Source organism: Mesocricetus auratus, unplaced genomic scaffold (genome assembly GCF_017639785.1).
Source record: "Mesocricetus auratus isolate SY011 unplaced genomic scaffold, BCM_Maur_2.0 Super-Scaffold_4256, whole genome shotgun sequence".
Classification (NCBI taxonomy): domain Eukaryota; kingdom Metazoa; phylum Chordata; class Mammalia; order Rodentia; family Cricetidae; genus Mesocricetus; species Mesocricetus auratus.
In genome coordinates, this window is record NW_024429182.1 from 89,356,475 (window position 1) to 89,485,633 (window position 129,159).

Sequence of the window (129,159 nt, forward strand, 5' to 3'; positions counted from 1 at the left end):
CAGGAGTCTGGGCTTGTGAAAGCTCTGGAGGGCTCGTCCCCCTCTCAGAAGCCACTCTGTCAGAGGAAAGGACTGGCACTGAAGCTGCCCAGGATGCCACATTTAACCTAGCTATAGGACACTTACACTGTCTCCAGAAAGGCCAGAGTCCTACACACCAGCTGGGCCATCTGTCCCTTCAGGCCTGGTTCATGGCCTGTAGCTTGCAGGGAGGAGGTGGCAGGGAGAAGTCTCAGTGCAGACCCAGCGCCTGTGGGGACCTCAGCTAGACAACAGAGGGTAAAAAGCAGCTAGTGCAGGACCAGCCAGGTCACTGGAGACACAGCAGTGGTGACATTTTAAAACATAGATCACCCCCCTCACCTTTCCCCTATGGAAATCCATCTCATAAGCCATGTTGACTTTAATCTCAGGTGTCAGAAAGGTTGCCCAGGAGTCTGGGAGCTTACCAACTGAAACAGGTCCATGTGGGAGCCAGTGCAAATAAGACTGGATTCAGAACAGTTTTTGAGATCTGAGCCAGTAGTGTGTTTTTCTATAGCAAACAAATAAAAGAGACCCTCTTAGGCAAAAAGCACCAGGCCGTATCATTATGAATTTGTATTCCCGTTGATACCCAAACTTGGAGAAATCCAGGAGGGGACAAACAGCAACGGTCTTCTTTACCAGGCACGGGGTCTGGAAGAGGCTCCTTAGGGTTTAACGGGCAGCTTTGTGTATTTATATGCTTTGACTGGGGCTAAAGAGTGCTGTGCCATACAATGGAAAGTTTTGAGTTGGATTTTCAGAAGAAATAACTTTGATCGTTTCAAAGGCAATGAAGCCTGATGCACCGGGAGAAAAGAAGGCGATAATTTATGGCTACCATTAAAGACACAAAGACAAAGCCTGGAGGGAACGTTTCACTAAGTGAAGATTTACAAATGTGTTAAAACAAAACAAAACAAAACACCACCCTTCAAACTAGAAATAGAGGAGTGTCTCTCTCAGCACCAAATACAAAAGGAGTGGGAGGAGGAGCCAGAGACAGAGAAAGGGATGGAACCTGACAGCCTTCACTGGAGAGGAAAGGTTAAAGGGAAACACAGAGTTCTTTTCTCAGGGTCTCTATCCAGCAGCAGAATACGTGACACCCCCACCCAAAGAGACAGGCTCAGCCTGGGCCCCGAGCTGATGCCCGGGCTGGGGTGGCAGACAGAGGTGGGAAGCTGTAGGTGGTAGCCAGAGCCCCAAGAAGACATGTGTGCTTGAGCTATGTGGGGTTTTTGATGAGTTTTCTTCCTATCAAGGAATTACTGTTCAATACACATATACATGTGTAGTAAGTATATTTAGACAAATGTCCACATACACATGAGGATGCATGTAAATATTCACAGGAGAAAATAGAATAAGAGCCATTCAGGGAAACCCAAATAAGAACATTCATATCTCTGCATAGGGCCATTAGTTGCATCTAGGGCAGTGGCTCTCAGCCTTCCTAACACTGCAGCCCTTTAATTCAGTTCCTCATGCTGTGAGCCCAACCATAAAATTATTTTCATTGCTACTCTGTTATGAATCATAATGTAAATATCTGTTTTCTGACGGTCTCAGGCAAGCCCTGTGAAAGGGTCGTTTGAATCCCAAAGGGGTCGACACCCATGTGTTGAGAACCACTGATCTAGGGGTTCATTAAGCCTTTGTTCCTGGAATGATGCTGACTGTAGTGGCCTTAGCTACCTGTGCCTGGAAAAAGATAGGAAGGCCTGGCTGGGAGGAACAGGCGGTGGGCATTGCTTCTATTTGCAGCTCCCCAAATCTGATGTTTTTAAGTTGTGGTCATAGATGCCACTTATGCGTGGAGCTCTGCTGCCTGTGGAGGACCACTCTACCTCTGGATCCTTTTTTTTCTTTCACTTCCTTGCTGTCAAGAATCACTTACCTAGATTGCAACGAGGAACCAATCTCTAACCCAACTGTGTGTGTGTGGGGGGAGGGTGTACACAGAGATACAGAGAGGAGAGAGACAGAGACAGACAGACAGACAGACAGACAGACAGACAGACAGACAGACAGACAGACAGACAGACAGACAGAGGGTTCTCACAGAGCCACGGGCTAGGGTATCAGAGAGGCCAGGCTAAAGCCAGGAGCAGTGGAATGTGTTGGTCTGGGCAAAGCAGCTGGACTCACTGGCCCCACTCAGCCTAGTCCGGAATTCTCCTAACAGGGTATGTGGAACCCCAAGAAGGTGTTGTTAGAGGGCTGCTGGGTTTGAGGTCCAGTGTCCCCTTGTGTGGGGGACTCAGTGGGGACATTCTCTAGGTGTCCTGTGACTATTTCAGGTTGGAAGGACCCGGTCAAGTTGGAGGGCGCCCTACACAGAGGAGCCCAGGCTCAGGGAGCGCCAGGCGCTCGGGCCACGGCGGCCTCGCCCCCTCCACCCCGGGCCGGGGAGGGGCCAAGCGGGCGGGGCGGCACCGAGGACCGTGTGAAAATGAGGCTGGGGTTCGGGGGCGGGCGGGGCCGGGAGGTGTCGGCGGGCGCGGAGGCCGAGAGCCCGCACACGCCTCCCCGCGCCGTCGCCGGCTCTCCGCCGCTCCGCGCGCTGCGGCTGCCATGGGGGTCGCGGGCCGCGGTCGGCCTCGGGCGACCCGAGCGCTGCTGTTGCTGCTTCTGCCGCTGCCGCCGCTGCTGGCCGCCGCCGTCCCTCCCGGCCCGGGCCGCGCCAACCGGCCGCTGGAGGGTGAGTGTGCAGCCGTGGGGGCGCACCTGGCAGGTCGCAGGGCAGGGTCTCCCGGGTACCCTTGCGTGGTCCCCCGCCCTCGGGAGCCCTCACCCGTAGTCATCCTCCCCTCCCCTGCCACCGTCGAGGAGGCCGAGGCTCCTGCTCCAGGCTGTTGACTTGGCTCCGGTACCTGTCGTTTTCAGGGTCTCTTGAGAGTGCATGCTGGCCAGATTGTGGTTGGCTGAGTGCAGTAGAGGGAACTGGAGTCTGGGGTCCAGCTCCCCCTTGTGTAGACAGGGCGACTGAGGGTCGGGCTCGTGGCAATTTCGCCTGCTTTTCTCCTTTGAGGCTGATAAATTCTGCCAACTCCAGGATGAGCTGCGGAGAGAGTTCTGTGAGCACAGAGCAGCTCTGGTGTCAAGACGGGGAATGTCCCTAAGCCTCCAGGTTTGGAGCAGTCATAGATTAGCACTCTGGACAGTCTGCTCTGTCCGGACTTAAAATTCTTTCAGAACTCTTTCGTTTTTATCTTCATACCCCAGAGTGGTGTCTAGCCCGGAAATGTTTGCTTACGGTGGGTTGAGAGAACCGGCAGACTTGGGGTTGGAGGATCGGGGACATCATTCCTACAATGCACGGTCTGAGAGCTCACGATGCTGTTTGCTCAGAGACAAGGGAAACTTTTACCCCTACATCCTAAACTCTGAGAAGCTGAGAGACAGCTGTTTTGGCGGTCTTCCGGAATTCTCCATCCAGCCCTACTCCTTGCGCCTCCCCTCTAGCGGGCGGTCTACTACAGTCTCATGTGCCAGGCACGATGCTGGCTTGGTTCAGTTGTTAGGGCCCCGTGGACAGACAGGTGACAGCCGACAGTGACAACACTGCATACTACTCTATCCTCGGGTGAGCTAAATATATGGGAGCATGTGGTGGGGGCATGCTCCCCACTTTAAGGATTATGGCCTACTTCCAAGAGGAGGCAGATCTGAACTGAATCTTGGAGGCCAGTAAGGGATGCTTAGGTGATTCCTCTTAGAACAGTGTGCCTGACAATGGGCCTGGGCACGGTGTGGTTTATCCAGGGGTGACCTAGCAGTGTGGGCTTTGGAAGAGTAGAGTGGGGTGGGCTCATGGGAGGTGGTACTAGAGATAGCCAGATCGCTCACAGCTTGGAAGCCATACCAGGTGCTTGCTGTGTTCTTTTGCAGATGTGGATGAGTGTGCCCAAGGGCTAGATGACTGTCATGCTGATGCGCTGTGTCAGAACACACCCACCTCCTACAAGTGCTCTTGTAAGCCTGGCTACAAAGGGGAGGGCAGGCAGTGTGATGGTAAGTGACTCTGGGACCTCCTTAGCTCTCGTAGTTCATGGTGGTTAAATGAACACTTCTACCTAGAGTACTGCCACCTGCTCTTGGAAATGATTTTCAGGCCCTCAAGGGCAGGGACGTTAGTTTTCCCCTAGAACTCATTACACTTTTGCCTGGCTTCTAAAGGTCCTTTTCTACAGCTTCTGGAAAAGGAAATGCAATTCTCACCGGGAGAGCCAGACTCTCAGAGCTCTGAGGGTTCTGCTTCCTTGGAGACTAAGGACTGGAGTCCTGCCTTCTGGTACCTACTAGACTTTAGAATTATACCCAGGCACTGTCTCATTTGAGTAGCAAATTCATTCTGGAAATATGTGCAGAGAGAGAATTTTGCTCTTTAGTGCTCCAGACCTGAGGTCCTGAAGTCTGGACTCTGTCCAACAGGGATTAATTCAGTATCTGCCTGAACCCAAGCTCACAGCTGGATAGGAACTGCTCTCATAAGGGGAAGTAGAATGTTAGCTGACACAAGGCTCTTCAGGGAACTTTGGGCCACTTCCATTGTGCATTTTATGGATGGAAACACTGAGGACAGGGGACTTGGGGATCATAAACAAATGACTAGCCTGTGGGCAAAAGTCACACCCTCATCTGTCCCTGGTCTTTCATACTCACTTAATTTGAAGTTGCCTCTCTCGTTGGACAAGACACCCCCATAAAACTGATGAGAGGTATTTGAACTCCGCTCTGATGATCCTGCCTCTGCACCCAACCGTGATGAGCATGTTGGAGGCCTCTTTCACAGAGAGGTTTTAAACTCCTTACGGTTTGCACTTAACTCCTGGGGAGAGTCGATCTGAACACCTGATGGAACAAAATATGCATAGTGAGTTAGAAAGTCTCGTCTAAGCCCTTGGAAAACCACATTAACGTCTTCAGGCAGGAGAAAAACTTAGGGCCTGTGTGCTTGAGTGGCATTTGGTGGCCTAGTATTCATGTCTTGATGCTTCTAATGACCCTGTGACCTTGTGGCCTCTGAGAAGTCCAGTTCATGGTGTGGGACAATATATAACATCCAGTGGTGCCTGGTGTTCTTGGGTTTTGCTGTTCTGGTTTTGATTTTGAAATTTTTTTTTTTTGAGACATGGTCTCATGTAGCCCAGCATGGCCTCAGACATACAACCAAGGCTGATTCTCCTGCCCTATCCAAGGGCTGGGACTGTAGGTGTCACCCTCACATCCAGCTATATGTTTCTATTTATTTATGTTTATAAAAGATTTACTTATTTGTTTTATTTTATGTATGTGTGTGTTTTGTCTACATATACATCTGCACACAAGAAGGAGATATTGGATCTTATAGGACTACAGTTATAGTCAGGCAAAAGCCCCCATGTGGGTGCTGGGAATTGAGCCCTGGACCTCTGAAAGAGCAGCCAGTGCTCTTAACCATTGGACCATCTCTCCAGCCCTCTACTTATTTATATTTTTAGTCATGTGTTTGCGTGTGTCTATATATAAGTACGTGTATGTAAGGTCAGGTATTCTTGGAGACTAGAGGCGTCAGATCCTTTGGAACTAGAGTTATAGGCAGTTGCTAAGCCCAGATATGAGTGCTGGAAACTGAACTCACCTTTATGAGAACAACACATGTTTTAACTGCTGAGCCATCTCTTCAGCTCCTATTTTTCTTTCACTTTTCTAAAATTTATTTTTTTCTTTTTAAGAGAACTTTTCATTTAGAAATGCTTTTAGACCAGAAAGGTTACAAAACCATGCAAAGCTCATGGGCATTTTTCGCTCATCTTATCCCAATGCTATCAGCTTACAAAAGCACAGTATAATCACCCAAACCAAATTAACAATGGCACAGCGTCATTAAAAAAAAACAAACCTGTAAATATCATTATAATTTCATCATATTTCCCCTGATGTTCTGTTCTCCAGATTCTAATTCCAGGTACTCGTAGTCTTTCTTTGTCTCACACATCAACTTTTTATGAGATAGGGTCTCACGTAGCTAGGCTGGTCTCGAACTTTCTGTGTAGCTGAGGAGATGATGCCCTCACATTCCTGATCATCTGTCTCCACCTCCCAAGTGCTGGGATTACAGGCATCGGACACCATTCCTGGCTTATGCAATATTGAAGATTGAACTCAGAGTCTCATTCATGCTAAGCATCTCCAGCCCTGACATAAATACTTTTAAAAAAGAGGTATTTATTTTATATGTGTTTGAGCCACACATATGCAGGTGCCCATGGAGACTTGAAAGGGATGTCTGATCCCCTGGAATGACAGATGATTGTAAGATGTCTGATGTGGGTGCTGAGAATTGAACCTGGGTCCTCTGCAAGAGCAGCATGTGCTCTTAACTGCTAAACCATCTCTCCAGTCCCAACACCGACACTTTGATGAACACTGTTATGTTCATTTGCCTTGTATTAAGAGGCAAAGAATTGATTGAGCTTGGCATGGTGGCTGAGATAGGAGGATTGCCATGAGTTTGAGTCTAGCCTTGGCTATACACTGTATTTAAGACCAACCAGAATAGAGTGTCTTGTGTCTTCTCATGATATGATCAGGTGGCATTTCAGTAAGGCTGTCACAGAAATACCACAATGACCTTTTCAATAAACCAATCATAAATATATGATGTCACTATGTCCCATTTAGGTGATACTAACCATGATCACCTGGTTTCAGATGGTATCTGGTGAGCTGGGCATGGTGGTGCACACCTTTAATCACAGCACTCAAGAGGCAAAAGTAGGTGGATCTCTGAGTTCAAGGCCAACCTGCTCAGAGTGAGTCCCAGACGGCCAGGGCTACACAGAGAAACACTGTCTTGAAAAAAAAAGTGTTAGCTCTTCTGAGTCTCTTTGTTCCCGAATAAACTTTACGCATGTTGAAATTTTGTATGCATGTGTGTGTTTTGATGTTGTCTTGATATAGCATATTCTGGGCATTCTTTTGTCTTTTGATCTTTTTTTCATTTAACAGTATATTCTGCTAATGATTTCAAATGATTTCATAGTGGCCATCTTCATTCTTTTTTAGAGCTACATAGTACTACATCAAGTAAATGGACAATGACTTAGGGTTTCTATTGCTGTGATGAAACACCCTGACCAAAAGCAATCTGGGGAGGAAAGGGTTTATTTGGCTTACACTTCCATATCACAGTCCATCACTGAAGGAAGTCAGGACAGGAATTCAAACAGGGCAGGAACCTGGAGGCAGGAGCTGACACAGAGGTCATGGAGGGGTGCTGCTTACTTGCTTGCTCTTCATGGCTTTCTCAGCCTTCTTCCCTCCTTTCTTCCTTTCTTTCTTTCTTCCTTTCTTCCTTCCTTCCTTTCTTCTTTTTCTTTTCAGCCTGCTTTCTTATAGAACCTAGGACCACCAGACCAGGGGCAGCCCCACCCACAATGAGCTGGGCCCTCCCCCATCAATAACTAATTAAGAAAATGCCTTACAACTGATCTTATAGAGGTATTATTTCTCAATTAAGATTATCTCCTTCCAGTTAACATCCATTAAGCTGCTTTCCTAAATATGAATTTTTAGGTTGCCTCTTGTTTTTTGTAATTTCAAACAATACAACAATAAATGATTAGTGCTTGTTTATTTTTCTATTTGGGTGGGTTCTAAGAAGTGGGATGGCTGGTTAATAGGTAAATGCATGCATATGTCTCCCAAAGAAATAGCAACCACTGGCTCACTTCTGTTTTATTTTTCAGATATGGATGAATGTGACAATGAGCTCAATGGAGGCTGTGTACATGACTGTTTAAATATTCCAGGCAACTATCGCTGCACCTGTTTCGATGGCTTCATGTTGGCTCATGACGGTCATAATTGTCTTGGTAAGAAAAACATTTGACCATGGCAGTCTTCCCACCCTCTAGCACCCTCTTTCTTTTTTGAAAACTTACCAGGGATACATTTCAGTCAGCAGAGTGCTTGCCCAGCATGCACAAATCCCTGTGATCCATTTCTACTGCTGCAAAACCAGGTATGGTGGTGCATGTCAGTAATCTTAGCCCTCAAGAGATAGAGGCAGGAAGATCAGTAATTCAAAATCATCCTTAGCTACATAGCCAACTTGAGGCCAGCCTGGGATCAAAGGGACAGGGAAATGTGGGCTTTGGCCCCATAGACATTAGTCTATGTAACAGAAAACTGGGTAGGTAAATTGCTTTAATCCAAGGAGACTGACTTACTGCCATTTTTACCTTAGGTATTCTGTTGAAAGGATTCCAACTATCCTTTAAATATTGTGTCTTTATTCTTGTCTCAGATATGTTTTGGGTCACAGCCAGGAAGATCCCCATACTTTTTATTTTTTATTGAAAGACAAACAAAAGCTTTCTGTGAGCATGCTCCATGATTCCACAAGGCAGGAATAGCCCTTGGCACTTCAGCTCCTGAAGTGAAGACAGCAGAGTGTTTCCACCAGTTCCTCATGCGAGCCTAGGTCAGAACCTAGGCGTCCATCTGTCCTGGCAGATGGGGCTGAGGTTGTCTAGTCTGGGAGGAAGCCACACACCGGGCGGGTATTTTTGCTTTGCTAGGCTCGCACTATGAGCTCGGCACACATGAGGCGTTATGCTGATAACACTTTCTGGGGCTGACCTGCTGACCAACTAAGGAGCAGCTTGAGCCAGGCTCTGTCTCTGGGGGACAGATATTCAGATCTTCTTTTATGGTGTGGTAGGAATTGGCCCTTGATCAAATGCCTTGAGGTTAGCTTCAAGAGACCTAGACGTGCCAGGGAGCTGGCACAATTGGTAAAGACCCTGCTATGCAAGTTTGAGGACGAGTTCAGATCTCCAGTACCCATGTAAAACCTGGCACTGTGGTATACACTTGTAATCCCACCTTGCAGAGGCAGAGTCAGGAATCCCTGGAGCTCATTGACCAGATGATTCAGTCCAGCTAATGAGCTCCATGTCAGGTGAGAGAACTTGACTCAAAATTATAAGTTGGAGAGCACCTGAGGAAGACATTTGACATTGAGCTATGACCTCACATACATACACACATGCAGACACCTACATGATCTCCCTTCCTCTCTTTCTAAGTCCAGGCTGAACTTGTATTTGAAAGGTTGGGCTATGGGGTGGGGGGAGAAGGAGACCATTTCATTTGGGATTTAGCCCCAATATGATATTTCAGTATTACCTGGTGTGGGCTTTTCTTGTCTGTGCCCATGAGAGAGAGAACAGACTTTGAGTGCACAGGTCATGTGGGCTTCCAAGTCTGCAGTTGTTAGTCAGACATTATGAGTAGCTTAGAGGAGAAAAACTCCTCCTAAGCACCTCAAAAGAATACATTGAGAGAGAACCCCAAGAACAGAAATACATCGCAAGAGTTTAAAATTCAGACAAGGCTTCAGTTTGTGGGACAACATATACGCTAGGGTTTGGTTGCTGTTGTTGGGGGAAGATTTCCCTTTGGTTTGCCAAGAGTGCCATTTTGAGGGTTACTGTCTGATGGCTGACCTGGTCATCACTGTGGAATATACGAGCTCCCTGAGAGCAACAGGTTGAACAATGTCAGTCAAGGCCGACTGGGGCTTTCTGAACACAAGCATGCCCACAGATTAGCCAGTAACAGATGAATCAGCAGAACGTGCTCGTCACCTACCTGGGGTCTCTTCATGGGTTCTGAGGAGCATCCGCTTTGTAGAGACCCCAGGTGTCCACTGAGCATGTGCACAAGGGTTGAGGAGTCTGTAAGGGAAGGTAGAGGGTTGGGGATATAGTTCAGATGGGAGAATATTTTTTTAATTGTAAAATTTTTATGTGCATTGGTGTTTTGCCTGCATGTATGTCTATGTGAGGGTGTCGGAACTGGAGTTACAGACAGTTGTGAGCTGCCATGTGGGTGCTGGAAATTGAACCATGGTCCTCTGGAAGAGCAGCCATTGCTCTCATCCTCTGAGGCATTTCTCTGGCCCGTCTTAAGGTAGAGGAAGAGGAGAAGCAAGAAGAGATGGCGGAGGATGAAGAAAGACATGAGGGAATGCAGTCCATTTGGAAGAGCGGGACCAGCACACAGAGGGACTTCTTGGGGCCTACACACTTTGTGACAAGAAAGAGCTCAAAGCCCAAATTCCTCTGGGGTGGCAGGTTCCTGTGTTTTCTGGGGGTGATTCCTTCCCCGTGGCCAGACCCTTAAACACATTAGCTACAAACATACCAGGCAGCATGCAGAGTGCAAACGCCTCTGAGCCCTGATACAACCTCCAGCTGCAAGCCCCTCAGTCTGGGAAACAAATACATGGGAAACAACACAATTCTTCCCGCCCACCTGAACTCACTTCCTGTCATGGCACACTATATCATGACTCTTTGGCTTTATAGCAGCGGTTCTCCTGAGAGGTTTAACCGGCACCCCCGCCCAGGCCTCATGGGAGTCCAGACACACTGATGTCTCCGGAACATACTGTATTTACTCTACCTTAGTGTGTCACCCATCTTAATAACACACTGTTGGTTGTTTGGAGAGAAGATGCAGTAAGTGACACATGGGATGGGGCTGTGGCGGCTGGCTCAGGAGAGCTCCCAGGCGTGCCAGGGAGACAGACCTTTCCTGCTCACCATGAGCCATCACTGCAGAATGCCTAGGCCAGGTGTCCCAGCACGGGCCTCTGTTCTGGAATGTGCTTCCTTCACCCTTTGGCATAGACAGGGCGAGTTTGTTAGGCTTCAGGGGATGGCTACAGTCCCATCAGTTTAGGAGACTATTGCTCTATAGTGTAGGAGGACCCATGCCTGTAAGATCTGAAGCTTGAAACCAGATAACAGACATTTAAATGTGAGTTACAGATACACCCAGGAGTCAGTGATAGGTACATGATGTATGAAGCCGGAGGAAAACAAAATTTTTTAAAATAAGTTTTTTTCTTGAGCCTTTGTGATATCTAAGGTACTTCTGAAAGTTTCCTCCTTGGCTCTGGTCATCTGCACTCTGTTGCTCATTCACTGACCTTGTGAACATTACCCTGTCCGGTGCTCTACTAATGAATGCTATTTTATATTACATTGTATAATAAAAATCTGTATCTGCCAGGAGTGTACACTTAGTGGGGACCCACAAAGAGTACTGGAGGGCAGTGCAGTGGCTTGGTGCAGCTGTGCTGGGTCTCAGGCCATGGTGGAAGGAATGCTCCCTAAGGGGTGAGTTGCAGCAGCCTTCCCAGGTTCTGGGGACTCCTGCTGACACCCCCCCTTCCCTGCCCCTGGCACTGTCTGGAATTCTCTTTACCACCATTCTGCTTTACCACGTTTCTGGCTTTGGGCCTCTCATCTGCAAGTGAATGATGTTCGAAGCTGTGTTCACACCACCCTACAGTGTTCTCTGTCCACTATCCCTCTGCTGCCTCATGCCTGCTGGGCCCTTGCTCTTCAGCATGTTATAATGTCTGTCTCTACCTTGGAGGAAGGGAGCAACCATGTCTCCATTCCCACTTCTGAGACCAGTGTCAGTCTTTTTAGAAAGCCTCCTTCCTGTCACTGAAAAAGTGACACTCTCCCTGGGGCATCTTGTCTACCCAGCAGTTTTCTCTGCCTGCCTCTCCAGCTTATCCCCAAGGACAGCTGCTCTGTTCTGTTTCTTCCCACAGCACTGGCTTAGGCTGGCTTGGGCTGACACACACGTGCCAGACCTCAGGCTTTCCATTTTTCCCTCTACCCTTCCAGCTGCCTTCTATTTCCCAAAGGGGGCCTGACTGTGTCACCCAACTCCAGTGCTCCCTAACTGCCTCCCAAATAAAACAAGAGTTTCTTAGCCTGATGTTTAAGACCTGGTAGCACTGTGATCTTAATCTATCTTCCTGAATGTATCTCCTGTGACTTCTCTCCACGTCTCCCAGGCTGCCGCCAAACGGAATGACTCACTGCTATCCAACACACGCAAAGCTTCCCAGCCTCTGTGCAAGAGGAAGGCTCTGGCCCTTCAGCCTGGAATCTCTTTTCTCCAGGTTTATAGCTGAAGGAGTCCTAAGGGCCCATCCCTTATCAGCTTTTCCCATAAAGGCCGTGTTGATAGCACACAATCACGTGTGCCACCTACCTTCCTTCTCCTGTCCCACCCTTCATCTTATCTTAGGATCCATTGTACATTGTCTTTCTCGCTCCAGAAGGCATTCTCAGGAAGCTAAGCATTATCTTGCTCATCTAGCGCCGTGCTTTAGAAAGTGAAGGTGTTCCATGACTTCTATGAACTGATAATTTTGTGTTTGCCTCAGGGGCTTGTCTAGGTGATCCCCAGACCCATGGGCCTGTGGGAGCTGAGTGAATCAAACACAGGCTCCTTTGGCTCTAGCTTTGAGAGTTTCTATGAAACAGGGACAAGGGGAAGTCTCTTAGCAGTAATCCCTGAGCCCCCCTGGCTGGGAGGGGTTTTTGAAACAGCCGTGAAAACGAATCTGGATCCATCTCTCCCTCCAGATGTGGACGAATGTATGGAGAACAATGGTGGCTGCCAACACACCTGCATCAACATCATGGGAAGCTATGAGTGCCGCTGCAAAGAAGGCTTCTTCTTGAGTGACAATCAGCACACTTGCATTCACCGCTCAGAAGGTACCTTAGTCTGGCTGAGGGTGGTAGGCAGAGTCTTATCAGAGTCCCTACCCCCACAGTGACTTTATGAGGAAAGCACAATGCTAGAAACTTTTGGAGGCTGGGGACAAGTTCAGAATGCGCTAGAGAGACATGGCCAGCTCTGTTACCTTCATCTTCATCACCTAGCAACATGGCAGTTTGCAGGATCTCTGAGGTCCTTGCAAACGTTCACACCCTCTGATCCTAATCTCTAAATAAAGTACATTTCAAACATCAGAACACGATTCCGGAGAAATAAGGTGTATCATTTGCCAAGTTTTTCAAAAGGATGCTGAAAACCACAGTACCAGTGCAAGCCTGTCCCTTGCTCTGCGCTTAGGGGTGAGAGCAGGAGTGGGAGCTGGATCCTCCCCCTGCAGCCTCAAGCCACATCTGGCCCTTCCCTGAGTTTTGCTTTTCTTGAATTCTGTGCTTCTAGGGCTCTGTGGGAGCAGGGTGGTGGGGGTGAGGGAGGGGTAAGGCTCCCTCTCTGGACTAGAGGGTTTCTATGTTCCCTGTCTCTCACCAATTCAGCCATTACCACTCTCTGATGGCCTCCCTCTTGTACTCTTTGCTTTGAGTCTACGTCTTTTATTATTACTGTTTTTAAATTCCTATGATTTTGATGGAGTCTTGGGAGGGAGAGCCATCAAGGGCAAATGGTTAATCAGTTACTTTTAACTGAATGTTATCTGTTTAATTCTCTGCTTCTTCTTAAGTCAAACAGGTATATTTTAGTGTCTGTATTTTTCTGGTGTTGCATCTGCTTGCTTTTAGATTTAGGAATCCAAATATTAGACAATTCATTTAGCATATGATTCCCACTTTTTTTTTAACCTGCCTGCCTGCCTGCTTCCTTCCTTCCTTCCTTCCTTCCTTCCTTCCTTCCTTCCTTCCTCTTCTTCCTCTTCCTCCTGTTCTTAAAGACAGGATTTCTCTGTGTAACAGTCCTGGCTGCCATGAAACTTGCTCTGTAGACCAGGCTGGCCTTGAACTCACTGAGATCCACCTGCCTCTAGCTCCTGAGAGCTGGAATTGAAGGCGTGCGCCACCATCATCAGGCTGGATTCCCACATGGTAAGAGTGAAGCCTCTTTAACAATTCTTCCATTATTTAATTCACACACTTAAAAATGTATTGTTTATCATGGCTTTAGTGAACTTTTCAAGGATTTCTTCATGGAAGATGATTTTGCTGCATTTTCCAAGCATTAGGTCACACTTGACTAGAATGTTGGTTAGAGAAGTCAGGGGTGGGAGGCAGTGGATTTGATAGTTGTTGTCACCGTAGTCTCTTCATTCTCAGTGTTCATGTAGGGAGAGTCAGATTCAGTGGTTCTGATTTTTTTTTCTCAGTTTAGGCAAGACCCTTGAAGGGCAGTGATGGCCGCTTTCTTCCTGCTAGAGTCTCTGGGTCCTGGTGGCATTGAACGAAGTTTCACAGGAAGTCAGAGCTGGAGATGGGAATCATTTAAGGAGGCAGGCAGAGTATGGCGGGAACCTCAGAGCACCTCTCCTTTCAGTTGCTCAAAGTTGCTTCCAGGAAAGTTGCTCTGACTTTCTCTTCTGGTGGCTGGAGAGCGAGGCAATGACCTGCTGGTAAAGACGTTGTCTCCACACCCCCAGGATAGACTGCACCCCCACACAGCGGCTTGCAGGGCTTCTGGTCTCCTACTTACTGTGTTCCAGACCCCTGGCTCAGCCTCCTCTCCCCTCCTACAAGCCTCTAGACTGATTTGAGATCCAGGTTTCTCAGAGCAGAGGTAAACACCAGGGCAATTCTTTCTGCGAGCTGTATTAGAATTCTCCCACAATTCAGACATTCTTGGATCCCCTGATGAGTAGTTAACATGAACGTTGATGTCTGGAACTTAAACCCAAATCTAAGAATTGCCTTTGTGGTCTGGAAGTGCTCTGATTTTCTGTTGTGTTTCAACCTGACTGCTGAGCAAATTGCTGCCAATATGAGCCAGCAGGTTACAGCAGTTTGCAATGGCAACCCCTTTCCACCCTCGGATTTAATTCTTCAGCCAAATGACTTTTGCACAATTGTTCCTTAGGACTTCTTCCTTCATGTGTACAGTATCCTTCTCGGAGACTGTATTCAAACAGACTTAAAATCCACGGTGGAAAGTGGGTAAAGAAAGTTAATGTCACAGGCTAGTACTTTCTATTGCTATTGCCCTTCTCTCTCTCTCTCTCTCTCTCTCTCTCTCTCTCTCTCTCTCTCTCTCTCTCTCTCTCTCTCTCTCTAAAGAACAATCATTTACTAAGTATTTTTCAATAAGGGGAACTTGTAGCTGATTTGATGGAAACTCAAGCTACTGGATTTTTGTTTAAAATCTTTAGAAAGGCCAAAGCTGTGATAAAGAGAATGTGTGTTTTCACCCATGTAATGGGGGTAGGCTGGAGAGAAACATCACCCTCAGCGCGTCTTTGTTCCTATTCAGGGGTGCTCAGGCTCTCAGAATGAGCAGTTCTCCTTTGTGTTGTCTGCTCTGAGGGCTCTGGACAGTATACTGATGCCGTGGCGGGGCTGCTGGGAGACATGGGGGCCAGAAGGAAGACCATGCTGCTTTCAGCAATGCAGATTCCTCATTCTATGGAATATTTTTGTCATGGTCTCAAAGAGCGTGGTCTCATTTGGTTTTTCATGACAGGGTTTCTCTGTGTTGCGCTGATTGTCCTGAAGCTCACTCTGTAGTACAGACTGGCTCCTTATTTCTAAGTTTCCAGAAATATCCTATAGTGAAGAAACCTGGCCAGGGAGCAAAAGTTTGGAGTCTCTTCAGGGTTTCTGAGCATCTTCCCTTCCGGCGAAGCCTTAGCTTTAGGTATGACGACCAGGCCAGGTCCTAGGGGAGTAGGGCCCTGGCTGGGCTTCCTGGTTTGAACCAAATCCATCTGCTCCCTCTAGCCATGGCCATATTTTGAGTTGGGGTGCTGGAAGGGCTTTAGGGGTCATCTCTTGAAAATCCACTTGTGGTTTTAGAGTTGCCTCAATCCTCATTGCCTCCTGGTGACTTCAGGTCCAGTTTGCTACAGGGGGACACCAGGAGCAGCTTCTGGTCTTTCTTAAGAAATATTTCTTGTATAAATGAACTAACTGCTCTGGGGCAGCAAAGATCACTTTGCAGATGTCTTAGGTGCATAAACACAGTAAAGTACCTGGAAGATGAAGGGAAGTTGTTGGGGGTAGACTTTGTATGGGTTCCTAGCACTGTATTTTCAAGCCCCGTTAACAATTTCCTGCAAGTATCACTCTGCCTCAATTACTTCAAATGCTCCACTGATCCAAAGACAAGCATAGGACTTGCTGGGTCTTTGCAGGGAGGGAAGGACACTCCCTCCATGGGCAGCTCTCACCTCTTGTGCCATTTTGGTACTGGGGTGTGAATGACATCTTCATAAAGGACCAGCCAGAGTGGAGAGAGCTTTGTGGCAACCCAGTGCAGACTTCTTTCTGTGCTACTTGACAGCAGCCCTTGGCAGGGGCTGCTGGATCCCAGCAGCATGAAGCAGATTGAGTGTGTGGGCATGCAGCCGTCAGATGAAAAACAAGGTGGTCTTTGGATAGACCCAAGAGAGTAGAGGATGCTTAGCTGCTGCGCTGTCTTTTGAAACAGAAATGTCTGGAAGTAACTGTTCCCCAGACACACAAGGAAAGAGAAGAGACTCACTCACTTCATTAGAGTCTAGGCTATGGTTTTAGGGGCAGAAGAGTGTTCAGTCCCAGTGAAGCTGAATAAAACCTTCCAGAACTCAAGTTTGAAACGGTCCTAATTCTAGAATTAGAAACTCTCACGGGCTCTCTAACCATGGAGAACCAAAACCTCTCTCTCAGGGATGTTTCAGAGTTGTGTTACACAAAAGGCACGAAACAACATGTGCACACATCCTTACTAATGCAGTTCTGACTGAGAAGACATCTTGAGCATATTCTTGGGTACCTAGGCAGCAAGGTCTCAGTGAACTGGTTTCCTACTGAGGCAGGCTGCTGATAACCCACACAGGTGCTGCTTCTGCTGTTGCACCATCATTTAGGTCAGAGGTTCTCAACCCATTGTTCTCCACCCCCTTGACAAGCCTCTGTCTCCATAAGTATTTACATTATGATTCATAACAGCAGCAAAATTACAGTTATGAAGTGGCAGTGAAAATAATTTTGTGGTTGGGGTCACCACAACATGAAACTGTATTAAAGGGTCGCAGCATTAGGAAGGTTGAGAACCACTGATTCAGATGCTCATTAAACCACCAATGATCTCAGTTCCCTAATATATCCTCTTTCCCACCACCATTAGCACGGATTGGGCCTGATGGACTCTTACAGCACAGCTAACATTACACAGCAGCTAAAGGAGCCCACATGCATGAAGGCTTCCCCTCTCTCCTCTAATGCTCCTTGTTGTGTTGTTGTATGTTGCTGTCAGTGAGAGGCATAATTCTCCAAGCATGTGGAGGGAGGGGCCAAGAGAATAACTGAGGGTCATTTAAGAGAGGCCTCTAGGCAGGTGTCTGTATAGTCCTGATGAAGGAATGTAAACCTATGGCAGACATAAAACCTTGGGTACTTCTTTCTGGTATGAAGCACCATATTATTGGGAGGGTTCCTTTTCTTTATTTTAAAAGTTATTTTATGTGTATGGGTGTTTTGTCTGCAAGTATGCCTGTGACCACATGCATGTCTGGTGCCCACTGGAGTTACAGATGGCTGTGAGTCATTATGTGGATATTGGGAATTGAACCCAGGTTCTCTGGAAGAGCAACCAGTGCTCTTAACTGCAGAACCGTCTCTCTAGCCTCGGTTCTCCTTCTTTAGGAAAAATTGAGGTATTCTATCTCTTAGGTGACAAAAGAAATCTTTCTTTTAATTGTCCCAGTCTGATTTTATTTTTTTATCATTGACAAACTTTTTAAAATTTAAATTAGCAGCAAGCTTGCTTCACCTGTCAATCCCATCTCCCTCTCCCTCACCTCCTCCCCCACCCTCTCTCCTCCCAGCCTCCTACACAGTCCCCACTTCATTCCCCAGGGAGGGTGAGGCCCTCCAATGGGATCTCCAGAGTCTGTCATTTCATTCAGGGCAGGGCCCAGGCCCTTCCCCAAGAGTTCAGGCTGAGAGAGCATCCTTCATTGTGGGAGGGGCACCCAAAGTCTATTTGTATGCCAGGGATAAATACCGATCTACTGCCCATATGTTGTTAGTCAGGCCTCCTCACTGACAACCATGTTCAGGGGGGTCTGGATCAGTCCCATGCTGGCCTCCTAGTCTTCAGTCGGGGGTCCAAGAGCTCCCCCTTGTTCAGGACAGCAGTTTCTGTGATTTTTACCAGCCCAGTCTTGACCTCCCTGCTCATCACTCCTCCCTCTCTGTCACTGGGTTCCAGAAGTTCAGTTCAATGTTTAGCTGTAGGTGTCTGCCTCTGCTTCCATCAGCCACTGGATGAAGGTTCTAGGATGGCATATAAGGCAGTTGTTAAACTCATTATCAGGGATGGGCATTTAAGGTAGTCTCTCCATTATTGCTTAGTTTGCCAGTTGGTATTATCCTTATAGATGTCTGGAAATTGCAGAGATGGTGATCCATCTCACCAACCAGACATAGTCATTAAAAAAGTGTGGCTGGGGTCATGTAGGGTGGCACGTGCCCATAAACCTAATACCTGGAGAGTAGAGGCAGGAGCATAATGAGTTCTAGGTAAGTCTGAACTAATAGGGAGTTCAAGACTGGCCTAGGCTACAAATCAAAAAATAAAAATGAATAAAATATGGAGCCGGTGGAGACCCAGGAGGGCAAGCCTTCCCCACTGTCCATCCTTGCAGCTCTCTTTCCATGTCACCCGCTACCTGCTGTTGTTTTACAGAGGGCCTGAGCTGCATGAACAAGGACCATGGCTGTAGTCACATCTGCAAAGAGGCCCCGAGGGGCAGAATTGCCTGTGAATGCAGACCTGGCTTTGAGTTGGCTAAGAACCAGAGAGACTGCATCTGTAAGTATGAACTGTCATACCCTGAGGTCAGAAAAGCAATCATTAGGTATAGCCACAACTGGGACCAAAGAGCAACTTGTAGGAGTCATCCTTTCCATCCATCTGGGGTCTGCGAATTGAACTCAGGTCATCAGACTCAGTAGCAGGTGTCTTTGCCATTTGTGTTGTCATCAGACCAATAAGCATTTTTCTTTTTATTTTGTACAGGGTTTCTCTGTGTAGCCTTGGCTGTCCTGGAACCTACTCTGTACACTCTGTAGACCAGGCTGGTCTCAAACTCACGGAAATCTGCCTCCCTCTGCCTCCCAAGTGCTGGGATTAAAGGTGTATGCCACTACCACCCAGCTCTTTTTTTTTTTAATTAAATGTTTTTTAAATTTCACTGCTTATACACTGTTTGTTATAACATTTGAAGAACTTTTTAAAAAGTCGTATTCCTGTGATACTAGCACTTAGGAGGTAGAGGCATGAGGATCAGGAGTTTAAGGTCATCGCTGAATACTTGGCTATACAGTGAGTTGAAGGGCAACCTAGATTACATGAGACCCTATCACAAAAGACCAAAAACAGGGGTTGGAGGTGGGGAACATAACCCAGGATCACACAACATAGCTAGTTCCTTTTTTCTATATTCCCATTTAGTCATAATTCATATGCATGTCCAATTTTTATATAGGTGTGAGTATACAGAAATATATAATTAGTTTTTAAATTAGAAAATTACATATGTAAAATTTAAATACTCAGAGGCATATAGTGAAAACCTGCATTCCTTCCTCCTATTTCCTTTGCCAGAGGTAATCTGTCAACCACCTGATAGCTTTTTTGCGGGGGTGGGGGAGGTGGAGAGGTACTTGTTTTTTGACACGTTTTCACTCTGCAGCTGGCCTGGAACTCACAGAGATCCACCTGCCTCTGCCTCCTGAGTGCTGGGATTAAAAGCATGCGCCACCTCCCCTGGTGCAACCATGTAGTTTTATAGTTGGTGTATGTACGTTTATGCAGTTTTATAGTTGGCATATGTAAGTTTATGCAGTTTTATAGTTGGCGAATGTAAGTTTATTTTTTGGCCCACTATCAGTGCTTTCACATACAGTCTTCATAATTTTTTGTTGATGTTGCATTCACTCTGTGCAAAGGGTTGCCATTTCCTACGATTAACTTCCTTTGTAACGAAGTCAGGTGAACTTTGGTGAGAGTTCCCCTCACATTGACGTGCAAATTAAATATTGTCCGTGTGTTCCAGACATGAAGTGCTAGAGTATTTCCAGAAGCCCTGGGTACAGCAGAGATAACAGGCACACTTCACCAGAGAGAGGGAAGCAGCAGTCAAGAGTCACTTGACATAACTCCCCCTGCGTGGCGAACTGCTTCCCCACCCAGCCTTCCGATCTCCACCCCTGTATCCCTTTGCTCAAGCCTTGTTTTGGTACTCCAGTGGTTTTACACTGTGACACTGACATGGACTGTGTCTGGGTGGAAGGTCTTTCTCCATGTCAAGTGTCAGATGTGCACTAGGTGCTTAGATACTTGCAGAGTAAAAATCAATTTTGGGGGGAAGCATGCAGTGCACACCTTTAATCTCAGCTCTTGAGAAGTAGAAGCAGGTGGAACTTTGTGAGTTCAAGGACAGCTAGAGCTACATACATAGTGAGTTCTGCAGACCAACTACCTCGTCTTTAAAAGTAAAAAGTTCTTTGGGAACAAACCCAGCCCTGGTTGTGGAAACCTCAGTGCTTTACCTGTTGATTCATTCTGACTTCAGTGACTTGTAACCATGGAAACGGTGGGTGTCAGCACTCCTGTGAAGATACAGTTGAAGGCCCTGAATGTAGCTGCCATCCACGGTATAGGTTGCATGCTGATGGGAGGAGCTGTGTTGGTGAGTGATTTTTCCCTCCTTCCAGTGGAGGGTTTGCCTCAGTCTGCCAACCCCTACCCCAAACCTCTTCTTAACCCTAACCTTTAATAGTTTTTAGCCCCAGGTGCAAGGTATGGCCAATGCCCAAGGCTCCTTCACATGCTACAGTGGGAGTGGCCTACTTTTGGGTGGGAGCCCCTTTCTCCGCAAATCTCTTCCTCCTCCCATGGACGGGGCTGTTCTGGAAGCTGGTATTCTAGAGATCTGGATAATATATTCCAAAGGAAGAGGGTAACAGAGGCTAGAGCTGGCTGTGTGTGATGGCCCAGCAACCTTTACAGTCAAAGTCTGCCCTGCCTTTCATGGTGAGAGCTTGCTGGCTCATTTGGAGTTCTTGTCTTCAACTGAGAATTCGGCAGTCTCTCTGAAGCTTGTATTTCCTGGAGTCTCTTAGCCAGTGCTTTATCTTCCAAAACCTTTCCCATACTTAGTGTTTGTAAGGGTCTTCAGCCACTTAATGTGCTGTTTCCCACAGAGCCACGTAATGGCTGTTCTTATGGAGTGGACAGTCACATGCCTGCCATTGGTCACACATTTCGTGTCTGAGATTGCAGCAGAAATGGTAGCTCAGGGAATGAGTAATTTGATCATTCAGCCTGACAGGGGTGGTTTTGCTTCTCTTGTAGAGCAAGAGGGAACCATCCTGGAGGGGACAGAGAGCAATGCCACCTCAGTGGCAGATGGAGATAAAAGGGTGAAACGGCGGCTGCTCATGGGTATGTAACCCTCCCTCCTTGGCCCTGTCATTGCCCCCTTCTCTCTCTAGCTCATTCATCTGAACTTAGAGCCCGTGTGTCCCAAGGCCAACTGGACTGGGATGAGCAGCTTCTCTGAAGCCAGGATACGTTTTCTTTTTTCTTTACACAAAACTGTCCCTTACTCATAGTCTAAGACCCCTGTGCCAAGTCACTAGAATAATCAGGTTAATGTCCTAGCACTGCCAAACTAGCTGTGAGACAAGGCAAATCCTCCCTGTCTGTAGGTTACTCTTTAAAATAGGTGTAAGGGCTAGGGGTGGAGCTCAGTGCCTATCCAGCACCAACAAAGGCCTGGGTTTGACCCTCACCACAGCATAAACCAAGCTTGATGTCACATGACTATAATCCTAGTACTCAGGAGGTGGGGACAGGAGGATAAGATGTTCAAGGTCACAATGCTTACATAGTAAATTGGAGGCCAGCCTAATATATGTGAAGCCTTGTCTCAAAATAAATAAATGAAAGGCAGGTATAGTGGCACGTGCCTTTAATTCCAGCACTTGGGAGGCAGAGGCAGGCACAGTTTTGTGAGATGGAGGCCATCCTGGTCTACATAGTGACTTCCAAGCTAGTCAGGGCTACATAGTGAGACCCCACTGAACAATAAATAAATAAATAGGATGTAATAAACTCAGGGTTATCAGCAAATTCAATTAAGATAATAATATGAGGTCTTCAAGATTGCTCAATAGGTGTGGATGCTTACCGTCAAGCTCGATGACCCGAGTTTGACCCTGGGACCTACGTGGTAGAAGGAGAGAATGGATTCCCACAAGTCCTCTGATCACCACACATATTCTGTAGCAAATGCACACCTATACACATACATAAACACAAACAAAATAGGCCTCTTAAAAAGATAATAATATGCAGAAGTGCCTAGAGTCCAGTCTGTGGGATGCAGTGCCTGGCCATGGAATGTCAACTCTCTTCTTTCTCACTAGCTGTAATGACAGAGAGTTCTGGGCAGCCTCCAGCTTAGCATGGCAGTCTATCTGTCCTGGTGCCCACCAGCCTTCCATCTCTGACTCAGCCAATGTTAGTGCTAGAGTTGCTGAATGGAGAAGACTGGCACTTGGCTGGGAGACACGAGACAGTTGGCCCATAGCCCTGACAGTCAGGCTAGTGAAGAGAGAGAAGAGGCTGTGGGGATGGGACCAGGCAGATCTTTTGACAGGTTGTTATGGAGAGTTTGGTTTGGTTTGGTTTAAATAAAGCTGTTATCTACTAGCTCCTGGGTTTACTAGTCAGGTAAGATATTGACCAGCCCTTTGTTATCAAGCAGGCGACCTTTCTTATCTCTCTCTGATTAATTTTCTTTTCCTTCTTCCTGTGTGTGTGTGTGTGTGTGTGTGTGTGTGTGCATTCACACTGCTCAACAATGCACACAAATGTGGAGGCCAGAGGTATATGGTGGATGTTTTCCTCTAGCACTGACGACTTTATACTTACACACACACACACACACACACACACACACACACACACACACACACACACACACACACACTCTCCCATGCCATTAATATAGCCTATCAAAATTTAAGTCAATATTAAGTATTTCCATTACTGTGAGCAACCTACACACAATTCACCCAAGTCCATGCATTGCCATTTAATGCTTTTTTTGGTTGCAAATAGGAGAGCTGCTTTCTAAAAACCACCCACTGGATCCTTTTCCTTGGGGAGTCCTTGGCAGGGCTTTCCAAAGCCCTTCCCAGTGTGTTCAGAGCAGCACTTCTCAGCCCACTCTCTTCTCTGACCATCAGACTCCTCTGAGGTTTCCTGCAGCTGCTGAGGGCCTGACTCCTGGCCTCAGCTCTGTCAGCTGCGCCTTTCCCAGGGGCTTAGGAACCCCCCTTGCTGCTCTCCTGTTTTGGCACTTTGTATTATGGACAAGATAAAGGTTTCTAAAAACCTTGTGTCCCTCAAAATGCTTTTTTGTGTATTCTCCCTTCACCCTTCATCAAGAGTTTGGCTCATTATAGAATTCAGAGTTGGAAAGAATATTCTGTCATCAGAATTTGGACACCAATGCCCATTGTTTTCATCTCACTCATCCCTGCCCTTCTTTTTTCCCTCCCTCTCTGCTTCTCTTTATCATCTCATGTAGCCCAGGCTGACCTCAAACTCTCTAGAGCTGAGGATGACCTTGAACTTCTGCTCCCACCACCCAGGTGCTGGGATCACATATGCCACCACCCCAGGTGCTGGGATCACACATGCCACCACCCCAGGTGCTGGGATCACATGTGTCACCCCAGGTGCTGGGATCACATGTGCCACCCCAGGTGCTGGGATCACATGTGCCACCACCCCAGGTGCTGGGATCACATGTGCCACCACCCCAGGTGCTGGGATCACATGTGTCACCCCAGGTGCTGGGATCACATGTGCCACCCCAGGTGCTGGGATCACATGTGCCACCCCAGGTGCTGGGATCACATGTGCCACCACCCCAGGTGCTGGGATCACATGTGCCACCCCAGGTGCTGGGATCACATGTGCCACCACCCCAGGTGCTGGGATCACATGTGCCACCCCAGGTGCTGGAATCATATGTGTCACTACAGGTGCTGGGATCACATGTGTCACTACAGGTGCTGGGATCACATGTGCCACCCCAGGTGCTGGGATCACATGTGCCACCACCCCAGGTGCTGGGATCACATGTGCCACCCCAGGTGCTGGAATCATATGTGTCACTACAGGTGCTGGGATCACATGTGTCACTACAGGTGCTGGGATCACATGTGCCACTACAGGTGCTGGGATCACATGTGCCACCCCAGGTGCTGGGATCACATGTGCCACTACAGGTGCTGGGATCACATGTGTCACTACAGGTGCTGGGATCACATGTGCCACCCCAGGTGCTGGGATCACATGTGCCACCCCAGGTGCTGGGATCACATGTGCCACCACCCCAGGTGCTGGGATCACATGTGCCACCCCAGGTGCTGGGATCACATGTGCCACCACCCCAGGTGCTGGGATCACATGTGCCTCCATGTTTAGTTTACCCATCTCTGGGGATGGGGCCCAGGGCATTGTGCATGCTAAATGAACACTCACCCACCTGAGCTACATCCCCAGCTCTCTCTCATTCTTACTCTTGATCCAGTGTGTGAAACCTGTAAAACCTTCACTCTGGATGTTTTCAGGGTTTTCCTTTGTCCTTGGTGATCTGAGATTTCACCGCGATGCCCTCTGGTGTGCTCTGTGCTCACTCTGATCTGCCTCTGTGCAGCTTCACGCCGCCCTTGGTCCTTCCCTGTTGGTAGCAGTAACTCAGAGATCCTCTCATTTTTCGTCTCTCTGCTCTATATATTTTGTTTCACTTTCTAGATTTCTCATTTCTCCATCTTCTAATCTTCCTGCAATATTCTTTTTTAAATTTCTACTTTCCTGTTTTTCTTTTTTTCCCCCAGCATTTACTTTGGTCTTTGTTACAGGGACTTGCTCGTATTTCACGGATGCTTCTTTTGCCACCTAAAGAAATTATATTTTACTCTCTCTCTTTCCCCATATTATCTTTCTAAAATGGTTATCATTTTTAATTGTGTGTATATTCAGGTGAGTGCAGATGCCTGCAGAGGCTGGAGGCCAGAGGCATGAGATCCCCTGGAGTTGGAGTTATAGGCAGTTGTGGGTACTCAGGTCCTCTGTGGGAGTTTGATGCACTTTTAACGACTAAGCCATCTTTCCAATCTCTTCCTCTGTTACCTTTGTTTTCTCCAAGTTTCTTTTTGTTGTTGTTCAATTTGGTATATATCTAAAATCCTAAATTTTCTAAATATTTGGTAATCCTTGACTGATTTTTCATACTCGATAGTGAAGAACTGGAAAAGCCAGTTGAGGGCTTTGTGTCTGTGAGACTTCCCAGCTGAAGTCTTTCCATGTGGATGAGTTGGGCTAGTGTCTCTCAGTTGGGGATAGAAACTTAGCTCCCAGCATCCCTGGCTTGGTCTGGGGGTGTGGATCTAACAGTGCATCCTGGCCCAGACTTTGATCTCATCAACTGTGCTTCCCTTTTCCTCCTCTATGATCTCATGCATTGGTCTGATTTCCCAGAGTGTAAACTGCACCATACCTGGTTATCTGGAAATAAGAGCTTGGTGGTGGGTGTGAGGCATTAGTGTGTGGGATGGAGACAGATATGGGGGTACTGTTTCTCGGGCGACCTTTCTATTTTTTTTTTAAACTCCGTCCTCACCTGTGCTTCTAGAAGAGCTTGCAGTCTCTAACTCCTGGCCTTCCTGGATTCTGGGGTTCATATGGCTTTGCCCCTGTCAGCAGTCCCTCTGCAGACCCGAGGGATTAACGTTCTCCTCCATTGATGTGCCACTTCCTAACAGTTGACACCTTTTTGTCTTCTCTTCCATTTGCTTTGTCCCCAAGGAACTACACATTTAGACACTTCTCTCAGTGTCGTGCCGTTCTGAGAAGAAGCACAGATAAACATATATAGCTCTTGTGTTTAATTAGTACTAAGCTTGTTCTCCTGTCCCCCGCAGACTTTCAAATGAGGTAGCTATGGAAATTTCTGGACTCCTGGATGCTAACATTGAGTGAATGTTGACTAGTACTTACCTATCACTGAGAATGACCATGCAAAATGAAGAACTTCTGGAGTTCATTTTCAGTTGTTATGGCGGGCCTTTTCAGAGAGAGACTTGTGAGCAAGTTGGCACTTGCAAAGACAAAGTCATTGGTGTATAGTAAGGGAATGGTCCGGATGGGGGTTAGGCCCACCACTCGGATGAAAGAGAAACTTCTGGAGGAAGAAAAGAATATCCTCTTTTGCCCTGTTATGCACTCAATCTAGCCTGCCAGGTCAAGTGGTCACACTTAGCAGGCTGTTGGCTGGGGTCGCTGGGAACCTCTAGTGGGTAGAGAAGGTTCCCACAGGTCGGGAGGTATCTTTATCCCTCTGGTCACCAGTTTTTGGAGCAGCCTTTGTTGAAGGGCAGGAGATGCAGCAGCTCTCTCTCTGTCTCACCTCAGGTGGCAGAGGCTTGGGGTGTGACCATGAGCACCCCTCCGTGCTTTCAGGGTTGTCAAACAGTAATATCTGTATCAGCACTCCTTTAGGAAGCTAACTGCCCTTCCAACCTCTTGTCAGAAACATGTGCTGTCAACAATGGAGGCTGTGATCGAACCTGTAAGGACACATCAACAGGTGTTCACTGCAGTTGTCCTATTGGGTTCACTCTCCAGTTGGATGGGAAGACATGCAAAGGTAGCTTTCGCTTGTCCTGGAACTGGGGGCGGGGCGGCTGTGGGGCCTGGGGCCTGGGTAGAGGGAGCCCTGAACCCCCGATGTGTGGCATAGGGGCAGTTCTGCCCTTCTACACCATTTGAGTGCTTCCAGATTTGCTTATGATTCATATTGATGGGAGCTTTTCTTCCCTGGGCTAGTGGATGGTTATAATTGAGTAAGCTTAATTAGAAGTGGCTTAATTACACTAACTGTTGAGAAGGTCAGCCTCTGCAAGCATCAGATAATCCATTTCAGACAAGTGGCCTTATTAGCAAAAGTCAGTTCATGGAACATTCATTGGCAGCAGATAATATCAACCTATCATATATAATAGTCCCAAGATTGCTGTGTAAATAACGGCTGAGATTATTATCCAGAGCATTTAACGAATAACTGTACCACTGACTTTTATTAATGAAGACAGACCTGAATGACTTTCTGGTCTTTCATGGGCAAGAGTACAAAGGGTTTGTTAGTGCTTTAGTGTGATAAAAAGATAAATAAACTGGTTATGAGATGAAACGGGGAAAGATAAGATTAAGTATCAGGAATCATTAAAAAAACGTTGAGACCATCTGGTCATTGTGTAATTTGCTAAAACAAAAGCTCTTGTCCCTTATGGCTTTAGTCATAAGTTAGAATAGAAAGTGTACTCACAGGGGTTGTCTCATCTTTGGAGGGCGTTAAAGGAGGAGACTAAAATAAAACATGACATCACCACTCCTTTCCAGGGTTTCTTTCCTTAATGCTTTCAATGGCATGGAAAGTCAGAATTGCTACTGGAAGAGGGACTTGTCTGTCAGCCAGACAGGAAAATGCTTGTGAGATTGAAACCATCAGCGAGCATTCTGAAGTGTTCTTGTGGGTCTGTTTTTTTATCTGAGGATCAGCGACACACAGAACAGCAGTTTGGGGGCTGGGGGAAAGCCAGGCAGCTGTTGCCCTCTGGTTCCATAGTGCTTGTCTGTTACAGATATCGATGAGTGCCAGACCCGGAATGGAGGTTGCAATCATTTCTGCAAAAACACCGTGGGCAGTTTTGACTGCAGCTGCAAAAAAGGATTTAAATTATTAACAGATGAGAAGTCTTGCCAAGGTATGTGCTGAAACAGTAGCTGAGGTGGGAAGAGAAGGTGTTTATGGGTCCTGGGTTGGTAGAGACTGGCTCGCCCTGCTCCTGATGGAGTCCTGTCTCCAACCTGGAAGTCACTTGCTTCATCTCAGGTTGGATGGAAACTCGGTGTAGCTCACACGTGTTTTGGAAGCTAAGCAGTTAACATGAGAATACCTTAGGAAGCCTATCAGGTCTGGCCACAGCAGGGTGTGCCGGAAGCAAGGGACCAGAGCACACGAGGCAAGCAAGGCTGTGGCTGGTTCTTGACATTAGAGGTCAGTTTTCTTTTCTAAAATGTATTTTACTGCCATTGAATATTTGACAAAAGTTGGTGGCAAAAACTGTAGATTTGGATAATACTTCTTCCTAGCAAAAAGTAGAGGTCAACTCGTCTAGAACCAGTTGGTCTCTTCTGGGCCTTACAGTAGATGACTACTCTTTGAGGTGGGTGGAAGGGGGGGTGGAAAAAATACTGCTTGGCTCATAGGAAGATTATAGACTGGACCCCTCCCTTTTCTTTCTTTTACTTAGACTTATTTTTTAAATATGTGTATGTGTGTGTCTGTATGCAGGCAGGGACATGGAAGGGGTCCACAGAGGCCTGAGGCATCCAATCCCCTGGACCTGGAGTTACAAGTAGTTATGAGCCACCTGGGGTGTGTGCTGGGAGCAAAACTCCACTCAGTCTTATGTAAGAGTGGTGCCTGCTCTTAACACTAATCCATCTCTTCAGCCCCTATAGCCTCCTGTTCACCTGTAGCCTTCCTCCATAAAGTGAGCAGCAGTTGTCAACGTTTACAACTGACTTAAACAGCTTTCATGCCTTATCAGTATATAAGAAGAAAGTCTCAGGGAAGATACACCGTTGTTTATCTTGTTCCATTTCTGGGAATAAGGACCCCCTTACCTATTTTGTTAGACATCTCAGCATCAGGGGCTCATTGAAGGGTGGAGGTGTAACTCAGTTGGTAGATGCTTGCCGAGCATGCACAAAGACCTGGGCTGGACTTCCAACACTGCATAAACCACACATGGCGTCGCACACCCGCAATCACCTGTCACATGGAGGTAGAAGCAGGAGGACCAAAGCTTCAAGGCTGTCCTTGGCTACACATTAAGTCTGAGACCAACTTGGCTAGAGACCCAGTGAAACAGACAGACAAACAAACAGAACCACAAAAACCTCAAACCAAAGAACAAAACAAAGCCCAACACTGCATAAAAATCAGAATATGAAATGTAACATTGGGAGCCGGGGAGACGGCTCAGTGGGCAAGTGCTTGCCGAGAAAGCCTGAGGACCTGCATTTGGGTCTCCAACACCCACCTACAAAGCTGAGTGTGGCAGGGTGTGCCTACAATCCAGTCCTGGGAGGCAGCGACAGGAAATCCCTAGAGCTCAATGACCAGCCAGTTTGGCAGAATTGGCAAGTTTCAGGTTCAGTGAGAAACCCTGTCTTAAAAAATGAGGTGGGAAGCAACTGAGGAGGCCTCTGATGCTGACCTCTGACCTTCATACACATGTGCACACACATATGAACACATATATACACACAAGATAAAAGATGTAACGACTTAAAAAAAGACACTTTACAGAGCAAACTAGGCTTTTCTTCCTTTTGTTCTTAATACATAATTTGACAGGTAGTTCAGATACATTCTTCTTTAAATTCAGTAAGTTAATTCTAGGTAATTATTTTGTGGTTTGCTTCAGTTTGACTTGGAAAGCAAATTTGCTGTTCCATACAATGTTTCATAATGTATAGGGCAAAAAATATGTCTAAGCTGTGTAAACACATTAAAAAGGAATTAGGAAAGTGATCTCATTATTTTTGGCAAAGCCGGCGTCCACAGTGAGCAGCCAAAGTCAGCTACTGAATGAGGGCACTCTGTCAGCAACTGGCTGAAGTTAGTAACATCTCATGGAGTGGCATCAAGTACAAGGGGAGAAACTGACTTTTTCTCTTTTTCCATACATTGCTCTTGATAGAACAAATATTTGCATAGAGAGAATTTGCTGAAGAAACTGTCAGGATTTGTGGGAAAAACCAGGGAAGAAGGACTTTGCAAGAATTTGCCCTTCTATATTTTTTGTTTGCATTTTCCTTGACTCATGAACCCCTGCTCCCTGTTTATTGTTGTTATTTTGAATTGAATCAGGTTTTCATTGACCTGGAAAATGCTTAAGCTAGTCTGTCCTTAAACTCACGGTGATCCTACTGCCTTGGCCTCCCAAGAACGGGCACACACTACCACATCTGACTAACATGTTTGCCTTTTATTGTTATATCTTTTCATGGCATGTTTGATGGAGAAAAAGTGGTCCAGTCCAATGGTGTGGTTGTCACCCACTAAGTGTGACCCAGGTTTACCTATTTTAGAGGCACCAGTTAAAGCCATCCCAAGAGTTCTGGGAGTGAGACAAAAAGAAAAAACAAACAAACAAACAAAAAACAAAACAACAACAACAACAAAACCAAAACAACAACAACAACAACAAAAAACCATGATCAGGTCCACATATGAAGCTTCCAGAGGCTGGTTTGCATGGCCCTGCTTGCTGCTAGGAATATATCCCCACTGAGCCAGGGACATAGAGGGCACTGGGAAGGGTAACATGTTAATCCTCTACCATAGAAGTGTTGTAGAAAATTATTTTAAGATGTGTTACATTTGTTTATGCTGAGGAACATTTGTTTAATGATGCAAAGATGTGTTGCATTTGTTTAACTCTGTGAAGCTGTGTTACTTTGCCTGTCTAAAATAGCCGATTGGCCTAATAAAGAGCTGAGTGGCCAACAGCTAGGCAGGAGAGAGGGATAGGCAGGGCTGCCAGGCGAGAGAATAAACAGGAGAAATGTAGGTTCAAGAAGAGAGGGAGGAGTGAGAAAAGGAGAAGGTGATGCCAGGGTATAGCCACTCAGCCATCCACAGAGTAAGACGGAAAGAAAGATGTATAGACTAGAGAAACGTAAAAACCCAGAGGCAAAAGGTAGATGGGATAATTTTTAAAAAGCTGACTAGAAACAAGCCAAGCTAAGGTTGGGCATTTATAAGAAAAAGTCACCATGTGTATTTATTTGGGAGCTGGGTGGCGGGTTCCCCAAAGAGCAAAGAGCCAAAAGATAAAAAAAGAAACCAATTAACATAGAGGAATAACACAACCAAGAGATTTTCTAAGTAGATCCAATCTATGCCTTAACTAACCCAGTTTCAGCATCTTTCATAGAAAATCACTGAGGGTTTTAGTGTTAATGAATTCTTTTAATACAGAGGGCATTAAGACACAGGATCAACTGGCCTGTTGGGGCCAGAAGAGTAATTCTACAAAGATGAGAGAGACAGAAACCAGAATCGTCTCCAACCAAAGCATTTACAAACAAAAATAGAAAAATGATAATGAATAGCTAGCTTTATTATTTGTAAACTAGATTATGAACCTATCTTTAGGTATATATTTACCTTCATTTATGTGTTAATTTGCTTCCTATTGCTGTGACAAAACACTGTACTCAAAAGTGACTTGGGGAACAAACGTGTTTATTAGGCTTACATGTCATACCACAGCCTATCACTGAAGGAAGTCAGGACAGGAACTCAAGCAAGGCAGGACTCTGGAGGCAGGAACTGAAGCAGAGGCCATGGAGAGACACTGCTTGGATTGCACTCCATGGCTTGCTCAGCTTTCTTTTTTTTTAACTTTATTTTTATTTTATGTGCACTGGTGTTTTGCCTGCTTGTATGTGAGAATGCCAGATTCCCCTGAGTCATCTTTCCAACCCCTCAGCTAGCTTTCTTATACCACTCCATATTGCCTGCCCAGGGATGACACTGCCCACAGTGGGCTGGACCCTCATACACTAGTTATTAATCAAGAAAATGGTCCACATTGAGAAATTGGGGCATTTTCTCAATTGAGAGTCCTTCTTCTCAGGTGACTCCAGCTTGTGTCAAATTGACAAAAACAAAAGCCCAAACAAACCATAATTTATATAACTTAAATTTCTCAGCCCTGCAAATAATTGTGAGTTCTAGAAATCTTCAAAGCAAGTATAGTTTGCAATAGAATTTACAACCGAGGGGCTGGAGAGATGACTCTGGGCTTAGGAGCACTGGCTGCTCTTCTAGAGGACCCAGTTCAGTTCCCAGCACCCATATGGCAGCTCACAACTGTCTATAACTCAGTTCTAGGGGACCTGACACCTTCACACAGACATACATACAGGCAAAACACTGATGCACATGAAAATAAATATTTTTGTTTGTTTGTTTGTTTTGAGACAGGGTTTCTCCGTATTGTTTTGGAGCCTGTCCTGGAACTCGCTCTGTAGACCAGGCTGGCCTTGAACTCATAGAGATCCACCTGCCTCTGTCTCCCAAGTGCTGGGATTAAAGGCATGCACCACCAATGCCCTGCAAAAATAAATCTTTTTAAAAAAGGAATTTACATCCAAGGGATCCAGGAATGACGATAGTTAGTATGGGCTCCTCAACATGTTCTTTGATACAAGTGAGCAAAGTGATAGGTTGATCTGTTTTCCTTACTTGTGTGCTTTTGAAGATAGTCAGCAACCTGTGATTGCTACAAATACCTCTACTCACACAGTAGAGTTGGCATCAGCTCCCCTCTCTTTGATAATTACAGATGTGGATGAATGCTCTTTGGAAAGGACCTGTGATCACAGCTGCATCAATCATCCTGGCACTTTTGTTTGTGCCTGCAACAGAGGGTACACACTCTATAGCTTCACGCACTGTGGAGGTGAGCGGACTACCCCTCTGTGGGGAGCCCAAGCCTGGGAGCAGGGCCACCGTTAGGGCTTGCCTTCCTATACTGGGGCCAAGAGTGCATTCCTGGGCAGTGGCAACAAGAAAAGAACTTGTTAAAAGGAATAAGCTACTATTTACCCCATTAACACATCAGGTATGAAAGGGAGCACAGAGGAACTAAGTTCTGTTGGCCTTGGATTCATCAGTGAATTCACTTGTGCTCATATTTGGAGAATGGAGGTCTTGCAGGAGCTGGGACAATATCCCATCCTTTTCAGCAGAAGATAATGTTGCTGCCTTCAGAGAGGCTTGTTGGGGTACCCAGCAAACTTGTAGTTCTGCTCTGCCTGTGCACAGGCTGCAAAGTCTTGGTTCAAGCCCTATTGTTAGGGCCTGGATCCAGAAGGTGGCATTGACGCATCTCTTCATTCTGTGTCCATTTAACAGTGTATGCTCATGTCTCATACCCTTAAGATCAAGTAGACTATGCTATATATAAATCAGATTTTTTGCTAACTGACTCTCACTGCTTTCCAAGCGATCAGCAATCATTGAGAATAGATCTAGACCTTAGAACAACTTGTCTAAGGTCACTGTGGTGATTCTAAGTATCCATGGGATTGGGGACCATGGGCTGGAATACTTCCTACCAATCCTCATGCCCTGTGTGTAAGAAGAACAGATAATGGTGCTTTACTGTAGATGACAGAGTCTCACTTCTCTCTTTCCACACATTCTTGGTACTCTAAAAGCATACCCACCACTTTATCCCATCTATCATGAGACTCCGTGAAATACCCCTGGAACAGATGTCAACCTGGTTGGGAGCTACCTTCCAACTTGGGTTCAGTCCCGACTTACTGGACATGGGTAGGTGCACACAACTTTTCTTCTCTCTCAATTGTGGGAACAGTCAAGTAGTGAGTCTTAATTCTGTCTGTCTCCCTTAGTGTATAGCCCAGAGGATGGTGTAGTTTCAAGTTCAAAGCCCATGCAGGGTCTAAGTCTGGACATCTGAAAGTGGATTGTTCCCTTCTGAGTGTTCCCATCAATGGCTAAAACCTTCCAACCAAGGTTCATGTGTGTGGGGAGCATAGAGTACAATCAGCAGGTGCCAAGTACATGTCCCTGAAAAGACTGTCTGTCAACGATGTGATTCATCTACGGCTTCTTCCTCAAGGGAGAGGTAGTCAGCCCTTACGTACTATTGTGACAGGAGACAGTTTTTGTTCCACAGACACCAATGAGTGCTGTGTCGATAATGGAGGCTGCCAGCAAGTTTGCATCAACACAGTGGGTGGCTACGAGTGCCAGTGTCACCCAGGGTACAAGCTCCACTGGAATGAAAAGGACTGTGTGGGTAAGAAGCTCCGTCCTTCCATAGTTCACATGTGGCTACAGGCTCACCGAGTCCAGAGGTTTGAGACTCTGTATGCTCCCATACCCCACTGTGCCCCAAGCCCGCCTTCCCATGGAGTCTTTCTGAAGCAGCAGCAGCAGCTGGTCTTTAACAGGTCCAAAAAGCAGGAGATACTTTGCAGGCTCCTTCACATTTAGAGCTGTGCTTCTGCATGGATTGGTGCTTCCTTCGGTTTCGTGGTTGCTTCTTTGCATGAACAAACAACAGACAAGTGCCTCCTGGGCCTCAGCGGGAGGAGGGGCTTGAGTCAGCTGGGCGAGGCTGGGGAGGGAGGTCAGCTCTGCTGTCTCTGCTCAAGACTAGGCCATTGGTGCTTTCATCACACAAGTGTGACTCTCATCACACTTGCATCCATGCTTCTGTTACCTTAAGTATCTGTGTTTTGTCCTGTCTAGAAGTGAAGGGCTTCCTGCCCACTAGCATGGCACCCAGTGTGTCCCTGCACTGTGGTAAGAGTGGTGGAGGAGACAGGTGCTTCCTAAGATGTCACTCTGGCATTCACCTCTCCTCAGGTGAGTGGCGTAAATCCCTGGGAAGGTTCTCATGGCAGGGCCTATGGGTGTCAGATACGCTCAAAGGGCTTTCTGGTTCTGGGCCAGATGCTTCTCAGCCAGCAGAGGCCCTTGCTTTGAGAGCCCATGTCCTGGGTATTTTTCTGGTGGAGTTTTACCTGGAGTTGGGGAGGGGGCGACTTTAGTTGATACCAAGATAGTCTGTCATCTTGACAATTCCACATTCTATCTGTCAGGACTGCAAGAGGCCTACTCTGTCAGCTGCGGCTCTTCCTCTTCTCTCAGAAGCAGACAGCAAAAATCAAATGACTCTGATTTTGGGGGTAATTACCAAACTGTGTTCTTGCAGGGGCTCAGTGCATTCAGTGGGCTTCTTTCATGGGGTGCTGCTAATGGGGGTGGCTTTGTTTGCTTTTTTCTGGGCACATTACAGGGTGTTCTTGCCCACAGCTGTGGTGTTGGATTCTGATTTGCCTGTGGAAACCATACTTACTGAGTGTCCCTTGTGTACTTGGAGGTCCTGTTCCGCCTGGGTGGGTCACGTATTGACAAGAGGTCCATATGCTCTATTCCAGAGCACTTTAACAGTCCAGTAGGGACCATACCTGACACCTATGGCATTGGTGGAGGTGGCATGGACAGAGCAGGGGAAGTGGAGTTCTGTCTCAAGAAAGAGACCTGAACCTCCTCTAGTTTGTCACAGTGCTAACAATAAAAGTCCAATGTTTTCTGGAGTCCTCAGCTTCCCAGATAAGGACACATTTGCCATTTTGTTACAAAAACTATCCAAAATGAGAGCCGCATTATATCTTGAAGTCTATTATTATAAAGATGTTAAAAGTTTGAAATGTCAAGAAAGATTGTAGTTTTAGAAGTTAAAATACTCCATCTACTCTATGCTATATTCCATTGAATAGGCTATTTAAATTATTAATGCGCATTGGTGTTTTGTTTTCCCTGTGGAAGGGCATTGGGTTGTAGTTACAGACAGTAACTGGGTGCTGGGAATTGAACCTGGGTCCTCTGTAAGAGCAGCAAGTACTCCCAACTGCTGAGCCATCTCTCCAGTCCCTGAATAGGCTATTTAATCCACTTGAAACTGTGCATTAAATATTGGAGGCAGGTTTCACTTTGTAACCCAGGCTAGCCTGGGATGTACTATGTAGTTCAGGATGACCTTGAATTCATGACATTCCTGCTTCAGTTGCTTGTGTGTTGGGATTATAGGATTATATGCACACTTGGCTGCATCAATTTTATTATTATTCTCATTAACCAAAGAAACCAAGACCCAGAGGGGTGGAAGACTTATTCAAAGTGACTCAGATAAGAAATAGAGGAGCCAGGTTTTGAACTCAAGCAGTTTGAATTCAGAGTCTTAAGTGCTGTTTTTGCTGCCCTTTCTGATTAATGTTAGGACTAAGCCAGAGGACACAACATGGTCTGACACCAATTTCCCCAGTGGTAATTCCTTGGTCATCTGGGATGCTCTAAACACCAGCAAGCAAATAGCTAACAGTCCTTACTATGTACCAGGCAACCAGCTAAACATTTATTTCTGCCATTATCTCATTTCATCCTTAACAATATCCTGGTAAAACAGGTGCTTAGCTGTGTGCATTTAACACACAGGAACCTGAGCTGGGGAAGATTAAGGAAGGTGCTGAAGTTTTCACAGACCAGAAAGCTTTCAATTAAAGGCATGGGTTCCAGCCCAATGTATAGTTAAGATCAATTTTGGGAGAACAGAGTTCTGTACTCATTCCATCCCAGAACCCAGAAGTGGTAGTCCCTTCTGGACTGGCAGCTCCCTCAAATCCTGATCTCTCTGGGAAGCCACACCTAGAAGAGACTTCCCTCAGTAATCTTACTCAGATTTGAGCAGGAGGATACTTGCCTTTCTTCTCAGGAAGACACAAAAATCACCTGGCTGTGGAGACTCTTTGAGGTCCTTTTTCTGTTACATCTGAACATTGGATCCATCTCTCCCTTGAGATAAGATTATCTCTGAGGAGGCTCCAGGTGACCCTATGCATTACCCTGTGGTAATGGACACTCCATGATCCACGCACACCTTTAGTGGATCATCTCAAGGGTTAGAGGGATTCATCAGCTACAGCGTGTGGTGAGACCCAGCCAGTGGGAGCTTACTACCACCCACTGGGTGTTCTCTTCCTTTGCCTATGAAGGTAATTACTTTTACTTATTTCTTTCTGAAGATGTCGTCATCATCAGGACAAGTGTAACCTTTAAGCTAAATGAAGGCAAGTGTAGTTTGCAAAAGGCCAAGCTGTCTCCCGAGGGCCTGCGACCAGCACTACCAGGTATGGAATCAGATGGCCGGTGCAGGGAGCTTGCCTGCATGTTGGGTGAGGGACCTGTGACCAGCTGAGTTGGAGATGGCTGTCCAGCTGATAAAACACTTGTCAGATGGCACTGAGCTACTCAGAATCTGCAGGGATTTTTCTCTCTAGGAGGAGCAGAGCCTGCCCTAACCCCTGTGCAGTTCTGGGGTTGTACCTCAGGAGGGCCTTTGTGAGGTCATTGGGGAAACACTAGAGTTTATACGAGTCAGTGGAAATTGAGATGAATCAGCCACTTGTGACTGCATTGAGTTAAAGTTTCTAATCTTAGACCTTGGTTGAAGAATAAGCTGTGAAAACATGGGTTGACTTGGAAATGATAACATTGGTGAACAAAGATAGAATATCCAGTGTTCTTGCTGCCTTGGTGTTTGGAAACTGTGGCCCCCTGGGGCAGTAGTAAAACAAATGTCATCTCCAAGGATGACTATGCCTACTGAAACAAGCAAATTGACTGTGTTGCTTTCTTCCCTGGTGTTCCTTTCCACCAGAACCTCAGAGAATACTTCTGGAGCTTAAGATAATCAAGACATAGATTAGGGAGGTTTTCCCCCTCAAGTATACCCTGAAACAAATGAACCTAAAGCTCATGCTAGCTACTTTGGCTACCTACTGGTTAACAGTCAAGATGCATTTTGGTGTCTCCATTGATGGAACATGTATACCCATTAGTTACATTATTCAAAGAATGTTAACGACATAGAAAGGTGTCTTGTTATATGGCTGAGGCAATAGTCGGGTGTGGTGGCATACACCTTTAGCCCCAACACTCAGGGTTAGGAGGCAGAGGCAAGCAGATCTCTGAGTTTGAGGCCAGCATGGTCTACAGAGTGAGTTTCAGGGTGGCCAAGGCTACACATAGAGACTCTGACTCCCAAAACAAAAACAAATAAAAAAGAGACAAAGGAGGAACAGTAGAATTCTATATGTCTAACTAATTGAAATTGTATATAAATAAAGTTGAAGAAAAAGCTACTAATGACTATATCATTATGTCTGGGTAGGACAAAAGTGGGTGATTTTGATTTTTTTCTTCTGTATTTTTCATATTCTCTTTTCATACTTACACTTCTCTAACTTTTATTAAATTTCTTTTAAAATTTCACTCATGTATACAGTGCTTCCTGATGACAGACACCCCTCCACCCTTTACCTCCCTCCCATCCCTATCCCCTCTCCTTCCCTATGAGTCAATTTCCCACATTCATGCCTTTTTGTTTTACTTTCTGACCAACTGAGTTTAACCAGGGCCTTTTGTTTGCCCATGGGTTTGTAGTTAACTACTGGAAGCTGTTGGACACATCAGTAGGCACACAGCTGAAGATAATGACTGTTCCTCCCCCAGAATCTGTCAGTACATGGTTTGGTAGGGAGGGATAGGACCCGTGAACCCCTCTGAGATCCATGATTGACTGTTGGCAGGCCCATTGCAGGTAGCTGCAGCTGCTGTGAGATCATGATAGCATTGGCTGTGTCGTGGCCAGAAGAAAGTATTTCACGGCCCTTCTCCCTGCCTTCCGTTCATTCTCTGGCTCTTCCGTTCATTCTGTCCCCTCTTCCGAGATGTTCCCTGGGCCTTAACAGGGGTGACATGAATGTCCTGTTTAGGGCTGAATCAACTTCTTGTAATTTTTAATTAGGAAAGTATTTTTATTATTTAAAAAATTTTTACTTTATGTGTATGGGTGTTTTGACTTCATGTGTATTTTTGCACCACATGTATGCCTAGTGCCCATGGAAGCCAGAGAGGGCGTTTGATCTCTTGGAAGTACAAGCAGTTCTGAGCCACATGTAGGTATTGGGAATCAAACCTAAGTCTTCTAAAGAATAGCCAATGGTCTTAACCACTGAGCCATCTCTCCAGCTCCCATATTACTTATTACTTATGTTTGAAGACTTATTTTAATTTTAATTATGTGCACGTGTGTGTGGATGTGTATGTGAGTATGTGTGTGTGTGAGTGTGGTGCCTGCCCAGCCCAGAGGAGTCAACTCTCTCTGCAGTTGGAGTTGTAGAAGTGAGCCACCTAATGTGAGTGCTGAGGCTGAAACCCTGGGCCTCTGCAGGACCAGTACGAACTCTTGACCACTGAGCCATCTCTCCAGCCCAGGAAAGTACTATTTAAAAAAATAGATTTGGTCTGGAGTTTATTTAGTAGATTGGACCAGTGTTGAAGAAAGATGTTAATAGTGGGAGGAGCTAAACATGGTGACTCACACCTGTAATCCCAACACTTGGGAGGCTGGGGCAGGAGACTGTTGTGAGTTCAAGATTACCTCTGATACATAGGGAATTCTAGGTCAGCTTGGACCACAGAGTAACATTTGTATAAAAACAAAATATATAGATAAAAATAGTGCTAGGGCCGGTGAGATGGGTCGGCAGGCAAAGGAGCCTGCTGCCAAGCCTCATAGTCTTAGTTTGATGCCCCAGGACCCTCACATACAGTAGAAGGAGAGAACTGACTCCTGCAAGTTGTCCTCTGATTTCCACATGCCACCACCTATGGCACATGTGAGTTGTGACATGTGTGTAACCACACAAAAATGTAACTACAACATAAATGAATAATGTGAACATAGTTTTAATATAGATGTGGGGAGCCAGTGGCAGTGCACGTCTTTAATTGGGAAACAGAGGCAGGACATCTCTGAGTTTGGAGGCCAGCCTGGTCTACAAAGAGAGTTCCAGGACAGCCAGGACTACACAGAGAAACTCTGTCTTAGAAACACACACACACACCCCACAAAAATAGAACGGAAAACAAATTCTAATTTAATCCATTTAAGCGTTGTGGTTAGCTCTTTAAGAATATAAACTAGGACTGAAGAGATGGCTGTGACTCAGCACTCACTGGCTGCTTTTCTAGAGGACCCAGGTCCAGTTCTCAGCACCCACGTTGGTCATCTCACAACTGCCTGTAACTCAAACTCCAATGCCCTCTTCTGGCTTCCTCATCACTTGTACATATGTGGCATACATCCATAAATAAAAATAAAAATATCTTTTAAAATTATAAAATTTATGTTTGGGGAAAAGTATAGGTAAAAAATGAATTTGTTTGGAAGAAACAGAGGAAGTCTGGCCTGGATGGTCTATAGCACAGATAACCTTTAGTTCAGTCAGTTTTAAAAGATGTGCAATTAGATTTTGTGGATATGTGGCCCTGCTCTGTAGTTTCATTTGGTTAAGTTCTGTCTATTGAGTCAACAGACTCATCAGAAGCCTTGGGCTGAGCGGACACCATGAAAATAAAGAATAGGGGCAATGCAAAGTTTATCTCCTTTTTTTTGTTTGTTTTGTTTTTCTGAGGCAGGGTTTTTCTGTGTAGGCCTGGCTCTCCTAGAACTCACTCTGTTGACCAGGCTGGCCTCAAATTCTAGAGATCCAGTTGCTTCTGCCTCCTGAGTGCTGGGATTAATGGCCTGGGCCACCACCACCGGCTGCTAAGCCTGTCTTAGAGCAAGCAGTCCACATTCCATTTCACATGGTTTTGTGACACTGTTTGGTTCTGGTAATCTTTGTGCTATTTACTGTTTGTTGGTGTTTGAAATGAGACATCACCACTGATGTCCATTCTGTCTCTCCCTCTGGGATGGAGTTACATCAAGGTCAGTTGAACAGGAAGCAGGGGTTAGTTTCCTTTCATTCCCTGTTTGAAGTTTCAGCATCAGGCCATCCCAGGCAACTTTGAGAAAAACCACTGTGAGAACACCCACCACCTTAGCTAGCCGTCATCAGAAATACAAAACAACCTTAGGCCCCTGGTTCTTGTTTTCTGCATATTTGACTGGCCAATGGGAGACACCCAGATAATACCCACCAAAAAAAATGTTCAAGAACTAGACTAAAAGTTACATAGTAATGAAAATGTCCCAGGACTCCAGGCTAGGGGCTGGCAATGGCTCAGCATGTGGAGTGAATCACACGGTCCCTAGAGGGTTGTAATGAAATGTTTACTGAGCCTTAACGAATGCTCAGTTTAGTGGCCTGCCAGGACTTGGCTTCCGATCATTTTTTGTTTCTTCATACAGAGAGGCACAGCTCAGTAAAAGAGAGCTTCCAGTATGCAAACCTTACTTGCAGCTCTGGCAAGCAAGTCCCAGGAGCCCCCAAGGAAATGTTTATCACGGTTGAGTTTGAACGAGAAACTTACAAAAAGGAGGTGACAGGTTGGTCTGAAAGCCTTCTGCAGTGCCAGGCTTCTTGGGACTCGTCCCTTCTCTCTTTGCCTTTCATTTTCCATCGTTTCTGGGGGGGGGGGGGGGGGTGGAGGGTGAGGGCAGAAACTAGTGTAAGCCCTCAAGTATCTCCTGTTTGATTTCACCCTTACAAATTACACTAAATTTGTTTAGAATCTGATGGAGAGTTTTCCCCCCTTCCACTTCACAAAACCCAAAGCATTTGGTTCCCACAAATCTGTGTTTGAATTGAATGCTGCTCAGCCTGCTAGGTTCCCAGCTCCAGGGACTTGGGGTGTTGGTGGGTCTAGCCTGGACACCTTCACTGCAGCCTGTGGACTTGTCCCCATGCTGCTGTCCATCCCCCAACCCCCACCCTGTCCCCCATTTCCACAGCTTCCTGCAATCTGAGCTGCATGGTAAAGCGGACCGAGAAGAGGCTACGGAAAGCCACCCGCACACTCAAGAAGGCTGCCCACAGAGAACAGTTTTACTTGCAGCTCTCAGGCATGGACGTCAGTATGGCTAAAAAGTCCCCCAGAGCATCCAAACAGCGGGAGGAGACCTGTGGAGTGGGTCAGGGCCAAGAAGAAAACCAGTGTGGTGAGTAGCCCAAGGTGTGATGACTGACAGATCTGCCTGGAGTGCTAGACATGTGAACAAGGGAGCCAGTGAGAGACCTGGGTCATGCTTCCTTCCCTGGGCTCACTCCAGAGAACATCAGGGAGGCTTTTGCTCCTATGCTGGCTGTTGTGTGTGTATTCACCAGCACCAGGGCTCCCTAGTAGCTGAGGCTAACTTACCTGTCTTTTCCTCATACCTGGCATGCTTGCTGGTCTGTGGTAGGCAGTGTCTGTGGAACTGAAGGACAGAAAGGCAAATGCAGGCTTGGCAATGCTGCCTAGCTAGTGTGAGCCTTCATAACACTCTGTGGTCACAGTCTCTGGAGTTACTATTCTTTGGCTTGGCCCCTGGTGGCAATGAATGAGCTCATTTCTGTCCATAGTTTTGTGCAAAGGCAGAGGTAGGGGGCACATAGGTATCTTGGAGACACCTGGGCTTCGGGCTGAGGCTCCAGGCAGTCAGTTCTATGGTGTGTTGTTGGTCTGTGCATGTGTGTGTGCTTCAGATCAAATATTGTTTCTAAATCCAAGAGACTCTGGGGTGGTCAGATGTGACATTTGTTCTGTGCAGTTACAAGAAAAATTGTCTGAGAATCCTCACAGAGGGAAGTTGTGGTCTCCCTTTATAAATGTGATTGATTTGGTTCTTTATCTGCTTGGAAGGCAACCTTGTCCCAGCTCCTTTGACCTAGCCATAATCTTACCTGGCAGGGACCAGAATCTCCTACAGGCAACAACATGAATGCTGAGGTCTATGTTCTCTTGCTGAAAATTTCATTGGTGGGAGATAACTTGAGCCAGCAAAACACTTGCCATGCAAGCACTAGGCCCTGAATTCGATCCCTGGCACTCACATAAAAATTAGGCTTGGTGGTGCATACTTGTAATTCCAGTGCCGGAGAGGCCAGCCAGCCTTGCCTAATTTGAGAGCCCCAGGTCCTAGTGAGAGGCCCTGTCTCAAAAGGAAAGTCTGGATGTTGTCTGAGGAACAACTCTCTAGGTTGTCTTCCGACTCCCACATGTATGCACATGCATGTACAAACCCATACACACCCCGCTCATACCTTGCGCATGCCCCCAAGTAATAAGCATAATAGCTTTTTTAAAAGATTGGATTTATAGTCTAATTCCAAAGTTTGATTCACGCCTGTGTAAGGTGGAGTTCAGTAATCAGATCCCCCAAGAAGAAGCAGAGGCCTGTTCTGAAGGGTCAGGAGACTCTTGGGCCCGAGCAGTAGAGCGCAGTTAAAGAGACGGGGTGAGGGTGTTTTTGCGTGGGCATGGCTGAAGCTAGCTTCGTGCTGGCGAACTTTCAGTGAGAGTCACAGCTCCAATCTGCTGCTTGGCCAGAGCTTAGAGAACACTGAAAGTAACTGTTCACAAGGGGCCAGTTCCCAGATCGTCTTGACTCTTATTCCAGCTGATTTTCTTAAAAAGAAAAGGGGGCAGTAAACCCAGCTGGCTGGTTTCTCACTTGGACTCCTCAGAGTTCCAGTCTCCATACCAAATTAGTGACAAGAGCTGGCTGTTGTGGCCCTGCTTTCTAGGGTGAGTGGAATGAATTCTCAGGCAAGCAGCCGGACAGGTCCTCTTTCTGGTCTCTGGGAGCTGAACTGCAGCCCCTCCCTTTCCAGGCCTGTTGGGGGCAAGGACTGTGGGTTCATCGCGGAGATTTTGTGGACAGTCAAGAATTCAGGAAGACGAGTGCCTTGACCCTACCAAGAGTAAAATGACAGACTCTAGATATCCCCTATGTGGAAGGATTTGGCAATAGCGTGGGAGGGAGGGGGGGAAGGGGAGTGCGGGAAGAGGGGAGGGAGAGGGAACTGGGATTGACATGTAAAACAAGCTATTTAAAATTAAAATAAAAAATGATAAAAAAATTTTAAAAAAAAGAATTCAGGAAGACTAGTGTCAAGGCCTGTGGACCCTCAAGGGTCATGTTAGCAGTGCTATGACTAGGGGAGCAAAGCCCAAGAAGAACAGGCTTTACTAACTCAGGCCTCTGGGCCACAAGCCTGTGGGGACACCAACAAAGTTAAATTGTTGTGGTATTCAAATATGTCCCTGGCATGTCTATTAGCTAAATTTGGTTTGGTTTGTCTCCTCCCTCCCTCCCTCCCTCCCTCCCTCCCTCCCTCCCTTCCTTCCTTTCTTTCTTTCTTTTTTGAGACGTGGTTTCTCTGAGTATCCCTGGCTATCCTAAAACTCACTCTCTAGTCCAGGCTGGCCTTGAACTCACAGATATCTGCCCACCTCTGCCTCCTAAATACTGGGATTAAAGGTGCATACCATCACCACCTGGCATGGGCTTTTTTTTTTTAAGAGTATGTTTTCCCAAAAGCTTAGTCTAACACTAAAAATGAATCCTGTATCCAACATGGGACCAAGTCAGGCAGCACTGTTGGAGGCTTTCCTGTGGGAAGAGCACAGCACAGGAGTGGTCAGGGAGGGAGGATGTGGGTACGGAGAAGGGTCCAGCACACTAAGCAAAAAGGAGGCTGTGAGATGGCTCAGCAGAGAAAACACTTGTAGCCAAGGCCAGTGACCTGAGTTTGATGTCTGGGATCCACATGGTGGAAGGAGAGAACTCTAGCTGGCATGTACAATGGAGACAAGCCTAGGAACGCCCTTGGTTCCTTTTAGAAAATACCTTCAGCTTCTGTTATTATTGTTCTTGTTACTGTAACAAAACACTGGAGGTTGGGTATCTTTACGAAGAAAAAGATTTATTTTGGCGTATGATTCTGCATATAGGATGTAAAGGGCTTTCTTTTGGACACAGTCTCAAGGGGGCCCAGGGCCTCAGATGGCAGGAGATGAGGGCACACATGTGGTTCTTTTTCTTTGGTTTTTCAAGACAGGACAGGGTTTCTCTGTGGCTTTGCAACCTGTCCTGGAACTAGCCACCAACGCCCAGCTTGATTTTTCTCCCTCTTTTTTTTTTTTTTTTTTTTTTTTTGTGTGTTTTGTTTTGTTCGTGTCTTGCTGTGTGGCCCTGGGTCCTTGAGTTTACGGATGCAACTGATCCTCCTGCCTCACGCTCCTGAGTACCTGAATTGTTCTCGTTCTTTTGTTTGTTTGTTTGTTTATTTATTTATTTGGTTTTTTATTGCAAAAGCATTTTTTTATTATTTATTTTTAAGTTTAAATTTAGATTAGAAACAAGGTTGCTTCACAAGTCAGTTCCAGGTCCCTCTCCATTTCCCTCCCCTCCTCCCGTGCCCTCCCACTAACCCCCCCCAATATCCCCTCATTTCCTCAGGGACAGTGAGGCCCTCCATGGGGGTGTCCACAGTCTGTTATTTCATCCAGGGCAGGGCCCAAACCCTCCCCCAAGAGTTGAGGGTGAGAGTGCATCTTACATTGTTGGATGGGAGTCCAAAGTCCATGTGTATACTCGGATGAATGCTGATCTACTGCCCAAGGCTCAATAGATTACCTAGGCCTCCTCACTGACACCCCCAGTCAGGGGGTCTTGATCAGTCCCATGCTGGATTCCCAGGCATCAGCCTGGGATTCAAGAGTTAACCCTTGTTTATTTATTTGGTTTTTTGAGATAGGGTTTTCTCTGTGGCTTTGGAGACTGTCCTGGAACTAGCTCTTGTAGACCAGACTGGTCTCGAACTCACAGAGATCTGCCTGCCTCTGCCTCCTGAGTGCTGGGATTAAAGGCGTGCGCCATCAATGCCCGGCTTGTTCTCCCCATTCTTATTAAGCTACCAGGGTTCAGTCACATGGGTCCCCTTCTCATGAATTTATATCATTCTAATCATTTCTCTCCAAAGTCTTCCTCTAGAGATCTTAGCTTAATAACAATAACAACAATAATAATAATGAATATTAAATTTCAACACATGTATCCTTCAAACCATATCCAAGTAGAGCCCCAAGAAGGTGTTTTAATGACCTTAAAGGAGAGGGGAAACCATTATGCTTATATACTTCCAATGGTACAGAAATCTATAGCGGTAAGCGTTCTTCCCACATCTCCCCAATCCTACTTTCCAACACTGCTAAAATTTGCTTCTTTTATATACTTTTATGCATACATAAAAGCAAAAATGTTATTTTATGCATCAATAAATATTTACTAAGCTTCTATGGTATACTAGGCACCATTGTAGATGGCGAGAATCCTCTGAAGGAGATAGACTAGCAAAAGCCTCAGCCCTCTTGAAGTTTATAAGCAAGGACACAGATTATGTGTCAAATGATGACAGGGATGTGGAGAACAGGTCATCACCTTGGAAATGAAACAGAAAGACAACAGGCAAGGTGAGGAACGGGGAGGGAGTGTCCCCACAGTGTAGAGTGGTCAAAGAAGGCCCATTGTAAAGCATGCTGGTGCAGACACACAAAGGGAGGAGAAAGAAAACTTGGGGAAGCTTGGGAGAAAAGTGCTCCAGGAAAAAGAATAAGAAGTAAGAAAAAAACCCATATAGGTATTAGAAGGAAGTACAGGATGGTGAGGGCTGGGGGCTGGGAGATTGGGGAGAATTACTTCAGGGCAATAGCAGAGGCCCAGTTCACTCCAGGACAGAAAGAAGTCAGCATAACTTCCTACCTGTGGTTCTGGGGCTCAACCCAGGGCCTCACATACTCTCCACACCCAGCCTGTACCTAAGATAGCAAGCAGCATCTGTCAGCCCTGGTTCATGAGTAGATGTTGACATGATTCTTATTTTCCTTTTACAAACAGAGCTACTGTGGATTGCCTTCTTTGTGCAAACACCAACATTCTTGAAGCCTAGATTTATGGAAGTGTAACTGCCAAATCAAGACCGTGCATATGTAAACATTGGTAGATACTGCCAACTCACCCCCCCAATCCCCCTCAGTGCACACTGCCTCCAGCACTGCATGAGCATTTTTAATGCATACACCCTCACTTACACGAGCTATCATTGGTTCTTTTAAGCTTTGCAAACCTAATAAGCGAAAATAATAATAAAATCATTAACTTTTGATCAGTAAGAACACACAAATACACTGTCTTAAATTAATTGTATTTCTTCTTCTAAGAACATTTATAGGTTTTGTTTAGTTACATTAAATTATTTTCCCAGTATCACTTAAAAAAATAGTCAGGCATGGTGGTGCACAGCTTTAATTCCAGTACTCAGGAGGCAGAGGCAAGCTGTTCTCTGTGAGTTGAGGCCAGCCTGGTATACATAGCTAGTTCCAGACCAGCCAGGGATATTAGTAAGACCCTAACTCAAAACAAAACAATAAAAAAATAAAACTTATGGCTGACAAGATGGTTCTATGGGTGTCTTAGGGCTTCTATTACTATGATCATGGCAACTTTTATAAAAGAAAACAATTTATTGGGGCTGGCTTACATTTCAGAGGTTTAGTTCATTATCCTCATGGCAGCATGCAGGCAGACATGGCACTGGAGGAGCTACATCTTGATCTACAGGGTATAAGAAGTGAAGTGGGTCTTACAATGGGCATAGCTTGAGCATATGAGACCTTAAAGCCCGCCTCCACAGTGACAAACTTCCTCCAACAAGGCCACACCTACTTTAACAAGACCACAGATTCTAATAGTGCCACTTCTTATGGCCAAACATTCAAAAACATGAATTCTTGGGGGCTATACCTATTTAAACCACCACAGTGGGTAAAGGTATTTGCCACTAAACATGATGATCTGAGTTCAATCCCCAAGTTCCACATGGTGGAAGGATAGAACTAATTCCCACAAGTTGTCCTCTGTCTTCCACACATGCTGTGGCATGTACATGCACACATGCTTACATAAATAATTTTTAAAAATTAGTAACATTTAAAGTTACAAGTTACACCAAAGAAAAGACTCACCTCTGATCAAATAGAAACTTTTTCATATTGTCATTGGTACATAGTAATGAATTTTTGAGTTTATGAAATTGGCATTTGGGGACAGCCTGTTCTTCAAGTAACCTTTATACCATCTGTGATCAATTTTAACAAGATGTCAGAAAAGAAAAGCAATTCTGGGGCTGAAGACATGATTTAGTAAAGTGCTTGCTGTGCAGGAATGAGGACCTGTGTTTACATCCCCTGCATCCATGTAAAGAGTCAGGTGGGTGGCGTGCACCTAGAACCCCTGTGCTGGGGAAGCCAATCAGGAGAGTCACCAGAGGTCACTGCCAGCCAGTATAGCCTAGTCAGCTCCAGGTCTCAGTGGGAAATCCTTTGTCAAAAACTAAGATGAGGAGCAATTGGCAACACCCAACATATGTTTCTGACCTCTCCATGCAATAACATACATACAGAAATAAATAAACAGGAAAGCAATTCTATTTTACAAACTACGGATTCCTGGGTTGAGGCTGTAGCTCAGCATGTGAGAGGCCCTGGAGTGGATCCTGAGGGGCTGAAGAGGTGACTCAGCAGTTAAGAGAACTGCCTGATCTTTCAGAAGACCTGGATTTGAGTCCAGCACCTACATAGTGGCTCATGACTATCTGTAACCCCAGGCCCAGGGCATCTAAGGCCACCAGGCATGCACATGGTTCAGAGACACATAGGCTTTCAAAATACCCATACACAATGAATACATAAATAAATAATTTTTTTTTGGTTGTGAGCCTAGCCTTTAACGGCTGAGCCATCTCTCCAGCCCTAAATAAATAATTTTTAAAAAAGGAATGTGTTTGATAAGCCAGATATGGTGGCACATGGCTGTAGCAGGAAGATTAAAAGAGCCGTATAGGCCGGGCGGTGGTGGCGCACGCCTTTAATCCCAGCACTCGGGAGGCAGAGGCAGGCGGATCTCTGTGAGTTCGAGGCCAGGCTGGACCGATAGCCTCCAAAACAATACAGAGAAACCCTGTCTCGTAAAAACCAAAAAGAAAAAAAAAAGAGCCATATAGAGAGACTTTGTCTCAACAATAGTGAGAACATAATTTGGTAAACTGTTGACATATCAAATACAATCTGTTGAGTATTATGCTAAGTGCTTTGTATATGTTTCCTCATTTAACTCCTTCAAGTCCATATTATGTCTTTTCCTTTTAAAGATGAGTTGAAGGCATAGACAACTAAGCTTTCCCCTGCTAATTTCAAGTGAATGTCAGAGGCAAGACTTAAATTCAAGTCTAAGTCACAAGCCTGTGTTTCTGACTCTCCCGATCTGAGTACCCTCCTGAGCAGGGCCTGAGCCCTGAGATAATCCCTTCAAACTGTACTCAAAAAGAAAGCTAAGTGTCCACTCTGTAGTGGGTAGTGAGGAGCTCTGGGTCAATAAAATGCCACCTTGGGAGTTGCCTAAGCCAAGTTTGGAAGGAGGCACTGTTGAAGGTAGGCGAGGAAGAACACTCAGATAGTGGTACATCCTGGAGTTATGAAAGAGCAAGTTGTGCACAGAGCCAGGCCTGCACATCAGTGTTGAGAACCTGGAGATCCAGGTAGGGTAACTTGGCTCAGGGAAGGCGAGGCCAGTCACAGAAGACCTGAAATATGCAGGCGAGGAGCTTCCCTTTCTCCTTTCAACCCCATGGTGTTTGTCTTAATTAGGGTTTCTATTGCTGCGATAAACACCGTCACCAAAAGCTTGGAGAGGAAAGGGCTTATTTCTGCTCATGTGCCCCAATCAGAGTCCACCACTGAAGAGAAGTCAGGGCAAGAACTCAAGGCAGGAACCCAGAGGCAGGAGCTGAGGAGACCACGGGGGAATACTGCTTACTGGCTTGTTCCTCATGACTTGCTCTGTTTGCTTTCTTGGTGTTTTGGTTATTAAGCTAACCTTTAATGGCTGAGCCATCTCTCCAGCCCCAAGTTTGCATTTTTATATGCCCTTGGGTCACCTGCACAGGAATGGCACCATCTGTAGTGGGCTGGGCTCTCCCACATCAATCACTAATCAAGAAGATGCCAGACTTGTTTTCCAGCCAATCTGATGGAGCCATTAGGCGCTCTAAGCAGTACCCTCTTCCCAGGTATGTCTAGGTATGTCTGAGTCATATGTATATTTGAGAAAAATCTTCCTGCTTGTGCTGGAAGAGGGGGGACGATAGGCAGGAAGCCTGGCTGGGGGTTTTCAGTGTATCACATAAGAGGTGCTGATGTCACTAAGGCACTGGATGGAGGGCAGGACACAGTAGGTCAGGGGCATATTTGAATTTATGACTGTTTTCTGGTACTACAAGCTAATATAAACAATAAATGACAAGGTAGGATAGGACAAAGATTAACTAAACATAACTTGAACTGACTTTCCTCTTCAGGTACAGCCTTTCCAACTGTTGATTGGACTGGTGTGAATCCATTTCTAAAGCAGACTTTTCATTTGTGGCTAGTGCTTTGTGTGAGGTTCTGTCAGATCAGATTGACTCAAGACTGTTTGTCTCATGATACAGCTTGATCAAGAGCTAGTGACAGTGGTAAAAGACGCGGCTACCCCAGCAGGTTCCTGTCTTGTCCTAGTGCTTGTGCCTCTTGTAAACCTTCAGTGCAGATGGCCTCAAAGGAGTATCCACAGCTGCTTTCTGTGATTTTTATGGTGGCTAATCACTTTTTTGAAACTTTTCAGTATAATCAATTAAGTCCATTTGACCAGGCACGGTTAAACTGTAATCCCTCAAAATATATGGCAAGGAATGAGTCTGTCAGTCCCTCTACATACCCAGAGTTGTGGAATGCCCACAACTCTCTTCTTAAAGACATGCAAGGTCAGCCCCACAACTGTCACGTGGCTCTTGGAAAGGCAGATTGACTGAGGGTCCAGACTCACACCTGTTTCTTATTTAATGGGGAGAAGTGAACATACAGAGATTGGAGGGTGTTTTTCTTTCACCTCTGAGTCATCTAGTAATCCCTCTAAGTGCAGTGTGTGCCTCAGAGGGCACAGAGAGCCAGCCAGTGCCCTTGAGGACCAACACCTAGATACCAGACTCACTGTTCCCTCCTCCTTCCCAATCAAACCGGCCTTTCCTCCCCTCAGTAAATGGCCCTTCTCTTTACACAGTGGCTCAAGCTGGAAGCTGGAGTCTTCCTGGCATCTCCCCTGCTGTTCCCCTCACCCCTTCACTGGTAAATCCTGTCAGCCCTGCCTGCAGGTAGGCTCCTGAGCCCAGACCCTCCTCCATTGTCACTGCTGGCTGCGTTCCAAACCACCCTCCTTTCCCCTGGCTGTCCTCACAGGCTCTGAGTGTTCTTCCTGCACTCAATCTGTTCTCACACAGCAGCCAAAAGATGGCTTAGAGACAGAGATTCTGTCATACCGCCTGCCCGTTCAGGACCTCTACACACTGTCAGCCTTCTCTCCTTATCATGGCCTTCAAGACCTCACACAACCTGCCTTGCTTGTTCTGTATTGTTTGTTTTTTGTTTGGTTGTTTGTTTGGTTTTCAGTGTTGCGCTATGTAGCCTAGGCTGGCCTTGAACTCACAGTGATCTTCCTGACTCAGCCTCCCAAGTGTTAGCGCTATAGATGTATGCCCTTTATCTATTTGAGATAGGGTCTCACTGTGTAGCACAGGCTGTCCTCAAACCTGTAATTCTCCCCCTTTTAGCCTCTTAAAATACATCTCCACTCACTGTGCCCCATTCCTCCTGTTCCTGTGACACAAGTCTTCTGTACTAGACAGTCTCATGGCAAGACTGTTTCCCTCCTCCATTCTATCTCTGCCCAGAGAGGTCTTTCCTAGCCACCTTACTGCAGTGCATGCACGCAGACACGAGGTCCCAGTACACTGTCTACTTTGCATCACCATGCCACTGCTTGGCACTGGACTGTGTGTTCTTTTGTCTATTTATTGTCCATACTCTCCATGAGAACAAGGACTCTGTGAGGGTAAGGCCATATCTGTCCCCTCCCCTACCGTACCTCCAGCTCCTAGACTAATACTAGACACACAGTTCTTGTTTGGTATCATTGTTCAATGAAGATGCTAATGAGTCTTCATGAGCACCACTGAAGGACAGGGCTGGCAAGATGACTCTGTGGGTCAGGGTGCCCGCCACCAAACCTGATGAGTTCTGTCCCTGGAGCCCACAGGTGAGAACTAACTCCCACTAGTAGTCTCATGGCCTGTACCACCCCCCCAAACACACACAAAATAAATAAAACATAGAAAAAATAGCAAGAAAGAATGAAATCCCAAGGGTAGGTGACAATATGCAAAGAGGGCAAAGCAAATTGAGGACCAAAAAGTCACTTTGAAGGAAGTGAAATTTTGGCTCCACTTAATGAGGCATGACGAGAACGCAATACACACTTGGGTCCCCAGCTGGGCTCATTTCTAGGCCTCAACCATGAGGATGTTTTCAGACAGCAACCCTGACTGCACCCCCAAATCCTACAAAGACAACGAAGAAGAAATTCTTCAGTCCAAGGAGTTGCTGTGCCCTGTTACCCTGGGGTAGTCCTTTAAAGGAGGCTCTAGGCAGGATCCTGAGGCCATTGCACTGCCTTGGGACTCTTGGGACTTGCCCCTGAGCTGGGACAAAGCAGCCGCCCCAGGATACCTTGGGAATCTGCATGGCTGCTTGTGGCTCTCCTTCAGAAGTCAGACTCAATGCTTAAGACAACGGTGAGATGCTGGAGAGTGGCCTCTTTTATTAGGTTCGCCCTCTTAGCTGCAGAGAGACCATAGTGCTTGCCCATAGCCCGGAATACTCAAAGGCCAGGGAGCTGAAAAGAGGGCAAGCCTTTAGGCCTCTTTGTCACCATTAATCCTGGTCCCTGCTGGTTTCTACCCTTTTGCATCAGAAAGGCTTTCTTGTATTTTTTTCCCCTTTTTTTAAGAGGAGGAGAAACAGCTGTGCAGGATTTGAGAATGGGATTTTAATGGTCACTGACAGTGCACAAAAGCTCTACTGTGATGGGGAAGTGTTCTGGGGGGCAATTGCCTCCATTGTCCAAGCGCAGCGACACAAGCAGGCCACTCAAGGGAAGAGAGAAGCAACTAGGACATGTTGAGGTCCCACCCCGCACACATGCGTGCACAGCGCTGTTCCCAGGCACCTGTCCTGACATGGTTTCCCTTGTGTTTACCTTGGGGAAGAAGCAAACATATTTGGAAGGTTTGCGGCATGAATTCTTTCCCTTGGTCTTACTATATGGAAGCTGTGACTGATCAGATGAGGTTGTATATGTGAAGCGGGCCTCTCGCTGTGGGGAGAAAGAAACAGGGCCTTCTTGACTGTGGGCAGCCCTTTGATCACTTAGGAAATCCCAGTTGATATGGGATGACTTGAGGCCTCTTCAAACAGAACCTTGGCAAGGACTGGGGGTGGGTAAATAGCTCCAAGGTGGAGCCTCATGTGGACAGTCCTGTGTCCATCTGGTACCCTGTTCAGTGAGACACGGGTCTAGGCCTGAACATGTGCACCGTGTTTTCCGCTAGAGGAACTGGCGGTGCCAATCCCATCGCTCTGCCTCTTCATGAGGATTGACTGTGCTGCTGAGATCAGTTATAACCTGGGTGTCTGCTACCAGCTCTTCCTCCAGTGGAAATGGCTTAGGCCAGAGGCACTCTGGACAGACTAGCACTGGTTTGATTTCTGCCAGCCTCCATGACCACTCGGCTGGAGAAATCCATAGAAGAGTTATTCTCATGAGACATGGGCTAGAAGCAGTGCAGTTGTAGAAACCATCGTGCAACAAGGCTGTGTGCAGAGATTAAGTCTGAAATATAGACACTGCCACGGGAATGCGCATCCTGCTCGTTATGGCATTGAGTGCCAAGGAAGCAAGGAAGGTTTGCATTTAGGATTTCAGTTATAACAAAATTATAAACTCTTTGGGGGCTGGAGAGATGGCTCAGTGGTTAAGAGCACTAGCTGCTCTTCCAGAGGACCCAGGTTTGATTCCCAGCACCCACATGGTAGTAACAACCATTTGTAACTCCAGTTTCAGGGGGCTTGACTCCTTCTTTTGACTTCTGTAGGCACCAGGCACACACATGGTGTACAAATATACATGAAGGCAGAACAGTTATACACATAAAATAAAATCTTTTTGAAAAATCACAAACTCATAAAAACAACCCACAAATATTTTAAGACAAAAATGTAAACAATACCAAAAAGTGTTAAGATTTAAATGAATATAGATATTATTGGTTAAGAACATCTAACCGTAGTAATAATACCTGAAATGTTGCATAGCCTCATTCTGATGAAAATAAAAACCTCATTTTAAACAATATTTTTGAGAAAATAATGAAAAATGGGTAATAAACAATTTTTGTTTGTTTTTGAGACTAGGTTTTGCTCTGTAGGCCTTGAACTTGATATGCAGACTAGGTTGGCCAGATCTGTCTGTCTCTGTCTCCTGAGAGTTGGGATACCTGGCACTGAATGATTAATTAATTACTGATGACATTGTTTATCTTGTATAAACCTAAGATTCTCTATGCAAACTGCACTTCTAGGATGGGAAGGAGATAACACCTCTTCAGACAGTTGAGGTGTGTTATAGTCAACTTTGTCCTATGGCTCTCTTTTCTGTTTCCTGGAAGATTTAAGTTTTAAAAAGAGCATGTTTGTTCTAGTCAGACCCTTATCTACCTAACAAAGTCCTGAGCTTTTGTCTCCTCTCGTGTGAAGTACTCTCTTCCTCTCCTAAGTCAGAGTCCAAGGTGCTAACCATTTCACCAGGGAAACGCCCTCTTAGATTCAGAACTCTAAACCTTGCCAAAGATGTATTCCACAGAGAGGCTGTGAGACTTTGGACCAAGTTATTTAGCCCCTCTTCCTAGGTACTCTTCCTGTAAACTAGAGCTAATGGTGTCACCTGTTCTCCAGGGTTATGCTAAGGAATACATGGCATATTACAGATAAAGTGTCTGGCATGTCATGTACACAGTAGGTGCTTAATGTCAGCTACATAGAAAGGCTATTCAGGGGCTATAAGGATGATGCTTGACTGTTGAAATATACCACACTGGGTATATTTACTTCACTTTTGTGCCGTAGAACAGGGCATAAATCCTTATTTAACTAGCACCATCAGACTCTTGAATAAACTAGCAATCAGAAGCATAGTCATGAATTTTCTTATTGCTTATTCTTCTGGAACATTTACAAGGGTTTATGCTTTGGAATGCATTTATTGCACATCTGAAGTATGCTGTTTAATGAGACCCTCAAGACCTTACCCATGCAGTGGCTGAAGGAGGAGCTTTAGAAAACACAGCTTCTGATGGGTTTCCTCCTTCCAGTGCCCACTCCCTGCCACCACCAGGAATAAAATTCCAATGTCTGGAATTCCGGGACTTCTTTTACCTTTCCTCATCTCCCTTTCCCTTTGTTCCAATATGCCATGCAAGAACCTCTGAGACAGCCTATTTCTACTGGGGAGATCCTATCCATCCTTCAAGTCCTGACTCAAATATGACTTCCTTTAGGAAGCCTTGTAGGATGCTGCTAGGCAGAGTTCAGAACACCTTCCTGGGAGCTGGACCTGTATATAGCTCAGTGGGAGAGTGACTAGCATATGTGAGGTGTAGGCCCAATCTTTGATTCTTCCAGGTGAAACACACACATACACACACACACACACACAGAGACAGAGACAGAGACAAATGAGACAAAAAATGAGTAATTTTCACCTTTTTACTCTTTTGATAGCCCTGTAAACTCGAACATCCCAGATGTTAAACAAACAAACAAACCAGAAACCCTACCAAACATTCCACCAAATGCTTCTGCACTAAATAAGGTTCCTATGGTCCTGGATGACTGGTCTAAGGAGGTATAGACCTATTAGATCAGGGGTGGTGATAGGAACCCAGAAACGGTGCACACTTTATCTTTAAGGGATTTGCTTGGGGAGTGTGGTCCATCTTCATCTTAACACCTTCATCTCTACACTAACATCATGCTTCCTCAGCCTCTGTCTCACACTGACCAGATTGTCCCCCCTTTGGCTAGTCAGTTGCAGAGCTGGGACGTATTATGATGGATCACAAGAACGCTGCATTTTATGTCCAAATGGAACCTTCCAAAATGAGGAAGGACAAGTCACTTGTGAACCATGCCCGAGACCAGAAAATCTTGGGGCTCTAAAAATCTCAGAAGCCTGGAATGTATCTGAATGTGGAGGTAAGGGTTCTGTCTGTCTCTTCTTGTTCCTTTAACCCCCACTGTCATTGACTCGGGACAATGCACACTAGACCTTGGTCTTCCTACAAGCAGAGACCATGGTGGGCTCATTATTAGTTCTCTGTTGCTTGGGTCAGCACCTGACCCATGGGGCTGATGCCCATATGAGCAAATGCATAAAGATAGGGACACAGCTCTGTTGGAAGAGTTTGAGCTCCAGTACTGTATTAACGGGGCATAGTAGTGGACACTTGTAATCCCGGTACTTGGGAGGTGGAGGCAGGAAGATCAAGAGTTCAAGGTTATCTTTGACTGTATAGTGAGCTCGAGGTCAGCCTAGGCGACATGAGACCCTGTCTTAAAAAATAAGGACAAAAAGATGGGGAAGATGTTGGTAGAACAATATAAATGTTACACTTATACGCTTTCTTCACTCTGAAAATATGCACACCAGAGACCTCAGTCATTGCTTGGTCTAAAGGGCCCTGGTTAAGCAAAATGGGTCACAAAACAATATTGAAACATGTGAATCTAGAAAAGGGACAGGTAGTGATAGGGGAAGGATGGAGAGAAACTTGAGCTGGAAAAGAGTAATTAGAATACATTGGATATGTGCTGATACAAAATTAATAAAAAATAATTGGAAAAACCCAAATAAATAAATAAAAAGTAAATATAAATCAAATCCAAAAATAACCCCCCAAATCCCACAAATCAACAACATATGGGATTTGGGTAGGGTTGCAAGAGAGACTCTATAGAGCATCTTGTTAAGGCCAAGCTGTTTCCTAAAGAACAGAGCTTCTGGGAATCTTTCACTAATGTCTTCCTCCTTTCCTGATCTTGAGAGGGAAAAAAGCAACCATGCTTAAAGCCAGTGTCGCTGGGTCCTTCTGTCCATGTGGGGTGAGTTTTTTGGGTTTGGTAGACTGATTGTAGTAGGTCAGGACATACCTCAGTGCATGGAGATGCAACTGAGAGATGGTGAAATGGGAGACTCTAAGTCAGTTCATACAGTTTCTAAGTAAGGTTGGGCTTCTGTGTGTAATCACCAGATTGACTCCATAGCAGAGATGGAGTCTCATGTCCCTCACTCCATTCTCACCCTAAGCCCACCCCATTACAAGGGATGCCCGGGTAGGGTGCAGGCCAAGGCGCCACACATATTAGGCTTTTCTCATACTAGAAGCAGATAGCATGACCTCTTGGTGCCCATCTTTGGACTATGTAGGCGTGTGTTCAAACCTCAGGTACTTGTCCACCTCCTCCTAGGGATCCTGGTGAGACTGGCTGGGTGCTTCTCACTGATGTGTGAGCTGAAGTTAGCATGGGGTATCAGGCCTCACAAAGGCCCATCACTTCTGCAGAAAGGTGGGGAATGGCCTCCCTGGGGAGCCTCACTCACCCAGAGCCGTTACTCCCTGCAGGCCTGTGTCAACCGGGTGAATATTCGGCAGATGGATTTGCCCCTTGCCAGCTCTGTGCCCTGGGCACTTTTCAGCCTGATGTGGGCCGGACGTCATGCCTCCCATGTGGAGGAGGTCTTCCTACGAAACATCTGGGAGCGACTTCCTTCCAGGATTGTGAAACCAGAGGTGAGCACTTGCTTGCCTCTTTCTGGAGCTTCTCTTCTGGGTTCTGCAGGGTCCGAGCTGCCCCTGTGGTAGGGTTTTAGGTCTCCCCAGCCACCTAGGCTGCTCACACAGGTCTGATGAGTGGGCAGCAATGAGCAGGTTATACAAACAGACCTCTAGTCCTCCTGTAACTCAGTGTCCTAGTCTAGCTGCTCCCCCAGCACCCCCATTCAGTCCTCCCAGCCCCCTCCAGATTCCATTCCCTGCCTCTCCCAAGGGAAGCCCAAGTCAGCCTCGGTCTGTGCCCGCGTTGTTCCCACCCCAAAGATTTAAGAGGTGACCACTCCTGCCTGGCCGCCTGCATCCAGTGCATTTTGAATATTATGAATCCCTCTCACTCTGGCTATTGAGGGAATTGTGTTAATTAATCCCAGCTTGCCAGGAAAGCAGTGTTTCATCTAGGCATAATATTTTATTTCGTAAACCTTGAAGCATTTGATTAAAAATAGTCTTTTCTCTTCACAGTTCAATGTTCGCCTGGGCATTTCTACAACACCACCACACACCGATGTATTCGCTGTCCACTGGGGACGTACCAGCCTGAATTTGGAAAAAATAACTGTGCTTCCTGCCCGGGCAATACTACCACTGACTTTGATGGCTCTACCAATATAACACAGTGTAAAAGTAGGCTTTTCTCTAAGGTGTTTCATAGGCTGGATCAGACTTGGGCAGGGGTGTGAGGAGGTGGTGGGGTTCCAGGTTCATTCGGGATTGCATGCATGAGGTTAGCCCCACTCATAGCTAAGTGGGCCAGTGCTATGGGAGAGACTGCAATGTCTTGGCTGTTAAAATGGGAGCTATAGCTATGACCAACAAGTACTCCCCTTTTTTATATGTGTGGAACAGGGGATTGAACCAGGTGCTTAAAACAATATACCCTGCATCCCCGAGGCCCACTCCAGCTACCTCCTACACTTACAACTGTACCTTTCCCTGCAGGATAGTTTTAGTTCAACCTAGCTCAACATGCATTGTCTGAGTCCTGCCCTGTTCCCAGCATCCTGCTATGTCAGCCTGGCCAAGCTGCCAGGAAGCAGTCTGTAGGACTGCAGAAGGAGCATGTGATTGGTCTCTGGAGGAAAGGTCTTTGGAGGGCATGGAAGGAGGATGGAGCAGATAGGAGAGAGCTTCATGTTGCAGACAGCGCTCAGGAAAGCCAAGGCTTAGGCAAGCAAAACTCCTTCTGGGAGCAGAAGAGCTAGCAGGCCAGGAAAAGGAGGCCTTGGGGCCCTGCTAGAGTGTGGTTTGTAGTTTCAACAATGGGGGAATGAACCATTTAAGGACTTGCTAATGTGGGCATTTCCTGCATTACCTGATATGTGAAATTCTACAGTAAAGGCCAAAAGTAGAGCTCCCCTAATAGTGACCACCATCTAGGCTGGTGAGGAGGCCTCCCCAAACTGGAGAAGCTTGGGGTTGACAGGAGCATCGAACCAGTGGAGTTTTATGGTTAAAAGGTTAACTAGCTTTCTCTGCTGGGCTGCTTTTTATTTGTTTGTTGTGTTTTGTTTTGATTTCTGTAGTGGGGATTGAAACTAGGGCCTCGTGCATGTGAGGCAAGAATTTTACCACTGAGCTACAGTGTTAGCCCCAAATGTCATCTCGTCTCAATGTAGTTGTGGCCATAGACACTCGTCTTGAATACATGCTTTGACAGCAGTCTCACTACTATCCATGAGAGCCTCATCTGTTGGTAGACTAGACTTTGGAAAGATTTACAGTGTTAGGAAATTCTTCCATATACCAAGATGACTCTGTTCCTAGTCTTCCCACTTCCTGGGCTTTGGCTATCTGTCAGGAGCCCCAAGTCCCTCAGGCAACCCTGAATGCCATGACTCTCCTTTCTCCTTTTCCTCTCAGAAGAAAAGCCTAGTAATTTTTTTGTTTACTACTGTTAACTCCAAGTTATAGTTACAGACAAACCACTCCCAATTTCTCTTGTACAGGTTTACCCGATGGTATTAAACAGTAAGTTCCCTGAGGAACTCCTTACTATGCCTGTATCTAAGCTCCAGATCTCTGGGTGACATGTGGGGCTCATTGCCTGACAATAGAGCTGAGGCAGTGAGCATGTACCCATGAGCTCTTTTCTGAGTGCATCCAATAGTTAATTGAAACTTCCTTCTCTATTGAAAAGTAAAACACAAAGAACAGTGAAAAAAAGTTGTCTTATCTTCATCAAAGCTCTTGGTCAAATATTCTCTGCTGAGCTGTGAGCTGTGTTCTGAGGTCAGGGTTATGTTCCCCTGATATGTAGGATGGTAAACAAAATAGCAAAGATGAAATGTGTCGAGCTCGGCGTCTTCAGGCTAGCCTGGTAAGCTGCTCTGGGGAGTCCATGCTGCTTGGCCCCCACAGAGGCCATGAGTACTATGGGATGCAACAGGGAGTCTTCGGTTCTTGGCTACCCTTGGGGTGGCTACAATTGCAATGACAGTGTTTTGCCCTCCTAATTCATGACACTTCCTTTCCAGACACAAAGTGTGGAGGGGAGCTGGGGGATTTCACAGGGTATATTGAGTCCCCAAACTACCCTGGGAACTACCCCGCCAACTCGGAGTGCACCTGGACCATCAACCCACCCCCTAAACGTCGTATCCTGATTGTGGTCCCCGAGATCTTCCTGCCCATAGAAGATGACTGTGGTGACTACCTGGTGATGCGGAAAACTTGTGCGTCTCTCCCTGGGCTTCCCTTCCATCCCAAGGCAGCCTGGGAAACCTGATTCCACCCCCACCCCCAGCTTTAAATGTGAGGAACAGGTCTATTGGATTTTTTCCTTCATAGTAGAACAGAGACAGGACATGAGTTTATAGCCAAGTGGGGCTGACTTGACATTGTTCACTCAAGGTAGCAGCCCTAGGCCAAAGGCATAGTGCAGCCAGGAAGGAAGGAAGGCCCCTCCTGTCATCCTGAGCCAGCTTCTGGTGTCTATAAAGGGATGCTACCATCACTGCAGCTTGATGACAGAGATGAGAGTGGGCTCAACCCCAGATTCACCTCCTTCTGGGTCTATGGTCTCTGGTGGACATTCTATTCACTATAGTCTGGGGTGGGGGGCAGGTTGGAGAAATGGCAGCCGCTGCCTTGTTTGTCTGCTGAGGGCAGGTGGGGCTTACTTAGCCTTTCCTTGGGGTACAGTATAACTCCCCCCAATCTTCCAGGGCTTTCTACTATTGGGATAAGCCTAAAAGCTCTGTGTGAGTGAGTGTGTGAGTGAGTGTGTGTGTGGGGGGGTAGGTACTTGTAGAGGCTTGAAGACAACCTCAGTTGTCATTCCTCAGATGCCATCCATCTTGTTTTGTGGGGCAGGTTCTCTCATTGGCTTGGTGCTTATCAAGAAGGCTAGACTGGCTGGGCAGCAAACCCCAGGGGTCCCTGTGTCTCAGCTACCCCATGACTACTCTATCTGGCTTAAAAAACAAAAACAGAAAACAAAACATGGGTTCTGGATACCAGACTCAGGTCCTCATGTTTGCAAGGAAAGCACTTTACCAAGGGAGCTGTTTCCCCAGCCCAACAGTTCTTGAGCTTAACTTACTGTGTGGGTTAAGTGTTTTCAGCGTTTTCCTGACTGCTGGCTCCTTGACACCTCTTGAACACCACCTCCTCCAACTTCCCTTGGCAGCTTCATCAAATTCTGTGACCACATATGAAACCTGCCAGACCTACGAACGCCCCATCGCCTTCACCTCCAGGTCAAAGAAGCTGTGGATTCAGTTCAAGTCCAATGAAGGGAACAGTGCCCGAGGATTTCAGGTCCCCTATGTGACATACGATGGTGAGCAAGAGTGTGACGCTCGGGCTGCTGGGTGGTGTGGCTCTGCTCTGAACGGAAGGAATTGGCTTCTAGCTAGCTGCCAGACGCTAACAAGCACACCCACTCAGCCAGCCAGGCAGGGCAAGGCAAAAGGACATGGCTGACTCACTGGGCCACATTTTAAAGAGACATTTGGGCACACTTCCTGTAGGAATGAAAAGGAACAGTCTAGAGAATACAGGGAACATGAGTAGAATCGGGTGTGGGAATGTGGCTGCTGAGGTCAGACAGCAGGCTATCTGTTCCAGGACTTGTAGGTTACTTATCATCTCGAAGTCTTGTTTTTTTCATTCCCAGTGGTGACTGAACCCAGGGCTTCTAACAACTCTGCGCTACACCTCTAGTAAAGCTGCTCTCTCTCTCTCTCTCTCTCTCTCTCTCTCTCTCTCTCTCTCTCTCTCTCTCTCTCTCTCTCTCTCCCCCCAAGACAGGGTCTCTCTGTGTGGCCCTGGCTGTCCTGGAACTCACTCTGTAGACCAGGCTGGCCTCAAATCTCACAAAGATCCTTCTACCTCCCTCTGCCTACCAAATGCTGGGATTAAAGACGTGCATCGCCATGCCAGCAAGCCATGTTTTCTTAATGATGAAGAAAATCATTTGAATGAACATTAAGAGTTTAACATGGGACAGTTCCTGGCGGATAGGAATTGCTCAAAAGTATATTGACTTTTGCAGGTTGTGACATTTATTAGATTGCTCCTTAGAAGAGGAAGAGGCTTAACTCCAGGCCCTGCCCTGCTTTTGACACTGTGATCTTGGGCAAGTTAGATGATGTTTCTGGATCCTCTGATCTCTGGAGACTTACTTAAGACTCTGAGACTTGGTCAACAAATACTTATTGTGACCAGAACACCAAAGTGTGTATTTTGCCATAGGTGCTTTTACAGGGCACGTACAAAGTTCTTGGAGTGCAGAGGAGGAGAAAGCAGCAATTATTCTGAAGAGGCTTGGAGGGAAAAATCAGTTTCAAGAGGTCTGGGTCTTGAAAGAATATGTAAATTGGGTTGGGACATAAATAGAGTGGAAGAACATTCAGGAAGAGGGCAAAGGATAGAGCATGTAGCCCAACTGGGTCTGACTTGGCCAGTGGGTAGGGAGCACAGGGGGACAAATGAGGAAGGGTTAGCAGTGAGTAGCCAAGCTCAGGAGAGTAGGCTTAATTTTACAGGGGGTCGTTAAAGATTTCTAGGCAAAGGACCTTGGCTTTCCTAACTTCCTTCCTTCCTTCCTTCCTTCCTTCCTTCCTTCCTTCCTTCCTTCTTCCTTCCCCCCCCGCCTCTCTCTCTGTCTCTCTCTGTCTCTCTCTCTCTCTCTCTCTGTCTCTCTCTCTCTCTCTGTCTCTCTCTCTGTCTCTCTGTCTCTGTCTCTGTCTCTGTCTCTGTCTCTGTCTCTGTCTCTGTCTCTGTCTCTCTCTGTCTCTCTCTCTCTCTCTCCCCCTCATTTTCCAAGACAGGGTTTCTCTGTGTAACAGCCCTGGCTGCCCTGGAACTCACTCTGTAGACGAGGCTGTCCTCCAACTAACAGAGACCCACCTGCCTCCATCTCCTGAGTGCTGGGACTAAAGGCGTGTGCCACCACCACCAGGCTACATAGTTTATTTCTAACACGTGACAAAGACTAGACTCTCATTCTGCCCTGAAGTTGCTTCAATAATATGTAATGCCCAGGACAAGGACTCTTGGAATCTGATGTCTGGGACTCTGTTGAAAGAGACACTGAGCCTAGCTCCTGCCTGGAAGCAGATGTCTGACAAGTTCTCCTGTCTGAAGTCAGGGAAGAAACCAAGCAGACCTTAGGACTTGGACAAATGTTATCAAGGCATTGAAACATTTTCATACATTACACTTCATTGTGCCTTTGTGAAATATATAAATGCCCCCCACTTTTAAAGAATAATTATTTGTATTTTATGTCCATTGGTGTTTTGCCTGCATGTATGAGGGTGTTGGACCATCTAGAACTGCTGTGAGCTGCCGTGTAGGTGCTAGGATTTGAACCTGGGTCTTTGGAAGAGCAGCTAGTGCTCTTAACCACTGAGTCATATCTCCAGCCCCCTAAATGTCCCTTTAACATGTTTTTTATTTAATTTTATTTTATGTACATTGGTGTGAGGGTGTCGGGTCCCCTGGAACTGGAGTTACAGACAGTTGTGAGTTCCCATGTGAATTCAGGGAATTGAACTCAAGTCCTCTGGAAGAATATCCAGTGCTCTTACCTGCTGAGCCATCTCTCCAGCTCCAAATGTCCCCTTTTTAATGGAAAAAATATGAAAACGAGGGGCTGGAGATATAGTTCAGTTGGTAGACTGTTTATATAACACGCATGAAGCCCATGCTCAACCTCCTAGCTCTGTATAAGCCAGGTGTGGTGACACTGCGATCCTAGCAGAAGCTGGCAGGAATGGGTGAGGTGCAGATGACAACTGCAGATGAATGCATTCTGCAAGCGAGAGTCATGGTGACAGCCATTGGGCATTCCTGAGCACCAGGTATGCACCACAGTGCCTTTTATGGGGCACGTTCCTCATGGTCACCCCATGCATCGGACCGGGTCACTTTCTGATGTAACAGATGAGGCCACTTGCTGAGAGATTTAAATAATTGACCTGAGATCATGACATGGCAAAGTTGCAGAACTGGGATGACCCAGGTCTAGGGACTTCAGAGCCTGAGTTCTTACCTGTGAACTTCTCTGTTTTTGAAAGGCAGAAGAAAGACAGGAAACACAGAAGCTCTTAGAAACAGTGTGTGTGTGTGTGAGTGAGTGTGTCTGTGGTGTGTGTGTGTGTGTGTGTGTGTGTGTGTGTCTGTGTCTGTGTCTGTGTTTGTGTCTGTGTCTGTGTGTGTTTTAAAGACAACATTCTGGAAACATTTGGTATAATGGCAAAGCATGGTCTCGTTTTCTGTTATACCAGAGTGCACAACAACCTGCATTCCTAATAGTAGATTCCCTTTATGGAAAGAAGCCAGACCTCTGAGGTTCAGACACTGAACAAGGGTATAAAACTAATACTAAAGTAAGCAGGGCATGGTGGCACATAGCTGTAATGCAGTATTTAATGGGTAGAGGCAGGAGGATCAGGAATTCGAGGCCAGCTTTGGTTACATAACAATTTTAAGGCCAGCCTGGTCTACATTAGACCTTATTTTAAAGAAAAAAAAAGAAAAAGAAATAAAACTTATTCTCTTGATTTTGTTTTATTTATTTGGTCTTCGCTGTTGATGTGTTTGTTTTGAGACAGGGCCCTATAGTTCACAAAGTCACCATGTAGGCCAAGCTAGTCTTGAACTTGTGTACTTACATTATCTATTTATTAGAATGAAAGAGTAAGGACAAAGTTGCCACATCAGTAGTAGCGATGATGCTGTGTGTGTATCAGATATTAATTATGCACTGATGTTGTTCCTTCACCATCTCTGGATGGAAGAAACTTCTTGGGAACTCTTCTATGGATGCTCTTATAAGTCATGTGGCTTCTCAGCACATGTTATGCATACAAAAAGGCAATTTTTGATGTGTCTTGGCATTGGAGAGAACTGTGCTCTGCATATGCTTTTTTGAGTTATGACAATGGGAAGCAGGCTAGACTTCAAAGTGGGGTGAAATTACATTTGGAGAAGGAATACTGTGTGCACTGAATTTAATGTGTATGCCAGGACCAAAGAAATGATTAACGAGAAAGCAAGAAGGTTATTCTTTCTCAGATAGTCAAGTTCTCCATCCCCAGCCCTATTCCCGCTGAAGAGAGAAGAGGTTTTCTGGTGATCAGGAGCCTGGTTACCTTATACAGTGCAAGGGCAGGAAGATAGCTGGGATGGGCAGGTGTTAAAGAGGGAATGAAAAAGCCCAGATGAGCTCACAGTGGAGGGAGCACACATAGGAGCAGATCACCAAGCACAGAGCCCTAAGGCCCTCCTACAGGAAAAGGCCAGGGACAGGAGGAGAGCAAAAACTCCCCAAGAAGCATCCAGTGAAGCAGTGGGAAACCCAAAGTGCAGAATGTTCTAGGAGATGAGAGAGGAAGTGAATGAAGGAGGAGGGTGACCAGTCAGGTCATTGCTACTAATGCATGAAGAAAACCGAGGACCGACATTTGACACTGGGACACACAGCACGAAGCTCATTGCTGGCCTCGGGAGGTAGCGTTGGAGGAGTGGTTGGGGCAAGACTGAGCCCAGTGGGTTCAGGAGAAGAAGAAAAGCCCAGTTGTAGACTGTGTGAGCTGACTCTGCTCTGGGAGCAAACGGGAAGAGAGACATGGGATGGAAACTAGCAGGACAGATGACGTTAAACAAGGCATCCTTAAGGTCGGTTTTTGTGCTAATGGGAGTTAGTAGAAAGGTTTTCGCGTAGGGAAAGTGTAGAATAAGCATCCTTGATTTGGGGAGGGAAGATGCACGTGGTATGGGAGGTAGAGGATGGGTCTTGACTGAAGGCACAGAAGACTTTTCTGAGGGAAGGGGAAGGAGGCAGGGCAGATGCCAGCTGAGTGGAGGTGCTGAATGTCTTCTCGTTGTCAGAATGGAAAGTTCTCCGAGAGCAGCCACTGATGGAGGACTTCTCAGGGGTTATTAAAGACAGAAGTGTGGGTTTGGAAATAATTATCAGTGAGAAGCAAATGTGTCCTTTATTTCAACAGAAGACTACCAGGAACTCATTGAAGACATAGTTCGAGATGGCAGACTCTATGCATCTGAGAACCACCAGGAAATACTGAAGGTGAGTACCTGCCTCAGCAGACAGGAAGGTAGCCGTGAGCTCCCACATACAGCCCTGCCTTCCAGACACTGAGCCTATGTGGACCAAGGCCAGCTCCATCCTTTCCCATGATTTAATTTTGTTAAATGTGAAGTTTCTATGGCTAGTGTTTATATGTGTATATATATATATGTGTGGGGGGGGTGTATGAGTGTTTTATATATATGTATATCATATATATTTGAGAATTTTATATATAATGTATTTTATATACACAATGTATTTTATACATATATACAATGTAGTTGATCTTATCTAGCCTTCCCCCTAACCACTGTCAGACCCTACTCAAGGCATTCCCTTACCAATTTCATGTTCTCTCTCTTTTTTTAAGTAACCCAGTGAGTCTAATTAGTCCAACTGTAGTGCATACAATCAGTGTATGCGCATGGCGGTAGGGCCAGCCGCTGGAATATGGGTAATCTGTTAAGGACCATACCTCTGAAAACTGAGTCTCTCTCCTGCAGCAGCCCTCAACTAAGGGTGAGGCTTTGTGAGCTCTTCACCCACCCATCCTGGGCTGTGGCTTGATCTTGTACTGGTCTTATGCCGGCAAACAGCTACTGGAGTTCATGAGTGCAATCTATTTACATTGGGCATTTGTGGAGGGGCAGGTGTGGCAGGTGCTTGTTTACAAATCCCAGTCAGGGGCATATAGTGCTTTTATGTTCAGCTTGAATAGTGAAAGACCATTGGTTCCTAGTTTATAAACTCAAAGCCCACCACATTTTAGATACTTGTAAGTAATTAATAGGAAATACTCACCTATCACTAACCCTAAACCATTTTCCAAATTTCTATGTTGTATCTCATACAGTTGAGAAACAAGTTTTCATATGTCAAAAATTTTCATAAAGTAATACATACTTATTACTAACAATTAAGAAAAATTAAAACTGGAAAGAAGATAAAAATCAGTGGAAACAATTTTCACAAAGTGTTTTCTAGCTAGTGAACCTCCCTTCAATAGTGAGTCATTATGATTCCATTGGCAAAATGCCAGAATGTTTGAGTGCTTTGGCCTCGTAACAAAAATTCTCTTCTCTTCAGGATAAGAAACTGATCAAGGCTCTGTTTGATGTCCTGGCACACCCCCAGAACTATTTCAAGTACACAGCCCAGGAGTCCCGAGAGATGTTTCCAAGATCTTTCATCCGATTGCTACGTTCCAAAGTGTCAAGGTTTCTGAGGCCTTACAAGTGACTCTTCCCGCGTGCCACTCAGAGCAGTGTCCTACTGTGGACTCCGTGGGCTGCAGCCCAGCATGCCATTGGGCTGTCATCATGCCCACTCTCGACTCCGCACTGTTGAGGTTTTATAGACAATACAGATAGGTTGGTAAACTGAACTTGGGTTTTCTTCTCCAGCTTCAGCTGTGGACTACATACAGCTTTGAGCAGCACCAGCTTCTCATTGTGCGGGGGTGTGTCCTGGATGTGTCGAGGGCCAGCTCTACTGGCCTCCCTCTGGGCTCTCACTCCTCCAATGGTCTGTAGTGGAAAGGAGGCCACAGAGGGGCCACTCAGGCGGCAGCTCCACTCCCTCAAGACCAGTCCTCTCCCAGGGAGCATCTGTTCTCATGCACAGGTGACCAGGCCGCCAAACAGGCAAGCAGGAGGGGAAGCAAGCACTCCAGGAGCCACCCAGGCCATCTGAGTCATGGGAGGGTTCCCATCCTCTCAGCCTCTAAATGTGTGCGTTCTGAGCAGTGGTGATTAAAAAAAAAGACTAGAATGAACGAGAAGTAACAAGGCAAGTGTAGCCCCTCTTGGGCCGTCAGTAGTGTGCATGCACACATAGCAAAGGCGGAGGCTGGTTGCAGCAGTGTCCCCCGTGTCTTCAGTCAAACTGAGCACTGCTGGAGCTTGGAGAACTCTCGGATGCGAGCCTGATGGAAAGGAGACTTCACCAGCCCAAAGTCAGTGCTGCCGGACTGCCCCCGGTGCCAGGAGTGACTGGCACAAGTGCCTTCCTTTTTCAGTCTCCCAGAGTGAAGCAGTCTGAGATGAAGTGGCATCGTCCAGGGCACTGTCATCCTCTGATGGTGAGCCACACACCTGTTCACGGGCCACAGTTGAGTCACTTTGGTCTGCATAGTGGGACTGCATAGTGATCCCCTCCCAAATAAACTTTACTTTTCAATATAATTGGGTTTTTAAACACTTTAACCCTTACCTCCAGCAGGCAAAAATCTCACTACAGTGGATGAAGAAAAGATCCTATGGGCCAGAGATGTGCAAGGCCCTGGGCTTGGCCCTCGATACCATTTCCCCCCCACAGAAGAAACCTGTCAATCTGGCTTCCCTCTCCCTAATGGACATACTGATTACATATAGCCATAGAGTTTTGTTCTTTCTGTGGCAATTATAGCACATAATTCTGTATACCAAAGTACTGAAATGTTTAATAAGGATTTTTAAAAGAAAACGGAATATTTCAATATTATTAGACCTGTCTTTCCACCTCAATGTTGTTTTTAATCTATTAATAACATTTTTATTTTGAGACAGTGTCTCACTATATAGTGTCTCACTACATAGCCCTGACTAACCTGTGATCTGTATGTAGACCAGGCTGGCCTCAAACTCACAGAGCTCCACCTGCCTCTGTCTCCCAAATGCTGGGATTGAAGGTGTGCACCACCATTTCTGGAGACATTGACATTTATAGGCCCTCATGAACTTTTAATTTTTATTTGGATGAAATTTCTCTTCAAGAATTTGTGCATCTTGCTAGGCACAGTGGCACCTGCAATCCCAGAACTCAGGAAGTACAAACAGGAGGTCACCCTCAGCAACATAGGGAGTTTGAGGCCAGTCTAGATTACAAGAAACCTTTTCTCAAAAAAATGCTTTTGAGCATATTCAATTAAAAATCATCAAGGGGCTAGAGAGATGGCTCATCAGTTAAGAGCACTTGCTGCTTGCAGAGGCCCCAGGTTCAGCTCCTAGCACCCACTCTAGGCAACTTACATCTACCTATACATTTACATTTACATTTCCAGGTAATCTGCCACCCTCTTCTGGCCTCTTTGGGCACTGCATGCACGTGGTGCCCATATACCCAAGCACATACCTATGCAATTTAAAAGTAATAAATCTTGTTTTTAATGTTTAAAAATTATTCTATGTGTGTGGGTGTTTTGTTTACATGTATGTCTGTGCAGCACACGCATGCCTGGCCCAAAGAAACCAGAAGAGGGTGTTGGGGTCACTGGAACTGGAGTTACAAATGACTGACTTTAAGCCAATATTTGTTTGCTTGTTTGTTTGTTTTTGAGAAAGAGTTTCATTATATGTCCCTGGCTAGCCTGGAAATGGCTATGTAGGTTTGGTTGGCCTTGAACTCACTCAGTTCTGGGACTGAAAGTGTGCACTGCCATACGTGGCTATAAAATAAATCTTTTTTAAAAACCATTAAAATGAATTGATAAAGTGGAAAATCAGATTTCACATGAGTTAGTGACCCAGCTGATTATGAGGACAGGAGGGTTGAGCCTAATAACTTTGTGTTGACGAGAGTGTATTGTATTGCTTTTCCAGAAGGCTGGGGATGGCCAAAAGTGGTGGGTTGGCAGGAAACTGCATGGAACCAATGACTTTGAAGTGTGCTTCAGGAGCAGATCACACACCAGGGCTATGCTTCTGGTACAAGTGTGAGCCTCTGAGGTCTTTGAGTTTCTGCTCTAGACATATCAGCTGCCCTGAAAGATTCCGTGGTCCTGTTGGGAAGCTGCCTGGTGAGCCCAGCAGTTGGTTACCTGCTAAGTCAACCCACATTGCATAACCAACCTGTGCCAGGTACTATTTTAGGCCCTAGAGATTAACCAAAGACCTCAGAAATAAGATAGATAGGGTGTTAACCCTCATGGAGCTTGTGTTTTAGAAGGAAGAAACAATGAACTTGAATTGGCCAGTGGTAAGTGCTATATTATAAACTAAAACTGATGTAACATAGACTCTGTGGCTACTTTAGGCTTGGAGAGAGCAGAGCCTATATGGGGATGTGACCTGTCAACTGAAAACTACATGATGATAAGGAGCCAGCCTGGGGAAACTAGGGGAGAAGAGCATTCCAGAGAGAGGTGCCCCAAGGGCAGAGGTGTAGGCAGGGGCATACCTGTGTGCATGGAAGTCTATTCCGAAGGTGACTGGCATCTGACCAGGCCAGAGAACCAAAGATGGACCAGATTCCATCAGCTGTGGAATCAGGAGAGGCTTGGGTTTAATTCCAAACACCCTTCTAAGTCTGTGATGGACTTAAGCAGAGAAATGGGGTGGTTTATATTTGAGTGTGTGTGAGCACGCTTGAGCATACCTACGCCTATGCACACAGTTTCACACACACACACCACACACACACACACACACAGGTATATATGGAGGTCAGAGGGTAACCTGATGTCATTCTTAGGTGCTGTCCACCTTGCTTGTTATGGCCAGGACTCTCACTAGCCTGAAGCTCACCAAGTATGCTAGGTTGGCCTGCAAACCTAGGGATCTACCTGTGTCTGCCAGGCAATGGAATTGCAAGCACACGCCACTACACCCAGCTTAACTTTTCATATGAGGGTTCTGGGGATGGAACTCAGGTCCTCATGTTCACACAGCAAATACTTCATCCTCTGGGCCTCCTCCTCAGCCCCCCCCACAGGCTTATGTTTTTAAAAGGTACCATGGACTCCTATGTGGATGGCTTTGAGGAAGCAGGCACAGAAATAGTATGTGGGAGGCTGGTGTCACAGATCAGGCACCCATCTGGGTGGGAGGAGGGTAGGGCTCCAGAGCTGAGAGTCCACCTTCCTGCCATTAGAGCTGGCTCCGTGGGGGAGTTCTGAGTAGGCATGGGAGCCCGTGCGCCCCACCTTCCAGCTGCGGATACTGTTATGTAGCCGTGTACTGCCGGGCTGCATCTGTGGATCCAGCAACATTCTCCTTCCTTTGCAATGCTAATGAGAGCCTGCCTTTTCACACCAACAGATGACTACCTTCCCAGGGGGAAATTGCTTCCTCTGAATCATCCTCTGCACTGTTAAGTGCAGTGCCGATAGGCATTTGCTGGATTGAAGTTTGCAGATGATTCTTACTTGGCGTGTGGGAACTTGAGGAAGGCAAAGGCTGAGCGCAAGAAGTAAGGATTCACTTGCCCTTGGGGAGAACTTTGCAGAAAGATGGACCAGGGCTGTGACCTGCTGCAGACTGCCTCAGCTGGTCAACCTGTGCACCCAGAGATCCCCCTCCAGGCCCAGCTGCAATCTTCTCAAGCCAGAAAAGATGCCATTGTGTAGGATTGTATGCATCTGTTTCCTGCTCCAGACTGAGTGGGTTCTGAGAGCTTTACCCACGTTTACACCACTTCTCAGGAGCATCTGACAGGAAATGGATCAACAGAGGCTAAATGGCTCCTCATTAAATACAGGGATCCTTCTTCCCCATGACTACCCAATAAACCATCCATGAGCTGTCCCCAAAGCAAATCCTGGAAGAGGCCAGCCTATCTCCTTTCTCTAGGTATTCATATCAGCCTGCAGGAGACTGACTGGTGGCCCAGCAGGGCTATTCCAATGTTTAAAGGCAGAGAATATAGCCACAAAGTCACAAGTAAGCTGGATATGGTAGCTCACACATGTAATCCCAGCACTGGGAAGGCAGTGTTGTGGCTGTCTTTTGGAGGCTTTCCTGGGCACATAGCAACCACCAGAGCAACCAAGGCTACAGAGCAGGACTCTTAAAATAGTAAAAGATACAAAGGTCTATCAAAGATCTCCCCAGACAGCATGGTAGGAGCAAAATAGATTTAGAAGACGAAACCACTTTAATTTAGAGGCAAGCTGTTCTAGTTGAATTAAAACAATACAGATTAAGCCCACCTCCCACAAACAATGACAACAGCTCAGTATTGCTTGGTTTTCAGTTTCCCAAGGGAAATGCAACTACAGTCCTTAGTTGCTAATACTTCTGTGTTGCATGTTTGCTTATTCATTAATTTATGCAATGTATATTTACTGACAGCCTAGTAAGTACTAGGCACTGTAGGAGCTAGGGTTACAGCAGTGAACAGAATACATCTCTGTCTTTGGTGATTTGAGAGTCTGGTGGAGAAAGGCAAAAACCCAGCGAACATGAGGAGAGTGTTGGAGATGGACAATGAGTTCGCAGTGGCTATTTTCATTAGGATGAGTTAGTCATTGGAGTCGTGAGTCCAGGCCCATCAAGGACACTGGCTCCTCAAAGTAAGCCTGGCAGCACTGCCCTGGCAAGCTCCTTCACTCACACAGCAAGAACTTAGAGCATTGTGGTGACACACCAGGCTAACCATAGCACCAAGTCACAGGCAAGTCCTGGGACTGGTGCCACCTAGTGGTTGGAAAATGGAGTTGACCTGTGTTTCAGTTAGTTGCCCATACTATTTGCCTGGGAACTTAAATGCCTGAAATTCAAAATAAAATGCTACCAAATTGGGCTCTGAAGGTCAGAGCTGATTGTTGATAAATGATTGACCACATGCTGAACTGATATAGACCACCGAGAGTACTGGTTTAGAATCTCACTCTGCTTGGCCTAATAATTAGTCATTGATTTAGGTGATTTCAAGCTATTCACAATACTGCCACCCCCATACCATCGCTACTCATTTTTTCTTTTACATCCTCCCAGGTTCGGGGCTAGAGTGTTTGGTCTCCAGCTGGTGACTCTATTTTAGGAGGTGGGTTCTCCAGGGAAATGTGCCCTCGAAGGTTTCTCCAGTCCTTTCCTTGCTTGGTGATTCCTGTCTGTCCCGCAGTGAACAGCCTCCTCCTGCTGCACACACTCCCATCACCACGATGTTCTGCCTCACAGTGGGTCAGAGACACAGAGCCAAGTCACTACGGGTGGAGTCCTCTGAAAGTCAGGAGCAAAATGATCCCTCCCTCCTTTAAGTTGCTGTGATGGCTGTTCTTGGTTGTCAGCTTGACCACATCTGGAATTAACTAAAACCCAGTGTTGTAGGAATTTAGCAGAGTCACTGTTATAGCAGGAATTCTAGTTGGTATTAATAAAACCCCAGGGATAGATATTGGGGTTAAAGCTAAAGATCAGAGAAGCAAAGCGGCCAGCCACTAGAGAGTTCTCACCTCTACCAATGCTCAGACCCAAGAGGCAATCCTGTCTTCAGACTGCATCTCCAGACTGCATCTGTCTCCACCAAACCTCACACTGCACTGAGCTCCTGTCTCCTCCCACCTTATATTCCTCTCTAGTGCTGGGATTAAAGGAGTGAGATCCCAAGTGCGGAGATCACCTTTGTGTGAGTTCTGTTTTTTTTTTTTTTTAGACTAGATCAATTTCATGTAGCTCAGTGTGGCCTTGAATTAACAGAGACTTGTTTGCCTCTGTCTCCCCAGTGCTGGGATTGAAGCTGTGTGCCACCACTGCCTGGCTTCTATGACTGACTACTGTGGCTAGCTGTGCACTCTGATCTTAAGCTTTATTTGTTAGCTCATAAACAAAATATCACCACACACTTTATATGGGGTAGACAGTAGAATGAGTAGTTGTTTTCTAGAAGTACTTGGCCTTGAAGAATCATTGTGGTAAACAGTAAAGAATCTTTGTGGAAAACAGTGATTTTTCTCCTGTGATTTTAGAATTGTTTTTCTGAAGAGGTGTTGCAGCCTTAGAATGACTTTGGTCACAAGACACTTCCTGCACACATGAGGCTCTTGGATTATTGTGTATTGCAAACAATACACAATAAAGGGGTAAACTCATGAGAGTAGGTGATGCTTTCCTTTAGAGAGACATATAGACTAGACACAATCTTGCTAAGAGAAAATACTTTACCCAAAAAACAGCTTTGTGTAACAATCAGTAAATATGCCTTTGTACATCTGTTTGAATTCAGTTCAGCTTATCAGAGGCTGAACCTTCCTGCTGTCATACAGGCCTTAAACTTCATCTTAGAAGTGTAACCAACCCATACACAACACAGAACACCCTGACACCCAAGCAGCTGGACACATCTGTGAGGGGCTTTTTCTTAATTAAACCATGTGAAGTGGGAAGACCCAGCTTGATCCCAGATCTTTGGAGGTGGGAATATCCGCCTTTGACCTAGGCCACACTTTGCCTGTCAGCCTAAATGAGGACATGGAAGAAGGAGGTTTGCTCTCTGCCTGCTTGCCCTTATTCTTGTCAGCAAGTCCACTCTGATATTTGAGCCCACTTCTTCAGTATTCCAGCGTATACTGAAGGCCAGCAGAGACAACTGAACAACTACTGGATCCTTGGGCCCTCTATTGGTAGATGACCATTGTTGAACCACAGCCTGTAAGCCATTCTAATAAATCCCGTCTGTCTGTCTGTCTGTCTGTCTGTCTGTCTGTCTGTCTGTCTACACACACACACACACTCTGACTTCCTTGGGAAGTTGATCCCAGCAATTAAAAGTCTGACTAATATTCCCTACAAAATTCCTGAAGCAGAAACACAAATTTAGCTGAAATCTGAGCTTTGATGTTGACTTTGCCTTGTAACCTGATTGGAAGTTGAAAAATTGAATAGTTACTGAGCAGAAACTGGAACTGATGCCACAGGAGGGGCAGTCATGTGTGACATCCTACACACAGCAGAAGAGCATGGTGGAGACAAGGAGAGCTTTGGTGACCCTGGCCATGCCTGCTGTCTCCGTGGTCTCATGTGTGATAACCACTTTATCACAGGCACAAGTGCTGATGCAGCTGGTTTGTGTGACTGGGTACAAAATGGAGGACAACGTAGTAAGACGCTGCTGGTGGCAGAGAGCCAACCAGAATGGTGATTCCAAGTGACTTAGCTTGAGGAAGGCAGCTTTGAGCAGCTGTGCCACACGTGGGTATGAGAGTAGGAAGCCGACAAACCTTCAGTCAGGACTTCCTATGAGGAACTAGGGCGACTAAAGACACCTCTCACCCAGCAGCAGCCCTCCTAGGGTGTTTTTCCGAGAATCTGTCCTGTCTGCTGGTCACGTTCTTTCTCCAAGGCTTAACTTTCATCATGTTCACCCTCGACTCCCAACGTGTCCTCTGATGCTCCTGGATTGCTAGTCCAGTTAGACTCATCACTTGTTCGGCCTTGTGCAAGTGACTTAGGTCAGCAAGATGGGGACTGAGTGTGGCTCCCCAGCCCCTATATAAAAAGCTAGGCATGGGAGCTGGGAGAGAATATGCCTATAATCCCGTAGCTGGGAAGTAGAGACAGGAGGATTCCTGGGGCTTGCTGGCCAGTCAGTTTAGCCAATCAGTCACTCCAGGTTCAGTGAGAAAAAGCAAGAGAGGAAGACACCCCTCATCAGTTTCTGGTCTACACACACACACACACACACACACACACACAGACTAGCGTGTGCACGCACCGGGGGGGCAGAGGCAGAGAGACACACACACACAGACTATACACAAAAAGTAGAAACAACTCAAATGCTCATCAGTGGTGAATAGCGAAATAAAAATGAGACATGTCTACACAATGGATTATATTTTGGTCACAAAAAACCACTGGTATGTTACAAAATAGATGAATTATGGAAACATTATACTGATTAAAAGAGGCTAGTCACTTTAAAGGACCAATCATTGCGTGGTTCCAGATATATGAAATATCCAGAATAGGTAAATCCATGAAGACAGAAAGTAGACTACAGGTTATCTAGGGCAGGTAATTTGGGAGACAATGTGGGATGATCAATAATGGGTATGGAGTTTCTTTGGGGGGTGATTGTGATACAGCTCTGTTAATATATTGGACACACCTCTCTGTGCATCTGTGAGGATGTGGGTGGCACTATCCCATAGAGGGGGGTCCTGAACTGAATAAAAAGGAAGGCATGAGAAAGTAAGCTGAGTACCAGCTTTCATTTCCCTGCCTCCTGGGCTTCCAGGATGTAAGGAGGCCCTGCTGCATGCTCCTGCCACTGCAAACCCAGCCATGTTTTCCCTGCCGAGGCGACTGTGCCCTCACAAACCATGAGCCAAAATAAACCTTTCTCCCTTAAATGGCCTTTTTGAGAATTTAGTCACAGCATAGAGTAATGGACAGAGGGGATTGTGTTCTTTGTGTCAAAGGCATGAGGGACAGAGAAAGCTGTGGAAACATCAAGATTAAAGAGGCTGAAGAGACATGATCCCGGGTGGCCCCTGTACTAGAGGAAAATGTTATAAAGAACTTTACTACTTCAACAGAGAAAACTGGAACATGAATAATTTAGATAAAAATATTATATCAATGTAAATTTATGAAGTTTATCTCTGTAGTGTGGTTATGTAAGAGAAAAGCCCCTCCTTTCTCTTTTCTAGTTTTAGAGATACAGACTCACTAATCTTGAGCTTTCTGTGTGGCCCAGGTTGACCCCTAACGCATTCTCATTCCCCCCCCATCAGTCTCTGTCTCCCTCTCTCTCTCTGTCTCTGTCTCTGTCTCTCTCTGTCTCTCTCTCCCCTTCTGTCTCTCTCTCTTTCTCTCCAGGGCCTCACTCACTATATAGCTCTACCTGTCTTGGAACTCACTCTATAAACCATGGTGGCCTTGAACTCACAGAGATCTTTCTACCTGCCTCTGACTCCTGAGTGCTGGTATCAAAGGCATGTGCCACCACCCCAGGGTTGGCCTGTAACTCAAAATCCTCCTATTTTAGCCTCCCAAGTATGAGGTTGACTACAGGTGTACATCAGAATACTTGTATTTTTGGTAAATGCATAATAATGGAGTTAGTGGTAAAAGGTCATATTTTATGTAATTTGTCCTGAAATCTTTCAAGAAAAAAGGTTTGTGTGTAATAAAATTTTAGTGTCAGGTAACCTGGGGAAAGGGCATTCAGGTATTTTGTAGCAGTTTATGCTTGTGACTTGAAAATTTGGAATTGTTTATAAAACTTTTTTTGAGTAGCCAGGAACAGGTCTAGAAATGCAGTAGAGTACTTACTTGCCTAGCATTTTCAATGCCCTTGGAGCAGACCCTAGAATAAGAGGGGGCGAAAGATTAGTTAGGAAGGATCTTTTTCCTCTCTGGGCAATACAGAACTGAGCATGAAAGTAGGTCAGAGTGAATTCTCTCTCTCTCTCTCTCTCTCTCTCTCTCTCTCTCTCTCTCTCTCTCTCTCTGTCTCTGTGTGTGTGTGTGAGTGTGTGTATGTGTGTGTGTGTGCACAGCTACATTTCTAGGAGTCTACTTGTGATGCACACAGTACTTCATCTTTCTGCTCTTTGCCCCCAGACCCTGTGGCCTGCCACCATCTTTCCCTGGCAGCATGCTGAAAGGAGGGAGGTGGACCCTGAGGTGCTTCTGAGGTGGGTCTGATTGCGGGTCTGGCAGGTCATGCTTAGGATTCACTAGATTCTGAGAGGTCTGTGGTTATCATAGGTCTCCTTTCTCACTGTATTGTTTGCTCCACCTCAGGAGAGTCACTCATTTTGTGTCTGGGTTCTGTGTGTTGAAGATGGGGAGGAAAAGGAATTGGCCCACTCTTGGCCAGACCTCAGTGCTCTACAAAACTACACAGACCTCTACAAATGTGTCAATTGAGGCCTAAACTCTTCTGCAGCATGGCCAAGGTTCCACAACAAGCAGGGGCAGAACAGAACTTAAAGCCAAGCCTAGACCCCTCACTTCCTGACCTTCCAAATGGACCATGGACCATTGCCTCTGATGCTAAGGCCTCTCTCTCTCTCTCTCTCTATCTCTCTCTCTTTCTCTCTCTCTGTCTCTATCTCGCTCGCTCTGTCTCTCTCTCTCTCTTCTTGCTGTCTGTCTGATGTGAGATCAAAATCTGCCCTCATACCAGGAAATGAAACCAAATCATTGCTGACAGGAACAGATCCAAAGAGGATCAGATGACTTTGGAAGGCAGCCGCAGGGCTGCCATCAGCTCGGGATTTTGACTGTGTGGTGATGCTCAGAATGTCTCTGAGGCCGGGGTGGAGGGGATGATTATCTCTGCTTTAACACACCAAAGTAGAAAAGGTCTCTAAGGCTGGAGCCAAGATTTGGGTGCTCCGTAGCCAGACATCCCGGCACACACCTGGTACCTACAGAGGACTCTGCCTGCCACAGGGAGTCACAAGAGTAGTAGGGACACCCAGGAGGAATAATTGCTCTGTTCCTAGCTCTAAGGATGGCCCTGGTGAGGTTAAGAGTGCTCCAGGGAGTGGGAAAGAGGCTCCCTGGCTTCCCAACCTCAGCTCTCATCCTGTATTCCATTCTCAAAGGTTTCTTTGTCGTCTGAAGAGTCAAAGAGGCTTTCTGGAAGAAGAGATTGTAAGTCAGGAACTGCTGACAACTAAAACAGGAACCACCTGCATGGTCACACAGCAGCTCAGGAGAAAGCAGGGCTGAAATGGATAATACCATGTAGTCCCCAGATCCAACCATGCCTGAGGCCCTTGTGTCTTTTAATGGCAGGAACAAAAAACAAATCTGAGTTTTTGTTTCAGAAAGTTACAATTTTTTTCACCATAAAAATAACATAAGGCTGGGTGGTGGTGGTGCACACCTTTAATCCCAGCACTCAGGAGGCAGAGGGAGGTGGATCTCAGTGAGTTCAAGGCCAGCCTGGTTTACAAAGTGAGATCTAGGACAGTCAGGACTGTTACACAGAGAACTCCTGTCTTGAAAAACCAGAGAGAGACAGAGACAGAGAAGAGAGATATAAAAGGTGGGTTGGAGAGTAGTTAAGAGCACTAGCTGTTCTCCTAGAGGAGCTGAGTCCAATTCCTGGCACCCACACAACACATCATAATCCTCTGTAATCCCAGCTCCCAGAAGATCTGTCACCGTTTTCTGGCCTCCTCAGGCACTTCATGCATGTGGTACATAGATATACATGCAGGCACAACATCTATTCACAAGATAAAAATAAATCTTTTAAAGAGAATGAACATGAAAACATCTTAACTGAAACAGTCCTGGCCCGTTTCCTGTGAGTTTAAAGTACAGATCCTCTGCAACAGCCAAGGTGGGGTGCAGAGAACTTTAGAGGGGAGCTCCCTAACATGGTGCCTTCGTTGGGGTTACTATTGCTATGATGAAACACCATGACCGAAAGCAAGGAAGTCGAGGAGGATGGGTTTACTTGGCTCACACTTCCACATCATAGTCCGTCTCTGAAGGAAGTCAGGACAGGACAGAAACTCAAGCAGGGTTGGAACCAGAAGGCAGAAGCTGATGCAGAGGCCATGGAGAAGTGCTGCTTAATGGCTTGCTCCTCATGGCTTGCTCAGCCTGCTTTCTTATAGAACCCAGGACCACCAGCCCAGAGACGGCAGCACCCACCATGGGCTGAGCCTTCCCACATCAATCACTGATTAAGAAAATGCCTTACAGCAGCATTGTGAGGGCATTTTGTCATTGAGGTTCCCTCCTTTCCAGTGATTCCAGCTTGTGACAAGTTGACATAAACTACCCTGCACACATGGGAAGCCCAGAATCTGGAGACACTGGGAGAAGAGAGCTAGCCAGTCCCTCCTTCAAGAGGTCTCAGACCTGAAGGTGAACAAAGATTCTCAGGTCTGATTTGTGTGCCTGAAGTTTTATAAGGAGCATTTGTCAGACCAACTCACATCACAGCAGCCTATGGGTTTTCTTGAGGTTGCCCCAAATTAGTGATAATAGCTCCCTTCTGCTGGGCTCTCAAAACAAGCCGATGTGTTATTTGGATAATTTCACCTAATCCTCACAGCAGCCTTGACAGGTAGAGATGACACTAGCACCATTTTCTAGGCACTATTCCATAGAGTCCAGAGAATGAGTGAGTTTATTAAGTTTAGAACAAGTCAAGATAAAAGAACAAATAGGAGACAGGCAGAAAAAGCATCACCAAATTGTGCACTCAAAACATCCAGCGGAAATGGACTTTGAGGCAATCAGTTGGAGATGTTGATAGAGTCCAGGATGAGTCCATTTGGATGAGGTTTCTGAGCAAAGTAACAAAAACCAGCAAACTCAGGGCTTACAACATCTAGCAGGAACTGACTGTGGGTGTTGAGGCAGTCAGCTGGAGTTCCCACAGAGCTTTGTCAATGAACAAACCTTCTGCAGATGAGCTTCTGGCTTCTCTTTTTCACTGTTGGCTCTTCCATACCACTCGATAAACAATAGAAGCATCTTCAGGAAATCACTTACCGTCCAACAGTTCTCAAGGACACAGTGTTTCTACTCTGGGGCCATTCTTCGTTTTGTTTTTACTCTGGGGCTGTTCTTCCTCCCTCTTTGTCACAGACTTGGGGGTGAGCAAATTATCTCCAGATAAGAGGCTCTGGAGGCCACTTTGAGACAAATAGACTTGTTCTGAAGGAGTGCTTCCAAAGTCAGCTTCTTGGTGGGCTCAAACACATGAGATGCTACCAGTACATTGAAGATACCAAATTCTCATAGTCAGGAAGTCACATAGCTCATTAGTGACAGAGCAAAGTATATCATATCCCCAAACCAGTGCTTTTAACCACTCTGGGTTATCCATGGTCTAGAGCTTTGGCTAGAAGAAGAAATAATATCAACCTTCCTTATTGGGGCAGTCATCAGAGTTTATAATGCAAAATTGAATATGCAATATCACTAAATCATTTTGTACACAAGGAAACAGACTCAGAAGTAGGAAAATGACTTGATTGGACATTTGGGAACTGAATACATCACCCAGAAGTGAGCCTTCTCAACCTAAGGGTCTAGGCAGTAGTCTGCAGAAACTCGGCATGTGTGCTGGCATGGAGGGAGCAAGCCCCATCATGTACACCATGCAGGAAAATAGCGATGGACTCAGTCTGGTAAGGAAGGTCTTTAAGGTCTTTAAGAGGTAAAGGGATCACTGGGTACCACAGATCCAGTTGCAGAACACAAACCCCACTACAACAGTGAGCTCTGAATTCACACAAAGGTTCCCAGCTCCAGCCAGGGCCCATTGATTTTTCAGCAACACTTGATATGTCCAAATTGCAGTTTAACCAGACGGACTCTGCTTCCTAGTGTTCCCAGGGGAGTCTAACGATGACAAGAGCCCCTTTCTTCTGTGAGAACATCCCCAGCAATAAAAGGCTGCAAGACTGAGCTGAACTGCCTCAAGAATCTCAACTCCTTCCCCAGAACATCTATCAGCCTGGTTTCTCTCCTGAGGGTCCCAATCCAAACTGCATGGACCCTCTGTGCTGGGCTGTTCTGACACCCTGCCAAGCTCAGAGGCACCTGTCCTAGAGAGACAAGGCACGGCTGTCTTTCATAAATCCCTAGCTGACCCACTGGAGGAGCAACCAAGCAGGGACCCAAACAGCAGGACAAAGGAACCAGGGCAACCACTGTGGAAGGGTGCCAGAGGAATGGAAGATGAGTCCCACCAGCTCTCTGCATGTGGAAAAGTCCCCTGTCCTGGGGCTTCCTGGAAGCTAGGTGAGCTGCCTTTTAGATTTGTTTTCCTGCAAGCAGTCTGTGTGCTACAAAAACTAGGGCAGGCGTTGAAGGGAGGAGGGCATGGAGAAATAAGCTTCTCCATGAGGTCAAGGCTAGCCATCCCAGGTCTGGGAAGGCCAGGACAGGTTAGATCCCACAGCTCTGTTTCTTGTTTTCTTGAACACAACCTTAATGTTTTGCCATGCCTATACTAATGTTTATTGATAACCTTCTGGGTACTGGGGATTTGATGCTAAACAATTAGGAGACATCCTCTGAAAGAAGCAAAAATTGAACTGAGGTCTAGAAGAGGCACAGATCACTGAAGAGGGCGAGAGGGGACATCCCACTCAGAGGGCACTCCAAAGGCAAGCAACTTGGCAACAGGGAGAGAGACTTCTCCACATCACCGGGAGAAAACTCATGGGGCCGCAGAGCAGAATGCAACCACAAGAGAGGGTGTGTGGGTCTTTCCGCCAAGAGCAGATGCCTTTGGGGTGCTCTCAACAGGTCTGTGGGCGATGGTACTTGGGGAATACTTTGGCAGCATCGGGAGCAATGGAGCGGAAGGATTCGGGGACATTCTGGAGGCAGATTGGGTGGTTTGGGCATTTGCCTGTATAAAGAGAAGAGTGATGCTATCTCATAGCTGCTGTCCTTCACTAAGACACTGCTTTGTAAGTGTTCATTCTAGTATCTAGCTGGCAACCAGAAGAGCTCAGGAAGTGTCATTATTGTGACTTAAAGTGCTCTCAGGGTGCAGAACTTTCTGGTTCATACCTGCTTCTGAGAGGTGGAGAGAAATGAGGTGATTTCCCAAACGTAGACAAATGATTTGTATTAAGGCATATGTCAAAACTCCAACCCAGAAGGAACAGAACATTTCTTTTAGAATGGCTAGAAAGTATGAATGAGTCTCAAAGAAAAACAGCTTTTAATTTGCCCCCAAGGATGCATTCCGCTTCCATCTAGTGTTTGCAGAGAAAAATAGGTGCTTTCTTGGTGTTCCTAAGAGCAGGTGTACTCCTGGGCAGGTGGGGGTTTCAGACCAGACCTGCCCCCCCATCTCTGGTGCTAGGCTCCGGAACAGAGGGTACCAAGGGGCGGAGGGTCCTCGGAAGGCCCCATCCAGCCCATCCTCCTGCCCCCCTCCTCGTCACGTGGCCCTGTGGGTGAGGACCGACCTGAAGTTGGAGGAATCCAGAGCTCTCCCAACTTCGGAGCACAAAGGCACGAGAAGCTGAGCATGGCTCAGTTGTCAGTGATCCCTGGATCGGCCTCCTCGGCGTGGACAGGTGAGCTGAGAGTCTGAGGGCGGCGGCTAGGGCGGGAAGAGGCTGCTCGAGTACAGGGCATGCAGGGCAACCCACGCAGGGGAGGGGACAATTATGTGAAGCGGCCCCGCCGGACACTCGGCGTCCCGGGGTCAGTTGGTCCACCGCGGGCTGCTCCTGGCTGGCTTTTTCCTCAGAGTGGGTGATGGAGTGGAAGTAGATGATTGACGCCCCCCACCCTCCAACAACGGCGCACCAGAGGGCGGGGCGCTGTGCCGGCCACGCCCTCTCCCTCGCGCACTGGCCGCTCCCCGTGACGTCACGCTCGGCTATAAAAGGCGCGGGAGCAAGGCTCCCGCGGCGCTGTCAAGGAGCTCGAAGCGGAGGGTGCTCGGGACGGGGAGACCCGGCCGCCGGGCCGCGGGCGCCTCAGCGATGTTTTACTCAGGACTCCTCACCGAGGGCGGCCGCAAGGAGACCGACATGCGGGAAGCGGCGTCCCTGCGACAGCAGCGCCGGATGAAGCAGGCGGTGCAGTTCATCCACAAGGACTCCGCCGACCTGCTGCCCCTGGACGGCCTCAAAAAGCTGGGCTCGTCCAAGGACACGGTGAGCTCCCCACCCTCGGCCACGCCTGCCTCCGGCCTCCCTCCGGCCGGGCCGCCGCTGTCGCCCTAGCCCTCGCTGCCGCTTTCACTGAGTCACCGGCCAGGCCTGTGGCTGTCCGCTCCCTGGCGGTGCTCGGCAGAGACCCTCCCTATCTCTCATCCCTGGGGACCTCTTAGCTTTCCTCGTCTCTCGTGGCAGCCTCCTCCCGGGAGCCTGGCTTTCTCCTCCCCAGTACAAGGAAGAAAGACACCCTGCCCTGCCCTATTGCCCTCAGATTTCCTTTCCTCCCGCTTATTCGAATCTCGGATTTGGCTCGCGGGGCTGGAACCTCACAGCGAAGTCTCAGCTCCCACTGCCTCCTCGCAGGCTGCGTGGCCAGTCCCGTGTCCCAGACAGAGGTGACTCGTAGTGGGTGATTGAGAATCAGTGGAACGCGAGGTTTCGTGACAGTTGCTGAATCTAGATGACTTTGGTTGTTTCTATTGCGCCCGGCTCCCTGCCGCCCCAAATCTATTTAGTTTAGTTTGGGACTTAATCTACCTTTGATTTCCTACCCTGAGTAGGGGTGGGGCAGGCAAGGAAGGGGGGGGTTGAGCTTGAATATTCCCAGAACCTGAACATCTCATCACTCTCATCTCTCCCTCTTCTTCCGTCCTCCCTCTAAGGAGTGCATGGTGGGAGGAAGCACTGGGTGCTCCGTCTTCCAGACCAGATAATGCATGTACATAGTTGGAGCTGGGGTTGGTGCAGTCTTCTTATTTCTGGCAAGATTATTCTTGGTATTAAGTAGAAGTCCAGGATGTGGGCCAGAATCCAAAACCATATTGTCCTCCATCTATTGAATAAGGATGAATGGCTGAGGGATATGACCTATATTTAATTCTCATCCCTTTCTCACAAATTTATATCTAACTCTGGAGTTTCATCTGGAGTTTGCTTGTACCTTGATTTTTTTTTTTAATGAGACAGCAAGGTCTTGCTATATGTATAAAACCTATGCTGACTTGGCCTTCAGTGCACAGCCCAAGTTGGTCTCTAATTCTGGATCCTCCTGCCTCAGCCCCATGGTGTAGGCATGCATCACCACCCAACTTTGATTGTTTTCTTGTATCTATAATTTCCTTATTATCTGCAGAGAAATTTGTGAAATATTGTCTTTTGCAGAAATAAACGCTCTAGATAATCTTTCTAGTATTTTTATATTTTGAGCATCTGAAATGCTTAATTTTGAATGTGGTTATTGGCCCTGGATCACTTAAATTGCTATTTCTGGCCCCAGTATGGCAATGAAGGCTAGTGTTTCAGCTTTTTTTTTAAATAGTTCTAATGATTCATCAATACCAAAGATTTTCCCTCCCTATCATTAGATACTCTCACCAAGGAAAAGAGCTACTCTTACTCTGTTTTTTAAAAGCTGTTTTCCAGCTTGAGCCTGGGTATAGTTGATCTAGTCATGCTAACCCAGAGTGATGAGTGATGTTAATCCTATCAAGGAGATAACTCTTTCTTGCCTTCTTTCACTTTAAAGCATTCATGATTCATTTGGTCAGTCTGAATCTTCTCTCCTTCAGACCAAAGTAATCCTATTCAATAAGGTGGGAGGTATTATGAAAAGAATTAAAATGTGATGTTTAAAATGTTGGATTTAAGGTATAGATGTTTGGTTTCCCTGGGTGGCTAAGGAGCTCCTTGATGAGAAATCACAACACCCTTCTTCCTAAGATTCCTCATAGGACTTCGTGTATGTAAGGGTAGTTCTGTTCTGACTCCCTTTGTCACAGCATAGAGCACAGCTGAAGGCTACAAAGAGGCAGCTTTCAGGGTATAGCCAGGGTATGACACACAGCAGTGACTGTGAAACCCTGAACCATGTTTCACACTTTCTGTACTCCATTTTCATAGCTAATCTCTCTCGATCACTGTTCTCACACCTTTAATGAGCAAGTTACTGAAGGAGGAACCAGAACACATCACAGAAGCCAAGGCTGACTGAAGGAGGGCAGGGATCACAGAAGCCCAGGCTGACTGAAGGAGGGCAGGGAGAGTCGCAAGTGCTGGGGTGAAACAGCATCCGTGGAACTGATGTTGCAGCCTCAGCACAGTCTCAGAAAGGATTTTAGAAACACTCTTATCAACTTATTTGCAGACAAATAGATCATCCTGACTCCATTTTCTCCCTTGATGTGACATTTGGAGGGTATTAAAATTAACTGTAGTTTTTTATTTGAGGTAGTTTATAAACAACCCCAATAGAAAGGGAACAAAAAGGGACACAAAAGGATACAAGTTTAGCTTTTATTGACTCAGGGACTTGAGCAGTGTTAAGACTGTGAACTATTTTTCATCATACAAGTATGTTTTAATTATGCTGTTGACTTTTCTGAATTATCTACTTGTATTACGCTGTTTCTGTAATGTTTACAGTTTGATATTAATATTTTTGTTTTGGCAGAAAGATGGTCATGTTCTCTTGGCCCCAGCATAGTGCCTTTACCCAATTCCTTTGTGTGTGGAGTTGGCTGATACAAAGTCTACTGTGGAAATTAATCATATTTCTTATAGCTGGCTCATTTATTTTGTAGTTTTATTGTATTGGGATTTTTGTATTAAATTAAGAAGTAAAATCATATTTACAAGCCATATTATATTTGACTTTTAAAAAAACTGATAGAACCAGGCATTGGTAGTGCATGCCTTTAATTCCAGTACTTGGGAGTCAGAAGCAGGCAGATCTCTAAAGCAAGTTTCAGGACAACCAGGGTTACAAAGAGAAACCCTGTCTGGAAAAGCCAAACCAACCAAACAAAACAAAATCCTGACAGACTAGCTAGACAAAAGTAGCCTTATTCTTGGAGTTTTGACTGTTGTAATTTTTCTTGTTTGGTTACCAGGTTAATAAAAGTTCTTTTTTTTTTTGTACTAAAGGCTTTACTTTCTGAAAGCAGTTATATCATGTGATGATATGCTGGGTTTCTTATATGATGTCATTACTGGCATATCTGGCTATATCCTTCCTTACTTAGTAGCAGAGGAAGAAATTTTCTTTCCTTCCTGTTTGAGCCTGCATACAGCCCAAAACTTTAGCCAACCTAACTAGAATTAAGGCCAGGAGAGGGATATTAGAACACAGAGAGTAGGAAACTGACCATTAAATACCTGTGAACAAATCTCTGTCAAATAGAGCAACTCAGCCTGGTGCCCTATAGATTAGACACCTATAATGCTACAAGTCAAAAATTAGAGAACTTTGTAGCCTTAGAAAAGGGTTAAATGCCAATATAATACCAGCCTTTGGAAGGGGATTGTGATGGGATGGGGAGAGTAGTAGAAGTTGGGGGTGGATACAGTCAAGAGACACTGTACATACGCATGCAATTGTCAAATAAAACGCTGTTTTAAAGGAATTACTTTTATGGAGATATTGAAGGAAATAAGGGAATAAAATATGTCAGGAAAGAACATTCTGGGAAAAAGACACAGCAGTTGCAATAGTTTGGCCATCAGGATGCTTCACAGAATTAGAGAACGGAGAGAGGGCCAGTGCAGCTAGAGGAAAATGAACAAGGAGTGTGGTGACAGGAGGTAAGACAGCAACAGACAAGCAATGGAAGACTAGGTCTGGTTTTTTCAGTGTTGAGGATTGAACCAGAACCTTGCACATGTGAGATAAGGATTCTACTACTAAACTACATCCCCAGCCTCTGACATACATTTACAAAAACTTACTGTGGCTATGCAGAGAATGAACTGAAGCATAAAAATCAAAACACACGTTAGGAGGCTATTGCATTATAGACAGAAAAGTAGTAGCTTGGCTAGATTGGAGGTAGTAAAGACGAGAAACGGGTGTGGCTTAGAGGAAGGAGCAACAGCACTTGGAAGGAAGAACAGGAAAAGAATCAAGAGTGTATATGATGCCAGAGAGATAGCTCAGCACTTAAGAAAATTTGTGACTAACTGGGGTGCAATTCCCAGCACCTACATGGTGGCTCATAACCTTCAGTAACTCCATTTCCATGAGATCTAACTCATCCCCTTTTGAACTTCCTGGGTGCAAAGATATTCATGCAGGAACAACACCCATACACATAAAATAAAATAGAAAAAAGAATGTGTATGAGTTGGGTATACTGCCTATAGTCTATCTAAGACTAGACTGGGCAACATAGTGAGACTCATCTCAAAAATTAATTAAACATAACCAAAACAAGTAGATGGTTATGCCATTTGCTAAGGTTGGCAGGAAGAAGTAATTGACCGAATGTGGAGCTCAAATCTCATTTATTACTGTTAAAGAAAGCAAAATTTGGGTCTGGAGAGATGGCTCAGCAGTTAAAAACACTGGTTGCTTTTCCAGAGGACCCAGATTCAAATCCCAGCACCCACAAGGCAGCTCACAACTGCCTATACCTCCAGTTCCGGGGGATCTGACACCCTCACGCAGGCATACATGCAGGTAAAGCACCAATGCATATAAAATAAAAATAAACAAATCTTAAAAAAGAAAAGAAAAGCCGGGCGTTGGTGGTGCATGCCTTTAATCCCAGCACTCGGGAGGCAGAGGCAGGCGGATCTTTGTGAGTTCGAGACCAGCCTGGTCTACAAGAGCGAGTTCCAGGACAGCCTCCAAAGCCACAGAGAAACCCTGTCTCGAAAAACAAACAAAAAAGAAAAGAAAAAAGGAAAGCAAGGCTTGGTGAGATTGGTGATTTGCCCGAGGAAATATTTGACAAGTGGTGACTTACTAAAATTAGAAAGCTTTCATGCAGAGATAATTAAATAGATGAGATTGGGAAGGGGGATGCGTGGTAGCTAGTAGATCTTGGATGCTAAATTGAGAATTTTTGTTTGATCTAGCCAGAAAGAGCACCATTGTAAGGGTAAGAGATGAAGGTAATGCTTTAGGTTTACAGTTGCTTAAATTTAGCAGTAGAAATAAAGAGTAATATATAAGGAGGCAGAATTCAATTCACCAAGATAGGGGATAGAAAAGAAAAAAGTATTTATGGGAAATAAGGGTAGGACAAGTTCAGTCTGAAGTGCCTGTGGAATGTCCAAGTAGGGGGCACAGTAGGCACTATGGGCCTGAAACTCAAGAGTAAAAGCTGTGCTTGAGACGAGTCTTTATAAAGGTAGTAATTTATGCAATGAAAACAGATAAAATTGCCCAAGGCAAATATGTAGAGTGAGGAAAGGCCAAATACAGAGCCCAGAAGATCACTGACATTTTAAAAAGGAACAGAGGTAAAGGGACCAGTAAACAAGGCAAAGAATAAACAGAAAGATGGCTTTGAAAGCTAGTGGAAGAGATGTTCAAGAATAAAAATGTTGAGCTTATTGCAGAATTTCTGGTGACAAATATATGGAAGAAATTCATTAGTAATTAAGTAGTCAAATCCATATATGTTTGTATAATATACTCAAGTATCTGCAGATGATAGCTCCAAGTATAGGTTGGGGAGATGGCTCAGGGTTTATGAACACACACTACTCTTCCAGTAGAACTGAGTTTGTAGCAGTACCTACATTGGGTGGTTACAACTACCTGGAACTCCAGATCTAGGGGATCCAATGATCTCTTTTGTTCTCTGAGGGTGCTTGCACTCATGTGCATACACTCCCTGTCCTGACACAAAATTATAAATAATAAGATAAAAAATTTAATGTACCAAGTAGAATAGCTATGAGGGAAAAGATGTTAAGCAGGTGTATTCGTAATTTTTCTTGTTGCTGTGAAAAAAAATACCTGACTAAAGGAACTTTAGGAAATAATGATTTATTTTAGCTCATGGATTAAGAGTACAGTCCTTTATGGCAGGAAAGGCATGGTAATAAAAACTTGTGACCCTGCATCTATTATGTTGCAGTCAAGAAACAAACACATACACAGGCACATGCACAGATGCACAGCTGCACAATTACATATACTTAAAAAATAAATCTTGAAAAATCACATGTGTGTGTTGTATATGCATATAAATACTATTTAGTGTTTGCATGTCCTAGCAGATGCTTTAGTTACCTAATTGGTTTTCCATTTTCAGTCCTTTTCTTTTTGACTCTATAGAGATTAGTAGAAAAGCTAAATTCTATCCCGAGGTTTCTTGCAGTGAGGACGGCTGTTGAATTTCATCAATAAGATACGGGGGGGAAACCTGCTAAGAGAACTTCCTGAAAAAACATTTGTTTTCATGACAAAAGGGATGGATGGCATTAGCATGGTTCCCATCCTCTTCCCTCTGGTTTTGAATATGGACATAATGCCTGAATCCAGGGCGCCTTGCTTATGACCATGTGGGCATGTGCAAGAAAAATGAAATTGTTAATCTGCTGAGTTAATGTAGGCGGTATCCACCTTCAAATCTTTTGTTGCTTTAGAAAAATAATAGTCCGCTTAAACCTCTGTAAACTGGCCTTTCTTGTGGCGTCACTATTTCCTATGATATGGAATCACCATATTTTTTTTAACCTCACTGTGAGATTTCCGCCTTCCGTGTTAGCATGTTTGTTGGTGTTGCCCTTGTTCAGGTCTTGTTTAGGCAGCCATGTTGAGATTTCATGTTTGTAGCTTCCTTGACACTTCTAGAAGTTGCAGTCTTAAAGCAAATTTCCTGCTCCTCTGGCTCTTAGACTCTTTTCACCTCCTTCTCCTTTGTGTTCCCTGAGCCTTAGGAGCAGGAATTGTATTATAGATGTATAGAGCTGAGTGTTACATGATCATTTGGTCTTTGAATTTTGATGGGTTGTGGTTTTTTGTAATGCTCTCTGTCTGTTGCAAAAAAAAAAAAGGTTCTTTGATGGGGGTGAGATAGCTGGTTGGTCTCTGGCTCAGTATGAACTCATTTTTATTTTTGAGGCAGAGTCTCATGCAGCACAAGTTTATCCTGTACTCACTATGTAGCTAAGGCTGACTTTGAATACTTGATCTTCCTATCTCCACTCAAATGTTGGGATTACAAGCATGTGACACCATGCTTGGTCCATTTTTTTCTTCTTAAGGACATTCTTCCCATTTTCTCATTTCATTTTGGTCTGGCTGCTGTTCATCTTAATAGGCAAACTTTTCCTCCAAACTGCTCTCAGAATTTCCTTTGCTGTCCTTCTCTACTGGATCCTGTTTAAATTTTTATTTATTTTATATGTATGAGTGTTTTGCCTACATATATATGTGTTCTGTATGCATGCCTGCATGCCTGGTTCCAGCGGAGGCCAGAAACTGACATTAGATCCCCCAGACCTTGAATTACAGAAGGTTATGAGCCACCATGTGGTGCTAAGAATCGATCCCAGGTCCTCTGAAAGAACAGTCAAATGCTCTTAACCATTGAGCCTGCTCTCTAGACCCCCTTTACTGGAACCTTTAGTTCTTGGATCCTATGCTTTTTGTCTTTTGTCTCCCTCATTTTGGTTGAATGTCTTTCAATAGCTTCTTATGGTTGTGTGGTAAATAGCTCCTTAAGAGTTGATTAATAGCACGGCTAGGTATGAAATGATTTACTTTTAGATTTTTAAAAGTAATTGGCTTTGGTTTATGAATATAGGTGTTTTGTTTGCATGTGTTTGTGCCAATAGTGGTCAGAAGAAGGCATCAGATTCCTGGATGAAGGTATCTCTGGAACTGGACTGATAAGAGGTTGTGAGCTTCCATGTGTGTGTTGGGAATTACCTGTGTCCTATACAAGAGCAGCCCATGCTCTTAACCACTGAACCATCTCTCCAGCCCCACTGTTATATTTTTGAAGGTATTATTCCATTGTCTTTTAGCATGTGTTTTTACTGTTCAAGAATCTTTATCATTCTGGCTCCTGTATTTGGGTCATACTTTTCTCTTTGGAAGCTTTTGGGATCCATGTCATTTATGATATTCAACAGTGATGTGATATCTTTTTGCCTGTTTTCTTTTTTAGTTCTTTACTTCCTAAGGACGTAATATCTTGAGGTAGATTTTTCCCCTTCATTGTGCTAGGCTTTCCCCTCTGAATCTTTAAGTGCACATCCTTCAGTTCTTCCTTAGTGTGGTACCCAATACTATCCTATAGCTGTTATACACATCTGGAAGCCAAACTATTAACCAGTCATAGTATTTTAAATTACTCTTAAAAAGAGTAAACTTTTAGTATTTTTCCCAGCTGTTTGGGTCAAGTGGGAGTCATATGCAGGCTTTAAGCCAGTGGTTATCAACCTTCCTAATGCAGCAACCATTAGATTATTTCATTGCTACTTCATAACTGTAATTTTTGCTACTGTTATGAACTGTAATGTAAGTATCTACATGCAACCCCCGTGAAAGAGTCAATCCCCAAAGGGGTCATGACTTACATGTTGAGAAGTATTGCTTTAAACTATGCTGTTTCTATCCCTCTTCACACCTCTGACGGTAAAAGTTACAATACCTCTAACTTCTCAGTTTTGCTAGGGTTTTGGGTTGATTGAGAAAACTGCTTTTGCTTCTAGACACCACTGTACATGTAATAGCTCAAATATAAGTCTCCTAAGTATCAGCATAAATGGCCTTTGCTATTTGTGGGTTCTTATCCACAGATTCACTCAACTGTAAGATGAAAATATCCTTTTACAAAAACCTGTTTATAGGGACTGGAAAAATGGCTTAGCACTTAAGAGCACTTACTCTCCAGAGGGCTCAAGTTAGGTTCCCAGCACCTATCTTGGTCAGCTAACAACTGCCTAATAACTTTAGATTCAGGGGATTTGACACCTTTTGCTAGCCTCATGTGCACATGTGCACATGCACATGTGTATACATACACACACAATTAAAATTAAATAATTATTTAAAAAAATAAAATAAGGGGCTGGAGAGATGGTTTAGAGATTAAGAGCACTGCCTGCTCTTCCAGAGGTTCTGAGTTCAATTCACAGCAACCACATGGTGGCTCACAGCCATTCTGTAATGAGATCTGGTGCCCTCTTCTGGCCTTCAGAGATACATGCAGGCAGAATATACATAATAAATAAATAAATCTTAAAAAATAAATTGTAGACATGTGGATTGAGATTCACTAGACTAGGCTCAATATAGGCTAGTATAATTTTATTCGGGGAGAAGGCACTTACAGGAAACAAATGACAGCTGCAAGTTCCCAAGGATCCACACAGGCTGCTCTCTGTGATCCAACCAGAAGCAAGAGAGAGCCACCTGTCTGTCCCTAACCCCAGGCCTAAAACCACTTTCCATCACACCCGAACGTGCGTGATCAGCGCTACAGGTGAGGGTGGGTTGGATATCTCACTACAATTCCCCTTTTAGTCTAAAGAAAAAGATTTAGGCTTGATACAAAACTATATATAAAGATAGCAATATCAAGTACTCTCTAGAAGAAGGAAAGGTAAGAACACACACACACTTAAGACCTATTGCCAGTGAAGCAACTAGAGCAAATGGCAAGAACTACATATCCAGTCCTAGGGTAGAGGCATAACAGAGATTACTATAGAGTTGTCCTAAACTGGAAAGTTTAAGTCTTGTACCTAATACTTCTAGGAGGAGAGAACAATTATTGTGACAGTCTAATCTTCAACCTCATCAAAGACCTGAGAAGGAGGATAACAATACTAGGGTAGGCGGGAAGTGCAGGCGAGAAACTTCCAAAAGGTGCAGCGATGACATAAATAGCAGGGGGATGGGCGACGCAATCATGGTGCAGACTCCCCGGCCCCTGGGTGAAACCTAGTCCCCAGGTCCCGTGAATGTCCACATAGGCGCCAGATATAGATGCGTGAATCGAGGTTCACTGGACTAGACTCAACATAGGTTAATATAATTGTATTGGGGAGAAGGCACTTACATAAGAAACAGATGACCGCTGCAAGTTACTGCTTTAATCTCAGCCAAAGACAGGCTGATCTTTATAAGTTCAAGGCCAGCCAGAGCTACATAATGAGACCCTGTTTAAAAAATAAGAAACCAGCCAGGCGTTGGTGGCGCACGCCTTTAATCCCAGCACTCGGGAGGCAGAGGCAGGCGGAGCACTGTGAGTTCGAGGCCGGGCTCGTCCGACAGCCTCCAAAACAATACAGAGAAACCCTGTCTCGTAAAACCAAAAAAAAAGAAAGAAAGAAAGAAAGAAAGAAAGAAAGAAAGAAAGGAAGAAAGAAAGAAAGAAAGAAACCAGGGCTGGAGAGATGGCTCAGAGGTTTAAGAGCACTGGCTGCTTTCCCACGGGTCCTGAGTTCAATTCTCAGCAATCACAAGGTGACTTACAACCACCTATAATGCGATCTGGTGCCCTCTTCTGGCCTGCAGACATACATGCAGGCAGAACACTGTATACATAATAAATAAATAAATCTTTAAAAATTTTAAAATAAAAAACTTGTTTCTCTACTAATATGGCTGACTTTTCCCTTGGTCATTATCCTCTAAACAATACAGTATAGCAACTATTTACATTGTATTATGTATTGTAAGCAATCTAAAGATGGTTATAATATAGGGGAGGATATGACCAGGCTTATATGCAATAGCCATCATTTTATATAAGGGACAAGTATTCATGCAGTTTGATATCTGCAGAGGGTCCTGGGATAAATTCTGAGGGTGAATGTACTAATGGAAAAGTTAGCAAGATGACTTTGCATGTAGTTCCAGAGACCCAAGTTGACAGTGACCTTTGAAAAGGCTGCCATGACACTCAACTCTGACAGTCATTCAAAATTCAAAATGAAAATGTGAAGCAATGTGTTCAGGAGATTTTTATGGGCCAGTCTTAAAGGTGTGCATACCATTTCTACTCACATTCTATCCTCTCGACCTCAGTCACATGGCTCTGCCAAAAGAAGGGTAGAAAGCATAATCTAGTTACTGCCCAAGATGGAGGGAACTAGGATTTAAATGAACATCTATCAGCCGATACCTCTCCTGTGGTCTGTGGAGTAGAATAGTGTGAAGTAGTCAAATTTTCTCTAGTCCAAGCCAGTTATTGTTCAGCTACATGTTGTTTAGATGTCAAATTTTTGACAAAAATATATTTTCTTTTTCTCTTACTATTTTTTTTGTTTCTTCTTATGGGATTTAAGCCTTTCTTTTTCCTTTACTATAGTGTTAGGAAAATTTTGGTTGGGAGCAAGATAAATATTAGCTATGTAACCTCCTAAAATATGTAGGCATGGGTCTGGAGTGATGACTCAGTGATTAAAGGGAATCGACTGTTCTTTTAGAGGACCCAGGTTGAATTTTCAGCTCCCTCATGGTGGCTCACAACCATCTGTAACTCTAGTTTCAGAGGATTTGATGTCCTTTTCTGGCCTCCAAGGGAACCAGGCATGCACAGGGTGCACACATCTACATGCAAGCAAATCCCCCAAACACATAAAGATGAATAAGCAAGTAAAGCTTAAAAATATGTAGACATGGGGCTGAAGACTTGGCTCAGTGGTTAGAGTACTGGCTGCTCTTTCAGAGGACTTGGGTTCGACCAATTCCCAGTACCCACATGGCAGCTCGTAACTACCTACAACTCCAGTTCCAGGGGATTTGACACTCTTCACACAGACATACATGCGGGCAAAACACAAATCCACATGAGATAAAAAGTAAATAAACTGTAAAAAATATGTAGACAAAATAAAATGGTCAAATATTTGAGTTTAATATAGGTTACTTGGTTACTGTAAATCTGCTGTGGAAATTAAACATATTTCTTATGTCTGGCACCCTTATTTTTATCATTTCATTGTATTGGGCTTTTTTATTAGATTAAGAACTGAAACCAGATTTATGACTTAAAAAAAAGCAAAACACAACAACCGATAGAGCCAGGCATTGGTGGTGATGCCTTTAATACCAGCACTTGATGGGCAGAGGCCGGCAGATGTTTGAATTCAAGGTCAGCCTGGTCTACAGAGCTAGTCCCAAGACAGCCAAGACTACACAGAGAAACACTGTCTTTAAAAAAAAAGAAAAAGAATAAGTATCCACTATTTGTTTTGTTTTTGAGTTTTGTGGGAGGATTTTTTCTTTCCAGGATCTAGGAATGTCGAGTATGCTCTTTAGCTTAAAGAAGAAGGCTCCAGGAGAAAGAGAAGAAAATGCAGAGTTATACTAGGAATGAATTGAGAATGTTAATGATTAGGCTTCTCTGTAAGATTAAAAATAACCAGATACTGTTGTGTTCAGCAAGACAGTGTAGAAGAAACAAGCTTTTGATGGGAGATTTTGATTAGATGGCCCTTAAAGCCCCATATGCAAATTCAGTTTGTCTGGGTAGGTCCTGCTAAGTGGGACTTGGCATAAACTACATCCCTGCTTTAGTATGGCTTGAGCTAGGATCCATCTTATTAGTGAAAGATTAAAATGAGGAATTTCTTTCTTTTGAGGAACAAAGTATTCTCTCAGTATTACATCACAAAATCTGATGGAGTTAGCACTTTCTCTAGCCACCCTTATTAAGCTAAGAGACATTCATTCCCCTCATCAATGCGTCTTCCTCTCCTTTCCCCAAGGGTACTAACTTATAACCTTCTTTGCCAGGAATTGGTATATTTTAGGAATCTATTTCTTCTACTCACTAGAGCTACAGTGAGTCACAGTTCTGACACCCTTCTTCCTTTGAAATCTGTAAGGTTCAAAGGTAGCTTATAATAAAGACTTTCCCTTTGCTATCCCCTTCCCCAGTGTTAAGAGAAGCTTTTTCTTTTGCTAGCCGCTTTGGTTTATCCCCCGCCAGTCGCCTGGGCTCTGCCGCGCCAGCCTGGTTCTAGATCCGCATGAGTCCCAAATAAACACACAGGAGTCTATATTAATTATGAAGCTGTTGGCCTTGTTTGTCTCTTACTGGCTAGCTCTGCCTTAAGTAATTACCCCATAATTGTTAATCTAAGTATGTTTCTTACCGGAGAATAGTTCCCGGCGTCCTTACCCCCATGGCGTCACATGTTGACTCTCTTGTGTTTCCCCTTCCCAGAATCCTCCTCGACTCCTAGTCCCTCCTATCTAGGTTTTCTAGTGGCCAGACAGTACTTTATTGACAAATGCACAGGCAAATAACAGGACTTCCCCAACACCCAGGACCTTCTGGGATCTAGACTTCTTTTTTGTTTGTTTGTTTGTTTGTTTTTGAGACATGGTTTCTCTGTGGCTTTGGAGGCTGCCCTGGAACTCACTCTGTAGACCAGGCTGGCCTCGAACTCACAGAGATCCTCCTTCCTCTGCCTCCCGAATGCTGGGATTTAAGGCATGCGCCACCAACGCCTGGCGAGATCTAGACTTCTAAGGGTAACTTTTTACCCTGTGAACCAGAGGAGGAATGTGGTTGGTTAGGATCTTGGGACTAAGTGCCATCCTTTGAGAGTTTTGAAACATTACTGTAAAGTAGGCACACGATACATGTACATAGAAAATTTCTCAGGTCAAGTGACTTAACCTAAAAAGAGAGAGAAGTAATGTTCTAAAGTGGTCTGGAGGTCACTTTGAATAGGAATAGAGGAACATTATCTAGAGACTCAGACCTGTCAATGTTTCTTGACATTCAGTTCCTGAAACATACATAGTTTGTTAAATTCTCTTCTTGGTCATTGTCTGTCTGTTTTAAGTCTCCACTTCCTTGTTAACTATACTTAGTGGCAGAGTGTTTGGCTAGAATGCAAACACTAGCATACACTAGGTTAAATCCTCAATACCGTGGAAAGAGGATGTTGAGGGACAGAAGACAGGAAAGAGGAGAAGGAAGAAGAGGAGAAAAGTAGAAAAATGAGTAACACGATAGGCCAAGTATTTTCAAGTCTACAGACTGTCAGTGAGGATGATTCCTGTGGGGTTTGCCTAGTTCCAAAATGTATATGTTAAGAAGTTTACTGAGTCATGCATTACTATCTTCCTATTCCATCAGCCAAGCTGGTTAATTCCACCTTTAGAAGAGCCAGGCCCATACGACATCTGCAAAATTGGTATGAAAAGTAAGACTATATAGGTGTGACATTTAACATAGCAATTAGCAGAGCTTCTGAGTACCCTTGACAATGACCTGCCCTTTTTATAAGGCACTGAAAATACAGAGATCATTTATTCCAGAATAAAGCTTCTTTCTCCTTACTTGCCCTTATAAAGGGAGGAAGATAGAAGTCCACATCACCAGGGCTCTTCAGTTCTCTTAAGTCATAGTTGGTCCTATCTCCATGTATTAGTTACTTCTCTATTACTATGATAAAACACCATCACTAAGACGATTTATTGAAGGAAGGGTTTATTTGAACTTACAGTTCTAGAGGGATAGAGTCCATCATGATCACAGTGGGGAAGTGTGGTAACAGGCAAGCATGGTGATTGGAGTTGGAAGCTGAGAGATGAAGGCTCACATCTTGAACCACAATCAGGAAGCAGAGAGGGCACAGCAGGGATATCACAGGGCTTTGAAAACCTCAAAGTGATGTACTTCCTCCCACAAGACCACACCTCCTGGAAGCAGCCTGCTTTCTTTTATGCCCCAGGATCACTTTCCTAGACACAGCACTACCTGCAGTGGGCTGGGCCCTTCCACATCAACTGTCAGTCAATAAAATGCACCACCACTTTTCTATGACCAATCTGATGGGGACATTTTCTCAACTGAGGGGCCATCTTCTCAGGTTACCTGAGATTATGTCAGGTTCACAAAGAAACTAAGAAGGACAATCCAGAGTAGTCTATTACATGTTGATTTATAGATCTGCCCTGACGATACCTGTGTCATCCTCACATGAGGCCAAGTTGGAGCTGCTATGTGAGGTTCCTTCATTACTTCTGTGGAGCCAGGGTGGGGGTGGTGGGAGAAGAGAAAGTGGCCTGGAAGTAAGACGCCTCTGCTTTCTATCCCTCAAGCAACCTCATAACATTCTGCAGCGGCGCCTCATGGAAACCAACCTGTCTAAGCTCCGGAGCAGTCGTGTCCCCTGGGCCTCCAAGACCAACAAATTCAATCAGGCAAAATCTGAAGGGCTAAAGAAGTGTGAAGATGATGACATGATTTTAGTGTCTTGCCAGGTAATGTTCAGGGAACAGCTTTTCTAAAACTTTCCAGAAAGTAGGACTTGGAGACCCTTTATAATCCCAATAATAGGCCCTCTCCTCAAAACGTTATAGACAGTGGTACTTAACATGAGATTAATAAGTGAGCTTTAAAGTTCTATATATTAGAAATGCATGTAGAATTTTATGTATGTGCACATCTGGATGGGAAGAAGTACCAAAGCTCTTGTCAGATTTACAAAAGGAGGTGCTCTTTTTAAAGAGCTGGGATGTAGTTCAGTGGTAGAAAACTCATCTAGCATGTTCAAGGCCCTGTATTTGACCCCGGAGTGATTTTTTAAAAGATTGTATATATAATATTTAGTATATAGAATGAAACCCCCAAAGTTCCTTATGGGTATTCTATCAGCCTTAGAGTTAGCAGGAAAAAGAGGCAAAGACAGATTTAGCAGTGAGGGAAAATGGGTCAGCACCGACCGACTGGCCAGTTGGAAGGTTTCTCTCAAACCATGCTTTTCATTTGACATCTGCTGCTTCTTGCTCTTTGCTCTTTCCTCTTGTTTCTCTGGAGCCTATTAAAGAGTATATTTCCTTCCCACAGTGTGCTGGAAAGGACGTGAAAGCTTTGGTCGACACCGGTTGTCAGTATAATCTCATCTCTTCAGCCTGTGTGGACAGATTGGGGTAAGGAGCCACATGTGCTGGGTGCACATCTGATGTAATTATACTCCTTGTTTGGATCTGGTTTAAGGTTATAGATGCTTGGATGTATCCACAGAAGCTCAGATAAACATGCAAAGTTTTTATCTAGGCCAAAACCAATTTCCTTAATAGAGGGGACAGCAGAAGAGATCCAGAACACGTTGGGCCTTCTGCTAACTTCTAGACGGTGGGTTGAGAGGGAAAACCCAGGGTTCTCCCTCTCCTGGGCAGAGAAAGCCATTCTACCGTACTGCCATTTCACTCAACATTTCCTGTTACTTCTTTTCTTCTCCTACTCTTCAATCTAAAGTTCTAGATGGTCCCTGAGGTATCTAGCCTAAAATAAGCAGAATCAACCTAGTATTGTTTCCTTTATTTCCCTGTAGAGACTAAATCATTCCTCAGACCAAATCTCTGCAATTAAACAGTTATTGAGACAGACCAAGTGGCCTGTTTTGAACTTCATCCAAGACATGCATATTCTCAAGTGAGCTCACCCAGGGCTTCATTTGGGTTTTTAATGACTGCACACATATCTTCTACATCTGCCTTGTTCCCACTCCCCAACACCGCTGTGACTCCCTGAAGTTGGCTCTGTGAATTTTTCACATTACTATCTAGGGTTGGGATAAAGCAGATTCCAGGACTCAAATGGGAAGAATCTTAAATTTTTTAATGTGATAAAGAGATGAGGTATGTACAATATGATGGTTCCAGAAAGACTAATAATGTCCTGGTACATAATTAGGCAGCAGACTGCCATGATTCTGGAGGAATTAATAACCATCTGTACAACTGCAATTCGTTTTCTTTTGGGTGAGCTGTAACACCAAAAGAGAGGAAATGGAGGAGAGAAGAAGCATTGGCACAGAAAGTCCATAATTAAGTATTTATCCACAAACCCATAATAGCGTGGGTGCTAGCTATTCCAATCAGCTTATGTAAGTGTGTGAGCCCTTGGTGCTGTTCCTTTCTTTCCTTTCTCCATAACATCCTTTGCTGGCACCAATATCAATGCACTCACCAAGTAAATGTCTGTCCCCATTAACTTCACAGCCTAAGACAATCTGATGGAAATAAACCAAAAGAGAATGGAGAGGGGAAATGGGACCCTGAACGAAGCCTTTTCTAAATTAGGATTAATTTTTCCTCTGATATCTGTTACACGGATGGGTAAAAGACACATTAATTAAACTACCTCACACACACATGGGGATGTTAGGATGCAAGCAGAATTCTCTGAATGTGTCCTCTCTTCACAAATGCAGGTAGTGATGTAAGCATTTTAAAAATAGGAAACAAGTCTCATGGTCTCTTTTGTATTCCCTTGGCATGTTTAGGAAAAAAGGTTGAAGCAAGTACAGGCTGGCTAGCCCAGGAAGTCCCGAGAGTATCCCTATTGTGAATCAGAAACCTTTGCCAATGAGATTATGATATCTGTGTTTCAGACTAAAGGACCATGTCAAATCTCACAAGCATGAAGGAGAAAAGCTTTCTCTACCACGGCATCTCAAAGTAGTCGGCCAGATTGAGCACCTACTGATTACAGTGGGCTCTCTCCGTCTGGATTGCCCAGCAGCTGTTGTTGGTGAGTTAAATTGGGGACTAGACCCATGTACCTAACATAAACCTCTCTGAGGTCTCATGGCTGTAATACTGACTTCTTCCAAATAAAATGTTCCTATTTCCTTGTGCTGTATACCTTTGTGCTAATTTTACCCTTCCAAGTGTAGTAATTAAAGTGCCACCATACCCAGAACACTTTGGGGGGGTGTTTTTTAATTTTTTTCTTGAAACAGGGTCTTTCTAAATAGTCCTATCTATCCTGGAGCTCACTATGCAAACAAAGCTGGCCTTGAACTCACAGAGATTCTCCTGTCCCTCCTCCCGAGTGCTGGGATCAAAAGCATACACAAACATGTTCAGCCCAGAACATTATTTTTTAAATATTTAAATATGTATTTACTGGGGACTGGGAGATGGCTCAGTGGTTTAGAGTATTTCCTACTCTTGCAGTAGACTCAGGTTAGGTTCCCAGCATCTACATAGGATGGCTCACAACCATCTGTGACTCCAGTTCCAAGGGATCTGACACCGTCTTCTGATGTCCTCAGGCTCCTGTACACATATGTGGTTTATACACATAAACACTAAATAAAGAAATCTTTAAAAATGAGATGGGGCCAGTGGAATTGCTCAGTGGATTAAGATGCTTGCCATAAAGCCTGACAGCCTGAGTTTGATCCCCAGAACCTACATGGTAGAAGGAGAAAACTGATTTTTGCAAATTGTCCTTTGACTTCCACAGGTGATACATAGCACAGGTGCTCCCCTTAAATAAATACATGTAATTAAATTCTTTACTAATAAAAATTATACTTGATTATATAAGGCTATTTTCATACAAGTATATAAATGTACTTTGAGCATATTCCATTTTCCTTTCTCACTCTTTTTGGTCTAGTTAGTCTCCATTGTTTCCCTAGACAGTTTCACTGCTGTTTTATGTTATCTGTTTATGTAAAATTTTGTGTATCCATATGTAATCTGAGACAAACAAATGAGAGAAAACAAGAAGTATTTGCCTTTGGGGGACTGACTTAATTTACCCCCTGTGATTATCTCCACTTGCATCTATTTTCCTACGAAGAACATAGCTTCATTCTTCTTTATGGATAAAAACATCCATTGTGCATATAGGCCACAAGGAAACAGACTTCCTCTATATTTTCTTATTTACTCGTTTGGGGAGGGGTGTGCTCATGTGACATGACACTTGTATGGAGGTCAGAGGTTAGGTCTCTCCCTCCACCATGTGGATTCCAAGGGTTGAATCAGGTCTTCAGAACTGGAGCAAGCACCTTGCCCACTGAGCAATCTGACCTGCCTGAAGACAGATTTTTTTTTTTGGTTTTTCGAGACAGGGTTTCTCTGTGGCTTTGGAAGCTGTCCTGGAACTCGCTTGGTAGTCCAGGCTGGTCTCGAACTCACAGAGATCTGCCTGCCTCTGCCTCCCGAGTGCTGGGATTAAAGGTGTGCGCCACCAACACCTGGCACGAAGACAGATATTTTTATGTGCAAGTTACAATGCCCCCAAGGGCACTTTTCATGAACTTGGTATTTGTAATACAGGTTCTAATAGGTCTTAACAATAAAAGCCTGGAGTCAGATATTAGGTGATGAAAGCTAAAAAATTTGAGAAACAGAGCAGCCAGACACTAGAGCTCTTACCTCTATAAAATCCTCAGACTGAAAAGACCTAGTTCCTGTCTCATCCCGCCTATCCCTCTCTCCACCCAGCTCTCACCTCCTGTCTTGTCTGTACAGACCTTCAGAGGTCTACGGTTAACTAGTGGCTAGCTCTGCCCTCTGATCTGCAGGAAAGCTTTATCAGTGAGGGCAAGATCCTCTTACTCCTCTGCCATAAATTCCGAATTGTCTGCTCTCCCTCTGTGCTTCTCATATGTTCAGGTAGACTACCTGCCTATTTTTCCTGAAGGCCTCTGTCCTCTAGAGTGAAAAACACTCTGGTTTGAGTTTTGGCTCTTACCCTCTTTTAATTGTAATGATCTGAGAAAGTACTCAATAATGGATGTCCAACAGGTGTTTATTGGCTAGTTAGCTGGCTGATTTGTTGGTGGGTGGATGGATGAGTGGGTGGAACAAACAAACTTTATGGTGATTACACTGACATTCAAGCCAGCATGGAAATGTCTGAATCTTACTGTTCTGTTTTTATTAGATGATAATGAAAAAAACTTGTCGCTTGGTCTTCAGACTCTTAGATCCCTGAAGGTAGGACAGACTCTACTTCTCCTGTGATCCGTTCCCTCAGAGGCAGGGACTGAGAGTAGCATCACTGACAAGTGACCAGTGATCTTCCTTTGTTTTTAGTGTATCATAAATTTGGACAAGCACCGGCTGATCGTTGGGAAGACAGAAAAAGAAGAAATCCCTTTTGTGGAGACAGTTTCTTTGAATGAAGACAAGTGAGTACAGAAGCCAGCCAGTGAAGTCAGATCTGTCTATTATGAGTTGTGGTTATAGCCCACTGTTAGTTTTCAGTCATAGCAGAAGTCTGCCCTTCTAAGAACCAGACCAGAGTTCCCCTGTCCCACGGAACTCTGTAGTTCACATGTTATAATAATAATGAGAACACACAGTTTTTAAAGGTAGAGTTGTGTGTGTGTAACAAAATTTCAGTATATAGCCCAGGCATGGATTGAGGTGTGAGGTAGAAATGAGGGCATTGAGATAAGGTTTTAGTATGTAGCCCAGGCTGGTTTTAAATTCATGAGCCTCCTGCCTTAGCCCCCTAAGTGCTGGGATTATAGGTGTGTGCATGAGGAGTTTTAAAGCTACTTATTTGCCTTCGGATTAACTTTTTTGAATTTTCTATTAATTCTTTGCTTCTTTCTCATTTCAGCACGTCAGAAGCATAATTGCAGTGGAGCGTGTCTGCATGTGCACACACACCAGGTTGACAGACTGAGAAAACCGGGTTTGAACTAAATGCAGTAGCAACTTGCTCTGGACCAAGTCCTTCCCTCCAGTACACCCTGCAGGGGCTTCTTCCCACTCAGACCTTTCTAGACTATAGTCTGTGCTTAGAGATCTTGTCTGGTTAATGGCTTAATGGTTAAATAGCCATTGATTTTTTTTTACTTCTTTGAATATTTAATTTATAGACCCTTTTGACACTGCCAGGTCTCGTTTGTGGCTTATTTCTCTGCTTATTCCAAGAATTTTCTTTTTATTGGTCCAGTGTAGGGGCTGCCAGGTTCTATTTCTCCACAGATAACACTTAATTTTTAAATAGTAAAATATATAGTAAATAGGAACCTCTTTTTAGCTGTTTCAAAGAGATATAGAAACATGTCTTGAAGTTATTAGAGTCTCTTCTAATGAAGTAATTGATTTTTCCAATGTGAACTGATAGATGTCTCAGAGAGGTCATCTAGTCCAGACAATCCAGTTAAACGCACAGACAGGCAAGTGAATTGTCTAAACTTACATATTAAGTCAGTAGCAGAAGACAGCCAGAATCCAGCCTCACATCCAAACCAAGGCTCTTGTGTTGCTTCACTTTTCCCCGAGCCTTAAGAGGAAGGCAGCAAGGATAGAGTGCAAAACAGAGGGTACTGATGTGGTTAGTGGTGGAGTGCTTGTCTAATGCACACAAGGTCCTAGGCTCAATTGCCAGCACTAGAGGTAGAGACAGATGGCTTGGTGACTAAGAGTGCTTGCTGTGCAAGCATGAAGACTGCCATTTGGATCCCAGTACCCAAACAAAAGTTGGGCACAGCCCTACACACCCCTGTGATCCCAGAACTGAGGGTGTTGAAGACAGGATAACTGTTGGGACTTTCTAGCTTTTGGTCTAGCCAAGAGAGGGAGAGAAAGAGGGAGAGGGAGAGATTTCTCCAGAGACCCTGCCTCAAAGGAACAAAGTAGAGAGTGACAGAGAAATAGAGGCCACCCAACATGTTCCTCTGGCCTCTGTGAGCGTGCACAGGTGCACAGCTCCACATACACTCCTACAAATCCCTACATGTACCCTCTCATAGACATACATCACAGAAGATAATGAGATGGGGGATAAAACACAGGCTGCAAAGATGAAACTGTCTCTCACAGTGAACTTAACAAGAGAAAAAAGAAACCATGTATAGGAAGGAATATTAGCTCCAGACATGCTATAGATGATCTAATTGTCACTATGAGATATTGATTACCCCTAAGAACCAGCTAGAATTTCTGTCTATTTTGTTTCATATCAAAAAGATTCAAGTATCTGGAAAGAGGGGTAGAAAGGAAAAATAAAAGTCAAGTAGGGCCAGAGTAGAAGGGAGGAGACTGAGTACACTCAGTCAGTGGGAGAGCCTACCTGGGAAGCTCCCTGGGATTGAAATAAGGAGTGAATCATCCAGGCAGGGAATTGAAGATTGGGAAACCTCTCAGTACAAGTCAGTGTTATGAACCATTAAGAGCTGGGTGTGGCACAGGCCTTCAATCCCAGCACTCAGGAAACAGAGTATGACACCAGCCTGGTCTACAAAGTGAGTTCCAGGCCAGTCAGAAATACACAATCTCAAAAGACAAATAAACAAAATAAAACAGAACAATCGTTATAACTGCCCAGGATTTCCTGACCCATCTCAGTGGTTTGGGGAAATCACAGGGAGGACATTATTGTTTTTTTGGTTTTGCTAGTGTGTTATCTCAGGCATAGAGATACCTATAATGGAATCTCCCCTTCAGTTCAGTTATAGAAGTATTTGGCTAGTCAGAAAACTATCCAACTGTGAGTATCCCTTCAAGATATTCCTAAGTCTACCCTTGGCTCACAGCAGTTGGCTAGTGTCCCAGCCATCAGCCTGCCTATGAGAGACCAATGTGCCCTTTCACTGAGGCCTCCCTGCTCTTGTGTTCATCACAGCACCACACGGCCTGCTTCTCATAGGCCAGGGCTGGAAGATGTCACCCCCCTCCCCATTTCCCTACTTGAGACTTCTACCCCAAGCCCAGACTCTTGGCTGCAAGGGAAGCATACTGCAGGCTCCTTCTAGTGTCTCCTTATTTGAATTTCTTGCGATCAGCAGTTCTCAGGTTCTTGAAAGATGCATTTGATCCTGGCTCTTTTGAGTTCAGCACTGTGTGGCACTAGGATGATTAGATGGCTTTTAGTGTTCTTTCTGGTCTGTGAAAGTCAGTCAGTGTTTTTTTAATTTGAAAATAGAAATAACTGGGGTGAAATGGACTCCATGTCATAGTTTGCTCAGCTCATTCAAATCATCTGAAGTTTTTAGCCAATTATTTTAATTCCCAGGAGCAATACAGACACCCAAAATACTTGAAGATAATTATAAGAAATCTTGAGGTTCATTAATGCTTATTTTGTTTTTTTTGAGACAGGATCTCATTTTGTAGCCTTGGCTGGCCTGGAACTCAGTATGTAGGTGAGGCTGGCTTCAAACTCATAGAAATCTGCCTGTCTCTGCCTCCTATCATTCATGCTTTTTAAATGCTGTCAAATTAGTTACTCTTGTAGCTTCTGTCTCCCAAGTATTCATAAAAGGATACTGGCTCTGCTTTGGGGAGCTAGCAAAGTAAGAAGACAAATAAGTTTTTCTTAGTCAGAAATGTAGTGTTTCTAAGGGTGTAAGAAAGCGTCCATCACATCAGTCTGTGGGAAATAGTAGCTGACCTGTCTCATTCCTTCATAGATGTCACATCCAGGAAGCTGAAGGAGGAATATTTTCTGCCTTTCCTTGTTCCTTGCTCTGCACACAGCCCACTAGTATGGTTTTCTGTTCCCTGTCTCAGAGCATCTATAGATGGGATTACCTAGCTACCTTTGCTCTTGTGTAGTACAAATACCTTTTCAGGCTGGGGACATGGAGGAGATGAACTGGATTCCTCCTTCTGTTGCCAGGTCTCTCTGCATTAGCACTTTATCTGCTCAGTGTTTCTGGCTGTACTGGGCTTCTTTGTGACACTGATATATCAATAAACTGGAACCTTTCCCTCTGTGTGCTTGTCTGATGGTCTTTGTGCCAGGGTCCCCACCTGGAAAGTGGAGGAGTCAGGGCACAGCCTAACTGCTTCGGCTTTCTGCTTTAAGGCCTTCTGAATTCGAGGCTTTGTGGGTTTCAGCTCAACTGCTGTTACTGCTTTGGACAGATAGTGCATCTCACTGAACTTGGCTTTGTTTCTATAAGACAATTAGAAAAAGTACTGAATCCACAGTGTAAAGTGTTGGGTAGTCACCAAGTCTTCATCTGCAAGAACAATCTTTTATGTTGAACCCGTCCCTGGATAGTAACAACTCACAAAAGCTGTCACTGTTATCCCATCCAGCCCAACCTTCTACTACCTACATTTTCCTAGCACCCTGCCCCCAAAACCACATCATCTGAGACAGGATTTGTGCCTCTGGCAGCAGGGAGGGGAGATGAGGTCTTTGAGCTGGAGAGATGGCTCAGAGGTTAAGAGCACTGGCTGCTGCTCTTCCAGAGGTCCTGAGTTCAATTCCCAGCAACCACATGATGGCTCATAACCATCTGTAATGAGATCTGGTGCCCTCTTCTGGCCTGCAGGGATACATGAAGACAGAGCACTGTATGCATAATAAATAAATAAATCTTAATAAAATAAAAAAACATTTTAAAAGGATGAGGTCTCCATGGGAAGGTCTGGAGCAGGTAGTCACAGCTGCTCTGATTTCAAGATGACAATGGCTGGATGACTGGAGAGATGGCTTAATGTAGTGGTTAAGGGCACTGGCTGCTTCTGCATCAGTTACAACTGTTTTGTTATTTTAGGAACCCAAGAATTTAGCAGCCACAGTAGCATCAACAGCTCTGGAAACAGAAATGACATTCTGGCTACAAGATTACTGGTACTATGATGGGTACTAGTCAGTAATAACATGTATGGTAAAGCATTTTTAATGTGTTTCAGAGTGCGGAAAACCTTTTTTTAAGGAAACTAAATGAGAAGGGCAAACTGACAGGTACACATGATACAGTGATCACTTGGCTCCTCTTGTCTTCCTAATCATTGCCCACAAGAGAATTTTTTGGGCTTTACTGAGAGATGAGATTACCCTGGTCTGTTAGTCAAGAGGAATGGAGTAAGGGCTGGGGACAGTGTTTAGTGGAAAAGAACTTGCCTAGCACATGGGAGGTTCTGGACCCAATCTCTAGTAGGTAAAGGAAATAAGAAAGGGACTAGGAAAATCTACTTTCAGGGAACCCAGGACAAGGGCAAGGAGGAGGATGGATGTTCACATGAGTGCAGGTGTAAACAAAACAGCTCTAAAGTGATCCTGGTCAGAGGTCTTTCCTCACCTACCTCAGTTCCCCAGGTTCTGCCATTCGCACTTCGGGCATCTCGGTCTCGTCTCTGTCTCTCCGGTTGGAAAGAAATCAAACAAGGACTCAAGTACCTGTTATCCCTGTGACAACCAAAGGAATTTTTTTCCTTCCCCCTTTCTCTTTCCCTGATGCCCACATTAATGCTTAGATCTTAGTCCCCAACTCCAAAGATACTAAGACAAAAGTTCCTATGCACAAAGGCCCACAAGATTTTGGTCGGGGGCAGGGAGCACAAATGCATATATGAGAACACAATTTTACCATAAAGAAGTAAGTTAGGAAAGAGATCTGCAAAACCACAGACAGCTATACGTGCCAAGGAAGGTTTTCTGGCATTAAAGATCCATGAGCTTCATGAAAAAGTCATACACATATAAGCAGCACAGGGCAAGAGGAGCCGGGCCTTCCAGTTCTGTTAAAGTCAGCTGAAATTATATTCATTTTTGGTAGATATAACTTCTCCCAAACCCTCACTATACCTGTGCTAATTTCTCCCCATACCTGCTCTTGTTACCTTAAACTAAATCTCCAGTCTATGGTCAGTTACAATCCACTAATGACTGCCACATTGTGTTTGCTAGAACAAAAAATTTTCCAGTAGCCACACTGAGGGTTTTTTTTCTACAGAGAAATTTATTATTTTAATACAATGTATTCAAAATATTTAAATGTTAATAATTATTTAGCATTTTTATTTTATGTGTATGAGTGTTTTGCCAGCATGTATGAATGTGCATCACAGAACGCAGAGCCACTGGGGAACAGAAAAGAGGAACCACACCCCTAGAACTGGAGTTACAGAAGGTTGTAAGCTGCCATGTGGGTGCTGGAAACCAAACTCTGCAAGAGCAGCACTGCTGAGTCATCTCTCCAGCCCCAACTTTAGTCAGTATTTTTTAAAAAGACTGTGTGTGTGTGAGTGTGTGTGTGTGTGTATTTCTCTCATGCTAACTTTGAAATAAGTCTGCAGTTACAGAATAGCTCAATTTAGATTATTTACATCTCAAATGTTCATTGGCACATGTAGCTCTCCAATTCTGTCCATACTGAGTGTATCTGATGCTTCTTCACTAAAACAGATGAGGTGGTCCTGACTTGGGGACCCACTGTAGTCTGTATTAAGGAGGCTGAGGGAGAAGGAGCACTTGAGCTCACAAATTTGAGACAGCATGGGCAAAGAACAAAATCAGCCTGGGGCGCTGTTGTCATCCTCTAAGCCTTTGCACCCCCATCAAACCTTTGAAAAGAATTCTGAAGGAGGCACACAGGAGGGTTCCTATGCTTTATCTTAAGAGCACACACTCCTTTTAGATGTCAGACTTACAGCTCTACGCTGATCCAAATTGGCTACCTAGGTCAGCTTTTAGCTATGAGCTCCACAATGCCTCACCAACAAATTTCATACTGACAGTCCTTCCATTAGCAGGACACCACTTAGAAGGACTTGAATTATCCCTGATGTGACAGCATCTTCACAAGAACTGGTGAGATGCATCCAGTCCTGCTGATTTCACTCTGGGACAGTTGCCATTTGAACTAAAAAGAGCTAGATATATTTAACTTTACAGCCCTTTGTGCTAGGTTCCCGTCTAGCATCAACAAGAAACATACAGTAGAAAAATACTGAGAAAATTCTACCCAGTAATTAAAACATTTTCACCAACCAGGAAAGGACCACTTTTAAAAAATGGTTATCTTGGGAGTAGATTTTGAAATTCATAGGATTCAATTCCCTCTTTTTGAAGGGAAGGGATTTTCCTGATGACATTCAGCAAACACCTAGAGGTTGTGATGAGCACAGCACGCTGCGTCCTTTCCACTACCCTCTCTACTAAGTTTACACACATATATATGTATGTATGTACACACACACACACACACACAGTTTTAGAGGCACTGCGTCCTCCCCCAGGGTGCTCCTAAAGTACCAGCAGAAGACACTTCAAAGAGTAGGGTCAGCGCTCCCCGAACTGAGGGGTCGACTGTTTTAAAAAAGGCCTTGCGGCACAGGAGCTTCAGTGCCTGGATTCTCCACCCCAAGTAGTCCTAGGCTGGCGGGGTGGGGGTGGGGGATGCTACCGGGGCGGTCCATACGTAGCGGAGCCAGACTTGAGCCAGCCCAGCTCCACAGTCGTGGCCCACTTCCCAGCCCCAAGCCGCACCAAGGCGGTCAGCCCTTAGTGGAAGCCACACCCACGTGGGCAGCCCACAGCGACCGTTGGGAGTCCCGCAGGGAGCTGAATCCGAGAGGCGCACGGAGCGCAGGTTAGTCCCAAAGCCCGGGAACCAGAGCTCCGACTCTCCGCCTCCGGGTGGGCTTCGGAGCTCCGGGCGCTCGGCCACTACTCCCGGCTAGTTCTCCACGCGCAGCACCCACACGGCCTCCGCAGTTCCCGGGAATGGCGCTCACCCGGCCTGCGGGACTCGGCCTGCGTGACCTGCTCCCCGGAGCCGCAGGACTCGCCAGCCCTGACCGGGACAGACCCCAGACTGTAGTGTAGTGTAGCCCGGTGGCCGCGGCCGCGGCGGGCCCGGCGCACCCGGAACCGTTTCCGGGGCGGAGGCTTTCTCGCAGCTGACCCGGCGCGGACGGTGACGCGCTGTCCCAGGCGGAAGTGCGGGCGGAGGATCCCGAACTGGATCCCGAGCCGGGCGCGGGGCTCGGGGCTCGCTGGGGCGGCTGGCTCCCGCGATGGCGAGCCTGTGGTGCAGAGGCCTACTGCGGCTGGGCTCGGGGCTCAGCGTGTCCTGCCTGGCGCTGGCCGTGCTGCTGTTCCCGCAGCTGACAGGCGCCGCCAAGGTGAGTCCCGCCCCGCCAGGCTCCTGACAGGAGCTCCGCCCCTGCCTCTGGCCTGGCTGATACTGGGGCTGCCCACTTGCTCCCCACTCCCGGATTCTCCTAATCCGACAGCCAGATCCCCTGCTTCACATCCCGGACCAGCCCTGCCCAGAGCTTCCTAACCCTCAACCCCTGACAGTGCCTGGAGCCGGGTCTGCAACTCCTCCTTCACCTCCTGACTTCTCCCTTCCCATCCCCGACAACACACACCCGGAACTTGAGATTTCCAGCCCTGGGAGCTTTGAACTTTCCACCCTTAAACTCTGGCAGCCCACTCTGACCCTTCACCAGCCCTCAGGCCCCAACTCAAATCATGGGAAGCCCTCACCTTCATGAAGTCTTCCCTACTAGGGACTAGCTCCTCTCAACTAATCCATGAGCAGATTCCATTGCCTTGGTGGGGGCTCGCCTCTCGTGGCAACCACTCCTTCCCAGGAGGACCTAGAGAGTCATTTCACCAGTCTGATACTCTCACCCAGCCCCCCTCCAGAAAGGAAGACACACACACACACACACACACACACACACACACACACACACACACACACACACACACACATCCCTCCCTCCCTCTTTGTGTTTCTTAACCGTTCTGGTCCCTCATGTTGTTATCTGTTGCCCAGAGCTGCCATGACCTAAGAAAACTCGTGCTTTCTTCCCAGTGAGCTAACTCCTTTTGGGGGCAAAATAGGAAGAATTCACGGTGTAGTGGGGTAAATGACACTGCATTTTTAAAAGGAGTTTTATGATATCTTTAAATATTATAAAGGGCTGGGAAAGACAGGTTACAGGAATGCAGATGTTTTTGGTGAGGTTTTTTTTTTCAATCTTTCTGATATCACCAGAAATAGGGACCCCAGAAAGTCTCCCAACTTTTGAAATACTGTTTGGACCCTCTGCATGGATGTCATACATGACCATTTTATGTAGTGTATCATGATATACATAATACATGTATTTGTCTATCTTCCCTTGATAGGATTTGTTCCAGTAAACAGGAGTCACGCCTCATGTTTATCTAAGTCGTCCTCATTGAACACAGGGTCTGGCACAGTGGTGGCTGAATACATTTAGGAGCTTAGGAGCTGCTAACAGCTCTGCCAGACATTTCATTGTACATAGGGGGAGTAGACATGTCTCTCTGGGGACTAATGAGCCACTGCCTTCTCCAATAAACACCCCTTTTCTGAGGAAGCATGTCTTGGCTCTATCCAGCATTTAATGGCTGCTTTCTCTGCTTGATGAAACTTGTTTTGCTAGAAGTTGTCCTGTTTCCTGGGGGGTGGGGTGGGGAGGCATTACCAAGATTCGGCAAGATTCAAGCTACTTCCCCTTTGGACTCCCCTCCTAGCACTGAGTGTCCCTGAATCTTCATCCTGTCCACAGCTAGGGTAGCCCCTTTTATGCATTCTCAGTGCCTTTCTCCCCAAAGGAAAAGAGCTAGAAAACATGAAGGTAGAATTCTGGCTTTCCCCGAACTCTTGTTGCATTGCGGGTTGAATTGGCCTTGTGTGTGCTGCATATGCTATAACACTGAGCCACAACCACCCTCAGCCTGGAACTGTGGTGTGCTTGTGAATAATTTTTATTTTAACTCCCCAGCATTTCTCTTTGTGTCTTTCTAGTGGCAGGTAGATGACAACACAATTTGGTTGTCATGGGATTCATAAATGTGTTGAATAAAACACAGACCAGGTCTTGTGGGCTTTAGGGCTCTTTATGATGATTTTAGAATACCTGGCAGGATACTCAGCAAAGTGTATGTGTGCAGATGTTTTTTAAAATATTGATGATAAACTCTAAACAAGTTATGCTTTCATTTTCGTTACAGAATTTTGAAGATGTGAGGTGTAAATGCATCTGCCCTCCCTATAAAGAGAATCCCGGGCATATTTATAATAAGAACATATCCCAGAAAGATTGGTAAGCATTATGGGTCAAGAAATCACCTGTAATGTTTCTTTCTGTGGTTCTTACTGTTAGCTCAGAATGTTAATACATTGTCTCATTTAGCTTTTAAGCAAAAGTGTCAAATTGTATTTCTTTAAAATGAGACTAGGGTCCTGAGTGCATGATACAAATCTAAAGGGATACTGGAGCCCAGACAGGAAGCTCTAGGCTGGGAGGTTGCACATGGAGATGGGACTGAGTTTATTGTGCCTAAACTACCAATAGCTACTGTCTTGTGCCCTCTTAAAATTTGCTCAGGGGTTTCTTACTTCCCAGTGAAAGGTTAGTTGAGCCTTCATTATTAGATGTACAATTTTTAAGCACTTTAAAAATTGTGTGTATGTTCATGCACACATGTGCGAGTGTCTGTGGAGACCAGAAGAGGGTACCGAATTCCCTGGAGCTAGTATTGCAGTTGTTTGTAAGATGACAAACTTGGGTGCTGGCAACTGAACTCCAGTCGGCTGCAATAGTAGCTAGCACTCTGAACTATCAAGCCCTCTCTCCAGCTGCTGGTTTATAGTTTTTATAACTTGTACAATTTTTGCTGGGAGTGGGGGGTTGTCTTGGTTTGGGATCTGCTTTTGTTTTTGCTTTGAGACAGGATCTTACTGTGTAGCCCAGATTAGCCTGGCACTTGTTTTGACAGCAGGCTGGCTTCAAGCTCTTGATCGTCTTGCTTCTGCTTCCCAGGCCACAGTTTGTAAGTTTTGATGACATAGTGTGAAATATTGGAGGCTATATTTAAAAGTTTCAGAGATTCAGGGATGAATGAGAATGAAGCATGTGTCAGAATTTCTCCTTTGGTATGTGTCAGTGGGTTGGTAAAATGTTGAGACTGATCCTTCAGGCCGGCCTGTAATGACTGGAACCCTGATGGACTAGTTGACTACCAGAAGCTTTCTCAGGTTATCCCAGTGGACCTTAAAAGTGGCAGATTGTCTGTATGTGCCTTGAAACAGGAAGCAGTCAGGTTTACAGCAAGATGGATGTTCTCCCTTCAGTGGGACTGTGATGTCACACTACAGTAGAAGTTGATTGGGAATGGCTCCAAATGATATGTGCTTTGGTGTTTGCCTGATTTGGCAGCTCTGTAGTCAGCAGCAATCTGAAAGTAAGATTAAATTTGTTCTGTCATGTTTCTAAGTTGACTCTGAGCACACTTAGTTTCTCTGGTGCCATTGTTTATTCTTCCCACAATATGCATTTAGGATCAGTCTGTTTAGTATGTTCTTGTGATCCTGTGAATGTCTGTGTTCCACTTAAAGAGATTTTTATGTTACAAAGTGATTGGGATTGTTTTTCTGTTTTTGAGACAGGGTTTTTCTGTGTAACAGCCCTGGCTGTTCTGGAATTTGATTTGTAGACCAGGCTGGCCTGGAACTCACGGAGACATGTCTGCTTCTGCCTCCTGAGTGCTGGGATTAAAGTCATTTATCACCATGTCGGGCTATTGATTGGGGTGTATTTTTAATAGACTTTGTACCAGCAGGCTACTTTATACGATACAGGCAAGCTCAAATTCTTTTTGTACTGGAGATAATATCCAAGGCCTTGTAACTGCTGGTTAGTGTCCCCAACCCTCAAATACATCTTTAAGTATTCACTTTTCAAGTGTTTAACACTAATTTTTTGTTGTTAACTTTTGTTATTCTATGATGAGACAGGGCCATGTCTTCATCACTGGTTATAAATTAAAATTAGGAACTTTGAAAAAAAATAGTTGAGGAGATGGAGAGATGTGTCAGTGATTAAGAGCACTGGCTGCTCTTCCAGAGTTCAATTCCCAGCACTTACATGGAGGCTCACAGCTGTCTGTAACTTCAGTTCTAGGGGATACAACACCCTCACACAGGCATATATGCAGGCAAAACACCAAAGCACATGAAATAAAAATAAATAAATTTTAAAAAGAAATAGTTGAAAACAAGACTTACTAGGATTTTTCTTCCATCTCCTCTACTTCCTCTTGCTTGTAAGTCTTTTGGTGCTATATGTTCCCAATTGACAGTGCAAATTTTTAACTTGTTTGGAAAGACAGGCAAGTTATTGTCTATCAAGATGCTATGGCTCTCTGAGGACTCCAGTATCTGTGAGTCCCTAAATACACTTTAACCTTCTGTTCTCTGTGCCTCTTGGTTTTTTTTCAGTCATTAGCTTTAATTCTTCATTGACATGGAATAGTTGATTAAAAACAAGGAAAGCTAAGAGCAGTACTCTGGTTTGTCTTTGGGATCGAGGTCAAAGCTGATACTTCTTTTGAGCACTAGGTGGGGGTGTTGCCTAGTTGCTGGAGTGGTTGAGCCACATCTTGGGGCTAGCTGTTACAGGTTAGTCAGAAACAACCTTCCTGTTGCTTCAGCCCTGCACAGCCTTTTCTTCTCCCTCCCTCCCCTCTTTCCCTTCCTTTTTTGAAATAGGGTCTCTACATGTAACCCAGGCCTACCTGGAACTGAATCATCTTGCCTCCACCTCCCAAGTGTGGGGAGTATAGGTATATGCCACCATGTCCAGCTTTTGTTCAAATTAAACTACTTGTTATAGATAACTGAACTTTGTTTTTGTATCCCTTAGACCATTTGAGCTTTGTTTCTAATGCTATAGTTCAGAGCAACAGAACATGAAAAGGTGCATTTTGGTAGGTCAAAGAAGGAATCATCTCAGAACACTGAGTGCCCCTAAGAAGGGTGGCTGATAGATAGAATGCTGTCATAGCGCTCTCGAGGCAGTCAGAGTGATTAATGAATACACACCAAAATGGAAGCAAGGGCTGGGGAGGTTGCTCCATGGGTAAAGTAGTTGCCAATCAGCATGAGCACACGCCTCATATACACAGTTGCAAATGGGAGATAATCATTTCTTAGAAATAACAGACATTTCTGGCAGCAGTTATAAGCCATCTCCTATTTTTTATATACTTCATTTTCACTGAGAATACTTAAAGATTTAATTTTAATTTATATGTATATAAAATGTGCTTATGTATGCCACATACATGCAGGTGCCCTTGGATGTCAAAGGGCATCAGATTTCCTAAAACTGGAGTTATAGGTGGTTGTGAGCTTCCTGATAGCAATGCTGGAAACCAAACCCAGGTCTTCTGTAAGAACATTAAGTGCTTTTAACTGTTGAGTCATCTCTTGGCCCCTGGCTGTCCTGGAACTCGATCTGTAGACCAGGCTGACCTAGAATGCTCCTGTCTCTGCCTCCCAAGTGCTGGGATTAAAAACGTGTGACAGCATGGCTGGCCCAAGAATGTAATTATTTCTCACTGTGACTTAGGGTCCACCTTTCAGCCCCTCTGTTAAATGTTATAAGACATTCATATGCTATATTGTGGCAATTAAAAACAATGTTACTTGGGAGCACATACCTTTCATGCCAGCACTCAGGAGGGAGACTTTGGTTTGTCTCCAAAAATCAAAGTAATAATGATGATGATGGTGATGTTAATTGGGATAGTGAAGACGGCCTAGTGGGTAAGAATGCTTGCTGTATATGATGACCTGAGCTGGAATCTCTAGCACCCATATAAAAAGCCAGGTGTGACCATCTGTGCCTGTCACCCCAGAGATACAGGGAACAAAGGCAGGGGGACCACTGGAGCTTGCTGGCTGCCAACCTAGCTCCAGATTCAGGGAGAGACCTTGTCTGAAGAGTGACAGAGCAGGATGTTTGGTATTTCCCTCTGGCCTCTGCATGTGTACCTGCACACACAAGCATATGTATCACACTTTTTCTCACACACAAATGAAAATAAAGATGTGATTAATTCACAAGAGATAATATTTAAACAATGCCTTGTGTCACTTTAAAGCATTTAAAGGAGTTTTACTTGGAAATTGGGAAAGTCTAAATATGACTTGTTTTGGCAAGTAGTTTTGTTTTTTTTATACAATTTGGGATTTCTAAGGCATCTGAAACTGTCAGTAATAGCAACGTGGACACAGACAGCCATTGCATTTTGGCTTCTTATAGTGGCCTTGGCTTCTTACACTGTTAAATCTTACCAAAATGCTAACACTGAGAGAGGAAATTATTTTACTTTGATTTATTGATTACTCATTCCTTATATTATTTCTTTGGGTAAGCTCAATGATCTGGGTTTCAGGAAGAGTTTTGATCGGAGCTAGGAAAACTGGAACCAGGTTTCTGCAATACTTTACCCTTGTGTTTTCAGTGATTGCCTTCATGTTGTGGAGCCCATGCCTGTGCGGGGACCTGATGTGGAAGCATACTGTCTGCGCTGTGAATGCAAATACGAAGAAAGAAGCTCTGTCACAATCAAGGTGAAGTGTAAGCATAGGCACAGGCACACACGCAGGCACAAATACTCCACACGCTCTCCAGAAAAGCAGAAACATTTGAACTTCCATATAAGTAATAATGGACCTGCTTTTGCTCTCTGGACCAGTTAAACAGACTCTAAAATGTGCAACATTTAATTAGCATGTTCTGGAAATATATGGTAATTTCTCTCTGAATCATGTATGCTAAAAGCCAGAGAGACAACATTATCAAGCCCTCTTTCTCCCTGCCCTCACAATCCTTTGACTAAATGATGTATTTAGTTATTCCTGCAGACATGTAACTTCAGGTCTCCAGTTCCTGAAATGGGAGGTGGGAAACTCAGCATCATTAGGTCACTAATGAGCTCAATTACTTTTATTATGGTGGCAAATGGTTGTAGCTTTGTTTGTTTTAAGATAGATTGTGCTTCCTATTCCTTTCCTAAAAATGAAACAAAAAGGCTTCATAACTCCCAAAACTCAGGAGGCCGAGGCAGGCAAATTTCTGTGAGTTTGAGGCCAGCTTTGTCTACATAATGAGTTTCAAGACAGACAGTGCTGTGTAGAAAGACCCTATCTTGAGAAAAAAAGAAAAGAAAAAGGTCTCACAGTGAATGCAGGGCTCAGTCATGAGTCACAGGCATTTCAGTAGGGTTCAACCCTGTAGGGAAATCTCACCATGCCTTAGGTTTCTGATGTTGTTCTTTTCTTCTCTCTTTTCTTCTTTCCCCGCCCTTCCTCTTTCCATCAGTTTTTTAAAAGATTTGTTGATTTTATTTTATGCATATAAATGTTTTGATTGCATGTAAGACTGTGCTCCACATGCATGCCCGATACCTGCAGAGGTCAGAAGAGGGCATCAGATACTCTGGAACTGGCATTATAGATGGTTATCAACCACCATTTGGGTGCTGGAAATTGAGCTTGGGTCCTCTATAAAGAGTAACAAATGCTCTAAACTTCTGAGCCATACCTCAAGCCCTCTAAATTACTGTTATTTTTTATGATTTTGTGTGTATGGATTTTTGCCTGCATGTTTGTCTATGTACTGCTTACATGCCTGGTGCTCATGGATGTCAGAAGAGGGCATCAGACCCCAGGAATTGGAGTTACAGACAGTTATGAGTCTCCATGTGGTTTCTGGGAACTGAACCTGCATCATCCAGAAGCAGCCAGTGCTAACTGCGGAGCCATCTCTCTAGCCTACCTCTTTCCTTTGTGTGGAGTCCAAGGCCTCATGCCTAACAGGACAGTGTTTGACCACTGAACTGTAGCCACAGCCCATATGCTTTTTAATACACTTTTAAATGTAGAATTTATATACCCTAAAATTCTCTCTTTTAAGTATATAACTTAGTAAATTAAAACATCCATCAGTTTTTAAAACACTAAATAGTGACCACTAAAATGGTCACTATTTAACTTTCTGCCTGTACACATCTTAATATTTCATGTAATTAAAGTCATACGTGGTCCTCTGAGACTTCTAATTTTGTGTAACTTGCAGTATGCACCAGGACTTCATTTCATGTTATTGTTAAATAGTATTCCACTATCTGACTGTTTTTCAGTTCATGAATATTTAACTATTTCCATATTTATATTATGAATAATATTGTCATGAATGTCTTTGTATGGATATATGTTTGTTTTTCTCTTGGAAAAATTCCTTAGATTGGTAAGTTTAGAAAGCTAGACATGCTTTCAAAGTGGTTGCACCATTTGCCAGCAGTGTATGAGGGCACTCTCCTTGCCTTTGCCAGTTGTTGGTGTTTTCTGCATTATTACAGCCAGCTGAGTGTATGCTGTACCTTTGGCAGCACATGGATTACTATCCCGAATCACTGGCTTGGCAGTGATGGCACATCCTTTAATCCTACCACTTGGTAGGCAGAGGCAGGTGGATCTCTGTGAGTTTGAGGCCAGCATGGTCTACAAAACTACACAGAGAAACCCTGTCTCAAAAAAAAAATCATGTCCTAACAAGTGCTTTTGCTGATCTACATTGATCGGAAGGAGTAGTTTGTTGAAATCCACCTGATTCACAGTTCCAGCTAGGATTCCTTTAGGTTGTTTTGGCAGTGATACTGCTGGATGTAGGCTGCTATTTTCTGCTGAAGAAAGAAAACAGTTGTGCAGGCCACGGTGATGAATGATGAGCAGCTGGTGGGGACCCACAGAAAGGTCCAGAGGCAAAGCTTTGTCCCCTCTTCTCCTGCTTTGGTGGATTCAGTTTGCCTCTTCTGTTGGACTCTGGTACACAAATCCTGTGCACTGAGTAGATGTGTCAGTCTTCACTGTAATGTTTCTGGTTACTAAACAAACTGATTTCTTGGCTTTCTTTTTCCTTTAGGTTACCATTATAATTTATCTCTCTATTTTGGGCCTTCTACTTCTATACATGGTTTATCTTACCTTAGTTGAGCCAATCCTGAAGAGGCGCCTCTTCGGACACTCGCAGTTGTTGCAGAGTGATGATGACGTTGGGGTAAGTTCTGGCACTGCCGTTCTGCTCATTGCCAGTCTCTGCCCTCATCTGGTATTAGTGGAAATGGTCATAAGTAGATGTTTTCATGGTAGTGCAGGTCCTCAGTGAGGTGCTGAAATGAGTTCTAACTTCAGTGTTATCAGACTATGAAGAAATTGTTCTAGCAGCCATACACACGTGCAACCCAGGAAGCGTAACACATAGCACCTCCTGCCCAGCCTTTCAGGTGTTGGGATTACAGGTATCTACAGGCATACAGCTCCACACCTAGCTTACTAAAACACCTAGATAGTTTTAAAGAATCCTAGGGGGAGACTTGAGGAGATGGCTCTGTAGATAACTTATTTGGTGTGCAAGCATAAAAACCTGAGTTTGAATCTCAGAACCCATGTAAAAGCTGGGTGCAGAAGCACATGTCTGTAAACCCAGTCAGTGTTCTTATGAAAAGATGGGAGGCAGAGAAGGAGAATCCTCAGAAACTCACGGACCACTAGCTTGGTGTTTGCAGCAGTGAACAACAAAGAAAAGTGTAGACAGATATTTCTCTCCTGCCCTCCATTTCCCAAATTACCACATAGAGGCTTATATTAATTGTAAATGCTTAGCCAATAGCTCAAGTTTATTACTAACTAGCTCTTACATTTTAAGTTAACCCATGTTCCTTATTTACACTCTGCCATATGCCTTTATTAGCATGGCTGGTCATCTTCTGTTCTCTCTGGCTGGTGTCTCCTGACCCTACCCTTTTACTTCCCATCATCCTTAGTTTGGTCACCCCACCTATATTTCCTGCCTGGCTACTGGTCAATCAGCATCTTATTAAACAAATTCCGAGTGACAAATCTTTACAGTGTACAAGAGGATTGTTCCACAGCAGGAAAGACCCTGCCTCAAACAAAATGGACACCTGAAGTTGTTCTCTGACCTCCACACACGTGCCTTGACATGCCCATGGATCTGCACTCCCACACACAAATACATGAACATACACATCATACATTTACAAAACAAACATTTTAACTATGAATAAGTAATTCCAGGAGTACATTGGTAGGCTGAGAGAAAGGTAAGTCTGGGGGTCTGATGTAATAAAATATATTAAAATTTAAAAACAAAAACAGGCACAGACAGGCTGGGTGTGGTGGTGCATGCCTGTGATCCCAAGATTTAGGAAGTAGGAACATGTTTAGGAATTAAAGATCATTCTTGATCACATAGTAAGTTTAGTGACAGTCTAGGCTACTTGAGAACCCATCTCAAATACAGAATAAATTAAAACAAAAACCAAAAAACCCTAAAGGGTCAGGGAGGGAGGGGGGGGGTTAAGAACGATACTGCTCTTGCAGAGTACTTGGGTTTCATCCCCAGCACCCACACCAGATCGCTCACAACTACCTATAATTCCAGCTCCAGGGGGCTCTGTTGCCTCTGGCCTCCAGCTCTGCAGGCATGTGCACATACATACACATAATTAAAAATAATAAATCTTAAACACAATACACACATAAAACAGACATAGTAGGATTAATGCCAGAGAGAACTTGTATATGGGAAGCAGTAGAGTCTCAAATACTGTTTTCCATTTATATCATTTCAACCCTAACTCTGTAGTTACTAGGGTTAAATTATCCTTTGTTGTGGAGAAACCTTGCCTTCAAGAAACCTGGCAGGGGGACAAAATCACCACCAGTTGAGACCTACTGACGAAAAATGTATATCAGAGGCCCCACAGTGTTTCCATTCCTAGCACAAAAGTTTATACTGACTTTACATATATCCTTCCAGCATTAATTAAGTGCAGCAATGTTAATGTAAAACATGCAGAATGTAAATTTGTGCAAAAATGTGTAGATATAAACATGGGGCAACATTGATTGATGGGCTCATATGCTTTTAACCACTTTGCTCAAGGGTTATTAATTCTTTCTTCACAGTAACCATTAGAGAACACTGTCACTAAGAGTCCCACCTGACTCTGATATTTGTCAAATGGCTTCTAGGTAGAGAAATGTTTTCCAGCCAAAGCTGTGAGTTTAACTGTACAAATAGAAGTTAAATCTCAGTTCCTATGAACTGCTTAGCTAACATGGGAGTTCTTCAGTTTGTACTTTTTAAAGGTTAATTTTTAAGGCATTTAAATTTTTCTCCTTTTTTTAAATTCTGTTTTAAGGCAGATAAAAGTACAAGAAGTTCACTTCAAACAATGGTAGTTTTTGTGCTGTCATATATCTGGGACACATCATCACTGTGGTCTAAACATTCCACTAAAGCAAGTTTTGTGTTCATTGTAATTTTATCAGGTATAAAAAGAACAAACATATGAAAGTGGAAATCTCTATTTGCATTCTCCCCATGTCTGTGAGCAGCTAGTCCAATCTTGTTCTGTAGGTGGATTGGAGACCAAAAGGATTAGCTGGTTTGTTTAGTCATTTGAGCTTGTTCCTTAGGGTTTTTTTTCCTTCCCCTGCCTTGATGTGTAGATGACAGGACAGTGTAACTGAGAGGGTCTCTGGTAAAGTACTTCCTTCTTGCTAGTATTGTTTACATCCAAATAAACCAATGGTAATAATATTTTATATACAAAATCACCGATACACCTTCCCCCATAGCAATCTACCCAAAACAGATTGATGCATTGGGATGATATGCCACCAACTTAGGGCTAGGCATACAAAGTGTTAATGTCTGTGTTAATCTATTAAGTGACCTTGGACTCATTTATTTCCTTACTGGAAATAAAATGATGCTACACTTTTAGCCTTCTACTTTTTTTATGTTTTTCCTCTCTTACCCCCAACCCCACCCCAATCTCTCTCTGCCTCTCAATAGAGTCTTGCTTATAGCCCTGGCTGACCTAGAACTTGCTATATACACCAGGCTGGGTCAAGCCTGCAGCAGTCCTCCAAGTGCTAGTATAGGTGTACACCACCATGCCCAGCTCGCCTCCCCTTTTCTTCACCTTTCTTTCTGTATCTGTGGAACACCTTAGACTTCATAAGAGATTTGCAAAAGACATTGCCCGGGTTAAAAGAAAGTGGAGGACATTTGATAAAGAAGACAAGAATTCCTTATGGAAAGCCTTTGAGGTGGCTTGGCAGTTAAGAGCACCGCTCTTGTAGAAGACCCGAGTTCAGTTCCCAGTGCCCATGTCCAGAGACTCACACTTGTGACTCCAGCTCTAGAGGGTCTGACACCATCTTCTGGGCACTCTCTGTGGACACCTGCACTCATGTGCACACACCTACACACATAATCACAGAGTAAATCTTTAAAGTAAAACAAACAAGAAAAGAAGCTCAATGGAGAAAGGGGCTTACTATAGCAGCAAGCCCAGCAGCCTGAGTGCAGCTTCTGGAACTCAGCTACCAATGGCAGAGAAAACAGACTCGGTGAAGGTGTTCTTTGACACACAGCTACACACACACTAATAAATAAATATTTTTAAATTTAAAGAAACAAGGGTCTGGAGAGATGGCTTAGCAGTGAAGAGCACTGGCTGCTTTTGCAGAGGACATGGGTCCTATTCTCAGTACCCACATGATGGCTTACAACTCTCTTTAACTCCAGACCCAGGGAATCTGATACCCTTTTCTGCCCTAAATAGGCACTAGGTGTGAACACGGTCACAGACATATATGCAGGAAAAACGCACACATATAACAAATACATTTTTAGAAAATAGATAAAAAGAAAGAAAATGCTTGGGATATGTAAACAGTAGAAATGGCTTGCTGTAGAGACACAACCAGTTAAAACCCCAACAGTGACAGTTGTAATACGGCCAGGTGGTTATGCATAGCTTTGCATGCTGTGTCTACTCCTGCCAGCTACCTCCATGCAGCAGAACAATATTGCTTATCTCCTGCCGGCAAGCCTCACTTAAGAGGCCTGACCTGTGTTGGAACATTTAGAAACTTTGCTGACATGGGGTTGAAGAAAAACTCAGGGAAAAGGCATAATAAAAACAGTAAATTACAGTTGAAGCTGTTTGTCATGTGGACAGCTGTGTTGACATCTCATCCATACGTAGATTAGTGGGCCGGTTTCCTGTGTAATGAGTACAAACATCCATTTGAATCAGTTTATTTTGACAGGAGAATCTGGCTTTGTATGAAAACTAGGGTAACCTTCACTAACTTCTTTCCTAAGATAGCAATTAACATTGAAGTCATGGAGCATTCTGCAATGAAGGCTGTAAGTTTTTGTAGATTAGACATGCTGAAGTAAGCCAGTCCTCACTCTCCGTGATAAGAGAAGGTACTAAAGCACATGAGCTCTGGTGCACTGCAGAGTGAGGAAGAGAGAAAACCAGGAAGTTTTGGAAAACAGTCCCCATTGAATGCCCAGAGACACATGAAGACCAATCAAGATATGGCCCTGAGAACACCTGGCTGCTCTATTGGCCCTTGACTGACTTGTCATCAGTTCTGATATAATGGGAATTGGGAAATGGAAAGACAAAGCTTTCCTCTGACACAGATGAGCTATTAAGTATTGATCAATACAAAGGAAAATCCCACATTATTAATATCTGTTGTGGAGATAGTAATGTGAAAACAGGCTTTCCTTCCTTCCTTCTTTTTAAAGGGGTCCTACAAGTCACAGCTTTGAGTCTTTATTATTATTTTTAAGATTTTTTAAAATTTGCATTTGGGTTTTGCCTGTATTTATGTCTGTATGAGGTTGCCAGATCCCCTGTAACTGGAGCTACAGACAGTTATGAACTGCCATATGGATGCTGGGAATTGAGCACAGGTCTTTTAGAAGAGCAACCAGTGCTGAGCCATCTCTCCACCCCTGAAAACAGGCTTCCTTAGTCGAGGTGTAGGTGGTATGTGCCTGAAGTGCTAGTCTTGGGAGTGGGAAGTTGAGGTTAGTCTAGACAATATAGTGTTCCAGGCTAGCATGGGTGACATGGTAAGACCATAGCTTAAGGGAAAGAATGACACAAGAAATAACTAAAAAATTTTTAGAGATTTTTAAAGTTTTATGTGGCTGTGTGTACAGTTTTGCAGGTGTCCTGGAAGGCCAGTAAAGGGTGTCAGGTCCCTTGGAGCTGAACTTACAGGCAATTGTGAGCTGCCTTACACAGGTGCTGGAAACAGGTCCTTTGGAGGAGCAGCAGGCATTCTTAATTGCTAAACCATTGCTGTAGTCCGTTTAAAAATTTTAATTGCATTAAAGTGACTAGTTTGTTTATTTGGGGGCATGGGTGGGAATGTTGGCACATGCGTGCCTCAGGGTATGTGGAGGCCAGAGGACAACTTGCAGGAGTTAGTTCTTTCTTTTCACTGTGTGGGCCCCAGCATCAAACTCAGGTCAGGCTCAGTGTCAAGTGTCTCCAGCTGCTGAGCCCTTTCACTGGCTCAAGAAAATAGACCAGGAAAGACATCTCTAAAGAAAATGACCCTTATCCTTGTCTTAGTTTCTGCTCCTTAAAGAAGATGCGTTTGAAAATGGTGACCCATGGGTATGTTTCTCACATACCCCTTGTTGCTCCTGTCTCTGGAATCTTCTGCCTCCATAGCTGAGTTTGCCCTGTTTCTGATTGTTGAAGGGCTAGGATCCCTGTACTAGTCTGGCTCACAGGCTCTGTGTCCTGTCCGTGTTTTACGCTGTTCCTGCATCTCTGACATCTTCCACTGAACTTTCAGGATCACCAGCCTTTTGCCAACGCCCACGATGTGCTGGCCCGCTCCCGAAGCAGAGCCAACGTTCTAAACAAGGTGGAGTATGCACAGCAGCGCTGGAAGCTTCAGGTTCAGGAGCAGCGGAAGTCTGTCTTCGACCGACATGTTGTCCTCAGCTAACTGGGAATCGGAATCAAGGTGACTAGAAAAAACACGGCAGACAACTGGGAAGAATTGACTGGGTGTCGGTGGGTCTTAATGCCTTGTTGTTTTTACAAACCCTTGCTGGATGGAGGCAGGCTCAAAGTCGGAAGCAGACCCACAGGTTTAGTATTGTTTCTCGTTAATGTATTAATAGAGACATTTTTAAAGCACACAATTCCAAGTCAACCAGTAAACCTTTTCCTACATGTGACTTTTACTAATAAAATTGAGCTGCCTGTGAGTTATCGTGAAGTCCTGTGCCTGGAACAAGCTCTCTTTCTCACCACACAGTTCTAACTTGGTTGTCAAGATAATTTCCAGGTGTGTTTTTGCCTCTGTTTTTCCGTGGTGGGAGAAGAAAGGGAAGCTTTGGGAGTGCTTGACATAGCTTCTCTCAAGTCTCTTTACTAGACAGACTTGTAAATACACCAGACCTTCTATTTCACTGTTAGTATTTCCGGTGTGGCCAGCTCATAGCGTGCTAGCCTCCACACATGAATTTTGCACTGACTACGTCACCTAAGATTCTGGTTGACCTGTGGCTGCGTTTCTTGGTAAGTTGGATCTAAAATGCCTGGTGACTCTTCACAAAATGCAGGCTTGTTTCTGTGCGCTGATACAACACATCCAAGAACAAACTAATCGTTTGCTAGTTTACTCTAATAACTAAACACAGTGTGTGTGGTCTTCCTCATCTTCTTCTAGTATCGCTAAGGACTTGAACATTTAGAAGAAAGACATTTTCTCTTAAGCCCAAGCCTCCCTGGATGAATGACATACACATGCTGGTCAGCATTTCCTGTCGTGCTGAGAGGCAGCTATTTGAACTAATGTGGGCAGCTTTGAACTAGGACTGGAGTTCAGATTGTCTGTCTCTGAGAAGTCTAACAGTTATTGAATAACTGGCTTTTTTCTTCCTACATCCTCTTTGGAATGTAACAATAAAATAATCTTCAAACCCCCTATCTGTGTCCACTCTCCAGCCTTTTCTCTTTCCTCTTGTGCTGTATGATAATCATAGTGACACAGAGACCTTTGGTGCCACGCTGTTTGAAAATGTGTTATGCAACCTAATCCTAAAACACTGACCCTGTAGTATGGTGTGTGGGTGCAGAGAGAATGGTGATGTATTCCTGGGTATATAAGTAGTCAGTTAAGTTGAGAGGCTTTACATTCATAAACCAGGCATGGTAGTGCTTGCCCATAATCCTAGCACTTGGGAGGTTGAAGCAAGAGGGTTGATTGGAATTCAGTCATCCTGGACTGTGATGAGACACATACATGCATACATAAATACATACATAATACATATATATGTATATATATATCAAGCATTTAATAGCAGTTCATAAAGGAGTGCTGATTCTGTGAAGTTCTTGCAAAAATCATATTACAGATACATTAAATGCATATTAACATACTGTTACATTAAATTCCTTTTTTCTTTTCTTTTTTTAGGTTTTTCAGGACAGGGTTTCTCTGTATTATTTTGAAGTTTGTCCTGGAATTTGCTCTGTAGACCAGGCTGGTCTTGAACTCACAGAGATCCACCTGTCTCTGCCTCCTAAATGCTGGGATTAAAGGCGTGCACCACCAAAGCTCAGCTACATTAAATTCTTGAGGATGAAAAATAAAAACTCTGGGGCTGGGGAGATGGCTCAGTGGGTAAAAATGCTTACCATACAAACCCAACAACTCTGAATCAAATCTCCAGGACCCAGATAAAAAAGCTGTTTGTGGTATTGTGAATGGCCAGTTGTCCCTCCTTATGCATTCTGACTCCAGCAAGGTGGAAAGGTAAGGACGACACCACAGGTTGTCCTCTGATCTCCACATGCATGTGGACCTGAACACACATGAAAGAAAGAAAACTGGGAATAAAGGGAACTTCCCTAACCAGATAAAAATTACAAACTGGATACAGTGGCTTTTACTGTAAGCCCAACATTTGGGAACCTGAAACTGGATAATCGCCAGGAGTTTTAAGACCAGCATAGCCTACAGATTGAGACTAATATCTCACGGGGAAAAAAACTTGAAAAATGTATAGCTAATGTATTGACTGATGAGAAGCTAGAAACCTTCCCCCGATGTCGTGTCCACCTTTTCACATCTCCCTAGAAGTCCCAGCTCATGCCATAAAACAAGGGGTATACAGAGTGAGTGGGGAAAGTGACACTGTTTGGAGATGACACTGCCTTCTAAGTCAAAAACCAAACAACACAACAAAACCCTCTGGAGCTAATAAGTGATTCCAGCAAGGTTTCAAGATTACAGTATGCAAGAGTCAGGTGCTTTCCTGCGTACAAGCAATGAACGAGTGGGATAGAATTTGAAATTTAAAAGTACAGCTGCGCCAAGGAGATGACTCAGCAGGTAAATGTGTTTGTTACCAAGCCTGATGTCCTGAGAATCTCTGGGACCCACTTGGTAAAAGACTGAACCAACTCCTACAAGTTGTCCTCTGAGCTCCACAGAGTGTACACACACACATACACACACACACACACACACACACACACACACACACACACACACACACACACACACACACACACACACCAATGCCCATAAACTACTTAAAAGGGGAAAGGGCTAGGGGTGTAGCCCAGTTGGTAAAGTGCTTGTCTAGAATGCATGAGGCCCCAGGTTTGGGCCTCAATACAAAAATCAGGTGTGGTAGTGCATGCCTGTAATCTCAGTACTTGGTAGTACTGAGAACACATATGGATTCCACAGGTACCAGCTGTACACATGGTGCACAGACATACAAGCAGGCAAAACACCCATGCACATAAAATAGCAAATCTTTTAAAAGAACATAAAAAATAAAATAGTGTCTTGTGAAACAAACTAAAAATAAAATGAATATTTAAAATAAGATTTAATTTTAATTACAGATGGGGCAGGAGCCATGAGAAAGATCAGGATTCTCTCTGTGCAACCCAGGAGGGGCTGTTCTCCTGGCTCACCTTGCTTCTTTGTAGTTAAACTAATCATCTTTAGTCTGGACCAGAAGGAACATTGTATTCCTTCAGGGAAGCTCCACAGGCCCTGAGTAGATAGCAACAGCTGCCAGAGAAAGCGAGCTCCACCCACATGTGGCTCATCTTCCCAAGCCTTGAACGATGGGAGAACTAGTCAACCGGCCTTTGAAGAGCCCTGGGCTAATACAGAGGCCAAAGGCTGAGAACTGCTTTTATCTCAAACAGGAGTGAGATCTTGGAAAGTGTCTTTACAGCAAGTTGCTATTCTGGGCATTGATATCACAGAAAACTTAGCTCAAAAACTGAATCTAGAAGAAGATAGAGTCCAGATTTGGTTCCTGTCTGTGTGCAAAGCTGAGATGGTCTCATAGAAAATTGTAGGCTCTCATGTAGCCCAGCCTGCCTTCAAACTCAACACATAGCTGAGGATAATGGGAAACTTGTGATCTTCTTGCCAATGCTTCTCAAGTGTTGGGGTCACAGGAGTGTATTGTCATGCCCAGTTTTGTCTGGTGCTGAGGTTCAAACCCAGGGCTTCTTATATGCTAGGCAAGTACTCTACTAATTGAGCCACACCCCCAGTGCAAGAATAGAGTTTTTTAAAAGATGTATTGATTTATTACATATACAGTGTTCTGCCTACATGCCAGAAGAGGGAACCAGACAGATTAAATTGTAGATGGTTGTGAGCCACCATGTGGTTGCTGGGAATTGAACTTAGGACCCCTGGAAGAGCAGTCAGTGCTCTTAACCTCTGAGCCATCTCTCAGCCCCAAGAATAGAGTTTTTTTTAATGATGAAAAGAATGTCAACATAAGTCTCCTGGAATACACAGAAAAGCAGATATGCAATTGCAAAGCATGAATTAATGGAAATATCAAATGTTTTAAAATGTTATGTTGGGCTGGACATGATGGTTCACACCTTTAATCCCAGTACTTGATAAGCAGAAGCAGGTGGATCTCCATGAATATGAGGACAACCCAGTCTATGGAGTGAATTCCAGCCAGTCGGGACTTCATAGTCTCAGTAAAAAATCAAAGTAAACATTAGGTATTGGGGCTGTGTCTTAGTTAGGATTACTAATGCTATGATGACACACCATAACCAAAAGCAAGATGTATCACTGCTCACCACTGAAGGAAGTCAGG

The 129,159-nt window shown here is 45.0% G+C and overlaps 3 protein-coding genes and 1 long non-coding RNA gene across 8 annotated transcripts; 3 read left to right on the forward strand and 1 right to left on the reverse strand.

The window, feature by feature from the left end:
• The first annotated feature begins 2,601 nt into the window (after nt 1-2,601).
• On the forward strand, nt 2,602-68,929 carry Scube2 (signal peptide, CUB domain and EGF like domain containing 2). Of its 4 annotated transcripts, XM_013117482.3 has the most exons (23): nt 2,602-2,728; nt 3,919-4,041; nt 7,761-7,886; nt 12,477-12,611; nt 18,499-18,624; nt 20,390-20,506; nt 21,172-21,261; nt 26,429-26,545; nt 27,540-27,662; nt 32,325-32,441; nt 33,687-33,809; nt 34,265-34,381; nt 34,618-34,704; nt 36,601-36,705; nt 40,779-40,916; nt 41,322-41,528; nt 55,421-55,591; nt 57,019-57,186; nt 57,691-57,852; nt 59,703-59,900; nt 60,857-61,009; nt 65,688-65,767; nt 66,857-68,929. In XM_013117482.3, the coding sequence occupies exons 1-23, from the start codon at nt 2,602-2,604 to the stop codon at nt 67,007-67,009; spliced, it is 3,063 nt and encodes a 1,020-aa protein (XP_012972936.1). In that variant the 3' UTR covers nt 67,010-68,929. The 4 variants fall into 4 exon arrangements, with proteins under 4 accessions (XP_012972936.1, XP_005075746.1, XP_040612434.1 ...); XM_005075689.4 differs by lacking the exon at nt 55,421-55,591; XM_040756500.1 differs by lacking the exon at nt 34,618-34,704.
• Nucleotides 68,930-71,394: 2,465 nt separating this feature from the next.
• Nucleotides 71,395-82,791, reverse strand: LOC121143919. The gene is made up of 3 exons (XR_005881223.1): nt 82,380-82,791; nt 76,744-76,777; nt 71,395-72,776 (listed from the first exon to the last, which is right to left on the reverse strand). It is a non-coding gene; the product is annotated as an uncharacterized LOC121143919 (long non-coding RNA).
• A 15-nt stretch (nt 82,792-82,806) lies between these two features.
• On the forward strand, nt 82,807-106,274 carry Nrip3 (nuclear receptor interacting protein 3). The gene is made up of 7 exons (XM_005075760.4): nt 82,807-83,078; nt 97,894-98,055; nt 98,642-98,724; nt 100,191-100,330; nt 102,485-102,537; nt 102,637-102,731; nt 103,169-106,274. The coding sequence occupies exons 1-7, from the start codon at nt 82,905-82,907 to the stop codon at nt 103,182-103,184; spliced, it is 723 nt and encodes a 240-aa protein (XP_005075817.1). The 5' UTR covers nt 82,807-82,904; the 3' UTR covers nt 103,185-106,274.
• A 3,477-nt stretch (nt 106,275-109,751) lies between these two features.
• Tmem9b (TMEM9 domain family member B) lies at nt 109,752-125,984 on the forward strand. Of its 2 annotated transcripts, none has more exons than XM_021230461.2 (5): nt 109,752-109,886; nt 112,292-112,383; nt 116,591-116,699; nt 119,053-119,187; nt 124,842-125,984. In XM_021230461.2, exons 3-5 carry the CDS (start codon nt 116,616-116,618, stop codon nt 124,995-124,997), a joined length of 375 nt encoding a protein of 124 aa, XP_021086120.1. In that variant the 5' UTR covers nt 109,752-109,886; nt 112,292-112,383; nt 116,591-116,615; the 3' UTR covers nt 124,998-125,984. The 2 variants fall into 2 exon arrangements, with proteins under 2 accessions (XP_021086120.1, XP_005075748.1); XM_005075691.4 differs by lacking the exon at nt 109,752-109,886 and adding an exon at nt 109,932-110,421.
• Nucleotides 125,985-129,159: the final 3,175 nt, after the last annotated feature.

Bases quoted from the DNA above. Each gene is read 5' to 3' on its own strand.
- Nrip3 (XM_005075760.4), top strand. From the start codon at position 82,905: ATGTTTTACTCAGGACTCCTCACCGAGGGCGGCCGCAAGGAGACCGAC. The intron at 83,079-97,893 runs GTGAGCTCCCCA...CTATCCCTCAAG, and splicing joins TGGGCTCGTCCAAGGACACG to CAACCTCATAACATTCTGCA. The intron at 100,331-102,484 runs GTGAGTTAAATT...TGTTTTTATTAG, and splicing joins TTGCCCAGCAGCTGTTGTTG to ATGATAATGAAAAAAACTTG.
- Tmem9b (XM_005075691.4), top strand. From the start codon at position 110,314: ATGGCGAGCCTGTGGTGCAGAGGCCTACTGCGGCTGGGCTCGGGGCTC. The intron at 112,384-116,590 runs GTAAGCATTATG...TTGTGTTTTCAG, and splicing joins AACATATCCCAGAAAGATTG to TGATTGCCTTCATGTTGTGG. The intron at 119,188-124,841 runs GTAAGTTCTGGC...CTGAACTTTCAG, and splicing joins AGAGTGATGATGACGTTGGG to GATCACCAGCCTTTTGCCAA.
- Scube2 (XM_013117482.3), top strand. From the start codon at position 2,602: ATGGGGGTCGCGGGCCGCGGTCGGCCTCGGGCGACCCGAGCGCTGCTG. The intron at 27,663-32,324 runs GTATGTGCTGAA...TGATAATTACAG, and splicing joins AGATGAGAAGTCTTGCCAAG to ATGTGGATGAATGCTCTTTG. The intron at 59,901-60,856 runs GTGCGTCTCTCC...TTCCCTTGGCAG, and splicing joins CCTGGTGATGCGGAAAACTT to CTTCATCAAATTCTGTGACC.